Consider the following 144,179-nt stretch of genomic DNA (forward strand, 5'->3'; position numbering starts at 1 on the left):
CAAAGCAGGATTCAGGACAGATGGAAACTGAAGGAGGGAATCAGGCAGAGAAACCCAAAAGGAACAGGACTAAACAAGGGTGTTCAAGGTTGGGCTACACACTCAACAGAGCTCACTATATGCAGGAACTCTTAACCAGTCTGTCCACCCCTTTTTCAAGTACTGGAAGTCTGCTGGAATTCTGCAGTTTGCAACAGGAAAGTTCATCTCATTCCCAAATGTGAAGCATCAAGGAAGTGCACAGGCAACGTGTGTATCTATGCTGTGACCATTTTCTGCTTCTGCTCTTCCAGCCGGCGGCTTGCCCCCCAGCATCCTTTTTTCCCAATGCCATAAGGGAGATCAGCTGTGAGAAAAACACCTCATGCTTCACCCCCCAGAAATGGCCTGCTGCCAAGTTTCATTGGCATAGACACCTTTCTAAAGTCTAACGGGGATGACAAGTGGGGACAGGTAGCTACCAGTTACTGACTCATACTAAGCTATGATAGAGCCAAATGTTTGCTTTCTATTAAAGGGTAACTAATCAAGTGTTATCTAGCTTTAACTGACAAGACCCCCTCCAAGAGGTGATGTTGCTATGAAACAGAGGCTTATGACCCTTTGCTATCAGACTCCAATGAAGTAATTTCCAAACAGTGTACCACAAAGTCACTCCTAAGCTACCATCCTATATTTACATAACTAGGAGTGTCACTGAATATGAAAGGACTTGCATCTAAGTAAACATGCATAGAATTGCTTTGTTAATGTGCTGCAGGAACTAAATAATTCAGATAGGTGAAAATTTCAAATAGCCACTCCTAAAGGAAATAGCCTTTTACATTTTGGGAAGGTTCCCTGAATTGATCTTGCCAATTTGGCTGAACACAGCTCTGTGAAATCCAGGGTGGCTCAAGGAACAAAACTGCTCACAATGATTCCTGCAGAAACACAGGAGGTGAGCTTCTCTGAAATCAAGTAGTTATCACACTTACACAGTCTAAATGAGGGGTGTCAAACATAAGACCCGCGGGCTGGATATAGTCTGCAGAAGCTCTTTCTCTGACCTGTGTGATGATAACTGGACTCTCTCAGCACCACCATCAGCTACTGAGCTGCAAAGTGATGTCTCTTTGCATTCTTTTTCAGAAGTGGTGCTGCTGAAAGGGCAGTGCAGGGAGAGCTCAATTATCATGCAGGCCACCCTTTTGGCAGTGCCATTTCTGCTGAGGTGCCACCCTTTCTGCAGCACTACTTCTGCCAAGGGGCTGGGAGAGATAGAAGGAGGCCTCAGAAGATATGGAACAGTATGGGGAAAGGCTAAAACAAGGGCCCAATCCTATCTGACACACATTGACCCACTGCCGGCATGCACTGTCACAAATGTGCCAGAAAGCAGGCTTGCAACAGTCAGCCCCGTCCAGTGCTGGAGCAGGCTTGGCGCAAGCCTGCACTGTGGCGGTACTGGTCGGAGGCTGGCTGCTGCCCAGCACTCTGTATGAGTGTCAGGTGGCAGAGAGATGAGTGGGAGTGTGGGGGGAGGTGTTCCAGGGCAGGGGGAAGGTGTTGTGAGGGAGGGGACGGGGTGGGACCTGCGGTATCTGAAGCCCTCCTGGCCCAACACAGTACTACTTTAGTCTGCACTGGCTAAATATCTGGTGCAGAGTTGAGTAGCCCCATTGTGGGGCCACTTCCCTTACTCAGGGGGACAAATGTCCCCTTCCCGAGGAGGTGTCGGGAGGAGTCATCCGCAGCTGCCTAACGTCCATAGTTTGCAGTGGCAGCTATTTTGGCGCCGCTGCAGCCTTGGGTGCTGGGCAGCTCAGGATTGGGCTGCAAGAGGGATGAGAAAGAGAGACATCACTTCTGGCCCAGCAGGCAACCTGTATACTATTCGGTCCACTGTATCAAACAAGTTTGCCCCCCCTGGTCTAAATAAATACTGTAAATGCACCCAGATCCATGATCTATCAGCAGGCAACAGCACAAACAACATTTTGGTGGCACCCGTTATTCTTAAATACTCTTTGTTGTTAGTTTTAAAAAACAATACAGTGTTTCAGAAGTGGCGCTGCTCTCATATTTAGCAGGGGGAGAATAACTGTCCCGCTTCACCCAGCACAGTGTCTTTTCTAGCTGCTGTTTGCTGGTGATCTTCTGCAACTTTTTATATTGGGAGCCCTTTTTGGACAGGGAGCCATTTAGTCCTTTGATTTTGTCTGTAAGCAACTTTGCGAACTTCTTTAGCTGAAAAGTGGTACATAAATATTCCTTAACGATAAATAATAATAAGTGTCCTTACAATCTTTATTTAAAAAATTATGCACAAACTTTCATAAGTTCTAGTACCTAAGCGCTAAAAAACTGGAAGAACCACAAGGAGCAGGGCGGCACTTTCATCTTCCCTAGAGATGCTTGGGGAAAAATAGCTGCTAAAAAGCAATTCCCCCATTTGAAACAAATAGAGAATATACCCAGAACAAAAAGGTGTTAGAGCCCAATCCTATGCATGTCTACTCAGAAGTGCACCCCATTATAGTCAATGGAACTTACTCCCAGGAAAGTATGGATAGGACTGCAGCCTGAGAACCCAATCCTGTCCACACTTTCCTGGGAGTAAGCCCCATTGACTCTAATGGGACTGACTTCTGAGGAGACACGCATGGGACTGGGCTCTGAGGCTGCAGTCCTAGCCACACTTTCCTGGGAGTAAGCCCCATTGACTACAATGAGACTGACTTCTGAGGAGACACGCACAGGTCGTGCACTCAGAGCCCCACAAAACAAGGCACAACATTCTGGAACCACCTAATTTCCTCCACAGGAGGGGCACGTCCCGGGGGCGGGACATGGGCTGTGGGGCCCTGTCTGGCTGTCCTCCACGTCTGTCCCAGGAGCGACGGGCCGCTGAGCCAACCAGAGTCCGCGGCGAGTGGCTGCCCCGCCCTCCGGCTCGCCCTCTCGACGAAGGGAGGGAGAGTGGGCCCGGCCTCGCCCGGCGCGGGGAGGAGGCGTGATGCGGTTGGCGCGGCTGGGCTCTTCTTCCGCCACTGCCGGCCTCCTGCGCGCAGCCATGGCTCAGCTCCGCGCTTCTTCCTCGGCCGTCACAGCCTTCGACTACCTGGTGCTGGGGGGCGGCTCGGGCGGGCTAGCCAGTGCCCGGCGCGCCGCGGAGCTCGGAGCTCGGGCTGCCGTGGTCGAGAAGGGGCGGCTCGGGGGCACCTGCGTGAGTCCTCGGCGCGGCGCGGGAGGCTGCGCTCCTGTCCACGCTTACCTCGGAGGAAGCCCCATTGGCAGGAATGGGATTTACTTCTGAGTAGGTGTGCATAGATTGGACTCTGACAGTGCACTCTATGCATGTCTACTCGGGAGTAAGCCCCATTATAGTCAGTGGGCTTTACACCTAGGTAAGTGTGCATGGGATTGCACACTCTAAGTGAGCCACGCGTGTGTGTATATTGTATTTGCAGTGCTTAGACTTAAAGTCAGCATGCACAGGCTTAGGTTATGATATGCATTGCAACCCTTTTTGTGTAGGGCGACAGCATAGTGTGCAAAAGAAAGGGGGGTCTTTATTGTCATCTAGGTTTGTTTTTTTAACATGAAGTATTTAGCAATATTAGAATACTGTCTTCTGCTTCCTGATGTTCCTCCCAAGTTCATGAAAAGAAAAGAAAAAAATGTGCAAGTGTGTGTTTGCGTGGGTGTGAGAGAGAGAGAGGATCCTATTGTAGCGATTTTCAACCTTTTTCTTCCTGATGCGCACTGACAAGGTGCTGAAATTGTTAAGGCACACTGTCAGGTTTTTGACAATTGACTAGGCACACCCTGCTGCCAGTGCAAGTTTGTATCCCCCATTGGCCCTTCTAATAAATGACCTTCCTGCAAATTCCTGTGGCACACCTGTGGACTACTCAAGGCACACCAATGTGCCATGGCACAGTGGTTGAAAATGAACCTAACGAGTACGGGAGATCCAGTATGATTTCAGCTGCCTATATCGCACTCCTCTTCCTCTATCTCCAGTGTAGCAGTGCTTGTAGCATTTTGTTTCAAGAGAGACCAAATATCTTTACACATTTCTTCTCTTGAAAGTGTTTCGTGCCAGGTGCAACACTTCCTCTTGCCACATGGGTTGAGGCATGGGTTGTGGCCTTGTGGCATTGCTCTTCCCTTTGTGATCCCAGCCCACGTGAGCCAAGCCACCCAATGTCAGTAGTTCAGGGTGGGTTTTGAACTTGCTGTAATGTCCCTATGCACTTTATACACTTCCAGTACTTTTTTACACTTTGCCTCATAGAAGCCAATGGCAACAAGATGTCCCTATACACATACCACACCACAGTTTCTGTTATGGTTATTGTGGTAGTGTAATAAATATTTGGTTGAATCAAATAAACTTGATCCTGTTTGTGCATGTTTCCTAAATACTTGCTTATCGTAGAAGTATTGGTGTTTGACACAGTTTGTTGTTTTTTTTTCTAGGTGAATGTTGGATGCGTTCCTAAAAAGGTAAAAAGGCTTTTCTTAAATATGTTGTTACTCTAAATATTTTTGAATGAATTTTTTAGTGAATGTGTTTTATTCTTGATTGGGGAAGTGTAAACTCAGTGGATGCTAAAAGTACAGAAACTACTCAAAATAGATCCTAGGCTTTCTTTATTTGCTTTTTGTGCCCACTGTGCCCATCTGTACATTTGGTAGGTGAAAGAGGCAATAGTACAAGATCATTAAAAATGTGCCTTCCTGCTTGTTTGTCTGTATCCTACTTTGTATTACACAACACAGAACTTAGTGGCATATTGGCGCCACATAGGTAGAATCCCTGGGGCAAAGACCTGCACTGTTCTTCGCATGGTCCATTGGATGCTGCTGCCACCACTGATACAAAGGTTCAGTGGCAAGCCCAGCCACATGGGCCTTGGCTGCCCACTGCTTAATTTTTCATTTGTTTTATGTTTAACCCTGGGTATTTAACAGGTAATGTGGAACACAGCTCTCCATTCTGAATTCATCCACGATCACATGGATTACGGTTTTGAAGTAGGGAATGTGAAGTTTAATTGGCGGTAAGTCTAAGCTTGAAATCTGGAGTAACAGTTGTGTAAGTATGTACATATAATATACTTGCAAGATTTGCGAGGAGATTTGCACCTCCATCTTGGATCTCATGAAATCTTATGAGATTTGGGCACCACCATCTTGGATTTTGTGAAATCCAAGATGGCAGCAGTCTGCTGAGCTGCGATGAAAAGACTGTGGGGGTGTGTGACCAAGCTAAGTTTGGGAACCACTGCATTATGGTGTTATGCAGTGGTTCTCAAACCGTGTGCCATGGCTTAGGGCACTGTGGCACACTCTCAGGGATGGAGTGGGATGTCCCTAGTTGCCCCTCCTACTGGCTTTCCTGGGCGCTGCCATTTTAGATTCTTTGAGATTTGGGGCTCCACCATCTTGGATGTTACCCAGCTGAGTTGGGAAGAAGAAGCTGCAGAGGCGCATGACCTTGGTATGTGTGGGAACCACTGGTGCAGTGGTTAGAGTGTTGCACTTGGACTGTGACCAGGTGAGTTAAGAATGCTGACAATAAAAAGATTTTGTTTACTAAAGGGATGAAGAAAATAAAAGGCAAAAATAAGGCACTTGAGGAATCACAGAAAGATAGTTGGGTAAAAGATGGTGTGGAAGTTAAAAGGCAAGTGAAAAATAGTAGTTTAACATAACCAATTAACTACATTTTCTACCTTAAGTATGGGATTTTGGCCCTTGCATCCATAGCTAGGTGGGTAGATGGTTGATTTCCATCCTGGCATTCAACATCCTGCATGAGGGGACAGAGTAAAGGACTGTGTATGGTTCCTCTTTTTTATAACCTGTGGGCATTAAGCAGGTTTTACTTGTGAGGTTGGATAAAAGATCATCTGAAACCCTTGAATTTCCTGTGGTTGTGAATCAAGTAGGCTTCACTGTCCAGTGTGTTGGCTCAGATTGAGGGCCTTTGTTTACCATTCAGTTGGAGAAGAATGCTATTTTCAACAACAATAATAATAATAACAATAATAGCCATTATTATTATTATCTCTTTGAACTGACATAACAGTCTCTTCAGGATGCTGAAACCCACAGAGTAACCTCCTAGATCAGTGTTTCTCAAAATTTTTAGAGGCCCTAGAGGCTGCTGCCTGATTTATGAATGCCAGGGGGTATGTCTGTAATGGTGATTGGGCAGCACTGCTCAACCTTCCCCAAGAAGCAGCCTGTTTAACCTTTGATGTATGTAACCTTGATGCAGTTTTTAAATGGGATAAACAATTTCAGAGCTGTTTTTGTACCTTTTTTCTTTATGTCTTACAGGATATCACCTCTAGTTACAGAGTTATCTGAGGGAAGTGGGCTGAAATTAATAAAACAAAACAAAGCATGTTAGTTTAAGGGCTGATTAAGTGACAACAATGACTAAGAGGCTCTTTATATTTGTGTGATGGTAAACTGTGTCCTAATTATATAGCTGTTACCTGCAGCAAGCACATAAAATGTAATGTTCTTATAGCCAGTGTGTACATGTCACAACCACTCAGGACTCCCATTATATGTATACATAGATGAATAGGAATGTGCATCTGCCAGTCATGCTTTATGTACTTGTAGGAAATGCTGGTCTAGTTGCAGCAAATATAATTACCACATGTAAATGGCTTTAAACACTAGATTTAGGAGTTGCTTGTGGTTGGGACACATCTTGAAATGGTCTGACTTCCTTGCAGAACATACAGAAGTAGTGTCCCTGTACTTTCCTATTACTGCTTCTGTGTTTATTGTTCGAAACTGTTTGAACAGCAAATGAAGAACTGCCTCCGCTGTGGATTCTGGTTATCATTATGAGTGATAAAGTGGACATGGACTGATGACTTATGGCATGCAGTCAAGTTCTTCTGTGTTTGTCTCACTAAAATGAATAAAAGCATCTTGTGATATCACAGCCATTTTGCCAATGGTAGAAGGAGAACCTCAGAGCCAAAATGCTAATTTTTAATCGGTATGTAAAAAGGCTTAAAAACAAATACAGTGAACCCTCAGTTTACCCCATACCTCGGTTTTCCAGATTTTGGAAACAAAGGATTTTTTTGCTTTGTTTAAAACTAGTCAACTAAAACAAGCAGGCGCAAAACATATAAAACTAAATGCTTTGTGCATGCATTTTTCCACCCAGTGCATTCAAATTTAATGGACTTTTTAACAGTCACTCCTTCCTACCATAAATCAGTTTGAATCAAGGGCATGCTGTCAATAAACTGACTTCAGAAACAGTTTTGCATATCTGATGCATAGGAGTTTAGAAGGAGGGTTGTGGTTTTGAACTGTGGTCTTGCCAGTATGCACATGAAAGAATTTAGTGACATAAAACTCACATTTTATTACAGAGTAATTAAAGAAAAGCGTGATGCTTATGTGAAGCGACTGAATGAGATCTATCAAAATAACTTGAACAAGGTTTGTAAACATTCTTGTTTTGCATCTCAACCAGTCTTAGGTCTGCAAAGCTCCTTCATTCTGCTTTAAGCTATGTGGGTTTCAAGATATGGAAACTGGGATTTTCTGTTGGTTCATCTTCTTACTCACTCCTTTCTTGTGAGTAAGCCTTTTTTGGCACATTGAAATGTTTTGTTTTGGTTCAAGAGTAAATTGTTTTTGTAAATGTTTCTATTAGAAGTCCTCAACTGCTTATAATTTCATGTATTGTTTATAGATGACCAGAAAAGGAACTTATGTATTTCCTGCTCTTGCAGCCAATCCTATGGTTTTCTTTGCCATATCATGTAGCAATGCCAAAGTGGCCTGTGCTGTATGCTGCGTGTGTAGGGGGCAGACTGGGGAGCTTGGGAAAGGCAAGAGAATATATTTTCCCTTACCTCCCTGTAAAGCTCCTGATTGCTGCGGTGTCTCCTTGGACCTGTACCAGCTGTTTAGCTGGCACAAGTCTGAGCAGAGAGAGGGGAAAAGTCAGGAGGTGAGGAAGAGGATAGCATTTGGTGCAAGTTGCCTGTGCTGGGTGCCACCCCCTGATACGCCTCCCACCCACCTTGCAAACTCACCATCATTGGTGGGCCCTCCTCTTCCTGCTGGGCCTCCACAGCCTTTCTAGTGGCCATTTGCAGCATGTTCTGCCACCAGAACACTACGATAGGATTGGGCCATTAGTGTCTTATGCTACAAACATGTTTTGATCATGGTTCTAGACAGATAGATAGGATGGATGGATAAGACCTTTATTGGTATACATAACAAACAAAAACACAACAACAGTAGTGAGTACAAGCCTATAATAAATGATATACAGGTTGAGCCTCATTATTCGCGTGGGTTCCATTCCAAGCACTCGGGTGGATGGCAAAAAACCAACTACAGCAAATCAATTTAAAAAAACAAAATTTCTTTGCTCTGGTGATTTAAAACATCCTTGCTGACCTTTGTGATGTAAGATAAGAGTCATAAAGAAGACCATCAATCAGTCCTCCTCCAAGCACTTCACTCAGCCCCTCCCTTCACCAATGCAAAGCAATCACCTTTTCGTACAACTAATTGTTGTACAAATTGTACTATTTTTCGTACAACTGTTTGCCAACAAAGCAATCGGGGAAGGGTCCCGCTGGAGAGAGAAGGACTGATGGATTGTCAGTCTACTGCCCTCTCTCTCATTAACGAGGCTATTGTTAAAGGACTGTTCAGTTTTTTAAACTGATTTTAAAGGAATGCATTTTTTCCCTTCTCCAGGGATCAGCATATTCCTTCATGTTTGCAAGGGCCATTCCTGTTGAGTCAAATCCGTGTATAAGAAATCCATGTATAAATAGGCTGGACCTGTATTTATTTTTCACATTTTTATACCGCCCTCTAAGGAGCTCAGGGTGGTATACACAGCTGTTCCCCTCCTTTTGTCCTCACAACAACCCTGTGAGGTAGGTGAGGCTGAGAGAAAGTGACTGGCCCAAGGTCACCCAGGAAGCTTCATGGTTGAGGTGGGATTTGAACCTGGATCTTCCAGGTTTACCTCCCAAACCACTACACCACCATGATTTCACCAAGGAATCATTGAAGGAATTGCAGTTTGCTGAGCATGCAAAAAATTCCCTGTTAAGTCCTGCTTCCAGAGTTCAGGAGAGATGGAATAAATGAGTACAGTATCAAATCACTTTTTTAGAAACCTGTCCAGAGGAGTGATATCAAAATATATAGTAGCTTTGGATGTCTAAAAGGTCAAGGCACAATCCTATCCAACTTACCAGCACCAATGCAGCTATGCCAGTGGGGTGTGCACTGCATCCTGTGGTGTAGGATCAGTCACAGAGGCTGACACAAGGTAAGGGAACATTTGTTCTTTTATATCGGGGCTGAATTGCAGTTGCATTAGCACTGGAAAGTTCAATAGGATTGGGTCCTTGGTTATCTAAATATGTCAAACAGTGGAGGAGGGTAAGCAAGATTGGTTTGTTAGGCACAAACACTGTGACTGGAGGGGAACTAGCTGAATTCCTTTTTCTATATAGTATTTGAGACAATGTTTAGACTGACATTTCAAACTAAAATTGATTTCATAGGCTAATGTGGAAAGTATTCATGGCAATGCAAGATTTACATCTGACAGTGAACCAACAGTTGAGGTTGATGGTAAAAAATACACTGCACCACACATCCTGATTGCAACAGGTGGGCGGCCTTCAATCCCTAGTGAAAGTGATATTCCAGGTAAGAGTATTACCAGTGCCTTGTTTGTCCTGAGGTTAAGGAAAGTCAAAATCTGGCTTAGTAGTAAAGGTGTTTGTCTTAGAAATCTTCAAAAGATTCTACATTATATTACTTGTCATAGTATGAAAACAAATGCAGTTGTCCCCTATATTTGTGCTGCTCCTTGCATTATGCAACTCTGTGGTGCCTGCATGGAATTGTTTGTCTCTTTAAAATTGTTCCATCAATTCATATGGCATTTTTTTAGAGAAATTAAAAAAACAAATAGTAGTTCCTCCCCCAAGGTGATTATAGCCTAAGGTTGTGTACAGATGGATATAGTTTTTAGTGGTGGGTCAGCTGCAATGGTGTATATACCCTCTTCTCCCCCTGGTTATACTAACTGGCACAACCAATCATGAAGCCCCTTTCCCTTGAGCTGAGGTAGATAGCTTTGATTGGCTGGCTCTTGTATTCATTAAGTTTTATTTAAAAGCTACTCTTTTGAAAAGGTTTAACAGAGAAGAATAAAGTGCTAAACAAATATTTCAGCAAATGACCAAACAGGTGCTTGAAAAACTAACCAGATATAAAAATGGAGAGCCTGTCCAAAACATAAGGGGAAGAATCACAGTCTGCATTAAATTTGAAGTGAGATTCATGTGCCCTTTGAGGGGCAAAGGTAGGGGAAAACAGATGCACCATGGAAAGGATGCACCATGCCCTTTACAGAAAAGCCACTGTGCATTCCTGTTTCCATGTATGTCTTTATGTAGCTTAAATTTCTATGGTATCGGACTTCAGAGAAGAGAGGAAGGGAGGTGAGGTAATAAGGGATGAATGCAAGTACAGTAAATGCAAATACTCTACTTAGGCTTTGCTAGCTGAAGTTGCCCATTATTCTTACATTCCCTACTTTGACTGCCTTCCAGATTTCTCTGTGTCTTGATGAAGACCCACAATATTACTGCCAGTCTCTGTTTGATATTTATAACAAACTGTTTCCACTCTGGTGTGCACAGAAGGCTTTGGGAAGAAGGCATGGATTTCTCTTGTTTGTGCTGATGTTTGCAGAGCAAACAGAGCAGCAGACTCCTGTTGTGCTCTGGAGAAGCTAAGCAATGAGAGCAAGAGTGCTCAGGGAGAAGTGAACTGCTAAGCGTTCTTCTCTCTGGAGGGAAAGAGGCATTTGTCTTTAGTTTGCTGCCAAATTGATGTGTGGGTGTCTAGTCTCAGGGTGTTCTGGATAGGGATGATAGCTTATCTGTAGTACTATATTCCTATTTTTGGTTAATAAATTATTTTTCCAAATTTCCTGAATGATTTGATTGTGTTCCTTTGACATATAGTACAATATTTGTATTTCTGCTGCCTTTTCTACAGGTAGCTTTACCCTATTGGTATTTGCTATTCTGATCCACACCTAGAAGGTATGCACTGTTCCATACATTATATGGAAATAAACTCAAGTTTTCTTCTTGATGAGGTGCTGCCATCAATCGTGGTTCCTTGACTAGCATCTTTGTATTGTACATGGTTGTATTATACATAGTTTGTTTTAGATTAATCCCAAACATTTAGTGTGTAAAGAGGCCTTGTCTTGGGAAGCAAGAGCTACAAAAGTTGAGTGATACATTAGACCAATTTGATGAATCTTGTCTAAATATTCAGGGCATTGTTTCATATTTTGCAGGAGCCAGCTTGGGAATTACTAGCGATGGGTTCTTTGAACTTGAAGAGTTGCCCAAGTAAGTTGTGATCGGTTTTGGCCATTGTAAGGTCAACTTGTTTTCACTGTGACAGCTTGTAAAGGAGATTATTTTGTGAATAGAGTATGTTGGTTGTAGGTTATTATTCTTTGTATTTATTTACTCTCACACTCACACACAGTTTGAATAGGTATAAAATGCACTGCGATTTCACACTGCTGAAGTGATTCCTCAGGTTGCTAGAGACTGCCATATGACATCTGGTTAACCGTGATGTGTTCATTGAGGATCAACCAATATTAAAAAAAAATGAAAATATCTTTACTATTGCTACTTGAGAGATAATCAAACCAGGATTTGGAATCAGCTGATTTTAATGGAAGGCAGCTAAAGTATGTCTAATGTTCTCACTGAAATGTATGAGATTTACAAGTGCATAGTGGTTGTGCCTAAAGAAACTATCAGGGTAACTTAAACTGTATGTTCATGTAGTGCTGAAACCAGGTGCTTCAAGCAGAGCAGGCTCTTTTACTCAACTTTTTTGAACTGTGTAACTGTATCGATCTTGGGATGCAGTTTGGACTGGCAGGAATTTGGTTTGGCACTGTCCCTGTGTGGCTTATGGCGTATAGATGGGTGTTGGGCACATACTGATTCAGCAGGTGGACACCTGAGAAATAGTCAATGTAGAAGCACAGGTAGTACATTGGAACAAAGCTTTCTTTTCTTTCTGAGACATTGGATTGAATGCTGCTTGCATGCCTTTTCTTATCTCCATAAAAGGGGTAGAGGCTTATTAAATATACTTACTATACTTTTAAAACAAGCTGGAAATTCAGGGAAATGGCCTGAATAGTACCCCCCTGCATTGATTTGAGGTAAGCTGATACCCTTTAAATTCAGTGTAGGCCCCTGAGGTAGGTTTGTGTGTGTGTGTAGTATGCCTTGCAATCCATTATTCTTTTTCTTAGGCGTAGTCTTGTTGTTGGTGCTGGATATATAGCTGTGGAGATAGCTGGCATCCTTTCAGCCCTAGGCTCAAAGACATCCTTACTAATACGTTATAATGAGGTAAGGCAGACTCACTTGCTTTTTTGCTGTTCTAATTGCTATTGGGTATGTTGACCTTTGAGAGATGGTTAGGGCAATACTAGAATTTGAACACACAGACGTATCCACTAGTACTGATTGATCTTGTAAGGTGGAAAGTTGCTGTCACAACCTTTTGCTGCTGGTGTGAGCACTGAGGGCCAAATTGCAGGCGATGTCTGGTGGCTAAGTTTTTTAATCAACAGCAACCAGGTTGGCACCCCTGTGGCCAGGGGGTTGGGTTAAAGCCTGTTCAAGTGTCATGGTCCTGGTCCCAGGGCTACTGATGAAAGAGAAAACTAAGCCCATTGAACCTAATATGCTTTAAATATCATGTGTACTTTAACCCTAAAAGTCACAATTGTGAGAACAGACCTTGTGACTTAGCATGACTGCAGTTGTATGTGTGGATTATTTAGCAAAAGAGGAGACGGAATTGTATATCTGTTTTGTATACAGAGGTTGTATTTGGGCACATCTGATTTAATTCTAAAATTTTGAGTCTCATAGGAGTTTTTTTAGAAACTCCTATGAGTTTTTTTTTGTAGCATCTGGCAAAAAATCTTTAAAATACAGTGGTGCCTCGCAAGACAAAATTAATTCGTTCCACAAGTAGTTTCGTATTGCGAAAATTTCGTCTTGCGAAGCGCGGTTTCCCATGGGAATGCATTGAAATTTAATTAATGCGTTCCTATGGGCAAAAAAGAGCAAAGTCAAATTTGGTTTACAAAGTGTTAAGTGCTCTTTAAAGGCATACATACTGTACAGAGGATTTCAAAAATTTCAAGCACAAAACTTCAACTTTTTAATTTTAAAAATTCGTCTTGCGAAGCATGGCCATAGAAAAATTCATCTTGTGAAGCACGGCCATAGAAAAATTTTTCTTGTGAGTCACCAGAAAAATCGCAAAAACGCTTTCATCTTGCAAGTTTTTTGGTGTGCGAGGCATTCGTCTTGCGAGGCACCACTGTACACTAAAGTTAAAGTTTATTTTTTTGCTACAAGGTGGGACCTTGTCTTTGTTCTGAAACTTCTGAAGGTTGGCATGTATGGGAGCTTTTTTCCTTCCCAAATAGCAGCTGCTGGAGGGGGGGAGGAGTTAAGAATTTTGACCGGGACCATGGCTCAGAGTGGGGGCGGTGTTGTATGTTAAAGGCCCCTCACCATCCTGTGGTCCTAGCCTGGATCAGGGCCCCATGAAGTTGCTATTTGTATTTGGGGAGAAAAAAATGAAAAATGAGATAAACAGGATCAAGTTCGGGCCTGAGTCAAAGGGCAGCCCAATTCTAACCTGCTCTGGATCAGGCAGGTTGAGAGGCCTGCACTGTATCCAGTGCAGGTTAAGAGGTGACTGGAAGGCAACTCGTGATAAGGAGATATTTTCCCCCTTGTCCCAAATGTTTCCAGCCACTCCTATGGGCCTACTCAGAGCTGCACCAGTGAAATCGTGGGTGCACATCCGCAGCCCATGAAAGGCTCTCCAGGCCGGAAGTGGGGGTTAGAGTATAGCCTGCACTGCTGCAGCCAGTCCCAGCCCACCCTCCCTCTGCCCAGAAATGTCCCCTCCCCACTCCCAGAAAGCGCTCTTGTCACCCTCTCCCGCTGCCTGCATCAGTCTGCCTGGGCTTGTGCAAATTTACCCTGTCTGGGCACTGATCCTGTTTCCTTGGGCCAGCGCAGGCCTCTGCACTAGCCCATCCGACTATGGAGGAGGCATGAGTGTGAGAACATAAGAACAGCCTTGCTGGATCAGGCCATAGGCCCATCTAGTCTAGCTTCCTGTATATCACAGCGGCCCACCAAATGCCCCAGGGAGCACACCAGATAACAAGAGACCTGCATCCTGGTGCCCTCCCTTGCATCTGGCATTCTGATACATAGCCCATTCCTAAAATCAGGAGGTTGCATATACCCATCATGGCATGTTCACGGCACTCCTGGGCCAGTGCAGGAAGCCTACTCCTGCCAATCTCTCAGTCTGGATTATACTTTTAATTGGTTAAACTTTCCTACATATAAACTCTAGGTATGTGATGAAAATTGATATCTTAAAAATTATAGGCATATTTTCCAGAAGCTGTAAAGCAGAAAATGTGTTTCAATTTTAGATAACTAAAGTGTTTACCAAAACAAAAAATAAGAAAAACAAGTTGTTACAACATTTAACCATACTTCTGCATCCAAGATGTCAAAGAAAGAAAGATTAAAAAGAGCTTGTATAGCATTGCCTTTTTCCTTCATTCCTTGCAAGCAACAGTAGTCTTGTGGAGGCTTAATAAAACAAATTCAGAAATGTAATGCCTTGCTACATTCCATCGAGTCACTCTATAAAGAACCAGAACTGCCCATTTCTCCCACTCCAAATGCCTTAACAGTTGTACTTATTGTGTGGCTCACTTTTAAGAAAAGGTAGACCCCTCTCTATCCTTCCTTTTTCTCTTATGCAACTCACTGGACTCTCCTGAGCTTCAAGTGAGATCCTGGTCTTGCTAGCAAGTTGCACAAATGTTATCATTGTCCTGCTTATTCACAAGTTTTCCAGGGCCCATCCTATATGAGATGTTGTCTCTCCTAGTGCCTTCAGCCCTGTCCATTGAACCTTCCAGCTGCCTGCCTGCCTGCCCAGACAATTGGTACTGCCTTATCAGCAACACTCCCTAGCCAGAGGACAATTCGCCTGTTCAGCAAGCTGCTGCATTCCTCTGATGTCAGCCCTGCTGAAAGAGAAGAGCAATGAGGCTTAACTTTCAGGATAAATTGGGGGGAAGACTTGGGCAATGCCAGATAAGTTTGGGATACATGTTTTAATTGATATGAGGTTGATCTGATATTGCAGACTGACACATTTCTGGTCAGAGTGACCTATGCCATGATTTCAAATGCAGCATCTGGTAAGGTATTTTTCCTTTAAGCCAAAGAGGAAAAATGTGCTAAAGATTCCTTTTTTTGGAGAGCCATGTGTGAAAATGCAGAATGCAGTCCATAGTTTGCTTAGCAGAGTGCAGTAGAAAAGGGGTGGGGGGACTATTTGTTATGTGTTTAGGGCTTTGAGTGTTATGTTGCTTCACATACATAATCTCAATAGTCCATATAACACCTTGTGAAAAAGGTTAGCATCACTAACCGCATACTGCTGCCTGGAATGAGGAATGGGAATCTGAAGATCACATTGGTGGTTTAGTGAGTGAGCATGACTATGCTAGAGGCATGTCTTGAATGGGGAACTTAAGGTTTACAGAACAGTGTCATCCTAGGCATGTCTAAGTCCCGTTCTGTATAATGACACTTAGGGCCCAATCCTATCCAACCTTCCAGTGCTGATTCAGCCATGCCAGTAGGACATGTGCTGCATCCTGCAGTAGGAGGGTGGAGTCATGGAGTGCATCTCAAGGTAACATTTGTTGTCTTACCTTGGAACTGCATTGTGGCTGCATCAGTGCTGGAAAGTTGGAAAGGATTGTTCTTACTCTCAGATAAGAGTACATAGGATTGTCGCTTTAGTTAGTCTCCTACACCTGCTCTGATAAGTGATGGGATGTGAGAAGATACTGCTTAAGCAAAGGTGACTGTGTAACCTGACTGAATGCTTTTCCTTACAGGTACTGAGGAATTTTGATTCAATGATCAGTTCAAACTGCACACAGGAGTTGGAGCATGGTGGTGTAGATGTCTGGAAATATTCACTGGTATTGTCTGTTTTCCACTTATTTTTACCTACATGCATAACTAATAATTCTGAATGTAATATACACATAATCTTTTGTTCCCTTTTTACTGGTGCTGAATAGTTCGAGTTTATTTTATTCAAGTGATTTATACTCCTTCTTTCTCTTTGAATAATCAAAGTGCTCAAGGCAGCATATGGTATAGTTGAAAAACAGCAAAGTGCAAAAGAAAGTGCAGTAATAGTAAAATAATCATAGTGAACATAGCAATAAAAGGCATTAAAACACAATATGGAATATAAGCAAAAAACCCAAAAGCAGCTAAAAAGAGAAGACCAGGTGGAAAAGTCTGAAGCCCCTATTGGAAGGCTAAAAGGAAGAGGGTAGTTGTATTGGGAGGAAACTTCACAACAAAGATGCACCACAGAGAAGGCCTTTCTCCTCATTGCTGTCAATCTGGTTTCTGCCATAGGCGGAAAGCCCATGCAGCAAGACCTACTCTGTTGACCTTAGGGGATGGGTTGATTTGTGTAGGAGAAAGCAGTTCCTTGGATATCCTAGTCTTGAGCTGCACAGGGCCTTAAAGGTGAAAACCAGCAAATTAGAGCTGGAAACAGATGGCAGTGTAGCCCTGAAGACTACATGGGTCACGACATTCTGCACTAACTATGATTTTTGAACAGTCCTCAGTAAAAGCCCAATGTAGAGTGTTTAGCAGTAGTCACTTCTCAACATCACCAAGGCATGGGCCATTGTGGCCAGGACCAATTCAGGTATGGCCACAAGTGGTACAGCAGCTAAAACTGGGCAAAGGCCTCCCGGCCACTGTTGTCACCTGGTTATCCAGGACCAACAGATGATCTCTCAAGCTGCGGAAGTGCAACCCCATTCAGAACAATTCCAATATCTGCATGGATTTCTGAACCGAGAGTACCTCCGTTTTGTTTGGATTTAATCTCAGCTTGTTAGCCCACATCTGGATCCTTTCTGCTTCCAGATCGCGCTCCAGGGTTTCAACTACTTTCCCAGCATTAGATGACAAAGAAAGGTAGAGTGATGTCATCTGCACATCCAACTCAACCCCTCAGATGACCTTTTCCAGTGATTTCATATTGATATTAAATAACATTGGGAACAAGGTGCCAATGAGGTGCCAAACAGGAGTTCTCCAATAACACCTGGGAGTAAGGAAGGACCAGAACAACTACAAAACAGTGCCCCACAGGTGCAGCCTAGTCAAATATCCCAGGAACATAGTCAATAATGTTGAATGCCACAAAGAAGACCCAGCAGGACCAAGAGGGATGTGTCAAGTACCTGGTTGGATCGTTGACCAGAGCAGTTTCAGTCTCAAAGGCTGAAACTGGACTGAAAAGGATTCATATTCTTTTTCATTCAGAACCATCTATAGCAGTTTACATCATCCCCTTGCCTAGAAAACAGGAGGTTGACTTGTAATTCCTCAACACAGTGGAATCCAGGGAAGGTTTTTCAGGAGTGAGGATTCCACAGCCCAGGGATGGGAGCTCGAGTCAACTCAAGTCACAAAGTTGCAAAAACACACATTTTTTGCTGACTCATGCATACTCAAGTCACTTACTTCAATGACACTGGCATTGGCTTGTGTCTCAGGCCACTGACTCAGCACTTGGTTCCCATGACTCTGTGTCTGGGTGTGCTTGCTTACTTTTTTCATGGCACAAAAGACCTTGTGAGGCCATTATTCAGACCTGGTGAGCAGCAGGGAAGTTCCAGCCAGGAGGTAGGGAAGGGTTAATGCTTTGGTTTTGCGTTTAGCAGGGAAGGTAGTAGTGGGCTCTGTTATCCATCTCTGAAGGAACCAATGATCATTGGATGAAGAATGGAGGGTCTGATTTTTTCCTTTAGATAAGGTAGGGCAGTAGGAGGAGCCCAAGGGGGTTCTTGCCTTAGAATTGACTGGAGAAGCCCAGGGAGGGGAGGCGGTTTGCAGCAATCACGCTTTCCAACCATGTGGCTCCTGTGCACTCCATTGTTACTTGGGAAGAAGAAACCTCATTGAATAACTGGTGCAAATGGGACTACTTCTGAGTAGAGCTGACTCATACTGATAAGCTTCCCAGCTACTGCACATGACCCTCCTCCCTCTTGCTGCTTCTGTCTGCACTCTTAAGCAGTCCATCCCACCACCCTGCCTTATTTACAGATGGAATGGGAACAGCAGACTCGTGATTCGAGTCTTTGAGTCACAAAAACACTCTGGAGACTTGTGACTTAACTAGTGTCAAGCCGCGTTGGACTTGCCCCTCCCTGCCACAGCCTGTTTTCATACTATTGGCAATATCCCCTCCATCACAGAGATACGTTAAACCATTTCTGTCTAATGTTGCATATTCACAACTGGAATCAAGTGTGTACACCTGTGGGCAGGACAGAAATTGGTTAATAACTCTCTCTATCCACTCTGTGAGCCCTTTGGGTATATCTGATAACTTGAGTTGTTCAAGGGTCAAATGGTCAGGAAGATGACCTTGCACTCTCAAGGATCTGTTCATATCTTCAGTCTGTACAAGACAGAAAAAATGCCAAATAACAGGACTAACTGGTTCTGTGGGAACATCAATGTGGAGTCTAAATTATGGCGGATGTGAGCAATTTTATCTGCAGTGTTACTAGTCTGGTGTGGAAGCAGGATGGAATCTATTGATCAATTTATGATTTCTGTAAACATGAATATTTACCAGTAACTTAAATCAGGCCCATTCATATTCCCTGTTAAGCTAAACTACAATGGTATGAATATTCTATAGCGTGATTCCCAAACCTTTTAGCACCAGGACCCATTTTTTTAAAATGACACACTATTGAGACCCATGGAGCTTTATGAGCCTAGAAAAGTTTCACTTTAACAGCCCGTTTTTATCCTTTTGGTGGTGGTGGTGGTGGGGAAACAAAGCTTTCTGGAGCATTTGTTGAGCTCCGCAGTCATCCGATCAGGAACATCTTGGTGGAGTTGCATTCCTCTCAGCCTGTCCTTCGAAGTGGACTGAGGCACATTTACCTATTCCTGAGTAAACACACACGGGGCTCTGTTTCACTTTCCATAGGGCTCAATATATTTAGTATGTCAGTTTCATGACCCACCAACAATTGGGTCATGACCCACTGGTGGCTCTCAGCCCACAATTTGGGAAACACTTGTGACGTTCCAATAAAACCACCTGTATTTTCTTTAGAAAGCAGGTTTTCAGTTATTCCCAAATCTATGTTTGTTTGCAGAAATGCAATCTGCTGAAAGCTTAGACCCAAAAGAAGGAACAGGATACAAGGAGCAGCTTTAACCTAAAACTCTGTAATCTGACTGGCAATAGTCTCCACGTCTTTCCCAGCCCTGCCAACCTGGCAACATAGGAGAGGCCACTTGGCATCTTCTGCATGCAAAAGTCTCTTCTACTACTGATCTATAGCTTCACCCACAGGATCACCAAGTCTCAATCAATCTTCTTCCAGAGTCGTAAAACCACTGGATCTCTCTACTGCTATGAAAGGATTTTTGAGAAACAAAATTTCAGTATGAAGAAACCTGGACATTCTTGAGGGTGATGACTAACATGCTAAAACTAAATCCAGACAAAACAGGTTCTCTTGATCTTGAAATCTGGACTTGACTAGCGAAAACACTCTATGGGGCTGCCATTGAAGACTGTTTGGAAAGTGCAACTAGTGCAGAACGCAGCAGCCTGGATGGTCACTGATGCTCAGCAGTTCGACTGGCACTGGCTGGCTGCCTGCCTGTTTCTTTACACAATTCAGGATGCTGATTTTGAGCTTTTAAAGCCCTTTATAGGTTAGGACCCAGGGTGTTTGAGGGACAGGCTTCTTTCATACATTCTGGCCTGCCCCAAAGTCACTTGAGGGGCTACTCCGGTGCATTCCATCCCTAATGAATGTTTGGGGGGGCAGTGTCAAGAATCCGAGTTTTCTTGCTGGTAGACCTCCAATTATGGAATTCCTTCTGTTCTGATTTGAGAGTAGTGACCTCCCTGGGGGATGTGAAAACCTTCCTTTCCCGCTTAATTTTTTGATGCAATGTTGAATTGGACCAGGCTGCTGTATTGTTTTCAGTTACTGATGATTTTATGTCACTGTTTGATTTTGGCTTTACAATGCTGTTTTATATTTATGCTGTTTTTGATTGCTGTTATCGTGGTCATCACTGTTCTGTACAGTGCTTTTATATTGTTTGTGCTGTGCTTTTTCTGTGTTTTTACCTCTTGGATGGTCTACATGGCTAATTAGATGTTTTATATTTTATTGTATGTATTCTTTCTTTATAAGCCACCTTGAGCTTCCTTTTTGGTGGGAGAAAGGCAGGGCAAAAATGGCCTAATTATATATTTCCAAGTAACCCTTGCTCCTTCCATCTGCTAACTTTTTAATGTAAAAAAAAAAAATCATGGTATGAGTCTTATAAACCACTTTAATCTAAGTTCATCTTAATGGCTAGTGTGTTGTAGAGTTTACTTATCAGTGTTCAATCATCTCTGTTTTCCTACAGGTCAAATCAGTCACAAAGTCACCTTCTGGATTGCTGTCAATAACGGTAATATCATCTCCTCCAAATCGGAAACCCACCACTAACACTATTGAGGATGTAGATTGTCTATTATGGGCCATTGGGAGAGAACCCAACACAGAGGAACTAAATCTTGACCGAGTGGTGAGCAGGAATGATTTTATTTAACACAATATGGATGTTGACACACTACATATATTCTTAGTGTAATCTAATCAATCGATTGGTTAGATTAAGTCATCTTAAAACAGCGGTTCCCAAACTTAACTCCGTCGTGATGCTCTCCATGCTGCAAGTGCAGCACTCGAACCTGGAAGTAAATGGTGATGATGCATGATGTGGTGATGTCATCACCAGTTATTTCTGGGTTGGAGACCACAGAGTGACCCTACAAACAGTGGTAAGAGGCTCAGGGCTGACTGGCTGGCTTTTTCAAATGCATTAAAATAGCATGAAGGAGCTTTGCTTGCCAAACTGAGCCACTTACCACTGTTTGTAGGTTGCTCTGTGGTCTTGCGGCTATGTGGTAGCAGATTTTTTAAATAAAATATATTTAAGTAGGAGCTGAATTGAAAACAAGTCCTAAATACCAAGTTGATTTCCTAGAGAAATGTTTTTCCTTCATAATACCTACAGTACAAGAGACCAGGTTCAGTTCAGTTGCTATAAATTTAGTGTGCCTGGGGCCAAATTATCAATGATAGGAGTACAGTGAATGTGTAGTTACAGGTCTAAGTTTACTCATGTGTAGCAATCATGTGGGACTGTGACTTGGGTCATGATCATGCTGCAGACATACATGGTATTTCATTCTACCTTTGTGCTGTTTATCTACTGAAAATTATTTCTACCAAGTTGCTTATTAGTTCTAAAAATGCAGTTGTAGCAAAAGCAAGCATACCTATTCAGCTTGCTCTATGAAGATATGTTCCACAACTTGTAACCAGCTCTTATTTTTAATATTTTGTCTTCTTGTATCTTTATTGATGTTCCTGACTGTTGTTAAGAGATCTTTATTAGTAATACACAAATGTGTTACAAGAAATCCTCACTTTCTTATTTCTAAAACACATTTTACTACAAGTACTTGTGAACAGCCACAATGCCTTAAGAGGCATTCCCTTTTAAGGAGGGAATGCTTATCCTAAACAATGATTGCAATGTGCATGCATCATCTGAAAAATAGGGTTGTATCCCAAATTTAGTTAATCATGATTCAACTCATAGAAAATTTGCTTTTTTACTTCAGAACAATGATTTTATTTATGTAGATTTAATAGGCTGATTAGTGTACTAAGACGTGATTGGATTACTGCCCTAATAAACTGAGCTCTGAATCCACTTGTATCAGTTTAGATGTTGCTGCAGCCATGAATTCATTAGGTAGTCTTAGACAAACCACTGTGTCTCAGTCCCTACCCCAAATAACATTGGGTTGCATCGCAAGTATGTGCTTTATCAACCAAAGAGTCTCTGTTTGTGCAGTGTGGGGAGGGGTGATATTTTGCATCATTCTTCTGCACTCCTCTGATTATTTTCTGCTGAGATCCCACCAACACTTTGCAGTTTTTTTTCTGGCCAAGATCGGGAGCTTTAGGGTAGGAAGGGTAGTGAAAATTGCATCGCCCCCCCCACACACACAAATGGAGCGTCTTTCATAAGCAGAAGAAGCCCTTAAGATAAAAAAAATGAAAATAACCACAGTCCTATCAGTATGTAATGAACAACTAAGGTTCAGATAAAATGCAGTATAAAAATGAACAACAATTCACTAAAACAATGTAATAATAAAAATGAAAACAAGATTATTTGTTGCACCAAATCAGTCTGAGGGAGCGGTGTAGAGGGCCCTTTGTTAAATTCTGGAGCAGTTTGAGTAATACATCATCAGTTGCTGAAGACCACTTGGTCCAAATGCATCTGGCACAGATGTATATTGGCAGAGAACTGCTCATTTAGATAATGTATAACCTGAATTTGTATGATGGTTGATCAGTGTAATGATTATTTCAGGGCATTTTGAAAGTATCTGTCCCAGAGGTAATGGTTGTGCTGTTGTCTGGTGTAATGTGCATTTTATGCCCAGCTGAAATTTGTGTTAATGTTTTTGTTCACTTTTACAATACACTTTCTACCTGGATCTTGGTTGTTTGTACTTAAGATACAACCCACTGTCCTAACCACTGTTGGATGAAGAGTGATTGAGATAATATACTGTATGTGAAGTGTCTAAATTCTGGAAAATTTCTTTATACATGTCAATACAAAAAATATTCTATAAAGCTATTGCTGATAGGTGTACAGCTCACTGACAACTCTCCTGAAGTTGTTCTCTGTCTGTCTTGTATGTGTTCCTCACTGAGACCATGGGGGGAGAGAGGAAGAGTGATTCCTGTCTTAACTCATTTTAATTCAGTTGTTCTGAAATGATAGAGATTAAATGTATAGTCCAGATATCAAAGATTCTTCAACACTATTAGTCTTGGACATTCTTTCCCAAGATGTCAGCCTTTACTTGATCTTTCCTTCCAATTGTCAGGATGTTAAAGTAGACACTCAAGGCCATGTTATTGTTGATTCATTCCAAAACACAACCAAGAAGGGAATTTATGCTGTTGGAGATGTATGTGGAAAAGCACTTCTTACACCAGGTATGTTGGTGTTTTTTTAAAAAAAAGTGTTGTATACTTTTGTGTCTGAATTGGTGTGTTTTAAAAATAAATGGAATAGGAAGGACATGGGAATAGTCTTAGAGGACATGGGAATAGTGAGGCTATAACCCAAGTATTTTTTGTTTTTGTTTTTTCTCTTCACCAGCTTTCTGTATGCTTTATAGACTGCTACAGCAAATTCAGTTGAAAGCATCAATACTGAGGTCTTAGGGGGGAGGATAAAGGTCACATTGTCATTGATGCTTTCCAAAACACCAACAGGAAATTGACTTCATTTATATACTGCTTTTTAACAACAACAACAAAATTCAAAGCCAACAAATGAAATTGCTTGAAAGGCCACAATATTGTGGTTTTGTTGGAATGTGTATTGGGCCTTCTTTTTCTTGTGTGTATCTAAGCAAACAGTTTCTATTTTTCAGCATCACCATGTGAAATATATTGTTTTGTGATGTTATGTGTTGTGTTGTACTCCCCCCCCCATTCAAACTTTTTTAAGGGTAGGTTATTCATCTCTTCATACTGCTAAAATACTTTGGGTGGAGCTTTCCCAGGACTACTTTGATCAAGTCATAATTTACCCTAGCTATTGGGGAGTTGGAGGAAATAGTTGATCAAAATAAGCAGCTGCATAGCAACATGTATGCCAGTGTGCTCTTGCTCTGTAGTATAGTCAGTTGATTCTCTGCAGGACACAGAATTTATCATTGCTGTAACAGGTAATGTGTCCACATTTTGTTCTTGTAGTCGCAATAGCGGCTGGAAGGAAATTGGCACACAGGCTTTTTGAAGGCAAAGAAGATTCTAAACTTGATTACACCAACATTCCTACTGTGGTCTTTAGTCATCCACCTGTTGGAACAGTGGGACTAACGGAAGGTAGGATCTTTCACCTCTTTGTTGCTATCTGGTTAAGTGAACCAAAGATAAAATACCAATGTAAGAAAATTCTGAAAGTTAGTGACATGACAAACATTGTCACAAAGCCTTGTATCCATTGCCATAGGGCACTACTCAAGTGGCTTGGCGAGAATGTCCTTTGAACCTTCATGAATTTGCTGTATTATAATGCTAACTATGGTTTAGGGAGCACACGTTTCACTTTTACCCCTGCTTTCTTTGCGTATTTTTTAATTATTTAATTTTTTTAAATTAACACACACAAACATACAACTTCAATTGTTAATTAATATTAAAACAAAATAATCCAATTACCAAAATTATCAGCTATTTCAACTCCAATCTAATTTTCCAATTTAATTACACTTTTTTCTTTGACATAATAACCACATATAAAATAATTCTTCCACATGTTTACATTTCCAGCTATATTTTTTAATACATTCTAATTCATATTTATCAATTTCATACATATTCTTTTTTTCTTCAAATAAATTTGGACCATTGTTATTAGCTGAATAAATCCTTCAATTTTCTTTACCCCTCAGGATTCTTTTTCTTTCTTTCCATTTTTTCTCCATAACAGAATCTGATAAATCCACACTTTCTTATATAGGGTGTGCTCATTCTTCCAGTTAACAGGGATATATTTTTTCCTTCTTGTTCCAACAAATTTTGTGATTTGTGCACTCCTGTTACTCTGTCCATCTTACCTTTCTTAATCTCCATCAGCACCTCTTCATCCTGTTGATTTTCCTCCTTGTCCGTTTTTTCACTCCCTTGTTTATCTTCTGCTTGTTTCTTCACATCTTTCAATTGTTCCTTACAGCCATCTATCTGTTCGGAAAGAGTCTCCAGACTGGCTTGAATCTGCGAGGACCAATTCAGCTGTTGTAGCTCCATAACAAGCAATCTCTCTGTATTAATCAAGATTTTCTGTATCCACATTTCTGGAACAGAATCCATTTTGCAATTTCTCTCTAGTCCACTAGATGTCCACAACATATTATTCTCACTATTCTCCTCACTTCCACTTCCAGAGTCATTACTACTCTGCCATCCACATTCCTTACATACCTCTTGCAGATAACAGTCCAGTGCGGTTAACGGAGAGAAAAACAAAATGAAAGAAAACAGTCTCACCATCTCTGGTGCAGAGAAAACAAAGCTCTTAAAAGTCTAATGAGAATTATATCCAATTATGTCCAAGAATAATTCTGGATTTTCATTCACACCCAAGTTATAGTTGTAATTATAATTCACCACCAATTTATTCCACGACAGAGAAAAAGAGCACTTTCAACCTCCTTTAAAAAGTCTCAACAAGAGACTCCAATATATCCAGGGCTTTTAGCCAAATCAGTCAATCAGAGCTGGGGACAATATTAACACTTGCTTATCTTAAATTTCCAGCTTAAACTTTACACTTCATGCTTTTTTTCCCCTCCATATGGCATCTCAGCATGGAGCCAGCAGCTTGATTGCAGATCACTGCACCTCCCCCAATACTGTCACAAACTTAGATTCCTCTGAGAAGAAAGCCCCCCCCCCCCCGGTCGGGCTTTCAGTTTCCCAGATACCTGCACCGATGAAGATCTTGTCTCTCCTAACAAAGATCTTCAGGTTCTCTTCAGACCTGCAGTATTTGGGGGAAAACAAACTCTCCCAGGAGCTCCTGGGGACATGTCTGTTCGACCACTGTTGGCTCCTCCTCCTCTCCTTTCTTTTCGTATTGTTGAGGTTATGTGTAAGCACTCAGCATTGAAAGCCCCTGGCCTTCATCATGTAATCCAGCAATATAGTGCTTTGGGTTCTTTTTTTTTCTTCAGAAATCAGAATGAATACACTGGAGCAAAGTCTTCCATGTTTAGAGTTTAAGGGTGTAAATTTTGAAGCCAACATCTATAACATGTCTGCTTGAATATGTGCCCAATGCCTTGAAATACTTTAGTAGAGCCTAATAGTTGTTTTGAATGTCATATACTTTGCTGAAGATTTCAACAGTCAGTCTTTATGTCAGCTCCAGGGGTCATGCTCAGTGATGCTGTAGATTCCAGCAGCCTAAGTAGTTATTGTAAAAATAAACAGCAAGAATTGCCTTTAAGCATAAAAGACTTGTTTCTCAGTCACCTGTACTTAAAAGTTTATCTTGGAATCTTAATGTGTTTCAGCGGAAGCTATAGCTACATATGGGAAAGAGAATGTGAAAACCTATATGACTTCCTTTATCCCAATGTACTATGCCATGACTAAAAGGAAAACTAAGTGTCTAATGAAACTGGTCTGTGCTAATAAAGAGGAACAGGTGAGTAAAGCACTATTCAGCAGCACTGCTGCTCAAAATAGGGAAAATTGTTTACAAATGTAACAGGCATTGCTATTCTATCATGCAGCATTTTTGAAAATATGCTCTGAAACCCTTTCAGGAACTTGACTAGCACACCATACATTGCAGCCATCTGCTCGGTGCTGTGCCACTGTGATCTGCTAATGTGCCAGTATTACTCCCCAAGACTCCATTTAGGAGTGTAAAGGGCTCTGAAGGTCTGCTGCTATAATACATCTAACATGCTAAGTATTGGACTTCTTTCAAGCTGGCTATATAGGAGCACTAGTTTCAGACCCACGTACATAGCATGTCTATTTTTCCCTAGTATGGAACACCAGAAATTACTTAGCCCAGACCCCCTTCTGTAGTAGTTTGCAGAAAGTTGCTGCTCTAGTTTATGAGTTTGAGGTGTGTAAGTATCAGTGTTTTGTATGATGTTTGAAGACCTGTGTTTGATATGATTATGGTTCTTGTGTTTTAAGGTGGTAGGACTACATATGCAAGGGTTAGGATGTGATGAAATGCTCCAAGGCTTCGCAGTGGCTGTCAAAATGGGAGCGACGAAAGCAGACTTTGATCGGACTGTGGCTATTCATCCAACTTCTTCAGAAGAACTGGTTACACTCCGTTAAGCCTCAGCTATTTACAGCTGTTTTGTGGACTAACTTTACAGAATCATGTTTTTCTTGTGATAAGATTTAAATTGTACTGCTTTTATTTCTACTCTGATGAAAATCCTGAGTTACCCACAAACAAGCACTGAAAAAAGTACTAGAACCAAAAGCAATAAGGCATGGGAAAGCTACATGATTGACTCTAGAAAATAAAGTGGTTTTAAATCAGTGGCTTTTACTAAGTTCATTTACTTGAACAGGGCTGAGGAGATGGTGAAAGCCAGGTAGAACCAGAGGGCACTTAATAGGTCTGCATTTTTTCTAAATAAGCTGTTCTAGTTTATAGAACTTGTTCCACTAATTATTAGACGGGGACAAGGTGCCTAATATCACTGCCTTACGGATCTAGATTTTTATACAACTGAATCTGTAGGAAAGGCTTTTGCATTCTATACTATTGATCAGTGTTATGCAAGACTATTTTCCATTTCATTTATTCTCTATCCGATGTGTTCCAATCAAAAGAGTTCTAGGATTGTTGCTGATATGAGTATATTATATATTATAAGAGTATATTAAATATACTCTTTTCTTCATACAAGTAAAAATCTGTTTATCAATTAGGTAATCTTAGTTCTCTGTTCACCAAGTTTAATACAAAAAAGCCATAAGCAATATCCTGGCAAGTGATAATCTCTTGTGACAGACTTCATTCCAGAATAACCATATTTTGGGATTAATGATCTGCAAGTTTATTTCTTCAAATACATCAAATAAGATGCAAGCACTTTCATGACAAATATACAGAAAAAAGGAACACAGAACAGTAATCTAGTTTAAATGGAGGGAAGGCTTATGACAAGATACTCCCAGTAGGATTTTTGTCCAGTTAAGTTACTAATCTCAATAAAAGAGGGCAATAGGATTAAGAGGGAAGTTAGTTTGTGCATTTTCTTAACTTCAAAATGTTAATACATGCCATTTAAACACTACAACTAAAATTTACAAGTAAGCATGGAAGGGAGATGAAAGTTAATTTTTCTTCTTTGAGCAGTCCAGAAGAAAACAGTGACTATAGTTACAGCAGGCAAACTGGCGGTTGGACTGGCTGGCAAAGGTTTGATTAGTGTGTTGAAGTCAGTCTTAAGTTGTGCTCAAAGCTCATCCTCATTATGGCACATTTTGGTCCATGAAGAGGCTTTATGCTGAGACAGACTTCAATTTATCACAAATTGTTGCTTTTCAAAAAATGCCAGATGTATTAGTTCTGATATAGGCCAGGCCGAGGAGATGCTTATAGGAAGTAGTCTGGGGTACGTCGAGTAACATGAGGCTCTCCACGCCGAGGGGCTGGATCAAATTGAAGGCTGTTGAAGGAAAAAGTAATTAAGTTCTTTATATTTAACTGCTACTTTAGTAGTTTTAAAATCTCCCTCACCCATGGCTGCATGCATGCCACTCATAACGCAAATGAAACATTTCACGTTGCCTGGATAAAAGCCCAATCCAGTTAAAACTTCCAAATGCTATTAAAACAAGGCCATAAACATCACAGTGAGAAGTTGTTACTGTGGTGGAAACAGTATGGTGTATTAACTGCACAACAAAAAATGAATGCATCTCACTGTTCCAATCTGAATTAATGTTGCTAAAGTTTGTTAATTCTAGCCTAGGTTCATTTGAGGTGATTCTCAAAAGTTGTTGCTTTGCCTAATGCAATATTTTTTAAACATACCAAATTTTAGGTCTTCATCTGACCTTTTCAGGGAAACAAGTCCATGGTTTGAGGCATTGCAAAGTAATGTGGTTTGTCCCCATAGAACACTGTTTCCCAAACTTTCCAGGCCCACAACACCCTGCTCCTGATGGTTGTAGAACTGCCAATGATGTGGCAACATGTTGATAGCAGTGGCACTTACTTCCAGGTCACACTGGCAAAAACAAACTGCTTAAGGAGGGCAAGTGGGCTTGCTCTGTGTTCACCCAGCTGGGCAGCTGTGCTAGCACCAAGCCACTATCCTAACCCTGTCAAGCAGCTTGCACAGCCCACAACCCCCCCCCCCCAAAGCAACACCCAGATTGGGAACCTCCACCATAGTATTATTTAGAATTATACCCATAAATATGAAACATTTCTTACAAGGAATATTTTAAAGTGTCATCTAGTTCCATAATAGCAGCCTGGTTCCCACAGCGATAACAGTAATTAGGTGCACTGAAAATGGTGACCACATTCCGATCATGACACCAGTTGTAACCCTGCAGGGTAGACAAAAAAGATGGGTTCAGTGGGGCTATTCTTCCTATAGAAGCAATTAGTGGTTTTTTTAAGGCTCTTCCTTTAAGGAAAATTTTGGCACACAATCTATGTTCAAATACTAACATAAGGTATGACAAGCTTTGAGTCTTTAAATGTCACCAGCTTTTACCCTGTACTTGTATGAAACAACTAGTCACAAAGAAAAATGCTCCTCACCTGACATTCTATTAAGTTTCGATTTCTATGATAAATTCAGGGCATATAAGTACTACATGCCCAAGAAGTTGATATCAGCAGAAAAGGACTGCAGACATAGGATGTGATGTTACTGACAACTTTTTGAATAGCTACTTGATCACCCTTTTTGATGAAGAGTTTTGTATTAATGTAGATTTGCTGATACTTCATAGGAATTGATGTCAAATTGCTTATTTGCTGCATACAATCTTCTCTAGAAGAGAGGATCTTCTGCATTTAAACTATTTAGCTCAACAGGACAGAATAAATTATACCTCCATTACAAGTTGATGAGCACGAGAGACCAATGTAAGACCATTGGCATGGTTAAATGTTTCAGAAATATCTTGCCCAAATGTGTAGCCAGCACCACGTGGAGAAATTCCCCAGCCACCACGATCATCTGGATCAGACCATAAGAGATCACACATTGGGCCCTGTCAAAGAAAGGAATATGTAATCTAATGCACCAGAAAAACAGCTAGCTACTTTAAAAGCTAATACTGGTTTTTTTCCCTATAAAATACAGAAAAGCTTTTACACCATTAGACAAATGGGGGGGGATGGTAGCAGGCAGTCCTCAGCAATTTGAAAATGAAACCAAAAAATCTTCCCTTCCTTTCTCCCAGTATTCTTATACATAAAACAACTGCACATGGAGACCATTCAGCCTTTGTAGAAAGATACCACAGTTGAATCCTGAAGGAACATAAAATTATAGTAATACAGCTAGATAATTGCAGAAGGCCTGCACCCATCAAGCAGCCCTCAGCCATCTTCAATGTGTGTTCCAATACTTCAATGTATTACCTCTATCTCACAGAGTTTGTCAGGGTAACAAGATACTATACTGTGCACAACTTCTGAAAACTTGCAAGTGTTACATGCCAAGTATTAACATACTCTAAACAAAGTCTTAAGGCTTCAATTGGCTATTCAAACAGAACATTCCTCACCCCTAGCTCAAATGCTAGACTTTCCACACAATCCTACAATTCAAAAGTAAGCTTAAATGAGATCAAGGGGAGTTACTCCCAGGGAAGTGTGTATAGGATTGCCAACTCAGTTCCGTTCCAATTATTAGAAGATGAAACAGTTCTCTGCAATGCTAGACGGAAGCAGGATACTGTTCTAGAAGATCCATAGTTGTGCTACTCTATCCTAATATGCCTAATGAGAAATAAGGATAAACTCCAATTTTATAAAGATGATAATCAAGAAATCACTAAGCTTAAAAATGTTTCTTGAAGACTGGGTGGGACTGTATAGAATTAATCTTGGGGAAAGTTTTCCAAACAAGGAGCAAGAGCACACACATGTATGAGAAAGGAGTAAAAATAAATCAATTAAGTTGGATATAAAATGAATAAGGTAAAGGAAGTGAAAAATAATATGATCACAGCTTATGACCAAGCAGAAAGATTTAAAAAACTGAAGATGCCTGGAACACGACAACAAATTCGAACTCTGAGACAAAAAAACAGATCAAACAAGGGCAGTATTAAAAGATTGAAGCAACCAAAAGATAAGGAACAAAGCAAAACAAAAAACAGAAAAGCCAATAACCAAAAAAGAAGCGAAGGATTAACGGTACAGCTTGCAAAAGAACAAGCTTCACACACAAAAAAAGCATAGAGAAAAAAGTATGCTAAACCACCCTCATTATCTGTGGGGGGGGGGGTTCTGTCCCAGAACCCCCACAGATAAGGATACCTGTGGATAATGAAATCTGCAGGGTTTTGGGGGCCCTGTAATACCCCAGAGGCAAAGGGAGCTGTGCTTCCCTCATCTCCAGAGATGCTCTGAGGACAAGGGAGACTGCACTTGTCCTCCCTGGCCCTCAGGATGCCTTCTGAGGCCTTAACTTACGTTTTTTCATAAAAACCAGAAGTGACCTTCTAAGGCATTTCCAGAAGGCATTTCTGAGGGCCAGGGAGGCTCGCCTTTGCGGGTTACATGTTGGCCCAGATATGCAGGTTCAGGGACCTGAGGATATTGAAATTTGCGGATCTCAATTCCACAGATATTGCAGGTCCACCTGTTGTTTCAGTTTAAGTGACAAGAGATGACCAGACTGAAAAGAGGATCAAACGGTCAGGACACTGGGGGAAAAAGCACATTCCAAACAGCTTCAGGATCCAAAAGAATATGTAAGTGATGGCAGAACCCTGGAAGATGAGCCCTTCTTTGCAAAAAAACTGCATAGTTTCAGACATATGCATTGCTTTAATTAGCATCTACAAGCTTCCATTATGAAAGGAATGCAGTTCTTCCAAATTCTACATTGATTCACTTTGTAACCTTTGGATTACATCAGCATCAATTTCTAATGTGCTTTCTTCCCGCTTGGTTGGAAACTATAAATGGAGGAATCAGTAAGTGCATCCCTGTAAATCTATCTTTGTATTGCAGACATGAAGAGAATTACAGCTATTAATATATTCTAGAATGTAGCCAATACAAGTTGCAAACCTTACGCACCAGTTACAATAAAGATTACTAAACAATGTTCAAGCCTGTAGGCACAGTCTCAACATTCAAAAGTAGTTAATGCAGCTATTTCCAACTAGCACATGGGCATTCTAATTACAGTTCACAAGTGAGATTCTGCAAGACAATAACTCAGTGCAAACTATTCTGATGAAAAGAGGCTCCAGCTGTATGAACTTACAAAATACTTCTCATAGGTCTTTTAAAGTCATGATCTGTAGCAACATGCCAGGTAAGCCACTTCCTCAAGCTACAAGATGTCAACTCTTTTTGCTGCAAAAGTAGATTGATCAGGTACCACGCAAACTACAGAGAAACAATTGATACACGGAACCTGGTAATGTGCTTGCCTTACAGACTCTATCATAATCAGCTGCAAACCAAAAACTGCATCTTATTTTCTAGCCTGGCTGTCATCCAATTAAAAAATAATTAAATGTGCACGTGTGAAAACAATAGTGTTTGTAAAGAGAATAGTATTTGTGATATCCAGTATGTGATAAATATATTAAATGTTGAAGCTCTACTTTCTAGGTATATTTGCCATTTCAGTTTTAGTAAAGATATACCACTGTACCATATATTCTAAATTCAGTGTATAGTCTTTGCAAAAGGAAGAAATTCATTAACACCACATCTTTAAAACATTATTCCTTTTCATTTATGTTACCTCATGTGGAACTTCCTGGAGACGATCAAGAGCTCTAATATGGTCCAGTGTATCTATAGATGGAGAAAGACCTCCATGGAGACAGAAAATCTAAGAAAGAAAAGTGAAATAAAATTAGGGTATTATTGAGAGGTAATACACCTTCTTCTGCAATTGATTAAAAATGTTATTTGTTACTATCTGGAGCCCATTCCAATGTTGGCCCCAACTTGTATTTTCAAAAGGGGTCTGTCCATATATTACTTTTTCATCCAGATTTTGCCCAGAGAGAGCAACAAATTTCTACAGAGGATTAAAGTGTCAATTTAAGATCTCTTAAAGCAGGTTTCTCTCTGTCAACAGTCCCAGTAAAATCAAACATTAATTAACCAAAATTGTTTCAAATAGCATCCAATGCAAAGTGTGATGGGGAAACTGTGAAACAAAGAAATATTTAAGCCAGCGAGAATGTATGCAGGGAACAGAGACAGCAATTTCCCCCCTTTATGTCAATGCAATATTGCTGACTTCATAGTTGATTAAAACTATTCTTCTATTTCCATGTTCTGGAGTAGAAATCAATTAGTGGTGTACCTTGGTAGTTCTGAATAGCTTAAAGTTAGTACCTAATTATCTAAAGAGTCATCATATTCTCCCTGTACTCTTATAATAAGTGTTGTAAATACATAAATCAGTGAGGAGCGACAAAAACAAAATATGTCAATTTAATTATGGGTCACTTCTCACCTGATGGTTTACTAACAATATTATATGTGCCTTTCTGTCAAGGTATACTTATGAAACTAAATTTCTAATACAGTACCATAAAATCTATAGCAAAACAGAGAAGCAGCAGCAGCAGCAGCACAGCATTACATTCAAAATTCTATAATAGTAAAAACACAAATTAAAATATTACTTAAATCAATTTTAAGATGGGTGGGCCTCTGTATCAGCAGATTTGGCTCAACACAGATCCCCAGACCTGCATTAAGCCAGACTTGGCCCAAACTGAACCTTCCAGAGGGCTTTCTGAAGCCCATGGAAACTGTGTTTCCCGGGCCTCAGAATGCATAAAAATGTCACTTCCAGTTTCCCAAGGGAAACTGGAAGTAGCAGGGGTGGTTTTTTTTGGCCGTAATAGCCGTTCTGGCCATGCTGCATGCAGCATCTGCTGGCTTCAGAAAGTCCTCTGGAGGCAACCAGAGCCAGAGCTCCAGTCGTCTTCGGAGGGTTAAAGGGTCAAAACCACTGATTTGCTTTTCCACAGTTTTCAGTATCCACGGGGGTGGGTGCGTGGGTCTGAGAACAGATCCCCGCAGGTACTGAGGCCCATCCTGTTAATTGTTATGAGCACGTTTCTTCTTTATGACCTCCACCACCATCCCCCATTAAGAACACCTTACAAAAAAGCACTTGAGCTCCAAGGAAGGAGGAGTTTGTTTGGGGAAGTTACTTAGAAGAGGCACCACTCTTCCCCAAAGTTGCTACTTGCCTTATGTTGCCAGGTGTGGTCAACTGGAGCTTCCTGAGAAGATTGTTGATGTTCATATGAAATTGCTATAAAGCTGATTTTGCACCTGTGCCCAATTGAGTTACAATTATAACCTGTTTTTCAACCAGGACAGGCTCTCAAAGCAGCTTACAAATTTAAATAACTTATATACATTATGAGGGGCTGGTTAAGGACATCTTGCCTTGGTGGAGCTGCCTGATAAAGATGGCTGCTTAAGAAGGCAAATCCTCCATTGCTCTGCAGAATTTAATTTAGAAGTGCTATGATCTAGTAACTATGCTAGGGCTTAACAAATTCTGTGCATCAAGTCACCATGGCAGCTTAAAATTTCCTCGTGGTGTGTGAGAATGGCTGCAAGGCTGAGCAACAGTCATGGCTGTAAAGCATGGTAGCCGCTGCCTCCGGTCCTCCACGTCTGCGTTTCAGGCTGACCTGGAAGGACAGACAGCACCAGTGACAGCCGCTGGGCTAGGGAAGATGCAGGAAGAGCCACTGCCAGAAGGAGAGGCTCCCCCCCCATCAATGGAGGGAGGCATTCTATCTTATACATACATACTTGGAGAAGGGCACATACTCCTCCTATTCCAGTTTAGGCCCTCTAGATCAGTGTTTCTCAAACTGGGTTGGGACCCACTAGGTGGATCATGAGCCAATTTCAGGTGGATCCCCATTAATTTCATTTTTAATACATTAGACTTGATGCTACTATGATGTGTGACTGCATTTGGGGAAATGTTACAGACCTGTACTTTTAACAAGCTACTATGTATATTATTTTAACAATATATTTATATTTATTTTAAATATATTTTTATATTTATTTATTTTAATTACTTATATATAATTATATTTAGTTTAACAATGACAGTAAATGGAACTTACTCCTGAGTAAGTGTGGGTAGGATGCAGTCTAGGATTGCTAAAAATTTTCCTGCTTAATGATGTCACTTCCAGTCAGGACATCACTTCTGGTGGGTCCTGACAGATTCTCATTCTAAAAAGTGGGTCTTGGTGCTAAATGTGTGAGAACCACTGCTCTAGGTATTTTGCTCTCTGTACCTTCACTGCAGTGGCCCTCACATCAGCCCAGAAAGAAAAGAGGGCAGAGGGAGGAGAGCATACTCATTTTACAATGCTTGTCTATTCAGAAGTAAGCCTACTGAGTTTTTATATGGACTCCCAGAGATACATGTGTGGAATTACAGCCTCAGCATCAAGAATTTTAACTTTTTAAAAATGTCTATTGATGTAAATGTGTTTAATCAAAGCCTTTAGAGCCTTTTGCTGTCACACTGATATTTGCCAAGTGCTCCTCCCACCAAAGATGTTGAAGTTTGCTTTTTAATGCTTATTTATATGTAAAATCTAGTTTGTACCATTCACTGGTGGCATACATGATTGTTTTTTGGGCCATAATTGAAACAGAAAACCCTGAAAGCTGAAAAATTCATCTGCCTCCTAACTCTAAAGCAAGTTTGTTGATCCCTGAATTATGCAATTCTTTGATTTATTGATCCAATATTTAGTTATATTCTGATGAGGTTTTCTGGATTACTGCAAGAAGTTACCCCTAACTAGATGTTTTTAAGGGCAGAAAGTTCGGAAGATAATTTGTAAGGGAACATTATGACTCTTGAGATAACTAGGTGCATACAGTACATGCAAATTTTCAAAGAGATCAAGTGGGTATATGGAGCCTCAATGAATATTTCCATGCCAAATTTGTATAATAGCCAATTCTAAACACACATGCATAATATTCCACATTCAGAATTCAACTGAATATGTAATTTTAAACTTCCAACTTAGCCTGAAATCCTATCACTTTCCTGTGAATAAGCCCCCTTAAGCACAATGGGCCTTACTTAAATTTTTAATATGTAGAAAAACAGCCCAGAAAGTCTATAGATTTGTTCCTCTTTACATAGGTATATAACTTGAAATACAATTTTTAATTGCTTTGACAATGATGCAGATTTTGATAGTTAATATTTTAAAAGCCAGTGTTTGAACGTATTTAATGCATTTTCTGCATTATGCCATGCTTTAGCTGGTATGCTTATATGGAACTCTTGAGAGCCCATTTAACCCTTTTCTCTTTTCATGGGATGACGTGCAAATATGGTTTGCATTATTGCTTACAATTGTGAGTCATATTATATGAAGAATGTTTGTACAACACAATAATGTTATGGATAACATAAGGAAGGCATAATCATTTAATACATTCTGCTCCTGAAACCAGCTTGCAATGTGCAGGATTGAGTGACGCAAGTATTGATCTGCCATTTTCTGCTGCTACAAGGACAGCCCTTCTAGGTTTGTTACCTAAAGAATTTCCAAACCATCTATAAATGTGAAATTTGGCACATACCAACTTCAAGATATTCAAATGACTCAGAAAATCTGAAAGGGAGCACTTCAGTGATTTTTTTTTTTTTTAAACACCAGACAGTTCAAACTCAGGTCATGAAGTGTAGCTTTTAAGTGTAGTTTTATGTAAGGAAAACCATGCATGGGACAGAGGACTGGACTGCTGGAGTTCCATTTCCCCTTCACATATCAGAATCATTATTGAGGAAGATTTTCTGTAACAACTAGAAATGTGGTACCTAAGCCTGCAGAATGCAAACTTCTTTAATATCCAGCAATAATCCATAACCAAACAGTGTCCTACCTGTCCGTCTACTAGAGCTGTAAGAGGAAGATAATCAAACAGATCTGTGAAATACTTCCAAACATTTGCATTTCCATATTTCCGTAGACACTCATCATAGAAGCCATACACTTGTGTAATTTGTCTGCTCTCATGGTTGCCTCTCAGTATTGTAATGCGTTCTGGGTACCGCACCTAGCCAAAGAAAATGTACACACATTGTAAAGAGTCCATCAGTTGGCTGTTATGCTCTAAAACCAGTACTTTTCAATCAGTAGAACAAATACCACTAGAGGTACTTCACAGTATGGCAGAAGATACTTGGTCTTGTAGAGTATTCTACATGTGCACACAGGACTGTGCTCTGCCTGGCCCAACCCCAGCTGGAAGACCTTAGTATGTGCAGTATATACCCTGCCAGTGACAGGAAGGTGACCACAACTGTGATTGGAAGCCAAAGCCAGTTAACAATTGAGGAACACCATGCATAAATATTTCATAAATGTTTTCAACAGCAAGAAGCGCTTGAACAAAAATTCTGATTATAAAAAAATTAAATAAAGTACATTTAAACTAAATTAAGTGTAGTATACAAACAAATCTAAAGGTTTATTTTGATATATTTTAATAGAAGATGTGCAAAAGTTCAAAGTAATGCTGTATCATGCAGCGCTTACATTTTAAGGAAAAAAACAGAAGTACTGCAATCTCTTACGATACTGAATATAAGCAGACATATGGACCAATCCTAAGCTCCAGTGGCACCCAGTGGTACAGTGGCACCCAAATGGCTGCCTCTGTAGCCAATGGGACCAAGGCAACTGCCAGTCTCCTCAGGATAAGGAAACAAATGTTCCCTTACCCAGTGTAGAGCCCAGACAGCCCCAATGGGTCTCTTTGGAGCTGCGCCAGCTATTTTGCTGGCGCAAAACCAAGGAGGCCTGTGTTGGTCTCCACAACTTGGGAGGGGTATAGAATTATGTGGCAGCTTCTACCAATCCCTCCCAGGCCTGATCCTTAAGAACATAAGAACAGCCCCACTGGATCAGGCCATAGGCCCATCTAGTCCAGCTTCCTGTATCTCACAGTGGCCCACCAAATGCCCCAAGGAGCACACCTGATAACAAGAGACCTCATCCTGGTGCCCTCCCTTGCATCTGGCATTCTGATACATAGCCCATTTCTAAAATCAGGAGGTTGTACATACACATCACGGCTTGTAACCCCTGATGGATTTTTCCTCCAGAAACGTGTCCAATCCCCTTTTAAAGGCACCTAGGCCAGATGCAGTCACCACATCCTGCAGCAAGGAGTTCCACAGACCAACCACACGCTGAGTAAAGAAATGTTTTCTTTTGTCTGTCCTAACTCTCCCAACACTCTATTTCAGTGGATGTCCCCTGGTTCTGGTGTTATGTGAGAGTGTAAAGAGCATCTCTCTATCCACTCTGTCCATCCCCTGCATAATTTTATATGTCTCAATCATGTCCCCCCTCAGGCGCCTCTTTTCTAGGCTGAAGAGGCCCAAACGCCGTAGCCTTTCCTCATAAGGAAGGTGCCCCAGCCCAGTAATCACCTTAGTTGCTCTCTTTTGCACCTTTTCCATTTCCACTATATCCTTCCTTCCTATGGCCCGCCCTCCCCTTCCCCTGAAAGTCTCACCATTGACTGACTGTTGCACTTATCACTAGCCAGGCCCCACCATTGTCTTCCCAGCGCTGAGGCCCAGTACTGTGTCCTCCCCGCCAGTGCAGGATTGCCTTATGACACTTTTGCACAGGCGGTTGCTGGGGCAGGGTGCCGAGTGCAGGTGCTGCCCCAGCATAGGATCAGGCCCGTAAAGAGTTGTTTACTGGATATAAAGGAATCTGAGAAAAAATTAGTTACAACTTTGAAACTGTCACTGTTACGAAACTGCATTTTTTAATGAAAATTTTTCATTAGAGAAAATGCGGATTTGAGAATTTTCCACCCCACATCACTAGTTCCAGACTAGAAGTAAATTAGAACAATGTCCCCTAGTTGGATTTTCAGAACCCACAAACCTTACTTTTAATGCCACAAGAAGAGTCACAGTTTCCACTGAGTAGTAGCCTCTATCAACATAATCTCCCATGAAGAGATAGTTTGTGTCAGGTGATTTCCCACCGATTCTAAAGAGCTCCATAAGGTCATGAAATTGACCATGGACATCTCCACAAACTGTAACAGGACAACGTACTTCCTGAACGTTGGATTCTTTTGTAAGTATCTCTTTAGCCTAAAAAAGAAGAAAATAGTGGATTAAATTTGAAGTCAAATTATGTACGCTATAGTCACAGTTAAGTCATCTAAAGCTTCAGGATAGCTTCCTACCATAGAAAAGCTAATGTGGTACAGGATCTGGATTTAGAAGATTACATTCAAATCTTTGCTTAGTCACCTGAGGAAGAGGCCTTGTTTTCTCATCCATAAATGGTAATTTTTACAACCTATGATACGTTGATGTAACAATGAAGACCACATTCTAATGAAGCACAGGCTTTAGAGATGATAAGGTCAATTTTGCATGTGCACTTAGCTAGAAGCAAGTCTACAAAAGTCAAAGACAAAAAATACAGGCAAATAGGAATCTTCCCATTATGAGCAAGGCTATTATTAAAGAGTGTGCTCCTAGCTCTCAATATGCAATTTTAATTCCTAGATATTTGAACTATTTCTCCCCAAACAAGAACATGCTGAAATTGCAAATGAGACGCCACCTACCCTGAAACCCCTTGTGGATCACTTGTTTACCACTATTTAAAAATTTTACATCTTGTGCTTTCCCCTTCCAAATGGGAGGCGCTCAAGGCAGCTAAAAATAATAAGCTAAAAATATTAAAACCACATCATCATCAACAGCACGATCATAATCCCAACAGAGCATAGGATGTAGTAGGGCAGCTCCCAGTATCAGAATGAACAGGGTTGGTGTACTCTTATCCCAAAGCCATTTCAGAGGACAGCATAGGATGCTTTAAAAATGTGTTTTCCTGCTACTAAATACTCCACTACTGTGACTGATATGAAGTGATATAACAGGTTGAACTATAATAGTACATTATAGACACACTAAGAAACAATACTCCCATCAGTGCCAATGCGTGTTTATAGGAAATGTGAATATACACAAACAACCAGGGTAAATATAAATTATTTTTAAAATAATCTACTGCTGTTCATTCAATAACTGGTGTCACAAAACAAGCCCCAACAGCTGAACCACAGAAAATCTGACAGTACAACAAACCTATAGGGTGGAGCAAGATGTATAAGACTGCCATCTGTTCAGAATTCATATGGTGCATGTGCACACAGAGAGATGTCAACCATTCAAGATGGCAATGATTCTCTACTCCCCATACTCTATAATTCTAAAAGGATTTTTTACCAGAAGCTAGCAGGATATACTGCAGAAAACCTATTTGGCTAAAGAGAGGCTTGTGACCACATATTTCGAGTCTAAAATCTCAAGTGTTTCCAGAGGCTTTGATAAAAGGGGTAAGTGAATCCACCAGATGTTACATAACACATAATCCATGACTGGATAAAGATTCACTATATCTCAATGTATGTCCAAAATCTTCTCAGTTTGGGTAGCACAACTTGAGCGTCCCTCATGGTGGGCTGGGTGGCTGTGTCTAAACTCACTGAAACGAAACTTTCAAAAACATTAAATGGAATTAATAAAGCTTTAAATCTGGGCATTGCAGTCCATAAAGCAATGGCCTAACGTGGAGAAAAACACAGAAACACTAATGTTAATTGAACATTAGAAGATTTGAAAGAGACTGAACTGCAATGACCTTGCGCACAGGTTATCTTTGTGGCCAACTGGCATTTTGAGACATCGTGAAGTCTGCCAAGCATTCTGTCCAGACGCCCTAACAAACCACATTTGAGATAAACTCCCAGTACTGTACAAAGAATTTCTGTCCTTATGCTTCAAGAGCTTAGTATTGAAACACTGAAATGGTGCAAACGTTCACACTCATTGACAGGTTGCAAAAGGCTAGCTTTTCTCATAAGTGGGAGTTTCCACACACTTCTGGTCCACCACTGAGGAACAACCCTGCCAACAGTCAAAATGAGAGAGACACAATCTTCTCGTTCAGCTGGATGTTGAACTGCCTCTCTTACTACAAACTGAAGAGAATGTGGATGGTAATGATGTGAAGCAACCTGAAACATGGAACACCCATGCAATAGTCTCAAAGGAGGAACAACAGTGATCCTTTGGAAGCACTTCCATGTCCTTCAGAAAATCCACCATGTCTTCTGGATTTTGTTTTTCTACAGGAGTTTCAGTGTATGGATGTCCTTGTACAGTAGAGCTGTGATGCACAGTTTTCTTCTCCCCCTCTTTGTTACTTGGGAGTATACAACTTTTATATTGCAGCCTGCAACGGTTCTAATATGAGGATTGAGGTGTGGGTGGAAGCTTATGGTTGCACACCATCCCTCCTTGCAAGCCCTGTCCAGATACTCCGTGAATCCAAACTGGCGAATCTCCCCAGTTGGCCAATATTCTTGTGTGTGTGTGTGTGTGTGTGTGTTTTGGTCTACTTCTGCTGGGAGCATGTTGATGGTAGATACACATTTTGCATGCTTTTTTCCCCTTTGCTGCAGAAACTATGCTCTATTACAGCATCACAACAATTTATACTATCATCTGTTATGTCAAGCCCAAGAGTAATCCCCCTCATGGTGCTTCTACCCAATCACTGCAGGACCAGATGTTCTGGAGCCATGGCATAGCACATCAGTGTTCAGTAATGCCAGTGTCCCTAACTGTTCTGGAGAGTTGCAGTGGCTGCAGTGTGGCTTTCGTAGGATGGGAACTGGGCAGAGGTGAGCAGGAAGAGCACACAGATGGGAGTAAGATGGAGAAGAGCTGAGAGGCAGGAGAGGACCAAGGGAAAAGAGGCAGCGACCATTCTGAGAAAAGTAAGAGCAAAAATCAGGAGGTGGTAGAAGGAATGTGATCAAGCAGCAGCAGACATGGAGGGAGAAACCAAACAGGAGGGTTAAGGAAAGGATTAAGAACTATGGGGGAAAGAACTTGGAGGAAGCAAGGACATAGAGAAGAGAGACAGATCCGGAATAGAGAGAGTCAGATCAAAGAGACGCAAACAAGGGCAGACAGAAGTAGACCAGTAAGGAGGAAGACAGAACAAGAGATGGGAGAAAAAGGAAAGATGCAGTGCCTAAGATAGGGGGGGGGGACCACAAGGCAGCAACAAGGAGAGTGGACTAAAGAGCAAGATCACAGTGGAGTAACAGCAGCTAAAGAGGGGCAGACCCCAGAACACAGTCCAAGTACACAAGCCCAGTCTAAGGTGTTGGGGCATCTGCTTGATGGCTGGGTAGAGTAAATAAAAAGGGCTCCTGACTACAGAGACCCTTCTAAATGGAAAACTCAAACTAAATTTCAAGAGGAGATTACTTGCAACATCTTATTCCCCAATTCCTACAGTGCTGATTTGCCTCCCTGAGAGAATCAGAGTGGGGCAGAGACACAACACTTCTTTAACGTCAAAGGTTTAGGTCCAGTGATTAAATTATAGAAGAATATCTTACTTTATTTCTTCTACACCAGTATGTTATCAATGACTAGAGATTTTAGCACAGCAGCAGGCCTCAAATTATAGTAAATCTTGTTAACACCTTCTCCGATACCAAATTAGTAGCATTCAACTTCACCCCACTTTAGCAGAAAATTAAAACTAGAGCGGCAGAGGCAGAGGAAGATTCTTTGGTCACTTCTGGGAAGAGTGACTTCATTTAAAACAATAGTTTTGCTAAAGATTAGTTTTCTCTTTCACGTCTTGCCAATTATGAACCCGACTCTGTGCCGCCAAGCACTGTCACAAACATGCCATAAGGCACATTTGCTAGCCTCACTGCCGGGCTCCTGCCCATGCTAGCCCAGTGTTTGGCTGGTGCTGGGCTGGTGCAGGGCAGTTGCTCAGCTTCCGCGGCTTGGTGGTCTCCCAGAGTACTGAGCCACGGCACGGTAAGCGGGGGCGGGGAGGAGGCATTCTGGGGGGGAAGCCAGTGGGGGTGGAGAGGGCGAGGCGTGACACAGAGGCATGATGCAGGGAGGGGGCGGGCTAGAGGTGTGCTGGGGGGAGGGAGGGAGGGAGGGAGGTGGGTCCGCGAGCTCCGCAGGATCCAAGGCGCTCACGGAGGGCTCTGCGCTCTACATAAGCACCTTTACCTTACCGGTAAAGTGAATAGCCCCATTTCGGGTCTGCTTACCTTACCTGGGAGAAGGGGACAAAAGTCCCCTTCTCCTGAAGTGCCTCCCGCAGTAGCCCAGGGCAAGCAGGATCCGGTGGCAGCCATTCTCAGTACCACTGAGGTTGGGCGCCCCGGGAAGCTCAGGATTGGGCTGTATATTGCCCCCAGTATTTTTTTCCCCAAATGGCAGGTTTTGTGCAATGCACTTTTGTGCAATGCATTCCCAATTTACAAGTATTTTTTTCCCCAAATGGCAGGTTTTGTGCAATGCATTTTTGTGCAATGCATTCCCAATTTACAAGGCAATGAAGAGTCAGTTATCATGATAGTCTTGCAGTGCTGAAGCTGAGAGCATAATATTCTGCTTTAGCAATTCGTACCATAAACTAGTGCACTTTTACCTTTTTTGGCTTATCCACTTTTTAATGGTGCAAGTAAAAAAAGGCTTTCGTGAGATGACAGCAAGAATGTGGTTTAAATCAGTTGTGCGACTTCTCAAGTCTCCTTGTCTAATGTGTAATTACGAACAAAGCTACCAATGATCACTGTCCAATGGCCTGAAATTTTTCAGATACTGTACTTTGAACTCTGTCTGGACCCATCTGTTTTCAGATGCTGATACTGCAGCCTTTTTTAAGAGTTTGGCCATGAGCTATATGCTCTTCTACTTACTACCTTACTTACTCACTGGGACCAATGAGGGGCTGAAAGCAGTTTGGGAAAAAGACCTTAATTTTACAATCAAGTTAGATAACTCGTGTAATAGTGTATGGAGCCAACATTTTAAACTGGTTTCTGCTCTTGTTAAAAAAAATGCCCTGAATGGTATCCATGTCATTTAACTTCAGTTATATCAATAAGCAGAATTTTCAGACCTGTGACAATAAAGGCGTTTCTTAATTGCCTCACCCGACAATCTTGAAGCAAAACTAATTTTTAGACAGATGCTTTCATTGAAATTTCTAGGACTGAATATGCTAATATGCAGATCCTCAGCTTGCTCTTATTGCTTTTTTGATGACATGCATTCTACATACTGCATAAACATCTAGCTATCTTATTAACTACAGCTACACTAGAGATCACCTTACACTGGTGGGATGTTGTGTCCCTTTCACTGAAGAGCATGTGGCATTTGGTTTTAGTGGAAAACCTTAGCCATATGGTCCATTTGATTAAGGGTCACAGTAAACCTGATACTTTTTGATTATCTGGATTCCTTTTGTTTCTTACATGAATAAGGATGGCAATTATGCATCCTGCTGATCATCCTTTGTCTCTGTGGAAGGATGCGTTTGTTACATGATGTTCACAATCATCCCCTGCTCGTTTTTAACGGACCTAAGTCTTTGTTCAAAGGTTAATTCAAATTGCCATTTTTACTTTCATACACAATTGCAAAAACCTAATGGAAATACTCTTAACGTTTGAGCAATCATATTCTAAAAGCCCATTCATAAATCTCTAACTAACTTGGTGATGGCCATTTTTATTTTATTTTATTTGGAAAGCAAAAATTGTATGTCTGAACCATCTTCAGTCAGCCCTGCTTTCAGAATGTCCTTGGAAGAAAAAGTGGTGATGATGATAGAGCAGGAGATAATAAAGAGCACCAGAAATGTGCTTTCAAAAATCTAAGACTAACAAGTTTGTTGACTAGCAGACACAGTAGTACAAGCTATCAGTCAAGCTGCAAACTAAACGTTACTTTATAAGACAATGCTCATTAAGTCATTAGGTATTTGTTTTCCTAATTACATATTTAATGAAAAGAACTTAAATTACATGACTGGATACTCATGATTATTCACAGTTGTAATAAGCCGCATCATGGTGTCCTACTTATTTTGTCCCACTGACCCAACAGACAGAGTGCATGGTTAGTAGATCAGTGGCAATTAGAGCTCAGGCTTAGACACAAAACTCCCCTTCCACATATCCAATAGTGCCCTCCCCTGCATGACCCCAATCTGATCTTTTCCCATGCATGCAGGTAAAGTAACTGACCAAGGAGAGGAAGGTTTTAAATTAATTATTAGCTTCTTCTTCTGCCTTTCTAAGTAACATACCTAGATTGCAAACCAGGCCATGGGTTTGAAGCTGATAATTCTAAGGATGCAAAGTATTCTCAAGGTGGAAGCATTGACAAAGCAAGTGCTAAGAGAGGGATTAAACAATAATAATAATAGACCACAAAATGGAAAAAAGCCCTTGAAAAGGAAGATGCCAAAATATCATGGGATTTTAAGCGACAGAAAAACAAACATCTATCACACAATACACCAGACACAACTGTAGTCAAGAAGAAAGAAAAACAAGTTAAAATCATCAGTGTAGCAATACCAGGTGATAGCAGAGTAGAAAAAAAGAACTGAAAATAAAACAAAATACAAAGATTTACAAATAGACATCGAAAGGCCATGGCAGAAGAAGACCAAGGCGAGCCAGTGGTGGCTGGTGCCCTTCCAAAACACCTTGAAGAGCACCTGAACAGCATCAAGGCCACAGAAATGACCATCGGTCAACTGCAAAAAGCAGCTTCGCAGGGAGCAGTTGACATCTTTCGACTTTATTTATAACAGTGAAACGGGATAAAAGACAAGCATCCCGGGTCCTTAAGAAGGATTTGATGTCTGGATAACACAAGCCCTTCCAATCACACCTCCCTGACTGTGAAAATCTAATAATCATCCTAATGGAAAGCATCGGTCACACATTCCAGGCACTGCCCCGAACATCCTACAGCCTTTGCTCGGAACATAATTCTTAAGAGCTGCCTGTGGTTTTATTCAACGCTCAGATGGAAAACCCCTTACATCTCGAGAGCCCAGTGTTGCCCCCGTCTACTCGGAAGGAAGCTCCAGCGGGATCAATGGGATTTACTCCCAGGGAAGTGTGGCCAGGAGTGCACCCTCAGAGCTCAGTGCGATGCCTGCCTCCTCAGAAGCGAGTGGCGGTGAGTTCCGCGGGACCTACTCCCAGGCGGGTGGGGGTCGCGCCCCGAAGGGCCTCCCTGCTCGCTGCTGGGCACTCCCTGACAGGGCTGCGGGCGGCCGCGGCCCCCCGACCCACCTTCTCGCAGAGGCTGCGCACTTGGCTCTCGCTGAGCTGCTTGCACTCGTTGAGCTGCTCGATCCACTGGTCCAGCTCCTTGGTGAAGCTCTTGTCCTCCATGCCGGCCGGCCGGCCCGCCGCCGCCCGCTCACTCTGGGGGGAAGGCAGCGCCGGGCGGCGTGGCCAGGGCGGCGCGCGCCGGGCCTCCCCGGGAAGAGAAGGCCGAGCGCCGCGGGGGGGTGGGGGAGGCAGGCCCAACGGACAGCGCGCACCTCGGCCGGGCCTGCTGGCTCTCGCCTCCCCCTCTCCCTCTCCCGCACCGTGTAATGGCGGCGCGGCCGCGGCACTGCGCACTTCCGCCCCACCTCACGGACCGCGCTCCGTGGCTTCCGGCGGCAGCGCCCCCGCCGGCCCAGCGGCTGCAACTCCTCCCCGGCTCTCGCCTCGCGGGGACGCCGCGCGCCCCTCCGTCGCCAGGCGCTTCGAACGCCGTCCGCACGACGAGCGCCTCACAAAGCCCCGTCGCGCGACAGGCACGGCGCGCCTCAGGGGTGGGGCGCTGACACCGCGGGAGCTTACTCGCGAGTAGGCAGGACCGCCGGGGCCTCAAGTCGTGTTTCTTGAGGCTGCGGCCCTGTCCACACTTACCTGGGAGTAGGCCCCATGGAGCTCACTGGGCCTGGCTTCTGAGGAGACAGGCACGGCAGTGGGATCTAAGGGTGCGACGCTGTCCACACTTACCTGGGAGTAACCCCCGTGGAGCTCACTGGGACTCACTTCTGAGGAGACAGGCATAGGATTGGGCTCCTAGAGCTGCGATCCTATGTACACTTACCTGGGAGTAAGCCCCAGTGACTACAATGAGACCTGTGTCTGAGTGATGGGGCTCTAAACCATTTCTGCCCAACATTGCATATATGCTCCAAGGGACCAAATGTCTACACCTGTGGGCTGGGAAGAAATGGGTTTGTACATGTTTGATCCCTTGTTGCATATATGCAACATTGGGCAGAAATGGCTTAAACAGAAACATGGAATCTGATCATATAATTTTCCCCGACAGTGACTGCTGACTTTGAATTTCAGTCTGGCCCCTTGACAGCACAATCCTATCCATGCCTACTTAGAAGTCCCATTGTGTCCAGTGAGGCTTCCTCCCAGGGCAGGGGTGTCCAAAGTTTTTGGCAGGAGGGCCACATCATCTCTCTGACACTGTGTGGGGGGCCAGGGAAAAAAAGAATTAATTTACATTTGAAATTTAAATAAATTTACATAAGTTTACATAAATAAATATATTAAAGTTGAACTTATATGAATGAATGAATGAATGAATGAAGGTCATGCAATAGCTCAAGGCCTATAAAAGGCCTTGCACAAAGCAAGGCCGGCCTTTCCTTTGCTGCTGCTACTGCATCACAGACGTGAAACAGCAAGCAGTGGAGGAAGCCCTGACCACAGCTTATGCAAGAAGTCAAACAGTCACCCTTAGGCTGAGAGCAGTTGCGTCGGGCCAGTGGAGGCTCCAACAAATCTCCGGAGGGCCAGAGGCTCATTGGAGACTGGGGGCTCCCTGAGGGCCGCGTTGAGAGGCCTCGAGGGCCGCATGTGGCCCCAGGGCTGGGGTTTGGGCACCCCTGTCCCAGGGCAATGGGTATAGGATTTTTGCCTAACTGTGTAGAGGAGTGCAGTTTTATAGCCCAGTCCTATCTATACATGATTATTACACCGTCATTCTTTTTGCACCAGAAAAACTCAAGATGGCTAACACAAGAAATACAGTACACTGAAATAAATGGAAACCAGCAAGTCAAAAGCGTTTGGTGGTCCTCTTTCCGTTTCCTTCTAAGAAACTGCAGAATTCAATGGGGAGCCCATGCCTACTTGGAAGAAAGTATCATTATGGCCAATGAGGCTTACTCACAGGTATCCTTACTCCAGAGGACTGGATGTCAGGTGCAGAGATTCACAAAACACACAGGGATTAACAAGTTCAACACAGATGCCACCATCATTGTCACCACAATGTGACTACACAAACCCGCAGCTGGCACATCTTATTACTTCTGTTGTACTCTCTTTGGGCTCAATCCTAACCCCTTATGTTAGTGCTTTCCAGCACTGACATAAAGGCAATGCAGCTCTGAGGTAAGGGAACAAACATTCCCTTACTTTGAGGCCTCCATGAGTGACACCCAACTGCAAGAAGCAGCACACATCCCACTAGCACAGCTATGCCAGTGCTGGAAAACAATGGCATAAGGGGTTAGGATTGCACTCTTCATCACCTCTGCTTCCAGTTTCATGTGCACTTGCTAAACCCATTTCTGCCTGGACCACAGGTATACACTTTGGCCCCTGTTGTGTATATGCAATGTTGGGTAGAAATGGCTTAAGAGAAGCTACTGACTGAACTCAGCCTAAAGGGCAAGAGAAATGCAATTTACAAGTGGTCAGAGGTAGTTTCACTATTATTTTGCATATCATCACAGGTAAGTATGTCATTAAAGACTGATTTCATAATCACTTCTAGAATTGTCAAATGGGTAACCCACCTATTCTTCAGCAGTCTCAAAGTATGCAACACATTATTTCAGCAGTTTTCAAAAGGGAGAGTTTGAGCAGCTCTAAGTTCTTGCAGGGGCGGTGGGGAGGCAGCGGGGGGGGGGGAGGCAACGGCACAATCCTGGGGGGCTGCAGGGGCTTGGCTGCACATACCTTAGCCTCCTGCAGCCTCCCGGGGGGTGCGGGGAACCCTGCATGACCTTCTGCAAGGCTCTCCGCAGCTTCAGAAGTGAAAGTGGAGCGATCCCCCTCCACTTCTGCTTTAGTGGAGGCAGGGCATGATTGCTCTGCTTTCACTTTCAAAGCTGCAGGGAGGTCACGCAGGGCTCCCCATACCCCCCACCCCAGGCTGCAGAAGGATCAGGTATATGCAGCCAAGCCCCTGCAGCCCCCGGAGCAATACTATCCTGGGAATTGCACGGTTGCCTCCTCCCTGCTTCCAGGCTGCCCCTGCCCCTTAAGGTGAAAGTGGCCAGGGCCCACAGGCTGGGGCATCATGACACCCCAGTCTGAAAAGTCCTGCGTTATTTATTAGTTTCTAAACATTAGATATTAAGGCTACATGTCACCTCATTTCACTAATAGTAAAGCAATCAGTGCTTATTGATTGCTGAGCTACCTTACAGTACAAGTATTTTGATAATTTATACTGATACTGACATGTAATGTCTGACAAGGGTTTGTTAAACAGAAATCACATATGCAGAGAAAGTTTAGTTTGTTTTATGTTAAAATATATAAAAAAGGGTCACTGATATACACCACTATAGAGCCCTCAATACCAATATACTCAAGGTAACTACTCATAATAGTTATACAGAATTATATAGTAAAATTGTTAAAGGGATATTTAAAAGATTCTGGTTCACACAGGTTTGCAGAGGGCCCACAGGGAATATACTAAAACCAGGAGAATAACAACAACAACAACAACAACAACAACAACAACTTTATTTATATCCCGCCCTTCTCCCCGAAGGGACCTAGGGTGGCTTACAACATATTAAAAACAGATTAAAAACATAATTTAACCGCAAATAAAAACATATTAAAACACATTAACAGATACCCATAAAAACAGTAGTCAGATAAAAAGTCAGATAAAAAGAGCAAAACACAGCAAATCATAGAGGAATCAGGCCTGTAAAAATACTAAAAGATATAGAAAAGATGTTAAAAAGGTATGAGTAGCACAAGTAAGGCCATCCTAATTAGAAGGGTTTGAAAAGAGTATATGTCAATAACTGGGTTAGAAGTTCTGCCAAATTAAGTTCTTCACACTCATGTTTAAGTGTTTGTATGTTCTCTTTAATGAGGATAGTATGAAAACCTATTTTCTCAAAGAGGTCCCTAATTAGATTGATAAATATGAGTAAGGGTCAGGGCTGGATGGAATAATGTTACAGTGAACCCTGCTGGTTTTGGAAACTTGGAAATTGTGTAATTTTGGCAGTTTTAAGATGAAACCCCACCTGTATGTAAATAAGAGCCAATCAATGGTTTTGCTCACTTGTTGCCCACCTATTTTCCATCTTGTATGTAAATGGTATTTTATCTATGTCCTATTAAGAATTAGCCCCATTTATGATGACAAACTTTCAGCAAATGAGTCGTCTAGATTTTCAGACAAAGGATTGTGTGGTATAAAAGTTAAGGACCACCATTCAGACGGGGTCCATGCTTTGGACATGAGTCCCGTGGACCAGCTGTATACAATTCAATAAAAGCCTGTGAACCTTCATTCCTGTGTACTGAGTCATTCTGAGTTGCTTATTTGAGTGGCTGTTTGGCCTTGCAACATATGAACAATGAATCTTCTTATATTAGGTTGTATCCCTACAGTTCAATCCCATGTATGTCTACTCAGAAGTAAGCCCCACAAATTCAATGAGACTTACAGCCCAATCCTAACCTTGAGATATGCCAGTGAATCTTCATGCACGTGCATGCTGGTGCAACAATAACCCTGCCAATGTAGAAGCCCACCTGCTGATGGATGTGAGGGTAACTTCAAAAACATACTACACCAATGGAGCTTGGAAGTCACTCAGATGGCAATACAAATCTGCTGGTGAAGAAGCAAAAACAAGAAGGAATATGGCATGGGAAGGATCCAGAACGGACATGGAGGAGTCAATGTATACCACATCCTAACACCCCTTCAGAAAATGGATACAGGTTGGTGCCAAAAAAACACTATACCAGTGTCCTCGATATTTGTCCCATTGTACCACTTCTCATGGTCCACCTATTGGAAGTACCACTGGACATAAGTGGTGATGATGTCATTGCCAGTAATTTCTGGGTTGGGAGGCCAGATATGGCATAACAAATACTAGTAAAAGGCTTAGGGTGGATGGCAGGGCTTTTTCAAGCCTGCAAAAAGCATGCTTTAGAGCTCTGCCTGCCAAGCCAAGCCTCCTACTACTGTTTGTTGCATTGTGTCACTGGTCTTGCTGCCAGGTAGCAGGTGTCTGGGGTGACTTCCCACGAGTACCAGACACCACCTCAGGTACCACTGGTTCAGAAACACTGCACTATACCAATTACAGAATTGGCATAGCTAGGAGTAACCCAATAAGGAAAAATTGGGAAAGGAAAAACAGCAGAAAATTGAACCTCCAGGCCACCTCTGCCCTGCTTACATTCCTGCAACACAGCATAGAATAAAAACTACATTTGGCAGCCAATCACAGTACACCAACCCCCAACCAACCAGGGAGATGTTATCCCAGATTTTCAGACATGTGGCTATACCTCTCTGATCTCTCAAAAGGGAACTTCGGTGAGGGGAGCCATAGGGAAATGATACTTCACACAACTTCTTGACCATCACAACATGTATGGGAAGATATTTTAACTTACCTCTTTTTAGAATTCTTATTGCAAGTATTCTGTCTCCGTGCACAAACTCTCAACTGGAACCTCTATCTCAACATCCCAAGAGAGGAAGGACAATGCACCTCAACAGGTACTAAAAGGAGAGAGGAATCCCATGCTGCAATGTAGTGATGCTGCATCGCATTCTCATTTCTCAACCCTGCCTCCCATTCTGACCCTTCAGGATTATCAAATCTGTCTCTGCTGTTAACTAGGTTCCTAACCATCCCTTCCTTTTGCAGCCACCAAGAGCTGGGAATGTCTGCATTCTTTCTGGGAATGCCAGGAACTTTCACCTTTACTGCTGCTGGTCAAACACTCATCAGAAACCCTTTCATTTTTCAGGATTGCACCACTGCTACAGGAGGTTGAACAGTGGTTCTCTGTAGAGTTTCACCATGCCCCCCCCCCCAGAAAGGCAATGTTCCAAGCCCCCATGCCCACCCACAGGACACCACTGCATGCACATCCTGGTGGCACTATTTTCCCCCACAAACACAATTCTGGCATGAGTGTATACATCTTAAGCCAGAAAACAGGTGTTGCTGATGCTGTTGTCTATTTCTTGTTACTCTCTGCTTCTCCTTGCTCCTGACAGGCAGCTTTCCCACAAGTGAGGACATCATGCAGAGCCTTAATATATCTGTAGCCTGTCTGCAGCAACCCTGTGAGGCCAGCTGCTGCTCAAAGAGGTTGCTGACGACCTACTTCTTCCAGCCAGGCCCTGTGGCATGCAAACTCCAGGGCAGGCAGAGAACCCACTGGTGCAGCCAGATCTCATTGGTGCCTGTTACTTGTCTGTCTATTGGATAACTTGCAGTGGCACAACAGCTCTGCTGGAAGGCAAAGGTTGGCAACCTCACTTCTGTATTTCTCTTTTTGATGCTACTTATCACTGCTACTGTTCAATAAAACCTTGAGAGGACTATACTTATTACTTTATTAGCAGATAGGAATCCTTTCCATGCTAGTTGTTTTAGTTCAGCTGGTCTCAGGGTGGAACTCTTCAGGGGGGAGCATCTTCACTTTGTGACTCGGGAGCCAAGGATGCTCCTCTATTAGCCCCTTGTTCTCTGCTTCTATGGTATATGGTGGGTGGGGACAGGAGGGGCATCATATTAACATCCATATGGGCAGGTGCCAGTACTGAAGCAAAGAGCATGGGGTGATGCTAGATGGGTAAGCTGCTGCCACAGGCTCCCTCTGTCACATACCAACCAGTGATGAGTCCATGTGTGCCAGTAGGTTCATGTGCTACACCTCCCAGCCAGGTGTAACTGTTTTTGGTGGTGCAAAGTGCTAAACTCCAGAAGATGTGTTGCTTCTGTCCTGCTGTGGCTGGGTGATTAGAGTAGCTGGTATGCGTTCTGGCCCTGCCACCCCCTCTTCATTCTTTCTTACCATGAATTTTTTTCTGGTCACTAATACAAAAGGTTAGTGCATTGCAGGTTAGGGCAAGTCCTTAGGCTGGACTTTGTGCAGGGAGCTAACAGCACATCACCTTGCTGAGTGCTGTTGAGGCTCCCCTTGTGACCTGTTCCAGTTCCCAAGCCCTTGGCATAAGAGTGCCTTCCAGCTGGTGGATAATCCCATGTGCATTTGAGCCCTTCTATGGAGAGATTTGAGCATTTGTTTCACATGGCTGCCCTTTTAAGGGAGTCATTTCTATCCTTGCTCTGTTCTGCTCAAGATATTCCTTGGATGTGTTTGTGGGATGAAGGGACTTGAACCTTGAATGCAGGGACTTCAGCCTAGCAGTTCTTTGCTATTGATGCTTTGATGTTGATTATTGTACTGCTGTCAGGATGCTTGCAGTAGTGTTGCCAAGACAGGCTTAGGATATGATGTCACACCCTCCTCTGTGTGCCATTGGTGTAGCATCTGAACAGGGCATTACTCCCATATGAATGTGTATACCAGTGTTTCTCAAACTGTGGGTTGAGACCTACTAGGTGGGTGGCGAGCCAATTTCAGGTAGGCCCCCATTCATTCCAATATTTCATTTTTAATGTATTAGACTTCATGCTACCAATATGTGACTGCATTTGGGGAAATGTTACAGATCTGTATTTTTAACAATTATAGTCAATGGGGCTTACTCCCAAGTTAAGTGTGGGTAGGATTACAGACTAGGATTCCTAAAATTGTTCTGCTTGAGGATATCACTTCTGGTCATGACATCACTTCCAGTAGGTCCTGACAGATTCTCATTCTAAAAATTGGGTTCCAGTGCTAAAAGTTTGAGAACCACTGATGCATACAATTGCAGCCTTAGTCATGACTAAAATAACTTTTGGAAACCACCCATGGTATTATTGAGATGATGGCATGCTAATGTAAACTAGGAGAGTACAGGTTGAGCCTCATTATTCCTGTGGGTTTCTTTCCAAGCACTCACCTGGATGGCAAAAAACCTGGATGGCACTATAGCAAATCAATTTAAAAAACAAAGTTCCTTTGCTCCAGTGATTGAAAAACAGCCTTGCTGACCTTTTGACTCTAAGACAAGAGTCATTAAGAAGACAATCCATCAGTACATCACTCAGCCCCTCCCTTCACCAATGCAAAATGATCACCTTTCTTTCAAGTGCTGGGGGAAGGGAGGGGTTCAAAGGAGAGAGAAGGATTTATGGATTGTTAACCTGCTGCCCTCTCTCTCTCTCTCTCATTAAGGAGACTGTTAAAGGACTGTTCAGTTTTTTAAACTGATTTTAAAGGGGTGCATTTTTCCCATTCTCCAGGGATCAGCACATTCTTTCTCATTTGCAGGGGGCCATTCGTGTTGAGTCAAATCTGTGTATTAAAAATCCGTGTATAAATAGGCTGGAGCTGTATTTTAAAAATCCTGGGTACTGGTCTGCTGGGCTCTGAATCTGTACAGCTGTGTGTGAAAATAAGCATTCCTTTCTAATTTCACTTGTTAATTCTTCTGTCATTGGTCTATCAAAATAAATAGTTTATCAACTGAAATACTGGTATTTTTTCTGCTACCCCCCCACCCTCAAAATACTGTTTCTAGAAAAAGTGATTTCCCTACAGCTACTAATTGTGCTTATATCTCAACTGAGTGACCTGTTTTATTCCTGCACCCCCTCCCCATTTCCCATTTTTTTTTTTAAGGATCCAATCTCTTACCTAGCTTCAGAAAATAAGAACAGTCCTGCTGGATCAGTCCAAAGGCCTATATCTAGTTCAGCTTCCTGTATCTTAGTGCTCCACCAGATTGCTCAAGGAGCACACAAGACAGCAAGATACCTGCATCCTGTTGTCACTCCCTTGCACCTGGCATTCTAAGGTAGCCTATTTCTAAAACCAGGAGACTGCATGTATCCATCATGGCTTGTAACCTGTGATGGACATTTTTTCCATAAATCTGTCCAAACCCCCTTTAAAGGCATCTAGGACAGATATCCTGTGGCAAGGAGTTCCACAGACTAATCGCATGCTGGACAAAGAAATAATTAATCTCTGGAACTCCTTGCCACAGGATATGGTGGTGGCATCTGGCCTAGATGCCTTTAAGAAGGGTTTGGACAAATTTATGAAAGAAAAAGTCCATCATAGGTTACAAGCCATGATGACTTCTTTCTGCTATTTTAGATTTATGTGAGGCTGTTCATATAAATGACTTCCTGGTTACCAATTTCAAAGGAAAGGTTAAGTCTTTTGATTATTACAATGCCCTGGAGGAGGAAGAGGAATACAGCCCTGAGGAGACAAACCAGATGGGTTTGGCCCTGGGAGCCCTACATCCCAGTCCCTGCAGCCCCCCCCCCCCGGGATTGCATCAATGCCCCCTTAAGGGGGCAGAGGCCAGGGCTGTCAGACTGGGGTGTCGATGACCCAGTTTGAATACCTCTGGCCTAAAGCATTCAGATTTGGCTCAGAAGAAGCAACTCTCTGGTTTCAGAGTACAATTAATGAAAGAAAAAGTTAATTACAATCTTGAGGACATCTGTAGTGGATAAGCTGCAAACAATGGAAGGGGGGGAAGTAAGAATCTGCTGCCAACCTATTTCTCTCCCGCAAATGTTTTATTTTTCTTCCACTGCTGCTGTGAGATACAGCATGAACAAAGATGCAATTCTGCCCTGAATTTTTAAAATAAAAGAATGAAATCTAATAATAGTATAAAATAGTGACAATAATTGTGCTCTAATTTTTAACAAACATCTGAGGGTTGATTCAGATGCTGGAAATTTCTCCAGCCAGATGAAGGAAGTGAGGGCAAGGCCGCAGTGCCACTTCCTAATGATACAAGTAGTTGAAAAGTGAACTTTTGAAAGCATGTGAATTGGGGCCAAAAGATGGCATCAGTATATGTGTCTGCACTGATTCATCATTCCTTGTTCCACATGGTTATGTCCATCAGATGACTCCACAGGAAAGAATTTCAGGCATCTGAACCAGTCCTGAATCATATCAACATATCATATCTGAATCCTGCTAGGTTGTATTTTATCCAGAGGCATTCTAATAGACAAGTGTCATGCTTTTTGTTTGTTTTTAAGCAAAAACATTATGGCTCTACATTAAATACTAAATAAATACAGTCTTACATGTCCATATTAGAAGGATATGGAAAAGCAGCCTGTGGATACCATGATGGTGGCTGCTGATAGCTATACAACAAGGGGACAGAAGAACTGAAATAACCACATACTGGATAGGTCTGGATGAAGTTGTATCTTTGTGATTCCCCAACACCAACCTGACTAAAAGTCTGTGAATAAAACATACTTGACTGTGCATTATATACTGTACTTGTAGTTGCAGTTATGCCAGAACTCAGTTGATAGGTTTCATATGAATTTACTTCTTGGTACGACTGAGTTACCAAGTGACTATTGCTACCAGTTTGATAGAAGTACCAAGAGTAAGGAAAGACTGTCCTGTAAGTGTGCACATAATTTTGTATTGGAGATGTTTCCTCTACATTTTCATTTTGACTAAAAGCAGAACAGTCAACAGAGTTATTGATATCTTCATTGGAAGATGGTTCTGTACATAAAGGCTCCATTTCATTTAGTTCTGTGACTACTGAGGAATCTGAATAATTTGCAGGTGCCCAGCTAGGCATTACAGATGTTTTTTCAGATTCTATTCCAATTTTGTCAAGTTCTGAAGTTAAACTGATGGCTGTGCTACAATCAGCAATGATTCCTGAAGTATTTCCAGGGACATCTGGTTTCAAGACACAGTGCTTATTTAGTGGGTCTGGCACAAGACTATTTCCATCTAATTTTGTTACTGAAGAATCTTCAGCAATTCCCAGTGGCACCTGAAGTTTTGTTGAAGATATAGAAGCATCTGTGCTTATCTCATCATAGGATGTAAAACATTTTTTCTTATATTGCTTCGTATGCTGACAATCATTCCTGCTACTCTTATTGAAGCCTTTTAGATCTACTATATTTTGCAATGGATTTGAATTAACAAAGTTTGATTCAGAAGCATTTGGTGAACACTGAATACGTTCCAAGGGATAAGCCACTTTCAACGCTTTTGAATGTGAAGGCGAGACTGGTGACTCCTGTTTCAAATCATCAACTTTTGTACTCCAGATATTGCCTGCTGAAATGTTTAAATGTAGTTCTTTTCCTTTTAGGGAATTATACTTGGCACACTTTCTGCAAAACAAAAAATAAATTACATATTTCAGAAAACTTTGTAATTGAAGAATATCAATGATCAGTTTGGGACAGATTTAGTATGTGATAATTGGAAGACAACAGCAATACAGACTGCATTTAAATCTACAAATTACCCCTTAGTCTATACTGTATAATTGTAAACTATTATGATTGCATAGTAATATAGTCCAAACACAGCATGCCTATTCCCCGGTAATCTCAAGTATGCATGTTATAGTCTCAATACACTACATACAAATCCTGTGCAAAGGTTTTTCTGGGCACTCAATCTGGGCATTGGCCATCATGTTTAAACAAAAGCCTAAATATGTAGGCCTCATATACACCATCTTATCACTCAAAATATTTAATAAGAGCACAGTTCAAGCCTGGGCTTGCAAGGAAGCTATTCAAATGTCAACTTCAATGCCCAGAGATTTGATAATAGTAATCCCCCACAGTGCACAGAGAACTTCTGCATAAAACTATTGTTCATCCTCATGAACTGATTCAAAAATGTTTCTGATTAATTAAAAGGAAACATGCAGTTCCTGAAATCTATTTTGAACAACTTTGAACAAGTACTCTAGATTCTTGCCTATAGTATGTAAAATTTTTGCCAAGTAATCAAGCTCCAATTATCACTGCACCTTATCTCTGGGTCAATCAGAGGGCAGAGCCTTTCAACTCTGAAAAGTTTCCTTTCTTGCTAAAGCAGCAGGCAGGCACCACTCATTAGAAGCAATGCAGAGATCATGTTTCTATAGTAACTTTCCTGGGAAATTCCAGCCAAAGTTAGCCTTTTATTCTCTGGTTCCCCCCTAAGTTTAACCTCCGACTTATCTCATAGAAAATTCCATAATTTTTGGCTCAAAACCTGCCCTCGACTTATCTGTGGGGTCGACTTATGGCCGAGCATCTGCGGTATGTTTAATTGCAGCTGCAAGGTTGGTTGATGCCAGATATCAGATTTAAATGCCAGATATCAGATTTAAATGCCAGATTTATTAAATCTATTAATAGATTATTAATCTATATATATCTAATATAAAGATATATTAAATGTCAGGTTTCATGTTTAATCTTTTTTAAATGTTTTAGTTTTATGGATTTTTAGGGCAGAGTATGATTATTTTAAATTTGTTTTTACTTATTTGTACCTGCCCTTTTGTAAACTGCATTGAGTCCCCTTGGGGAGAACAGCAGGGTAAAAATGCCGTAAATAAAACAAACAAATATCAGAAGGTTTAAAGGAATTCTCACAACAGACTTACTTTGTGGAAGAGGCAGATCCATCAATGTTTGTCAAAATAACTACATATCAAAAGCCTACACAAAAGCAAAACTAAATGAATTTTGGGTACCTATGATAACCTACAACCTGATTTACTAACAAATAATCCTAATATGGTTTGACAGTATGTTTAAATGTGTGGGCTGATTACAGTGAACCCATAGTATTTGCAGGTCTGGCATCCATGTTTTTAACTTGATGCATTCTGAGGCAACGCTGAGATAAGCAAGGAATCTCTGCGTGTCCCGGAAGCAGAAGTTTCAGATCTAAAAATAGCTGCAGAGGCTGGGAGATGGGGTGGTTTGACTGCACAAAAGTAGAAGACATAACTTTGGCACTTATTTATTATTTTTTTTAAAGGCACTTAAAGGTGGACCGCAATATCTGCCTATTTTGGTATCAGCGGGGAGCTCTGAAATGGAACCCCTGCAGATACCATCAGCGGACCCATATTGCCTTTACAGAATCTTGCAACTGTACTATGTTTTTTTGCATTTACTATTTGTGTGCTTATACTGCATAATTAAAAAAAAAAATTTTAATGGTACCTAAGCATACTACAAATCAGAATTTGCCCAACCAATTAAAAATTAGGAAGGGATTTGTGTTTCAAAGTACCAATCGGGAAGTTTAAAAATTTAATCAACATCTCATATTAAGTGGGGAAATAAAATACTTATTAGAAAAATATCCAGTATTTAATCGTACTCATTTTTTATTCTATATGGATCTTTATATTCAGGTCTAGTTTTTTGTCTTTATCAAAATTTATTATGCTGCCTTTTATCTATGTAAATCAAAGTAGTTAACCAAGAGTCCACAAATTCTGGCTAGCTGTGGTAGCCATTTTAAAAATTAGGCAGCTATGAAGTCCAATTCCAGCATAATACTATTATTTATTTATTAAAAAGTTTTCTGCCCTGCCTTTCCTCTGCCGAAGCAGATGTCCGTACTTAACTCAAGTACGGCTGCAGCTGGTGCACCAGTTAGAGCTGGGCAAGTGCACCCCTGGCCACTGCTGCCACCTGGCTCTCCAGGGACAGCTGTGAATCCAGGAGTACACCCAAACTGTGCACCTGCTCCTGCAGGGGGAAGGCAACCCCATTCAGAGCAGGCAGATGACTCAGTACCTACACTGAGAATTTCCTGACCTCTGTCTTTTCTGGATTCAATCTCAAACCACTGGCCCTCATCTAGACCCCAACTACTTCTAGACATCGCTCCAGGACTTCCACAGCCTCCCTGGAATGAGACTGTAAGGCGAGAGAGAGCTGGGTGTCATCAGCATATGGGTGACATCCCATTCCAACTCCTTGGATGATCTCTTCCAATGGTTTCTTGTAGATGGGAGACAGAACAGAACCCTGTAGCACCCTACACTGTAAAGGCCAAGGTGCTGAACAGGAGTCCCCCAGCATCACCATCTGGGCCCTGTCAGCCAAGAAGGAGCAAAACCACTGCAAAGCAGCATCCCCAATCCCCAGCTCGGCCAGCTGGCCCAGAAGGATACCATGGTTGATGGTATCAAAAGCCATTGAGAAGTCCAAGAGAATCAATAGGGACACACACATCAATAGGGACACTTGGCAAAGATCATCCAACAGGGCAATCAAGTCTGTCTCTGTTCCAAAGCCCAGCCTGAAGTTGGACTGGAAAGGGTTCAATAAGCAAATCCATGGGTCAAGTCCATATGATCTCTGGACGTGACAGGAGATGTTCTCTGATTGCCATCTGGAAATGTTCTAAGACATATGAAGGCCTCTGAGGACCTCAGAAAGGTCTTCAGGGGTGCCAGATAGGCACTTCTGGTTTTCATAAAAATCGCAAGTACCCTTCTGGCACCCCCTGAGGTATTTCTGATGCTACAAGCAGGCCTCAGAAAGGCTTCCAAATGTGACTGGAGAACACCTCTGGTCACGTCAGGTAGCCCAGGTTCAGCACTCCATCATGAGTCTGGAGCCCACAGTGAGCTGAATTCATGGATCCTGACTCTGCAAATAAAAGGTTGGACCAGTATGCACATTTTCAAAAGATACCCGTTTTATCAAACTAAATGAAGCTTTGGAGCAAAAGAAACACACATTTCTTTCACTTTAAATCTGTGATTCATTATTTTTAACTTTTTTCCTTTTCTAAATTTTAAGGTATTTTTCCTTCAGTAAATATACTTACAAAATATTATTAAACACTCAAATATTATATTACATATTTAGTGCAAAACCCAAGATATATAGAAAGTACACATTTTGGACAGTATGGTGCCAATTTTAAATTTCCTGTACAAGAAATTCTATTACAAAAGAAAAGAATGCGAAACACATTTTTCCAAAACAACAAGAGTCTTAATGGGACCTTTAAGACTCAGGTTTGTCTTATTAAAATGTGACCAATACTCTGTTGGCAACCTTCAGTCTCGAAAGACTATGGTATCGCGCTCTGAATGGTGGTTCTTCTAGTGTGGCTGAAAAGGCCGATTCGGGAGTGACAGTCCCTTCCACACCGGGAGCAAGTGCAGTCTGTCCCTGGTCTGTTTCCCTGGCTATGGGCCTTCCTTCTTTGCCTCTTAGCCTCAGACTGTTGGCCAAGTGTCTCTTCAAACTGGGAAAGGCCATGCTGCACAGCCTGCCTCCAAGCGGGCCGCTCAGAGGCCAGGGTTTCCCACCTGTTGAGGTCCACTCCTAAGGCCTTCAGATCCCTCTTGCAGATGTCCTTGTATCGCAGCTGTGGTCTACCTGTAGGGCGCTTTCCTTGCACAAGTTCACCATAGAGAAGATCCTTTGGGATCCAGCCATCATCCATTCTCACGACATGACCGAGCCAACGCAGGCGTCTCTGTTTCAGCAGTGCATACATGCTAGGGATTCCAGCTCGTTCCAGGACTGTGTTGTTTGAACTTTGTCTTGCCAGGTGATGCCGAGGAGGCATCGGAGGCAACACATGTGGAAAGCGTTCAGTTTCCTCTCCTGTTGTGAGCAAAGAGTCCATGACTCACTGCAGTACAGAAGTGCACTCAAGATGCAAGCTCTGTAGACCTGGATCTTGGTATGTTCCGTCAGCTTCTTGTTGGACCAGACTCTCTTTGTGAGTCTGGAAAACCTGGTAGCTGCTTTACCGATGCGCTTGTTTAGCTCGGTATGGAGAGAAAGAGTGTCGGAGATCGTTGAGCCAAGGTACACAAAGTCATGGACAACCTCCAGTTCATGTGCAGAGATTGTAATGCAGGGAGGTGAGTCCGCATCCTGAACCATGACCTGTGTTTTCTTCAGGCTGATTGTCAGTCCAAAATCTTGGCAGGCCTTGCTAAAACGATCCATGAGCTGCTGGAGATCTTTGGCAGAGTGGGTAGTGATAGCTGCATCGTCAGCAAAGAGGAAGTCATGCAGACATTTCAGCTGGACTTTGGACTTTGCTCTCAGTCTGGAGAGGTTGAAGAGCTTTCCGTCTGATCTGGTCTGGAGATAGATGCCTTCTGTTGCAGTTCCAAAGGCATGCTTCAGCAGGACAGCGAAGAAAATCCCAAACAAGGTTGGTGCAAGAACACAGCCCTGCTTCACTCCGCTTCGGATGTCAAAGGGGTCTGATGTGGAGCCATCGAAGACAACAGTGCCCTTCATGTCCTTGTGGAAAGATCTGATGATGCTGAGGAGCCTGGGTGGACATCCGATCTTGGGGAGAATCTTGAAGAGGCCGTCTCTTCTGACCAGGTCGAAAGCCTTCGTGAGATCTATGAAGGCTATAAAGAGTGGCTGTCGTTGTTCCCTGCATTTCTCCTGCAGTTGTCTAAGGGAGAATACCATATCAGTGGTGGACCTGTTGGCTCGGAAGACACACTGCGATTCTGGATAGACGCTCTCTGCAAGTACCTGGAGCCTCTTTAGTGCAACTCGGGCAAACAGCTTTCCTACAACGCTAAGGAGAGAGATGCCGCGGTAGTTGTTGCAGTCATCCCTGTCACCTTTGTTCTTGTATAGCGTGATGATGTTTGCAACCCTCATGTCTTGAGGTACTCCACCTTCTCTCCAGCAAAGACAGAGGATTTCATGCAGCTCAGTGACGATGATCTCTTTGCAGCACTTTAGGACTTCAGCAGGGATGCTGTCTTTTCCAGGTGCCTTGCCAAAGGCAAGGGAGTCCAGGGCCATGTGAAGTTCTTCTAGAGTTGGTTCACTGTCAAGCTCTTCCAGCACAGGCAGGCATTCAATGTTGTTCAGTGCTTCTTCAGCTGCACCCAGCGTTCCATCTGCTGCGCCCGATCCTGGATGACCTCGCCTGCGGCAGACTTCAGAGGGGCAATTTTCTTTTGTGTTGGACCTAGGGCCTGCTTGATACCATCATACATCCCCTTGATGTTGCCCGTGTCAGCTGCTATCTGTATCTTGGAACAGAGCTGGAGCCAGTAGTCGTTAGCATATCTCCTGGCAGTCTGTTGGACTTTGCTGCGAGCAGCTCGGAGGACCTGCAGGTTGCGCTCACTGGGACAGGCCTTGTATGCTGCTTGAGCTCTCCTCTTTTCCTCAATGACTGGTGTCAACTCCTCAGAGTGGGCTTCAAACCAGTCTGCCGTCTTGTTGGTCTTCTTGCCGAATATGGACAAGGCGGTGTTGTAAACGGTATTCTTGAAATGTTCCCATCTGCTGGATGCATTTGTGTCGGCCGGGCCTGGAAGAGATTCCTCAAGCGCTCGTGCAAATTCCTCCACTTTTCTCTGATCCCGGGTCTTGCTGGTATCAATATGAGGTCTTCCTTCCTTTTTCGTATGATACAGTTGCTTTGTTTGCAGTTTCACTCTGCTGCACACCAGGGAGTGATCAGTGTCGCAGGCAGCACCCTGATAACTGCGTGTGATCTTGATGCTGGGAAGGCTGGAGCGTCTGGTGAGGATCAGGTCGAGCTGGTGCCAGTGCTTTGATCTTGGGTGTCTCCAAGAGACTCTATGTTGGGGCTTTGTGTTGAAGAACGTGTTGCTGACACAGAGACTGTGATGACAGCAAAACTCTAGCAGGCGTTGGCCATTTTCATTCATCCTCCCAGTGCCGAACTGACCTAAGCAAGTGGGCCATGAACTGTTATCAGCACCAACTCTAGCGACCAATATATGACCAATATATGTGACCAATATATGTTAGGGAAACAGCCTGTGTAACCAAACCTTCCTGAGGTTTATCAAAGTCACAGAATCCTCTGAGTGATGAGTTTCTGTTATAGGCTGCACCCTGAATAATTTTTGTTGCATGAAGCAATTCAGGAATTTGAGAACCAAAATTGCCTCTAGTCAATTTTTTTCCCCAGAAACACAAGGAAGACAGACAAAATACCAGAAGATCTTTCATGGGATAGAACTAGTTCTGTAACTCTAATATCTAATATATGTTTGATGCACATAAGGGTTTGATGGCCACTGTCCAGATATCAGGGATACGAAAAACTTTTTTCTGGGTAAAAAACTAAGCTCAGAGAGGCAGCTGTGATAAACGTCATCCAACATGCATTTGGCTGTGATTACACACACCCAAACATGACTCCAAAGAATCTCCAAAGAATCCCCTCACTGAAGAGGGATTGGCATTATGCTGATGTAGGTTTTCCTGGACATTTCCCTCTCTGTTTATCCCTGCCTGGGGTGTTCTGTCCAGATCTTCGAGATACAGGCAATGAAGAGGGACAATGTAGTTCACCAGTACCTACTCTGCGGGTATGTGTGGAACTGGCATTCTGGGCTAGGGGAAACAGGACAGGAAACAGGACTTTCTTTTGATATGCAAAACACAGGGAATTCAGTACTGTATGCCTAGGTGTGAAGCTACCAATGTTTGCTTCTGTTTCAGTGCAGGAGTAAGAGCAGGACTGTAATCTTGAGGAGGAGCTGCTGAGGGAGGGCTTCAATGCTAAGGTACAGATCCTCCTTCACATTACACTGTATTGAGGTGGGGGCTTCTGCCAGCACAGTCCTCCAAGACTTCCCTAAGTCTTTATTTTAAATGGCTTTTTAAAAGTTTGAAAGTTGTCTTGAGAACCACTATGGTACTCAATAGAAAGATAAACTATTCTCTTTCAAACAGAAAGATTAAATGTTCTAGATGCTGGGACTGTTCCCAGGCTGCAGACTTGATTCTTAAGGAGTGCAAATCTTTCCAAAACCGTTGATACTTAACCCCCATCTGGCTAATTTATTGGTCAACAGTACTTGCACCTTGCCTGATTTAGATTAGCTTTCAGTTTGATAGATCCCAGGCATGAAAAGAATAGGCAGAATTAGGTACTATCCACATGTTGGTGACACCACCCAGAAGTTTCATGTAGATGTTACATTTGGGGGGGGGGGGGGAGGTCCAAGAGGCTAAAAGTCAAGCAGCAGTTTCCATCCTCACCCCACATTTTCTTGACCTTCCTGTCTGCAGAAAAGACTACTGCTATAATAGATTGCTTCTTGCACCCTAGCAGGATACAGTTGTACGTAATGCACTGAAAAGACCAGCTCAAACAAATAAGGACACACTGCCTCTGAGATTAATGTAGAATTCAAGTTGGAACACATGATTCACACCTAGTATGCTCATAATCCGATTGCTCACTTCTTGACCTGCAGCTATATGTATGAACTGACTCCACTGAAAAACACAGCATCTGAGATTATCTGAAGTTCTGTCTGACTAGTGATGGCTCATGCAGGCAAGTCACTACAATAGTCATCAAATGATGAATGTGCAAATTTGAATCAATACTTTGTTAAGAATTTTACCCAGGACATATGAACACACATACTTTTCAAAATAAAAAAGCAAGATAACCCATGCTGACTTAAAAAAAAAAAAAAAAAGAGAACTACAATGGACCTGATCCACAAAATCCTTAAACTGGCACAACTGCTGGGTCCCAGCTCCACCTCCTGCTTCCCACTTGCCCACCACCCACCACCTTCCCTCCCCCTGCTCTGGAATACCTCCCTCCCATCTCCTCCCTGCCCACCCCAGAGCCTTGCATCGGCCCAGCTGGGCCAATGCAAGGCTCGCCGCACAAGCCATCATGGAGGCTGGATTCAGCCTCTGTGTGCCAGCACACCTCCGTGCGCTGGTGCAGCTTGCTTGTGAGGAGGCACAAATGTGCTTTATGGCACCCTCCTAGGCTGGCGCAAGAGACTTGCGCAAGCCCATGGGCGCCTCTGGATTGCGCCCTTAACTGATTTTATCTGTAAACCGCTTTGTGAGCTTTTTTGTTGAAAAGCAGTATATAAATACTGTTACTACAACAACAAGAGAGAACATGCTTTGCAGGCAAAATATCCCAGATTCAATCACCATAATCTCCAGGTAGGGAAGAGAAAGATACCTGCCTAAAATGCTGGAGAGCGGCTGCCAGTTACAGTTGACAATACTGAGCTAGATGGACTAACGGTCTGATTCAGTTTGGCAATCTCCTATGTTCCACTGCTTTTTATGTTTTATTGATTTAATATTTATACCTTAGACTTCTGCTGGTTTCTTTTTCATGTGTCTTTTTTGTGGCTGTCATCAATGAAGCAACAACCTAGGGGGTTAAAATTAACAACTTATAATTCTGATATAAGTATATTGTGCACAATATTTCCTTAAACAATTCTCAGCATTTGCTTACAGAAATGAACAAAAAGTGTTTTTACTACCACTATCATGATGTATCTTTGTAGGATTTAACAAAGTTTGTTATTATCATTAAGAATACTCTTCAACAAGAGTAGTTTACAAAGTGGTTTACACATTAAAATAAAACAATGGTTCTCTGTCCATTGTCCAAGAGCTCACAATCTTAATAAAAATACAGGAGACACCAGAAACAGCCACTGGAAAAGATGCCATCCTGGAGCTATACAAAAAGCTATAAAAATTTTAAAAATGTTGTGCTTAAAGAGGACAAAATCTTGTGTTAAGGAAATTGAGGATTTCCCCACTGAAGAGCTTAAAACTGGTAAGAAATCATGAAATTGGTAAGATAGCAGGAAATCTCAGAACCCTACAAAATCTTGCAATATAGGAGCTTTCCCCATTCCTATTTCTAATGGAAATTAGAAGGAAAAAGGCTAAGCACAATAGATCAGTGGTTCTCAAACTTAGGGAGTTTTACTCCCTAAGTAAGTCTTTGTGAGCGAGGGGCTAGGTCAGCGATGCGATCCCCAGGATCACGTCACTAATGGGGGTGAAAGGGGACTATTTTTACTTACTGAGGGTTGCTGGCAGCTGTAGGAGATGTGGGGAGACCCAAACATCCCTCTGCAGGGCTCCCTGATGCTTAGAATGTTGACATAGAATGTTAGACTGTTGAGAAAAACCAGTTGCTAAGCGCTTCCTGGTTGCTTGGTGACTGGTTTTTCTCAACATCCTAAGTCAACATTCTAAGTATCAGGGAGCCCTGCGGAGGGTTGCTTGGGGCTCCCCACAATTTCTGCAGCTGTCAGCAGCCCTCAGAAAGTAAAAATAGCCCCCTTCAACCTCCCCTAGCAATCCTGGGGATCACATCGCTACCTCCCCCTTCCCCCGCCCCTTAAAGGGACAGGGGAAGCTTTACACAAGCTGGTGAATTCCAACCCACCGGTTTGTGAACCACTGCACTAGATAACTAACTGTGTTTTCACAGACTATTCTCCAAAGCCAGAAGTGCTTGTTAGTCCCAAGAGTGAGGGCTTTTCTCCTCAAGCCCTGAAGTATCTTGATATACTATTGACACACTGATGAATCATATAGACCTGTGACTATGTTTCACATTTGACCAGGAAGATTTGGGCTTACCTGTGAATTCCCTTTCTCAGATTCCATGGCAGGGTCAGTCCGTGGCATCTGGGTAGCTGCTCCCTCTCAGGCAGGCAGGTCAGGCCGAAACTCTTCCTGAGGGGAAGGGCTCCGTTGATGCCCCAGACTACAAAAGTCTTGATGGCCCCTCCCCAGTCTGTATATGTGTTGGAGTTCTTTGTGTAGCTCCATTGTCAGCCTTGCAGTCAGACACATCAAAGGTCATCTGGAGAACTCCACCACCCAAATTCTGTCAAATACTGCAACAAAGACATTTAGGGCCCTAATGCGCCCTACTCTAGCCCTCAGGCGACCTCTTATTCTCCTTCTCCCCACTTCTTGTCTGCTTGTCGTCGTCCCCTTTTTCTTATGCTTAGGCTTTGAGGGTGGGTGGACTGACCCTGCCATGGAATCACTGAGAAGGGGAATTTACAGGTATGCTCAAATCTCCCCATTCACCAATGTGATCCAAGGCAGGGTCAGTCCTTGGCATCTGGGAAATGCCCAAGCTATACTCACTTAAGAGTGGGAACTGCCTGAAGTATCTGAAACTACGCTTTGAAGACCATGCCTGCATCCCTTGAAGCACAGGCATCTACTTCATAATGTTTATAAATGTTTGGAGAGAGCTCCAGCTGGCTGCTCTGCAAACAGCCTCTAAGAGGAGAAAGGTTCATAATGCTGCCGAGGTGGCAGCTCCCCTAAATAAATGAGTTACAATACCCTATGGGGGATCTACCACACAAGGCATGTAGGCCACCACAATAGCCTCCCTTACCCATTGGGAGATGCTTGAGGGAGAATCATTATGCCCTGTCTAATAGGCTTATGGGCTACAAACATGGCTTCCATGTGTCTAAAAGAAGAGGTTCTGGATATATTAAAAAAAAAAAACAACTCACTGTCCTCAGCACTTCTAGTATGTGCCAATCCTGCTACCTAGGGTGCAAAGGGTATGGGCAGAATGATGGCAGTACTACCTCTTCAGACCCATGGAACACCAAACTGACCTTAGGTAGGAAGATTGAACTGGTGTGGAGGACCACCCTATCCTCCTGAAATGAACACAGGTCCTTTGGAATTGAGAAGGTCACTATTTCGGACACCCTAATTTCAGAAAGTTTATGCAGGGAGTGGCTCTGGTTAATCTCCCTCCAGTTCCCAGGGCACCTTACTGGGACTTGGGGTTGGTTCTCAAAGCAACGACTAGGCCTTCATTCTAACCAAAGGCTACATGTCCTTTATGAACTCTTTCCCAAAAGACCACCTTCTTCATGGGTATAGCTTGCATTAGAAGGGTGTCTGAAATAGTGGCCCATAAGCCTATTAGACAGCATTATGAGTCCCTGGGTAAGCGAAGTAGTGGGGCTACTTGATTCTGTGGCAGCTCTGGAGCTGGTGCAGAGTCTGAGACTCCCATGTTGGGCTACGCGGACCGACACAGGGCTCAGGATTCAGTGGAGCCTAATTCCACTGGTCCCACCCTCCTCTCCTCCCACCCCACTCTCTCCTCTCACCATGCCTTCTCTCTGCCTCCCCCCACACCCTCATTCACCTCTCCACCACCAGATGATCCGGGCAACTGCCAGGTGGCGGAATGTGGGCCAAGCACTGGAGTTGGCCCAGTGTGGGCTTCTGCTGGGCCCGCAGCAAGGGCTTGCAAATATGTTGTACGACATGTTTGTGACAGTGTGAGCAGGCAGTAAACCGCCATGCATGGGTCTGGATCAGGCCCTCAGGCAATGAACGGTCTGATTCAGATGATGACTCCTGATCTTGAGGGACTTAGATCTTAATTTAATGTAGTCTTTTGGGAACGCAGATGGGCTGTCAGGACGATGGGTACCTTGGTGAAGACTCTCTGTGCCAAGGAGATCCCAAATGGGAGAGACTGGTACTGATAATGATAGTTCTGATAGCAAAACTGAAGAGACCTTCAATGGGCTGGACAGATTGGCACATAGAGATAAGCTTGCTGAAAGTCTAGCAAAGCCAGGAAGTCTCCTTTTCTGGTGGCTACAAGGATGGAGCAAAGGATCTCCATCCTGAATCCATCTGTTGAGCCACTTGAGAACCAAGATGGCTCTGATTACTGATTTCTTGAGAACACTGAATGGATGAGAGTACACTCTGGAGCTGATCCCTGGCAATAGGATCTATGGCTCTGATCTGAAGCAGGTACCAAATAGCTTCATGTGTTTTGGAATGCTTCAGATTGCAGGCAGGTCTGTGAGCCTGAACGAAACTGTTCCTAGGGATGCGTGTACTTCCACAGAGTATCCGAGCTCCACTATGTCCTAAACCCATCTGTCAGTTGTAGTTTAATCTCACTTTTCGGTGAAGAGGTGTAGATGCCCTCGTACCGACTGGGGAGAGGACCTGTTGCCATCATTGCTGCTTGCCCCATCTTCTTGGGGGTGAAGAATTGATTTTGCTGAGGGTGAGGCTTAAAGGCTGGCTTGTACTGTTGCCATATTGGTCTCTGTCCTTTGTTGTAGCTACTGGTAGAGGATCTGGAAGATTGGTGCCTGGGGTCACAAAATGGTTGCTGGTTTTGCACTGGATTGGATTCTGCCTTGTAACTTTATCCATTGTGGGAAGCATAACCTTTTTTCCCTTGGTTTCTACCAGTAGGAGATTGAGAGCCTCACCAAATCTTTTGCTGCCTTGAAAGGGAACTTCTACTACTTTGGCATGGGAAGCAGGATCCTCATCCCAGTTGCAGAAAGTGGTGTAGCAGACTGCTACCTCAGCTGCCATGATTCTAGCTGATAGCTGGAGCGAATCAGAGGTGGCATCTGAAATGAAGGCTGCAGCAGAGTACAGCTTCCTGAGATCCTTTTTTACCTGAGGTGGGATCTTGTAATGATCTATGATCCCCTGGAAACATAGGAGCAAAGTTCAAGTGAAGAGAGAGGCCTTTGAGGCTTCAAATGCCTTCTCGAATGACATCTCAATCCTTCCTATCTACAGGATCATTGGGGAGGCCCCCGTTAGATGTAAGGAAGGAGGGAGACCCTAGGGCTGCTACTGGAGCATCCACAAGTTTTTGGTGCTGCATATCATCCTTCACCAAAGAGTAAAACTTAGTGGAAGGTTCATGGCTGTCCCTGTTTTTGAAGGACAGGCCCATTCTTTCTTTTTACTGTAGCTTGAAAAGCTGCATTAAGGGAAAACTCTGTAAAGTCTCTTGCTGTGCTGGGAATAGTGGATACACCCCACTTGTTAGCAGAGGCATCAGTGGCAGCCCATTCTTTCTGAACTTCTAGAATTCTTACCACTTGGAGAAACATCCTGTGGCAAAGGTCAAGTGAAAAGAGATGGGACCCCTGCTGTTCTATCTCATGATCCTTGTTTGATAGCTCTTCCTCCACAATGGATAAGCGTGCTGACCCTTCCTCCCCCTCCAGGTCTGATTCTGCATCATTCTGCTTCAGAAGAGGTGCTGAGAGTATGTGGTCCCCACTCACTGATTTTGCCTCTTTTGTTGGGGGGGGGGGAGGACATCACCCTCCAAATGTGCAACCTTGCTGGAAGATGACTGATGTGAGGCTGCAGTGAGTAATGCACCTTTCTGAAGGGCCCCTAAAGCTGCAGCCATGCTGGAGCACACACTAGCTTCCACAATTTTGTTGTTCTTAACCTCAAGATCCTCCCAATTCAAGGAGAGGGAAGGCTCTGACCTGGAGGCATTCTCAGGGCACTCCTTCCTGGGGCTATCCATAGAGGAAGATCTTGAGAAATGAAGGAAAATAGGCAGAATAGCAAGGTTTAAGCCTTTCACCCAAAGTTTGATGGTCACTGGAGCGAGCTGAGGGAAAAATGTTATGGCCGCACCTGTAAGAACAACAAGGGTCGCCTAGATGTTGCTGCCACCACGTTCATTGTCACTCGCATGTTCCACGTCCAGCCTGATTGGGGGAAGAAGGTCAGAAGTGATGTGAGCTGCTAACTTGCTCTGCTGGCTCTCTCATCACTAACTCCAAGCCTTGTATGAGGGGGAAGTTGGGACAGATATCTCCGCCATTTATGCCAGATGGGCCCAGGAATAAGCTTTGCTTGCAAGGGGCCATTCAGCTCAAGAAAGGAGCCACATGACACCACTGGCACCACAAATGTCCGAAAAGGGTATGTATGTTCAAGATCTGAAGGCTCATCCTGGGCTAAACAGCCCAATTGTTAAACTTCTTTTTGTAAATCGTCACTAGTGCTTAGCTAACAGAGGACCCAACTTGCTTTGCCAAGAGGAAAGCTTAATCTGGGGAATCGAGGGAGCACTTCCCCCCAAGAAGACTTTCAACCTGACCAGCCTGTCTGAGAGGGAGGAGCTACCCAGATGCCAAATGACAAGGACTGACCCTACCATGGATCCCACTTGAGAACTCTCAATTTCCTTCTGTGTGCATGCATTTTAGGACCCAGAGCCTTTTAAAATCATTTGTGGAGAATTCTAGAAAATCTTTGAAAAACTTGAATAGAGAAAGAGTTGCCTGTTGCTGACTAGAATCTTGGCCTAGGGGAGAGGCCACTAAGTGTGCCATGAACAGGACTTAAGGGGAAACAACTCCGAATATCATAGTAACAGTCCTATTCTAACATCATCTTTAAAGTAAGATCTTTTTGGGGGGGGGGGAAGATGATGCATTTTATTTCTTGAGTGGTTTTACCCTTTATTATTCCTGATTAATAATTTCATACAGTAAAAATGTAAGTTGCTCATGAAGTTCTTTTGAGGCAAAAAAAAAAGGGTTTTTGTTTCCAGTATTGTTTGGTAAGAAAACTTCCTGGCACATCAACACCTTTTATTGTTAGACCTCAGTGAGGAGACATTTTCCTGTTCTATCCCAATTTTTCTTCCTGAAAAACCCCTAATTTGCAATTTTTCTGCTGCCATCACTAGAATAGAACCTTTCTTAGTGACCCCTCAGAGCCACTGATTTCTCTGATTTCTCAGTTATTGCAAAGACCAAATTTTGGAGCTAACACAAGTAAAAAGATATAAGAAAATGCTCTCCTCCCCAGTCTTCTGTTCTGGTAAGTATGGCTTTAAGCAGGGGTATTCAGGTGAACAGATACTAGAAACTACTTAAGTTGGCAATAATAAGAAAAAGAAAAGAAGTAAGCCAGATTACTTATTTTCATTCTACCTGCTGTAAATCAATTGTTAATCTTTACTTTGGCAAAAATCACACAATTTGCATCCAAACAGAAATAATTTACAACCAAATAAGAAGTTCAATTATTTTTAAAAGACTGTATATCAAAAACATAAGCAGTCTTACCTTTTTCTTTTTACTATGGAAAGAATAACCCTTCTCTTCATATGTATAAGGATCATCCTCTGAAGTTACAGTAGCAGGCCTTTTTTGCTGAGCTTGGGAACCAACTGCAGTGTTCAAACTCTGAGGGCCACTGACATAATTGCTGTGTTTGGTGCTATGTCTTTCATTAGGACCCAGATGTGTGTTCAGATCTTGTTTTTTCAACTGACAAGATTTTCTCCAGTTTTTAAGCATCTGATATATCACAACAGGGAGAGGGGATTTTCCCAGTTCTGTGCAGACAAATTTCATATGCTCAATGGTTTTCATTATTTTCATAATGTGAGCCATTTTTCCTAAATCCTTTGTGTCAGCCAACATCAGTTTTTCAAGAAGCAAAGAAAACTGATTGTAGTTGCATTCTAGTTCAGACACAGTACTCCCATAGTTTAGAGATATGGTATATGGTACAAAGTCAACACACATGGAGATGGAGGACTTGGATGTTTGAAGCAGGTTTCTAGTTTCTGAAAGTTCTCTAAGCTCTCTTGTAAGAAGGAGAACTGCATATGAGCAATTTAATGTTTCTGCATAATCACAAACTACATTTAACTCATCTTGAAGTTCAACAATGGAAGATTCTATTACTTTCAAGAAGTTATCTTTCCGATAAGAAAAAGAAGCAATTCTTTCCTGGCACCGAAAAAGTTCAGGTAGTAGTGATTCATCAAACCATAATAAACTTCGAAATCTTGGTTTATCTACTTTTCTTGCTATTGAGTTTTTAAGGAAAGAAACTGTTTCATATATCATTGCTATTTCAGTGTACACCTCAACAGTTTCTGGTTTCAAGATGACAGCATTTATACCAGTACTTGTCATGAATCCCAGCACATTTTCTTTTGTGATCAAAACATTACTGACATTCTCTTCCTGTAAAATCTGGAAACACTTTTCCAGGATTTCAAGATGTTCTGTACATCTACACATAAGCTGCTGCAACTTGTTAACACTAGCAGATTGTGCTTCATCCAGTATTTTGCTGATGTAACCAATATCCAGATGTAAAACTAGAGAATTTCTAATGCAATAATTTGCCTCTTGTTGCACACCTCTGCTTTCATAATCATAGAATTCTTCAGAAGAGTTCCTTAGAACATTTTCTTCCAGAGCGCTGCAAAAGTTTCCATCTCCAAGCTTCTTTACCATATGCTCATAGATTCCATAGAACTTAGAAAGGGCACATTCATTTATTTTGAGATTTTGCTCCTCTGCATCTTCATTTATAAACTTAGCTCTTTCTCTCCAAGCTAGACTTTTAGCAGCATCAAAGAATATATGCTCAAGGCCGAACAGCAATGCTTTCATGTTCACCTCTTCACAAGTCTTTATAAATTCAATCTTTGTAGCAATGATCTCCATTATAATCCAAAGATGGTCTTCTTTTTCAGCACCAAAAGCAATGCCCGGAAGACTTTTACATACATTTATTAAATCCACTGTACTTTTTCTTGCATTTTCTAAATCTTCTAGAGTATCTCCGTAGTTGGCTCCACAAATGTATGGCACAGAAAGGAAAAAATCAGAGAAATGGGAACTGCTTTTCAGTGCGGCTTCACATTCCTCAATTTCTCTCCTTGATCTCAAGAAGGAATAGTAAGAATGATTTTGCCACCTTGTGTTCTCAAAAACCTCTACTAATTGTTTGTGATAACTCTGTAACTCATGGAAAGCACGGTATTTCAGTCTTCTCTGAAATGCAGGAAAAAAATTTGACTGTTGCTGATAACCTGACTGCCCACCAAATAGCTCACTATACAATGAATCATCATACCAAAGCAAGCTTCTGAAAGTCAGTTCACCTTCTATAAGTCTCTTTTTATTTTCAATGAACTCTGTTGTTTCCATGACAATTTGTACTTCTATCAGTGATTCTATTGCACTAGGTTTTAATTTATGACCAGCCCACAAGTTTCCTTCAGCATTCTCCACTATCTCCCTAGAAACCAAAACCTGTTCAAAAGAGCAACCCTGTTTTTCCTCAAAGGCTCTGATAACTGTAGGAAGAACACTTTTGCAGACTATAACCTGTTTGTGCAATATATTCAAAGATGAGGTTTCATCTGCCTGTTGTAAAACTTCTGATATTTTACTTATAAAATCAAGGTATTTTAGTTCATTCCCTTCTTCTGTAAGCTGCACATCTTCAGAGTCAACAGGATATTCATTTGAAAGACATTTTTCATTCAGTCTACTCTCAGGATTGGTAACATTTAGATTTGTTTTATCTGACAAAACATGAGGTAAAGTATCCGTTGTGGTAAAATCGCCAATGTCCCATTGTGGTGACTGAAGCCTGACAACTTTATTAGTGTCTCTCAAGGAAATCTGTTTGCAGGTAGATTCCTTACTAGGTGGTATATCTATCTGATCTACCAATGGCTTTGCAGGAATGTCTCTTATGACATATGGCTCTAGACCTGAAAAATCTTCCTTGGTTTCTTCTTTTTCTCCTTCGGGTTCCTGTAATAAATGATTAGAGGACAGGACTAAATCATCATCTAAGGGCATAGAAGATAGTTGATAACCACTGGATGAGAGCATGTCAGCATTGTTTTCCAGTTGTTTCACAGTTTTGGCCACTTGCTTATATTTCCTGTTCTTGGCAATATACAATTTCTGTTCAGCTATTTCATTAAGTTTATTGGAGCAGCAATATTCTGGCTGTAAAATGTTATTTTCACTACAAACATCTTCATCTTGCTGTTGCTCAGAAATGCTGGTTACAGTAATTTTTAAATCAGGCCATACTGATGAATTGAACAATTCTGTTTCTCCTTTAACAGCGTTTCTCTCACTTCCATTCTCCTTTGAGAAATTCAGTGTGTATTCAGATTGTGTATTCAGACAGGTTTTTCCACACAGACTTTCCCAATCCATACGCTTTTTTAAATACAAATACACAGCCTGCTCATGAGACACATTTCCATTCTCAGATACAGGCTTCTTAATTTCTATTTGCTTCATATTCCTCAAAGGCACAGGAACAGCATTATCTAACAAAAAGGCAGTAGTATTTTTTTCCTGATGCATTGCTAGATTTGTACATTTACTAAGCGAAGTTTGGTCACATATGTCTCTCAACTGCTCTTTGTCATTCTCTATTTTCATCAACTGTAGTTCTGTTAATAAACATGGTTCTTGAAAATTGAAGCAGTAATCAGAAAAGGAGCTTTCTAAATGTAAAATATCAGACTTGTAAGAACTTTCCAGCAACTTTTTAATATCATCTACACTTTTCTCCAAGGCAGAGTTTTCTTGTCCTCCTCCTCCTGCTTTCTCTGCTGCATTTTCTTTTGCAGAAAGTATCTGAATTTCAGGGCTATATCTTCTGCTTTTTTCTTCAAAGTGAGACCCCTCTTCCAATTGCCGCGTGTGTATCAGGTCAAAACCATAGGTACTTCTTATGCTATCTGTTTCCAAATTCTTTTGTCTATCAATACATTTATTCAAGGACGGAGGACACGCTTCGTTATCTCTAAAAATATTCTCATCTAATGATGCTGGCTTGCAAACATGCAAACGTTTTTCGCCCAAGTCTCTCATTTCTATGTCAGTTTTACAGGCCGTATGAGACAAATACATGGTATCGACATCACTGACTTCTTTGAAGGAACTAACATTTGCTTTATTTATCATATATTCTTCCCTTTCATCTGTGTTGTTTGTTCTTTCACATGTTGCATATACTAGTTTATTTGTCTGTTTGGGAATTTCAGTCATGCTGGATTTTTCATACTGCAATATTGCTTGAGTTTTATGTTGTTCGCAATCCTCTTCACTCATTTGGTAACCCAGAGGTTGTTCACAGATATCCTCAGTCCAAGTGTCTTTCAACGTATATCCAGAAAGATAATTCTTTTTATGAAATACAGATTCCAAGGTATGATCCCTAACACTGCCAGTCTCATCATCACCGTTCTGCTCTCTCTCTAATGAACTACAATTATTTTTAGCACAGCTTGTATCATAATCAGTTGTGCATTGTATTTCAGCAGTGCAATCGTTGTTTTGCAATTGAATACTCATTTTTCCTCTATTATTCATCTCATCTTTGCCTGATGTTACACTTTCATGATTCTGGTTGCATATGCTTATGTTGGTATCAACACAGAAAGGTAATTCAAGAATAAGTTCTTGTTTCTTGTTATGCATTGTTATGCAAACTGGCTCAGATTCTTCAGATTTCCATTCATTACCCGGAGTTTTAAAAGGGTTCAGTGGTGATGAAAGTAGTTTTGAATGTTTTGTTCCTTCTTCTCTTTTGAGGTCTCCTGTAGATACTCTATTTGAATTTTTGTTTTCACAGTCCTCAGATTTTAAAGAATAATGACTTAGATCAGTTTTCAACGAGTGATCAATATGTGTTTTCTGAGAATCCAGAATTTTTTTGTTCAGTTGGTTTACATTGCCTAGTCCCTGCTCACCATTCACTAAATAATCGTTACCTTTATTTAACAGAGATGGTAATATACACTCTTCTAAAGTCCTTTCTTTCCATGACACTTTCTCCATAAATTGGCTGTGGCTCAATGCATGCTCGGAACTATTAAGAAAAAATTTCTCAGGGACAAGATATGGTACGCCTAATGTAGTAGATATTTTTGAGTTATACTCCATCTCTCCATCTTGTTTCCCTAAATTCTGTTCCCTTTTTGTTAACCTTGGATCCTTAATCAGTCTAGAAGTAATCACAGTACTTGAGAAACTATCACAGGCAGAAAAAGAAGAAACATCTAAAGATGTTTTATATAATTCTTTGCAGATTTCTTCAGGTTTCCTGAAATGCTCATAGATGAGTTGGTTTTTACCTATCCTTGTGACTCGTGTACAGTTTTCCAGTGGAAGGCCTCTTCCTATAAATGCAAGGAAAGAAGTGAAAATTACCAATTCAAAAAAATCTGCTTTAACCTATTATATTAAATGTTCAAAGTCAAAATATGATGGTAGTGAAGATGCTCACTAGTAGTGAGCATCACCAAAATATGATGGTAGTGAAGATGGCTATTGGCTGAACAACTATGGTGTCAAGGAATGTTCATGAACATTTTGACTGCTGAGAAAATGAAACTGAGAAGGCTTGGAAACTTTTTTTTCCCAGATGGTCTGGCTGGTATGACTTTTTTAAAGTGGGGTATATTCTAGTTCAGGGGAGTTTAATATAGAAATTAAATGAGTTCTTTGCATCTGTCTTCATGGTAGAAGATCCTGGGCAGATACTCCCAACTCAAACAGCCTCTCCTGACTAAGGAATTGTCAGATAGAGGTTAAAAGAGAAGATGTTTCAGACCTAATTGACAAATTAAAGATCAATAAGTCACTGGGCCTAGATGGCATCCACCCAAGGGTTATTAAGAAACTGAAGAATGAAGTTGCTGATCTCTAAAATATGACTAAAATATGCAACTTGTCCCTTAAAATGGCCACAGTGTCAGAGGACTGGAAGATAGCAAATGTTAAAACAATCTCACATCAATCTTTAAAAAGGGAAGGAGAGGGCTGGAAACTATAGACTGGTCAGCCTAACATCTGTTCCAGGTAAGATGGTGGAATGCCTCATCAAAGATAAAATCTTAAAACACACAGATGAACAAGGCTTGCTGAGAAAAAATCAGCATGGCTTCTGTAAAGGTAAGTCTTGCCTCACAAACCTTTTAGAATTCTTTGAAAAGGTCAACAGGCACGTGGATGCAAGAGAACTTGTGGATATATATATTATATATCTGGACAGAAGGCGTTTGACATGATCCCTCATCAAAGGCTGCTGAGTAAACCCCACAGTCAGAGAATTAGAGGGCAGGTCCTCTTGTGGATTAGGAACTGGTTGAGGACTAGGAAACAGAGAGTGGATAACAATGGGCAATTATTGCAATAGAGAGCTGAAAAGCTGTGTGCCCCAAGGATCTGTTTTTGGACTGGTGCTTTTTAACCTGTTCACAAACGACCTGGAGACAGGGTTAATAATAATAATATATTATTATTAATATATAATATATATTTTTATATAATATTATATATATAATATATTTTGGATAACACTAAACTTTTTGAAGTGGTGAAGGCCAGAAGAGATTGTGAAGAGCTCCAGAAGGATCTCTCCAAACTGAGAGAATGGGCAGCAAAATGGCAGATCTGTTTCAATGTAACTAAGTGTAAAGTAATGCACATGGGGGCAAAAAAATCAAAACTTCACATACAGGCTAATGGATTCTGAGCTGTCTGTGATGGATCAGGAGAGAGATTTTGGGGTGCTGGTGGACAGCTCGATGAAAATGTAGCCCCAATGTGTGGCGGTGAAGAAGAATAATTCCATGCTTGGGATCATTAAAATAGGTATTGAGATAAAACAGCTAATGTTATAATATTAAGGAATTAAGTCAGATAGAGTTTTGTAAGCCCTTGTACAAACTGATGGTAATGCCATACCTGGAGTACAGCTGTGTGCCAATTAACGACGGGGACTGGGACTGCAATCCCCATCATCAAGCAGCGCTTGACGCAATCTGAACCATTCGCAGGGAAGGGGATGCTTTGCTCCGCTCCGGAGGGTTGTCTGAGCCTCCTAGAGGCAGTGCATGTCTGAGCGCTACCCCTGTGAGGCTCAGATTGAGGGAAATTGCAGCTCTTGCGTGACTTCCGATTTCACAGAAGAAACCGAAAATCACGTGAGAGGCGCAACTTCCCTCAGTCTGAGCCTCCCAGAGGCAGCACTCAGACATGAGCTGCCTCTGGGAGGCTCAGAGAACCCTCCAGAGGTGAAGGGAGCCGAGCTCCCCTCATATTCAGAAGGTTGGGGTGTGTGCCCCCGACGCATATGCAATCCCGGCGTAAGCGTTCAGTTCTGGTCACCACATCTCAAAAAGGATATAGTGGAAATGGAAAAGGTGCAGAAGAGAGCGACCAAAATGATTACTGGGCTGGGGTACCTCCCTTACAAGAAAAGGCTACAGCGTTTGGAGCTCTTCAGTCTAGAAAAAAGGTGCCTGAGGTGGGACATGATTGAGACATACAAAATTATGCAGACGATGCAGAGTGGATACAGGTACGTTCTTTTGTCTCTCCCACAACACCAGAACCAGGGGCCAACCAAAATTGAGTGTTGGGAGAGTTAGGACAGACAAAAGAAAGTATTTCTTTACTCAACGTGTAATTAGGCTGCGGAATGCCTTGTCATAGGATGTGGTGATGGCATCCTCTTTAAAAGGGGGCTAGACAAATTTCTGGAGGAAAAGTTCATGATGGGTTACAAGCCATGATACATGAAACCTCCTGATTTAAAAAGTAGACTACCTCAGAATTCCAGATACAAGGGAGGGCACCAGGATGCAGGTATCTTGTTGTCTTGTGTGCTCCCTGAGGAATCTGGTGGGCCGCTGTGAGATACATTAAGCTGGACTAGAGAGACTTTCGGCCTGATCCAGCAGAGTTCTTTTTATGTTCTTATGTTCGAATCATGATCAGCAGCAGTACTGAGGCACAGGGAGGTCCGCAGAATGGTCCGTGGGCTCCCTGCACCCTCCAGAGGGCCAGTGCAACCACCGGTGAGTTTGAAAACTCCCCTGTTCTCATGGTGGTGGCACAATCACGGGAGCATCATCACCACAAGATCACCATGAACTGTGAACTGTTTCACCTGGTTGGGCATCACAACAACCCAGTTTGGGAAATGCTAGTCTATCTAGTCTATGAAACTTATTAACATATAAGAGCAATTTAAAAGGGGATTGGACAAGTTTCCGGAGGAAAAATCCATTACGGGGTACAAGCCATGATGTGTATGTGCCACCTCCTGATTTTAGAAATGGGCTATGTCAGAATGCCAGATGCGAGGGAGGGCACCAGGATGAGGTCTCTTGTTATCTGGTGTGCTCCCTGGGGCATTTGGTGGGCCGCTGTGAGATACAGGAAGCTGGACTAGATGGGCCTATGGCCTGATCCAGTGGGGCTGTTCTTATGTTCTTATGCTCTTATTAGCAAGAAACATTTTTTTAAAAAATAGCTTACCCTTAGGCCTTAGCTTAGGCCTACATTTCAAAGATACTATAGGGTATTCAACCATAGCCTTCTGATTGACACGTTTTACTTTTACAACTGCATATGGAAGGCACTGTCTAGGTTTATCCACAGGTTTCGAAAGTTCATTGTATTCATAAAAATATATCTGTAAATATGAAAAAAAATCACAAGAATGTAAATAGCTTTGCAAAAATCAATGTCAAGTGTTCACTGTATTTTACAAATCTGTTTTGCTGAAACATCCATTGCTTGATGAAATTTGTTCATTTATAAAATTACATAAAACCAAATCTAAAATCAAACTACCATAATGTTCAAGCATTTAATATGATAGCTCAAATTTGTTGATTGCGATTGTATTGCTTTTTTAATACCCGAATGTAAACTTCTGAAGCTCAAAGCAAGACATTGATTAAAATGTTTAAAGGAATGAACAAATGAATATTTAACACCACCATCACAGACATAATGCAAAATCAAGAGGCCTCCTTCAAATAACAAAGGCACAAGCTGATTGCTCACCTTCTCTTGCATCTACTATGCAGTTTCTTGTTGAACACTCCCCCAACCTAAGGGCCAAACTATGTAAGCATGATTCTTACATAGCATGAATCTTACACATGATATGTAAGCATGAATCTTACACATGATTCTAAAGTACTCCAACCAAAAGTGCCTCTTTCTTATAAACAGCTGTATGGTTGAGGAGGCTGCATAAGAATGTTCTTTCCCAAAACACTTCTATTCTGAAAACTGTGGCACTGAAACAGAGATTTGCCTTAGAAGTTGCAATTTCACTTCAAAGGCAAATCCCTGGGTCTGTGGGGCAATTTGAGGGATATGTACAACATACAGAGAAAAAAAAAGAACCTTCATCTCCTTTTGCGTCTTAGTTCTGACAAGGATTACCACCCTTGCCTTGCAAAGTTGTTTTTAAGGGGGGAAAACAGCACTTGTTCGAACACTCATATAGTCTGACCCAGCATCGTTCAAAGAAAAAAATGCTGTGTGCACCTACTGGAGCACCTAAGGAACCAGTTAGGTCAATCCCTTCACTTTTCAGATATAGGAGGTAAAACATTTAATCATCCTTTGCTTTGTAACTTAAGAGCCCATACAATCATTACAACAATCCATTTCTCATAATACTGCCAGTCTAAAAGCAAGAGAATAATCAATCCCCAGGTATTATCACTGTCACACTTAAAATGATATACTGTATAGATCTTTCTAGCCATGTTCAAATCCCCCAAATGGTGGAAGACCGGCCTAGCCCAGCCCTACAACCATTCTGCCCTTGTCTGCTATCTACCAGGATTTTACATTTATTTATTTATAGAATTTATATCCCACCTTTCTAACCCAACAAAGGACACTCAAGGCAGCTTATGTAAAAGACCCTCTCCATACAATCTTAGTATTGTAGCTCTATGCATGTACACCTTAATTTTGTTGGAATACAATCTTACCTCAGAGTAAGTCCCTCTGAACAGATTAGGACAAACTTTTGAAAAAATGTATATAGGTTGGGCATCCCTTGTGCTTGGGATGAGAAACATGTTAGATATTGGATTTTTCCTTGTTTCAGAATACTTGCATATACATAATGAGACATCTTGGGGATGGGGCCCAAGTCGTAAACACAAAATTCATTTACGTTTCATGTACCCCTTACACTCATAGCCTGAAGGTAATTTTATAAATTATTTTAAACAATTTTTTTGCATGAAGCAAAGTTTGTGCATGAAATACAGTTTGTGAGGCAAAAAAGGCAAAATGTCAGGCCAAAAAGTTTTTAAAAAGTAATGTTGGCACTCAAAAAAGTTCTGTGCTTTGGAATACTCCATATTTTGGAATTTCAGATAAGGGATGCCCAACCTGTATAGGATTGCACTCTTACAGCACAATCCTATTCTACTCAGAAGTAAGCCCCACTGAATTCAATAGGACTTCCTCTCAGGTAAACCTTACAGTCCCATTCTAAGTAGGATTAGCCAGGTGAGTGGGGTTTTTTTTACAATAGTGGTTGTAACAGTGTGTTGCACTGTCATAAAATAGCTGCTTATAGTGCATGCAGTATCATAGTCTCGTCGCTGGAGCCCACCACCCCGCTAGAGCTGGTATGCCAGCAGTGGGGGTGGGGTGAAGTAACACACCAGGGACAAATGGGAGATTGCCCAGTGGGGGCAAATGAGATAAATATCTGCAGCGGCTTGCACTGATATCCTTGCACCATTACCACTGTTTTCTCTCCCTTACATACCTTGGACCTGTCCCAGTAGCTATCAGTTCCAAGGTGACCCATTAAGCTAACAGAGGCCTACTCTTGGGTAAGGAAACAAATGTACCCTTACTCAGAGGAGACCTCAAAGACTGCCCCCCTTGGCAGGATGCAGCACATGCTCCAGAGGCATGGCTGCATTAGTGGAGGGAGGGGATTTAGTTAGGATTGGACTGTTTGGCTCTTAACTCTCAGAATTCAAGTTGAGAGAGAGGCTTAAACCAAGCTAAATTCAACATACCATAATTTCATTTTGCATATACTTATTTCAACAAACTAAAGTCAGCGTTGTAGCAGCTGTTTCCCTTTAGGGGGAAACTCTGGGACTTTTGTGAACTGCAGGCACAAGGTCTGATTAGATGTTGAGCACGCACCAGTTACAAGCCTTCATTAAGGATCATTTGATATTTTTGAACTTAATGCCAATAAAGGTCTCTAAATCAATATTTTTGAACATACAATAACTTCTGAACAGGTGCTGGTCAGTTTCCCAGTCAATGCAAATGGCATATAAAATGATCCCAGCAGTACACTATATACAAGTTACAAAAAATTAAAAATGGGGGGATATGAAACACCACAGGGCAGCTGACCTTATTAAAGCTGAGGAACATGCACAGTAAGAATTTGTGAAACACTGAAATTTTTTCCACATTTCCCCCACTTCTTGTGTTGATCTGAACCCACTATCCAGGTGTTCACTAGGGTAGATTCCTTGTTTTATCCAAAAATGGATATCATGTCAAAACACAACTGAAGGTAAACAAATAATCAGTTCAAAGGCAAAGAAAGAAGTATATATAATTAACCAAATTACATGTGAATGTCTTTTGCAAGCCCCTTGTCGCTGCCTGAGCTGCTGAATATCATGGAATGTTTATGAACATTCTGATTTCTAATGTAAGAATGAAGGTTTCTGTGGCCAGAATCACAAAAGGAAAAATTCATTTTTGGGCTATTGGGCTATGTGCATAAAAAAGGTTAAAAAAAAATTTCCCGTTTCGCCCCAACTACGTGCAGCCTTCTCAAGGGAGTAGAAAAAATGATGCTGCCACCTAAAAGCTCAAAATATATCTCTCTACCACCTGATAGTCTAAAACTGAGCAGGTATCCTAGCCAAGAAGTTGAAAAGCCACAAGCATAGGTACATGCTTTCACCTCCAGTAGAACTATCCCATCTGAATGCAAGGATAAACTCTCAAGGTTATCAACTGTCAACCTTCTTAGAGGCAACCAATCCTTCAACCTGTTCCTTATTAAATCTGAAGATCTTGGTATTGCTGAGCGCGGGCGACCAGGCATGACTAAGTCTGAGCGTTTCCTCTTTTCAGTTCATGGTGTTACGATGGCCTCTCTATAAATCCATGCTTAGTACTGCTGTTCCCTCACCAAGACTTGCATCCGGTCAAAGTTGATTTGATGTCCCGTACTCCAAGTATGCTCAGCTATTGCTGACTTCTGTCCCAGTCTACAAAATCTTTGGTGTTCCTTGATTCTAGCATTGAGCGACCTCCAAGTGGTGCCAATGTAAATCTTACTACACTCGCACAGGATCCTGTAGACACCTGGTGTCTCCCATGGTTGTCTGGGGTCTTTCACAGAAGGCAGACATTTCTGAATTTTTCTAGTAGGTTTAAAGGCTGATTCAATGTCTGCGTGTCCCAGAATCTTACTAATGCAGTCAGTTACACCTTGAATGTATGAATGACCCGCATTTTGTTTTGCCTTTGTTCTTCCACTTGGGGAAAACTACCCTTTCTGAGAACCAAGGCGCTATTAAGCATTCTCCAGGGGTATCCATTTTGTTCTAACACCATCGTAATGTGGTTCTTAATGCAGAAATTGAGGGTCTGAGATTCTTTCAGCCCTTCTTATTAACGTATTAATAAGCCCTCTTTTTGCTTAGAATGTTGGTAAAATGTAAATAGCAGTCCATCCGTATTTCCTAAAAACCCTATGACCCAGGGTGCCACCTTTATTTCTGACTACAGGTATAACCTAATTATCCACAGATTTTTTTACCTGCAGTTTTATCTCAACACAATGAGAAAGGCCCTTTACATTAAAGGAAAAAAGTTGTTTAACAATAGCCTTGTTAATGCGAGAGAGGGCAGCTGGCTGGCTAATCCATCAATCACTCTCTCCAGGCACTTAGAACAGCTTCACTCTTAGGCAAGTGACCCCTCCCTTCCCCCTGAGCACATGAAAGAAAGATAATCACATTGCTCTGGGTGAAGGGAAGGGTCGCTAGGTCAGAATGAAGCCTTTCTAAGCACCTGGAGGAAGACTGATTGATGGGTTGTCTGCCTAATGCCTTGTCTTACATCACAAAAGTCAGCAAGGCTGTTTTTAAATTGCCCAGCAATGGGACATTGTTTTTTAAATTGATTTGCTTTAATGCAATTTTGTCCATCCACATGAGTTCTGGGTGATGAGTTTTCCATCCACGAGTTCTTGCTCGTGAAATCAGGCGTTTATGGCTTACCTTGGTAAGTCCTGTTCCTGGCGGAGACGGGGCATTCCTGACAGATGGGAATGTCCCTCTTCGCATCCTGTAGGCAGGTCAAACCCAAAGGGTAGAGCTCCCTGTGCGTGGGGACCAGGACCCAGACTGGTCCTGCCACAGTCCGAGCCACAGTCCTCAGAAAAAAACTTCATAACGCGTAAAAAGTTAACTTCAGATAAAAATGGGGAAGACACACCCAGGATAGAAAAACGAGAGTGCAGTGACCCCCAAACCAGCAAAGACTGACCCCATATTGTGTGTTCAAACCTCAAACTGGACCAGAAAAGTGCCGAGTCCAACGAGAATAGAAAAAGGGAGGGTGGAATGCCCTCTGTCTCCACCATGAACAGGACTTACCAAGGTAAGCCATAAACTCCTGATTTCCTTGGTGGAGATGGGGGCATTCCTGACAGATGGGATCTCCCTGAGCAGTAATCCCTGAGTTGGGCGGGATCAGAGACAGAACATCTTAAACCTTAAGCACCTTTTGGAGGACTTTATGTCCAAAGGCAGCATCCACAGAGGCGTGAGAGCTAACTTTATAGTGCTTCAAAAAGGTATGAGGCGATGACCAAGTGGCTGCTCTATAGATCTCAGACAAGGAGGCGATGCCATCGAAGGTGGCCGAAGTGGCTGCCCCCCTTAACGAATGAGCTAGGATCCCTGCAGGAGGTTGGAGTCCCAAGGCTTCATAGGCCAGAGAAATGCATGTTCTCAACCACCTAGCCAGAGTCACGGGAGAGACTTTCCACCCCAGTGGGGCATCCACGGAAGGTGTACTAATTTTCTCAAGAACCTCTTTGGGGAGGGAGTACAATTTGTTGACTAATCTAGCATCCCTCCTGCCACGCAGAGGTGTTGTCCACTCAGATTCCATCACTTTAAGGAAAGCCTCAGGAAAAGGGATCTCTGCCTGGCATTTTACCAAACATTTTACCGAAACATTTTACCGAAATTCCTGTTCTTATTTCAAAATTTACCTATACACTTGAACTATAAATATTTCAAAGATCTGGACAGGATGATTACTAAATATGTGTGGCAAGATAAAAAACCAAGGATAAAACTAAAGGCACTTCAAGATTTAAAAGAAAGAGGAGGTATAGGCTTACCGGATTGGCTCCTATATTATAAGGCATGCTCCTTAGTCTGGATTAAAGAATGGGTTACATTGGAAAATACACGTTTATTAAAGTTAGAGGATCATGATTTGAGATTTGGGTGGCATGCGTATGTATGGTATGCAAAGGTTAAGGAACAAATACATTTTAAGGATCATATTGTCAGGAAAGCATTATACATGGTATGGCAGAGATTCCAGGTGGAGATATATAAAAAAATACCAATATGGGTAGCACCTTTAGAAGCTTTCACAGAACCATGGTTAATGACAGAAGCAATGTGTATAACTTATAAAGATTTGTTAACTAAAGATTTGGAATTGAAAAATAAGGAAGATATGAATAAGATAGGGTTACCATTAGATTGGTGGACAAGGACAAAATTGGAAACTAGATATTAAAAAGATAAAACAATTGGGTATTATGAAGGGAAGGGTTGATGAATTATGGATTTATACAGATGACAAGATTATAAAGAAAATGTATACTTATCTGTTGGAATGTAAGATGGAGGATGAAAGGATCAAAATTACCATGGTCAAATGGGTCCAAAATTTTGGCTATAATATTAATATTGATGACTGGACACAAATGTGGAAGGATAGTGCTAAGTTGATTAAACCAGTAAATTTAAAAGAAAACATATATAAGATGTTTCACAGGTGACATTTGACACCAATTAAAATGGCAAAAATGTATCCAGGTCTAAGTATACAGGTCTATGTTGGAAATGTCAGTATCATGCTGGCACTTTTTACCGTTTATGGTGGAGCTGTGGTAAAGCTAAAAGTTTCTGGAATAAAGTATATGAGTTAGTTTTAAAAATAACTCAAAAGACCATATTATTTAAACCAGAATTGTTTTTACTGAATATAATGTCGGATATTATAGACAAAAAGGTGAACTATATTGTGACGTATATGGTAACAGTGGCAAAAATAGTGTGGGCTCAAAGATGGAAAGATAGAGAAATCCCAAAAATGGATGAAGTGATTAAGAAACTGCTGGATATCGCAGAAATGGATAGTCTCTCAGAAGCTTCTTATGCGTTATGAAGTTTTTTCTGAGGACTGTGGCTTGGCTATTAGTCTGGGTCCTGGTCCCCACGCACAGGGAGCTCCACCCTTTGGGTTTGACCTGCCTACAAGATGCAAAGAGGGACATTCTCATCTGTCAGGAATGCCTCCATCTCCATCAGGGAATAACAAGACTCAACCTCAGTGGTGTTCCTGGAGGTCCCGGCGACTGGGGCAACCTCCCATTTCTGCCCCCCAACCTTTCTGCCCCCCACCCCTGAACTGAAAGTAATTGCGGTGACATCATCACTGCAATCACTTCCGTGCAACAACCTCCTCCATTTCCCCTTTTTATCAAAGGAGGAACGGAGGAGGTAGCCATGGCCTTGATGGAGCCTTCTGCACCGCTTATAACTGGCACGGAGGTCTCCACTGGAGTGGTTTGGGGCCACTAGAAACAGCCCCAGACCACTGCAATGGAGACCTCTGTGCCTCTGGTGCCCAAGAGCGCTATGAAGAGGCAGTGAGAAGCTGCCAACTCTGGCAGCGCCTCAGCGCCAGACTGGGCTGCCCCCTCCCTTCCTCCTTTATAGGGAGGAGTGCCCTAGAGTGTTAGTGCGACAGGAATTGCGACTTCCCTTGCGCTGTGTTTCCAGGGTGCAAGAACTCAAGATGTTAAGCACATGTGTTGCTAGAAAGAAGAGAAAGTTAGGAACAATGAAGCCTGGGGAGCTGAATGCTAAAAGCCAGGAAGTAGGAGATCTATGAGACAGAAGGTCCAAAGTACTAAAAGGGGACAATGCACTCAGAAGGCAAAACCTGATAGAAACCTGGGGGAAGGAGAATAAGAAAAGAATGCCAGACGGTAGCTCACCAAGAATGACAAAGACATATAGGTTCACAGAATTCTCTAATGGGCAGGGCATTGTGAGACTAGCTCAAGCTGTTTGGTTTACATAAAAAGGAAGTCCAAATTAAATATAGTCCAAAATACACCTCAATTAAATATATGATAAGAGACTTTGTGTTCCCTGCCACTAACCAGACATCAACAAAGCTCATCGAGCCCTTATCAACAGGCCAGGGTCACAATTTCGAAATCTATCATGACTAAATAGCAAGAACAATACCAAACAATTTGAATACTTTCAAGAATACAACCAGGAATGTATGAAATATTACGTCATTTGTAAAGAAAAATGAAGGTTGCCTACCAATGAACCGGTGGACTGGTCCTCCACAGAATCCTTAAGAGAAGGATGAATTCTGGACACATGACAATCAAAGTTTGGAGTTGGATCTAAAGCAACTTTCTTTTTGCCCTTAGGAGGTAGAATTTTTTTCACTTTTCCTAAGAGAACCTGCTCAAATGAAGAAAGTGAAAGCAAAAAGACACATAAGGTTACATCAAAAGATCAGCATTAAACTGCAGTAAAAGGCGGGTGTGATTATACTTAATTTCCTAATTGAACGTTGTTTTCATGAAGAGACTACAAGAGGCAAAATACCTCTTACCAATTACCGCAGATACTTGCCTATAAGTCAACCCCACAGATAAGTTGAGGGCAGGTTTTGAGTCACCAATCATGGAATTTTCTATGATCCTCAGGTAAGTCGGGAGTTAAACTTACGGGGGGTGTCTGACTATAGTTTTGTCTGATTTTACCCGAGGTCAGATCCTGAAAAATAACCTACCACTAACCGTTACCTAAGAACGGTAGTCTCTAATTTATTAAAAACGTAATAAAAGATCATAAGATACATTTTTATTCTTTTTTAAATTCTGGTCTTCACCACTTTTTGTAAACACTATCAGAGTAAGTGCACTGTAAACAACATACCAGTAAAACAGTGGTTCCCAACCTGGTATTCATGTATTCCCAGGGACACTCAACAGAACCTGTAGGGGTACTTGAAAAAGAATGGAATAATGGCAGAAAAAGGCAGGTCGTGCTCCAGAATGCTTTGCAGGACCAGCAAGGCAGGAAGGAAGGTAGCTAGTTGAATGTGAAAGCCCCACCAAAAGCTACTTTTTGGTCATCAATTCATGTATGCACCAGTGATTGTAAACCAGCTCAGTAAAAAAGCTGAAACATAATATGGAAAGTGATCAATCACCCAGAATTTCTCAGCACACTTCTGGTGCAAAACAGTGCAAAGGCAGAGTCTTCTGTTTTCAAACAGATGAAAAGAGAAAACACTGTGATAAATACATGAAGTCTGGGTTTTCATATGGGGGAGATGAGGGTTTGTATTATTAATTACAAACATTTTGCTAATAGGAAGGGTACAATTTATGGAAATAGGCTGCCAAGGGATATGCAAGTGAAAAAGGTTGAACCACGAATCAAATCCACCTTTAAGGTGTCTAGTATGTTAAACCAGAAGCTCTACGTACAACATAAAACCCATAACACATAACTGGGAGTGTGCAATTCAATTCACAGCAGAGAGATGCAGCTGCATATATTTGCAACCCTTTTAACTCAGAAGTAGACCCACTGCCTTCCATGGGTGTTATTGTTAAGTAATGGTGCACTGAATTGTAGCCTGGGAAGGAGGGTCCCATCCTGGTGTTTCAAAAAACAGACCTGCTTTGCAAGCATTTGCAAAGCAGAACCAGGCTGCAGCAGAAGGAAGGAGATTAAAAGGTTAACTTTGGCTGGAATTTCCCAGTTGCCGTAGAAACGATCTCTGCCCTGCCTGCCTGGCAGGCAACCTTCAGTTGACTATGGTATAAGCCTACAGCACCTGGTATTCCCAGGCGGTCTCCCATCCAAGTACTAACCAGGCCTGACCCTGCTTAGCTGCCTGCTGCTTGAGAAACTTGGTGCCTGTCTGCCGCTTGAGAACCGAAACTGTTCAGAGTTGAAAGGCTCTGCCCTCTGACTGACCCAGAGATAAGGTGAAGTGAGAATTAGAGCTTGATTACTTGGCAAAAATTTCACATACTATACGTGAGTATCTACGGTAACTGTGGCCTCTGATTATAGAAATATAGCATTTTAGACCAAGAATAATTTGAAGTCATTCTTCTCTTGAAGAAGTTCTTCTCTTGAATAACTATGATCTCAACCCAGAGGAAGTTGTATCCAAGTACTACTTTGTATGGAAAAGCTTATTCACAGTAGCACTTGCAAGATTATGCAAATTGGTTTTCCCACCAAGAGATAGTGGTAGGTAATGTGCATCCACCATGGGGCTCTGTTATGTTATGCTCTATTATCCTTGTCTCAATACAAGGATGCTGGATACCTGCATCTATGAATCTAAAAAGTCTGCCTTAGCAAACATGTTGCTAGGTCAGGGCATGCAATTACAGTACAAAGATACAGGGCGCAATCCAGCCCTTGAATTGGGCCAGTGCAAGTCCCTTGTGCTGGCCCAGGAGGGTTGCAAACGTGCCATAAGGTACGTTTGCACCTCCCCGGGAGAGGGCTGGCACTCAGAGAAGAGCCGGACTGTGGAGGCTGATGTGCCGATGCAAGGTACTGAGGCGTTCTTGGGCAGGGGGAGGGCAGGCAGTGGGCAGCCCCTGGGGCGGACGGGCTGTTAGCAGGAGGCGGGGCTTGAATCTGGCATTTATGCCAGATCCCAATCCCTGTTCCCAGGGAGAACAGAGCAGCTCCAAGCCACTCCGCTCTCCTTGGTCTTGTGCCACCTCCAGAGGTGGCGCAAGTCTGAGGAGACCCATAGGGGCCAGTGGTATTTACCCAGAGGTAAGGGGAAGTGTTTCCCCTTGACTCTGGCTGAGCTGCTTTTGGCCCCTATCTTGCGCTGGATACAGTGCAAGCCTCTTGATTTGCCTGTTCCAGCACAGGATAGGATTGCACCATAATGGGTAAGCAAAATGGCGAAATAATAATGGCAAAAACCCCTGCTAATTGGGTAAGAGGCACTTTTTCAAGTGAGTGCTCCTTTTTTTTTAGCAGGGGGAGAGTAACTGGCCCACCTCACCCCAGCAGTGTCTGTTTTAGTTGCTGTCTGCTGGTATTCTTTTTGCATCTTTTTAGATTGTGAGCCCTTTTGGGACAGGGAGCCATTAAGTTATTTGACTTTTCTCTGTAAACCGCTTTGTGAACTTTTAGTTGAAAATCGGTATATAAATACTGTTACTACTACTACTACTACTACTACTACTACTACTACTGATGATGATGATGATGATGATGGGTATATATAGTTTGGAAATATCTTTAGGTTAGCTTAAAATTTCTGATCATTAGAGACAAAAAAAAATATGGAATAAAGTTTCCCTGGAGTCCTGGTGATGAGCTTCGCATTTCAGCCCAGGAATCTAGAATTTATACCTTCACATTTTGTTTAGTTTTCAAATGCTCATTTGTATGCTTATTTTATATCCAACCAATTTAAATCGGTTTTGAAAAAGATAGTGATCCCACAAACTGCAGTAAATTTAGAGATATCCAAAATTTACTTACCCTGAAAATAATTATATTTTCTATTTGAATAGAGCATTTGGATGCATAATTCAAAGCAATATCAACGTATCTGAACAAATACACTCCAAGTTGAGGATTTCCTAGTTCCTTCATGATGCTTAGTTCCTTTTTGGTGCTATAACTGGTACGGAGCCCACTTTGACAAATTTTTGAGACTTCGTCATTAGATACAACTAAAAAGTTAGAGAGTTCTTTGTCTTGTCTTCCTTCTTCACGTAACTTAGTCCTAGCAATAAAAAACAAGGGGTGATATATATTTCCAAATAATTTGATACATATTGTGTATAAATGAATAATAGCTATATCTTGAAGGTTTCAAACTGTCTCACATGTACTAATTTGCTTGTTTTATATTTACCTGCAACAAAAATAAAATTACGTTAGATAATTTTCAGTACACATCCTTCATTACTGATTTCAAAAATCAGTACACATCCTGCCACGCAGCTATTCAAGATACTGTCTCAAATCAACTAATAATACTTTGTACTTAATCACATGTCACATTCCAGTCCTCCAGATACCTTGGACAGTGAATGGGTTTACATGCAATATCCAGCCACGGTTTGGCATTGTATGAGCAGTCCCCAGGCACAAATACTCCCCACCTCTGCACCCAAGTCTACTCCTTCACTTTCTGTTTACTGCAAACCAGTTTGCCATTATACTCAAATCAGCAAACTATTGTACATACCTGCCCTCCAAACCCCATGGGAAACCATGGTTTGAAAATGATATCCAATGTTAGTTTGAAGAGCAAGTATATATAATAGTTAGCTGGTTTGGGTATAACAGCAAACTACGGTTCACAGTAAACAGGAAGTGAGTAAATTTGGATGCATGGCGTGATGGTGGGGAGCATTTCTGCCTAAGGAACATTCAAGCAATGTTCCTGAACCATTACTGAACATTGCATGTGAACCCAATCACTGTCCAAGGTATCTGGAAGGCCCAAAATATGATTTACTTGCCCTTCAAACCAGAATTGGAAACTGGTTTGAAGGTAGCTTCCAATTATGGCTTGGAAGGCAAATGTAAACCATTGTTTACTGATTAAGATATAACAGCAATGCATGGTTTACACTGAACAGGAAGGAAGTAAATCTGAGCATATGGGAATAGGAGGAAAAACATAAGCTCAAGCCTTGCTTATAGAATGCATAATCATAATTTGTTACTACATATGAACCAGGTCTATGATTCCAAGACTGAAAGGGGGGGCGAGCAGATGTGGGCAAGCAAGAATCTACCATAGGAAATCCAGAGATCCCAAGTCAGCCCATCCAAGGCACAGTACGCAGCAGCCTATCCAGAGGAAAAGTCCTCAATGCTTGATTTGCCCAAGACTAAGGGTCCTCAAGTAAGCAAAGATAATTCAGTATTTCACCACTTCACCAACTATCCAAACTCCTTCACACCCAGAGGTAGAAGTGGGCTGCAAGCACTTTTTAATTGCAGGTAAATTCCAAAGGCACAGTGCTTAGGGACTGAGCAGACTTGCTTTGCTAGTGAGGTGCTCGACTGAGCTGGATTCCGACTGAAGTAACATCTATCTTTCCCTATGAATTCTTACTAGGAGCTCCTAAGTCTAATAGGACTTGATGTCTCACTGCTTTCTGTTTTCAGCTCCCTGGAACACTAAACACTTTTTTTTTTTTTAACATAACAGTATGACGGTAACCCCTTAGCAAAGACTGAGCAAAGGTAATTGAGCAGAGGCATCTTTTAAAGTGATGCCCTCATATTTAGAAAGGGGACAGCAACTGTCCCTCTTCACTCCGGCATGTCATTTTTTCCACTGGCTGTTGCCTCATTATTACTTTTTTTTTTTTTAAAGATTGTGAGCCCTTTGGGGACAGGGAATCATTTGATTTAGCTATGTAAGCCACTTTGTGAACTACTCTTGTTGAAAAGCAGTATATAAACATTCTTAATAATATGAAATAAAAAAATCTTTTTACCCAATACTTATTGATAGTGCCACATGACTCTAGCTCTAAGACTTATTCAAAACTTGTCAAGAACTATCACAAGCACTGGCACAAAACAGTATATGAAACTGTTTATTAGACACCTAGGTATTATTTTTTATATTGAATACAAAATTGCTACATAAAGGGACTGAATGAATCTAGCCACTTTGTAATAATACTGTATGAAAACTGTTAGGTTCTGACTTCAAAGTGACATTCTGTGGCAAAACATTAGCTCCTGCAGCTGATCTGAGTACCACCCAGGATCTTGCCAAGACCACTGCCTTTAGAGAGCTATATCACACTCCCTCTGCAGAGGAACACCCTAAGAAGCCAGAGATCTCAGGAAATCTACTGCCCATGACCTGTTCCCAATACCACTCCATTGATTCCAGAGCAGGGGCACCAGTGGATCAAAGCCCAGGAGCAGTAGAGTATCTGCCTAGCCACCCAAAGTTCTTCCATCTATGGGACTACACGGAAGGTGGGGGAGCAAGCCCAGGCACTAACCTCTCTGATCAAGGCCCAAATAACTCCAGGAAGGGGTACGGCTTCCTACTTGTTCCCTTTAAAAGTCCTTCATTTGCATCTTGGCTCTTACTAGTACAACAGCTCTATCTGAGAGATTCTTTGAAATTTGATCCCACACTGTTCCCCTGGCCTCACTCTGTTTTTGCTCCAGTGTTCTAATCTATAGCGTTAGGCACTGAGTTGCTTGGCCCCTCACATCCTACCCTGTCATCCTCTGCTGCCTTGCCCCACTCTCCATTCCATAGCTCTGTACCATAGAGAAGCTCCCCAATTCACCATAAGTTTGAAAAATACTATATTCCAACATGATCTCAAAACTAAACTTTCTGCTATTTTTTCTGCACTTGAGGTGAGTAGAAAGGATACAGGAAATATCATAAAATAAGCAGTGTGCTCTTGCCAGAGAGGTCTCTCACCATGAGAGGGCACCACTTCCATTATTTTACTCTAGAGTCCATAAAAACCTTAAACTAGTTCCGAATACCATCCCCTCAGCAACTCTTATTCTCTCTCTCTCTCTCTCTCTCAGCTAGGGTATTTTCACTCAAAATTCAGTTTGCAGAGTGCCTGATCAGAACTGTGTCCATGCCTGCATGTTTTGCTATTAGCACTCCAAGAAAAAGTTATGAGGTTCTTTTTTACATTTTGGCACTAAGTAGAGGAAAGGGTTTGGTGCTCCTCAATGCCTTTTTATTCCATGAACCTGCAATCCTGCCAGTAATTTTATCTAACTGCTACTTAGATCCTGCAGCATCAGCATACAGCCAAGTTCTAATTACCCCTTAGTTGTTGATGTTCTTTTTGACCAAGAGACCAACAAGGGCATAGTAAAGTTATGATAGCAGAAGGGTACTGTTTGTTTCCATTGGTTTTGTGAATGAGAGTGGTGTTTTGCTAGATCAGTGATTTTCAACCTCTTTCATCTCACAGCACACTGTCAAAGTGGCAAAATTTTCAGGGCACACCATTAGTTTTTTTACAATTGACAAGGCACACCATGTTGCTGGTGGGAGGCTCACATCCCCCAGTGGTCCTACTAATAAATGACCCTACCTGAAACTCCCACAGCACACCTGAGGACTATTTGTGACACACCAATGTGCTGCTGTACAGTGGTTGAAAATCACTGTATTAAATTTTACAAATTTCATTTTAATTCGTTGTGTTTAACATATTTTTACATACTGTGAAAGGTGTAGGTTAAAAAACTTTACTAAGCACTATTGTATAATGTGACTAATGAGGAACAACTCTGTGAAACTTGATAGTCTGCAGACAAAGGCCTAGACAGACAAAAACTATTGTTGCTCTCACTCCAGTTAAAAAAAAACACCACCCTAGAAGCCTACTCGCACCCTAGAAGCATACATGTGCATATCTACCCCTTCCTTAAAAGAGTCCCTTGCGCTGGCCTGGAAGTGTCACAAACATGCCATAAGGCACATCTGTGACGACTCAGTCAGGGAGGCCAGCGCAAGGACACGGGCGGGCCTCCCCATGTCAGATCCCTAACAGGCAGGGAGAAGTTCATACCAGGTGGTGGGGCAGGTGCAGGGTGGTTGGGGAGGGCAGAATGGGGGCATTTTGGGCGGGTGGGTCAGGCCTGCGAGGGGGTAGGATTGCCCTCAGTTCAAGATTGAACAAGAATGCTGGGGTAATGGCTTGGTGAGTGGGAGCTGACTGGAGCCAGGTACGCTCAACACTGACTAGCAATATTACTTTTGTAAGCATTTTATTTTCTTGCAGGATTCCTATAACTTTAATACATGTAAACAAACAAGAGTGCTGGATCACAGAAGATGCAAGTTCAAGTCTATCAAAGAGTCTCACACAATCCTGATTTCTTGGGAGAATACAAATGAATTACAAATGAACTTCTTTTCAGACAAAAAATAATTCACCTCTTAGCAACAAAGTCTTCTTCCAGATCTTTATTGTGAACCATTTCTATCTTATCAAAATGCCACAATGACTCCAAGTTACAGTCTGTGTCAAGGCAACTTTGATTCAGTCGTTGTTTAACATCACTATAGTCCCTCTGATTAGCGGAACATTCTGTTAGAAGACCTAAACACAAAAAAAATTGGAAATATGTAAATAAGATCTATGCTCATTTGAATTATGACAAATGCTAACTAAATTATACTATGGCACTAAGACTAGACAAGCACATAAAGTTAAGACAGTCAGACTCTTCTAAAAAAGAATAATCTTGTCAAGATAGAAGCGTTAGTTGGATAAATAATGAGTAATGTCATCTTTAAGTAGAATTTTTAAAAATAAAATTAGCCCTTCTTGGAATTTAGCGTCTTGTCAATTAAAAGCGATAACTGCATTGTATTGTGGTTGTGGAGTGAAGCCCCTAACATTGACAGGCAGGGCAGTATGGAATGCTCAGTTGTCCAGGGACTGGACAATTTCCAGTCCAGCTTATATGAGGAAAGGGGAAATTATCTACTTGGCTGGGATTAAAACCTCACACATATGAATGTTGAGGACAAAGAGGAGATCCTAGCATATAAGAAAACTCATGTTGTCCAGAGGCAATAAGATTAAAAGTAGGATACAGAATGGAGAAAGAAGGGAGAGAAGTTAAAGTAAAACGACAAAGAAATAGAGGTAAGAAATGGAGCATTTAAAGTTATGGAGCTAATGGGAGCCTTAGGGAGACTGGTAAAGAGAAAGGGTGGCTAAAGGAGAAGGTTGCTAAATATAAACCAACATAGGAATTCTACCAAATACAGCTATTTTCACAAGGAAATTCTAGTAACATTTCTATCCCAGCTGATGAGTTTACTCATGACTAGAACCAGGAAACTTCTGGCCTTTAACTTGGACCAGAACCCTTCTTGCCAGGAGAACGGCATCCAATGAAGAGCTGCACTAGATCAGCTAGAGGGAATACTACTGCAGGCAGGTAAAGTTCTTCCACACAAACCTATTCAGTGTAGGATTTGCCACTTCCCCTCAACAGCTTATGTCTCAATCATAAGTAGATCTTCAGATGCTCTTTAAAGTGTGAAGTAATCTTTAATCTATATGCCAGTGATGTCACTAGAGAAGTGTGGACCACACTGGGTGACACACTCGGGGAGGAGTGACACCGCTACTGGTCAAAATCATGAACATCTTGTTATTTCTGAATGCCACCATCATGTTGCATATCATTCAGTGTGTAATTTCATGCACAATGTAATGAAACAAACCATGGTGAAACATCTCTATTCTCTCAAACTATAGTCAAATAACCAAAAAAGGAAAACACATTTACCTTATGCAACAAAAAGTGGATTTTTCTTAACTCAAAACTGACTAATGAGACCAATTGTTCTTAGAGCCAATGAGGTTTTATGAAACAGAAGGGAACAAATAAGATGTCGGTATGAGTCAGTTCTCATACCCATGTATCAGAGCCAATACTAGAACTCTTGTTCAGTTGTGCAAGTGTCAACAAGTTGGCCACTGGTTTTTTGTTGGTTACTGATTTGTTGGGACCCGTACTATTATATAGCAAAATAAAGTTAATGAAGATTACACCAACCCTAGTGATGCCACCGCATTTAGGTTGTGCATATGATACTGTAATTTAATCTGTCTGGTCTGGTATGGGAGGAGGTTCATCATGGGGGTGACACAATTAGCTCTTCCACTGGGTGATGCAAACTCGAGTGATGCCTCTACTATATGCAATATTGATATGGATTTATTTGAGATACATCCACATTTGATAATTAACATACTTTGATTTTTCTAATCTTTTTCTCTTTCATCCCCAGGACCATTTCTTAGGATTTTTTTTCTTCCTCATGTAGAAAGTTGACTTGAATTGTTCAGATGAGTGTCTTTTTTTCACTATCAATTTTTTGTTTTGCACTTTTGTACAAAGCACATCACATTACCTTGATGTTGCCTTTTTTTATAGCGAATGATCACCCCTCCCTTTTCCAGTTGCAAAGCAGAGGCTAAGTAGGACACACTTGCTTAAGACCACCTAGTGAGTTCAGGATTGAGGCAGGATTCAAATGGGAGAGTTCCAGTTCACAGCTCAGTCTCTTAGCCACTCTGCCACATCAGCTCTTTTTAAACTGGTTATTCAAAGAGACCTCTGAGGAAACCATGCATATAGTTTTTGCACACATACAGACTACCTGCAAAACTCTTAGAACAGTGTTTCCCAAACTGTGGTCAGAGGGACCTACCAGTGGGGTTATAATCTGATTTTTGGTGAGTCGCAAAGTTTTTGGAACATTAAAAAAATAACTTTGCAAGTCCCTTTGCCCAGTTTGCAAAAGGAAATAGTTATCTGGAATGCTAACCTGTGGTATGAGGTTAACAAAATAAAATATAACATTTTCCCCTTTTCTCTAGTAATTGGAATGCCATAGACCACTTATGAATCCAGCATCAGCCTTTTGCCTGCCCTGAAAGTCCCTAACTGCACATCTTGTTCTTCGGTTCAGCCTTCTGGGTACCCTGGAATGACTGTAAAGCTTTGGGGCAACAGTCCTTTCAACTCCATTTCTAGGAAGAGTCTAGGAAATGTCTACATACATATACTATATGCAAGGTCTCCAGTAGCCTTGGGAGCATAGTACCCCAATTATTATTAATTAATAATTATTAAAATATTCCTTTAGTCTAGTTGGTCATGATAGATTGTAGTTTTGAAAAGTGGGTCCTGGTGCTACAATGTTTGGGACGCGTTGCCTTAGAAAAATATTTTATGCAATAATCCGCCACTCCATGGTCACCCAAACCACCTGGCAGCGGAGAGGTAGGTGGCGGCACGGGGAGGTAGGGAGGAAAAGTTCTGGGGTGGGAAAGGCAAGGGGAGCAGGGGGAGGAGGTGTGCTGGGGGAGGGAGACAGGACCAGTGGAGCTCAGCTCCACTGGATCCTGAGCTCCATGTAGGGCTGCGCAGCCCAACACAGAGGCTCTTGATTCTACGGCATCCCAAGGGCTGCCGTAGAATTGAGTAATCCCACTGTGGGGCTACTTCTCTTGCCGGGGAGAAGAGGACAAAAGTCCCTTTCCAAAAATGCCGTTGTACAAATCTATGGTAAGGCCACACCTGGAGTACTGTGTCCAGTTCTGGTCTCAAAAAGGACATCTCAAAAAGGACATAGTGGAAACGGAAAAGGTGCAAAAGAGAGCGACTAAGATGATTACTGGGCTGGGGCACCTTCCTTATGAGGAAAGGCTACGGCATTTGGGCCTCTTCAGCCTAGAAAAGAGGCACCTGAGGGGGACATGATTGAGACATACAAAATTATGCATGGGAAGGATAAAGTGGATAGAGAGATGCTCTTTTACACTCTCACATAACACCAGAACCCGGGGGCATCCAATGAAATTGAGCATTGGGAGGGTTAGGACAGACAAAAGAAAATATTTCTTTACTCAGCATGTGGTTGGTCTGTGGAACTCCTTGCCACAGGATGTGGTGACAGCATCTGGCCTGGATGCCTTTAAAAGGGGATTGGACAAATTTCTGGAGGAAAAATCCATTACTGGTTATAAGCCATGATGTGTATTTGCAACCTCCTGATTTTAGAAATGGCTATGTCAGAATGCCAGATGCAAGGGAGGGCACCAGGATGCACGTCTCTTGTTATCTGGTGTGCTCCCTGGGGCATCTGGTGTGCTCCCTGGGGCATAACCTGTGGTATGAGGTTAACAAAATAAAATATAACATTTTCCCCTTTTCTCTAGTAATTGGAATGCCATAGACCACTTATGAATCCAGCATCAGCCTTTTGCCTGCCCTGAAAGTCCCTAACTGCACATCTTGTTCTTCGGTTCAGCCTTCTGGGTACCCTGGAATGACTGTAAAGCTTTGGGGCAACAGTCCTTTCAACTCCATTTCTAGGAAGAGTCTAGGAAATGTCTACATACATATACTATATGCAAGGTCTCCAGTAGCCTTGGGAGCATAGTACCCCAATTATTATTAATTAATAATTATTAAAATATTCCTTTAGTCTAGTTGGTCATGATAGATTGTAGTTTTGAAAAGTGGGTCCTGGTGCTACAATGTTTGGGACGCGTTGCCTTAGAAAAATATTTTATGCAATAATCCGCCACTCCATGGTCACCCAAACCACCTGGCAGCGGAGAGGTAGGTGGCGGCACGGGGAGGTAGGGAGGAAAAGTTCTGGGGTGGGAAAGGCAAGGGGAGCAGGGGGAGGAGGTGTGCTGGGGGAGGGAGACAGGACCAGTGGAGCTCAGCTCCACTGGATCCTGAGCTCCATGTAGGGCTGCGCAGCCCAACACAGAGGCTCTTGATTCTACGGCATCCCAAGGGCTGCCGTAGAATTGAGTAATCCCACTGTGGGGCTACTTCTCTTGCCGGGGAGAAGAGGACAAAAGTCCCTTTCCAAAAATGCCGTTGTACAAATCTATGGTAAGGCCACACCTGGAGTACTGTGTCCAGTTCTGGTCTCAAAAAGGACATCTCAAAAAGGACATAGTGGAAACGGAAAAGGTGCAAAAGAGAGCGACTAAGATGATTACTGGGCTGGGGCACCTTCCTTATGAGGAAAGGCTACGGCATTTGGGCCTCTTCAGCCTAGAAAAGAGGCACCTGAGGGGGACATGATTGAGACATACAAAATTATGCATGGGAAGGATAAAGTGGATAGAGAGATGCTCTTTTACACTCTCACATAACACCAGAACCCGGGGGCATCCAATGAAATTGAGCATTGGGAGGGTTAGGACAGACAAAAGAAAATATTTCTTTACTCAGCATGTGGTTGGTCTGTGGAACTCCTTGCCACAGGATGTGGTGACAGCATCTGGCCTGGATGCCTTTAAAAGGGGATTGGACAAATTTCTGGAGGAAAAATCCATTACTGGTTATAAGCCATGATGTGTATTTGCAACCTCCTGATTTTAGAAATGGCTATGTCAGAATGCCAGATGCAAGGGAGGGCACCAGGATGCACGTCTCTTGTTATCTGGTGTGCTCCCTGGGGCATTTGGTGGGCCGCTGTGAGATGCAGGAAGCTGGACTAGATGGGCCTATGGCCTGATCCAGCGGGGCTGTTCTTATGTTCTGGTCTAGAGGCTAGAGCCACTGTTAAGCTTGAAGACAACATCTGAAGGTTGCCAGTTCAAAACCACCAGAAGCTTCAGTGTGCAGTGAGACCTCGAAGCTGACTAACTTAGATGAGCTCTTTTGAGTGGGAGACAAGAAGAAGCCAACTGCAGTAGTTTATCAGCGTGGAAGGCAACATGACCAGATTGATGACCAGACAGAGAAAGATTCATCTGAAATGCAGTATGTTCTTGAAAGGCAAAACTTATTTCTTTATTGTAAAAAACCCCTGTGGGGTTTAGAGAGAGCCTGCCCATGTAAACCAACTTGAATAAAGTCAAAGGAGTATTCCAATGACCAAGAAAGGTGGTATATGAGTAAATACAATTATTATCATTATACTACCTCATCATTTTGGGCAGGAGGTCTGGTTTAGAGGGTAGAGCCTCTACTAGCCCGGAGATAAACATCAGAAGGTCGCCAGTTCGAGGACACTGGAAGCTCCCTGAACAAATGGCGAGAATGGCAAGAACTTGAAGCAGCTGACAAAAGCCGGGCTGAGTGATTCCACCTGCTCTTGGTGTGAGCAAGAAGTGTCTTGGCTGCCCTCCACGTGAGAGATGGAGCTGCTTGTCAGCCTGCATGGGAGAACTGGAGGCCGGAAGTGAGACCAAACCAGGAAGATCCATTCTGAAATGTTGTTGGTTCTTGAAAGAAAGAACCTCTATAATTGTAAAAATCCCCTTGAGGGATTTAGATATGCCTGCCTATGTAAACCGCCTTGAATAAAGTCAGAGGAGTAAGCCGATGACCAGAAAGGTGGTATATAAATACCGAGTTATTAATTTTTATTATTATTACTTATTATTAATTTGCACATGATCAAAGCCATAGTTAGCCTCTCCAACTATTATAACATATCATCCTGCTGCAGGGAGGATGAGGAAAATGGATGACTGACTGCACATTCAGCCTACTCAAACAGTTACAGGCATGACAAAGAGGAAAACAGTGTCAACTGTTTTCTCTCACATAAGTGATATAGGTCAACCACAATGGAATCTTGAATATGTTTACTCATAAAAGGGTCTCAGGGTGTTCAATGGGATCTATTTTCAACTAACTGAGTTTAGGATTACAGCCCAAATTACAAACTACCCCCCCAAATATCTGCGGATCCCATATCCACAGATTCAGTTATCAGTGGATGGGGTCCACAGCCCCTCCAGCCCTGAGGGCTTCCCCAGGCCTCCTAAGGCATTAAAAACATCACGTCCGGTTTCTCTGTGAAACCAGAAGTCACATGCTTTGAGCTGCTGAGCTCAGTCTGAGGCTGGCAGAGACCATGGATAGATGTCATGGTCTCTGCTGAGCTCAGAAGACCCTCCAAAGGACAGGGGAGCTGGGCTCCCCTCACCTCTGAAGGGTCCAGACAGCAAAGACAGGTGTTGGTCCATAACCTCAGTAGATTCTAGAATGGAACCCCACTTCCCTGGATAAGGGGGCACACCTGTATCTTTCTGAAAGCAGAGGCAGGCACGTGTCATGTTACTCAGCCATTACGTTCAATTTTTGGCAGCTGCCACAGATTTTTTTTGATACAGTACATCCTTCCCCCTCCCCCAACTTCTGAGACATTCATGGTCAAGGTCATAGTGGCTTGAACCAGAAATTTCCTGGTCTGCAGATAAGAGCTAGCCAAGAGAAATACAGGTACTTAGCACCTTGTTCAGTCCTTATTCTGGCAGAGAATGAAGCTAGAAAGCCCAGAAAAATCCAGAAATGGTTCTCATTTCACCAGATGGAAAAATTTCCAATTTTCCAACCAAAAAAATCTGAACCTTTTCAGGAATATAGAAAACAATTCTGAAGAAATATCTTTGAATGAGTGAAGTGATTTTTGAGATTAGGTTTTATTCACTCAAAATGCCAGAAACTATAAGATATGAAGACTTATATTCAAAATTGTCTATAGCAGTAGAGAACAATCATTATGTAACACAAAAATAGTTTAATTTTTATTGTTTCTTATACAATTCAGAGATGCCAATTCCAACAATACTAGTTTTTTGTAGTTAAGATAACTTTAAGTTATGTTTTAATCTATCCCATTCCCTAATGCAGTGTTTCTCAAACTGAGTCAGGATGCACTAGGTGGGTGGCAAGTTCATTTCAGGTGGGTCCCCATTCATTTCAATATTTTAGTTTTAATATATTAAACTTGATGCTATCATGGTATGAGACTGCGTTTGGGGAAATGTTACAGACCTGTACTTTTAACAGGCTACTATGTCTATTCTTTTAACAATGATAGTCAATGGGACTTACTCCTGGGTGCATGTGGGTAGGATTGCAGCCAAGGATTGTTAAAAGTTTTCCTGCTTGATAACATTACTTCTGGTGGGTCCTGACAGATTCTCATTCCAAAAAGTGGGTCCTGGTGCTAAAAGTTTGAGAACCACTGCCCTAATGCATTGTAATAGACTTTCTGTATTGTACAACTGCATAGCATAAATTGTTGTTAACTACTAATGCTACGCCAAAAATACCAGAATTTCTGCAATCCTTCCACCAAAATTAACAAATGTCAAAATACACAGATAAAATTTGAACAGTTCCATGTTTGTTACACAGTGTAATTACTGTGTGCCCCCTGTAGATAAAATACAACATTCAAATCCAAGATGCAATTCCGTGCCTAGAAAGTGCAGCAAACTTGCTTCAGGTTCCTCCATCTTCTGCCGCCTATGAACAAAACTGGCCCATATTTGGAAATACTTAAACTAAATCAAGAAAATAAGCTAAAATACAAAAGAGAAAGCTTGCCTCAATAGTGCACATCGTTTTTTTTATTTGCTTGTTTTAAGTTAATGTTTAAAAATAAAGGCTCCGATTCAGAAGCTAATTTTTTCAGAAATGGATTCTGATTGGATTTGCAAAAATATTTTCCAGGATATCCTTTCTGCTTATGAACCATTTTGTTCATCATTAATACAGAGAGTCCTCTTTATAAGTTGAGGTTAGGGAATGGAAAGTTTAGACTTACAACAAACAACTTAAAAGAGGAGCTTTTCTCCAGAATGTAAATAGGGGTTAACAGGGACTGTATACACACCCATGTACTTCACTGAACTTAGAGGGGTATTTTCTCCCATAACAATGGAATAAGGTAGATATAAGAATTGTAGAATTGGTAGGGTGCACCTGCACACGTCTGCCACCTCCAGACCAGCTCCCCATCCACTTCTCACACTGCAGCATGCAAGAGGAGATGGGGAGGATATACCTCTCTCCCCTTTGGCATTCAGTGGCATCACTTCTGCCACCTCTTTCCCTTAGACCTGGAAGATCCAGGTTCAAATCCCTGCTTAGTCATGAAGCTCTTTGGGTGACATCATTCTCTCTCAGCCCAACCTACCTCACAGGATTGTTGTATACCACAGGACTGTTGGAGGAAGAGTGGTACAAAAATATGAAATAAAATAATCAAGCAAGGTTTTGAAAATGAAGAATCTGCTAATGTAAAGGCCATGAGGCCTAACAGCAGAGAACAGGCTATACACTAATGTGCACATGATTTTATCTATCATGGTGCAACACCTGCTATACTACTGAGCAGAAAAATAGCTTTAAACCCATTTGCATCTAATACAGTTCATACCAAGTTGAGTCATCTGACTGGCTCTAACAAAGATATGTCTATGTTTAAGAAAACCGAACATCTGAGAACTGTTACTGTATAGACAAGATGTAACATTTACTTTTTTTGTGCCACTTTCTGTAGCAGTTTATAGAAATAAAGATTACTAACAATGGAATGCAACATAAATACAAACTTATTCAAAAATGGCTACAGCTAAAATGTTCATAGACAATATCATAAAGGCTGAACATTAAAGCAAGTGCACACTAAATGCTAGAACAAAAGCCAGAACGTCTGGTGCAATAAAAAAAGTTTTGACTTGACACCAGAAGTTACAGACACACAACAACTGGTTCCACAGAAGGTAGTTGTTATTCTGGCACTACCACAGATAAAGCATAGACCTATATGGTAGTCATCTGTCACAGAGGCAGAATATCACCACAGTACCACCCTTAGTCAAACTTCATAATACATTAACAAGAATCATTAGTTATATCTTGCTGTACTTCTACCATACCTTTATCAGGAATTCTTTTAGGGATGATAAAATTTTTCAGGTGACTTTTTTCTGGCAAAAGTAATCCTTTTCTATTTGACATTATGTTTTTCCGTACTGCTTCCACCTTTGCTTCCATTCCTATTTTGTCTTCAATCTAAATCAGGAACAAAAGCCATAATTATGTTTACTTTCAACACAGCAGTATTTAAAAAAACATTGTCTAGCCTTTGTTCTTTCATCCTACAGCATCTGAACTTTCACATTCACAACTAACTTTAAAGCAGGAATATCATATGCTACAAAAGTCTATGCTGCTGAACACAAGGCAGCATAGATGTTACTGACATTTTTTAAAGGTACAAAACTAGGGCACTGGTAATAACTGCAAGTTTCAACATTCCAGTTTTTCTTCAGATGTTCTAAATACACATAATAAACAAAACAATATTTCTTCACTTTGGTTTATACATTTCTACTGTCCATTATTTTATTGGTAATTCCCAAAAGCATTATTTCTATATAAAATACTTCTGGGAATCATTCAACTAGGGAACCATCTTTGTCAGTTAGACTAGTTCTGGAATCTGCAAAAGTATATTTTTAAAAATCCAATTTCTTACCCAAAACTTTCTGAAGAAAGAAGAAAAGAACATATTTCTGTGGGACAACAGACTCAAAAAACAAGATTACATTGCAGGCACAATCCAGTCAAAGATACAGACTTTGGTTCCACTGATTTCAGCAAGCAAGTTACAGCATAAAACCTACATCTTCACTGAGAAATGTTCCATCATAGTCAACGGAGCTTATCCCCCAAGGACGTCTGCATAGTATTGCAGACTTAGGAATTTGAAGTTTTCCTATCTGAACTGTAGTAGTTATTTGAGTGCTCTGTCAAGTGCTCTTCTATTTGCTTATACCAGGTCTGGCTGGGTTCTCCTGGATTCTGCTGAAGACGAGATGCAGGTCAGAGCTTGCCCTCAAAAGCAAAGCTTCAGAGATGTTTTCCCTAACTAAGGGAAGGGGACCAGCCTCTCCTGTTTCCAGGGAGAGCTGACTGAAGTTCTCAGCTCATTGCCTACCAACCCCAACCAGCTGCAACTATGGTTTTAAATTAAACCCCCAGCTGCAAACTGCAGACCGTTTACCTGCTCCCTTACCTGCGCACTTCTCAGAAGAAGATACCATAGTCTTCCGAGACTGAAGGATGCCAATGATGACATCTGCGCTCGGATCAATAATCTGTTGCCAGAGCATCAGAGGTTCAATTACGTCAGTGTTCAGTCACTTCGTTTGTCCCCAGGCAACTTGCCATATTAGCAAAGGCCATGAAGGGGGGCAGCTTGCTTCCTGTGGAGTGGTCTGAATTGGCCCACCCTGAGTGAGCCATTGTGTGACGAAGGTGACAGGGTCCATCCTGGGCAGTGAGCAACCGAACACCTGGCTCCACTCACCCCAGAGAGGATGCTCATTTCCCTCACATGTCCACTCACAACCAGCAGTTCTACCAAAGTTCCTACTTAACTGAGTCCTGTGAGCAGCCTTCCACACCCAGTCAGCAACATAGACAGCCCATTAGGGAGTAACAGAGATTTAATTAAAAAGCAATTACACATCAGCAGCAGTGTCACTTTCCACCAAAGTGGTGAGCTAGCCAAAGATACACTCTGGGAAACAATAAGTATCACTGCAGCCAAAACATAACAAAACTACCTGGTCTCTTCCAATTACATTCTACCCTATATTACCAAGGTCTTACATAGTCTGGTCAGATGTCTGAGAGATACGGCCTTCAACGGCACTCACCCCACACAGCAGCATCCATACTAAGAACTAGCTGATTTTTATAGCCATTCCCCTTTTGACCCACCAATTTTGCTAACTCATGTCCCTAGTGTCCAACACCCAATCATATCCCTGACACATTCCAGAGATAGCTTTCAACCAAATTGGATGCATGTGGGAGCATAATTAGCACACAGTTATCTCCTTCTCAAGGCTAGCATATCTTAACCAGTAGTACTCAAAATGGTGGGTCGCAACCCACCAGCTCATGTTACAATGCCCTGTTCCCTTTAAGGGGTGGAGCGGGGGGGGGGGGGAAAGCAGTGAAACAATCCCCAGAATCCCACCCCTGCAGGGGAAGGGGGGTTATTTTTAAGCTAAACATACATGATCTCAGGGGGGGGGGTGTGTAGGGAGCCCTGTGGAGCGCTTGCAGGACTCCCAGTGGCTTCTAAATAGTGAAAGTTGCAACTGTGATTAAACTGGAAGTAGAATTTCCAGTTTCACCACGCTTGCAACTTTCACTATTTAGAAGCCGCAGGGGGACCCGCAAGCACTCTGCTGAGCTCCCTCACACCTCCTGGACCCTGAGAGCAAAAATGTTTAATTTAAAAATAGACCCTCTTCCCCCACTGGGGCACGATAATGGGGATCGCTTCACTGCCTCCGTCACTGCAAAGACTTACCCTGGGAGTAAATCTCCTGGGCGGTTTGAGAACCACTGCCTTAACCAATTACAGAAGCCAGAACTTTTACTTAACCATTGAGTTATGCCAATAACATAGGCAAAGATATGACAATGTTACGTCAAAATATTTTTCCCCAATGTTAAACTCAAAACACTCATACAGTTAATTCCACTTTCCCAATATTTATAATTTATACATTCTTCTTCATAATATAAAATAACATTTAATTCCCCAATTATAACTTGCCATGAATATGGACAGTTTAGGCCTAGGTTAGCATGTGAAGCCTGAACCAAACGACCGTAGATACTCACCTATAAGGCAAAAAATTTCTTCCCAGAAAAGCAGCCTGAATCATTGCCCCGCCTTATCTCCAGGGCAGGCAAGCAGCAAGGGGGGGAGGCAAGTGAGCCAGCCAATCACTATTGTGGGAGGGAGAGAGAGCTCGAGGGAGCAAGTGATCTTCTGCTGAGAGGAGGCTGTGCAGGCTGGGGTTGCTGCTGAGTGTTTGCAGCTGCCTGCAGGTGTGGGTGTGCTCCATGTGCTCCTTCAGGCTGTTGCCCAGCTGCAGAAGCTCCCAGGGCAGGGTAATTGCCATCGCAGCCATCAGCAGCCCCCCCCCTCACTCAGCACCAGCGCCCATGGAGGCAACTCTGGAGCAGCACCCAAGACAGAGCAGGAGACAATGAGCTGTGTGTGGGAGGGGGCATCTGAGCGAGGGAGAAGCAGTCATTTGAAACAGCTGAGTCCATCTCCTCTTTCCTTCTTATTCCCCCTTCCTACTGTATTTAAACCAAGCGCTCCACTGGAAAGCCCAACTTGCTAACCCCCTTCCCATCTCCCCACAGATGAAGTTGGACAGAGTGGGGAAGGGGGGAGAGTGATCTTTTTAAAGAGAAAGAGAGAGAGAGAGAGAGAGAGAGAGAGGCAGCCTGCAGAAGGCTGTACCTTTGTTTCTCAAGCCATTGAAAGGGTTAAGTCCATCTCTTTCCTTCTTGTTTTTAACCCTCCTCTTATTGAATCCAAACTTTAAACTCTCTGTTGCAAAGTTGAGGCTTGCTAGCCCCTCTCCCCATATAAAAGCGTTAACTTTTATAAAAGGAAAAGTTTGTGTGTGAGAGAGAGAGCACTTAAAACAGTTAAGGCAACAATCCTAGCCTCACTTTCATGGGAGTAAGCCCCACTGACTATTAAGGGACTTGCTTCTGAGTAGGCATGTCTAGGATTGGGCTCCCAGTCTATTCCCTCCTCTTGCTTTCCTCTCCACCTCTCCCCTTACTGTATACAGTCACACTTCAGTCTCTCCATATACAATGTAGCTACTGGAAAGTTGCGTAGTTGGAAACTAATATGAACAAGTTACTCTTAAGACAGCATTCCAACAACATTACTGCCCATTTGATCACCAGGACCTCCTTCTCCATTGTGGTGTATTATTGTTCAGCCGGCTGCAGCATACGGCCAAGAACAGCATAGGATGTTCTTGATCCTCCTTTGCTTGAGTTAGAAGTGCCCTGAGCACCTGTTTGTAAAATAAAGGGCTGGCTTATATTAGAGCTGCCTTAAAGCCCAGTCGCAAATCTTTGTCCACTTTATTGCCTGGGCCTTGGATCTTCACAGTAAGCCTTCCAAGGACTAGCTCTCATGACAAATCTGGGATGAAACACTAATATCTGGCAATCCACCAAGCCACAGCTGTTTTTCCTAGGGGTATAGGAAGGCATGGAGGTTGTTTGGGCACAGGTCTGAGGGATCCTTTTCCTACCAGGTACCCAAGCTAGTATATCCCAGGATACCCTTTCTTGGATTTGCTCACAGGCCCCTTCTTGCAGGATCAAAAACACAGCGTGCAAGTGTTTGTAGGTGCTCCCTGTACAACTAAAGACTACAAGTCTGTCAATATACGCTGTGTAAGCATTGCAAAGCCCCAGTTCACCAGACACAGGAATGTTGCCACTGCCCTATGCAGTCCCAAAACCATCAGCAAGGTTTCTTCTGAAACAGGTCTTGTGAAGAAGCAAAGACAATCTTGTTCTGCAGGAAGAGAGGCACCTGCCATCACCCCTTGGTAAGGGGTAAGAGAGGTTCAGTATGTGTCCTCATTATCTGGTCCACTAGCATGTCAGTTCAGGGCATGGGGTACACTGAACTTTGTGAAACTCCTGGAAGTTGATGTAAGAATTTTCTGATCCATTGGCTTTGGCACCAGGACCACATGCATCCTCCAATTGCTCCATGGTTCAGATGACATTTCAGTGCAGCATCTAGAACTACTCTGTTAATATCATCTCATCTTTTTCAAGGGACTGGGCACCAGATGGTTCCAACCATGGCTCCTGAAAGCATTTTAATTACATGCTGGACCACTTCAGTCTTCCCAGGAATCTTGGAGAAGATTAGGAAGGCGGTAGCTTGCTTACTGGAATGTAACGAAGTCCAGATTCAGAGAGGGGTTCTCTTCAGGATGACTGCCACTGTCAAGGAGGTTCATCAGCAATCAGTTAGGTTAAAAGCCACTGCTCAAGTGGGGCAGTGAAGGCACCGCCCACTTTAACTGATGTGGATGCAGCAAACCTTGTGAAAGTCTGCACCAGACCTTCTATGTGTAGGGTCCCATGTTGCCAATCACAGGAAATGGCCTGACCCAGCAAACAGAACACCATCAGGGAACACTGCTCCCCACCTCCAAGTGCCTTTCTTTGGCCACTGTACTATTATCAGATGGCCATCAGCATCTGCAGGGGTTCCATTCCCAGAACTCCTACAGATGCTGAAACACACTGGTAACTGAATTGTTGGTCAGGGCCCTCACCTGACTTCCAAATGTGACAGGAAGCATCTTCCAATTGCATCTGGAAGTGTTCTGAGGCCTGGAGATGCTGCGTGCAGCCTCACTGGGCCTCAGAAAGCCCCCTGGAGGTGTCAGAAAGGCACTACCAGTTTTTGGGAAAAAACAGGAAGTGCCTTTCTGATAGCCCACAGAGGCCATGCTTAGCCTTCCTAGACCTCAGAAAGATTCCCAAATGTGACTGGAAGATGTTTCCAGTCGTGTCTGGAAGGTCAGGTGAGGACCTCCAGCACAGGTTCAAAACCTGTGGCATGTCAAATCTGTGGGTTTCAAACCTGTAGATAAAAAGGGCCCATCTGTATTGTCTGCCACTTCTGCATCTGATGAAGGTGTTACTTTACAAAAGTGAGGGCTGCCAGAAGATATTCTTACAATCATTGCATGTAGACCATAGGGTCATGGGGAGGCGGTCTTCCACTGCCACCCAGGTTTCCCATCAGCCAGAGGAGTTTTTGAGCAAACAGGAGAACAAAGGGTACAAAGCATGTGGATGCTCGTGGGGTTTCTGGGTCACACCAAACAGGATGGTCCCTCACCAGCATTCCAATACTGCTTATCATTTGTTGATTAAACCTTTTGACCAGTCTGGGGTTAGCAAACCAATTTGCAGCATGATCCCCAACAACCAACACAACTATTGTAACAGAGTTTACATGAGAGTTCGACTGTCGAAATTTCCACAGAAGCCCCACTTCTGTGTATATGCACTAAGGCGTTGGCTACCCTAGAAGTTTGCAAATTCTGCAACAAGAGAACTTGGGATATCGGGTGGTATAATCCATGAAGACCAGGGAACACTGGTTTCTCTGATGGACTCTGCCTAATAAAGTTCACTGCAAGAAATTGAACAGGGCCCCAACAATAGGCAGAAGGCACAGCCAAGGAACACCTTCAGCAGCCTTTGTGGTTAGGAAATTTTTAAACATATGAGTTATTACCTGCAAAATCAGTGCTTACTGAACATAAAATAGTTGTGGGCACCTGCTGGCATTACCTGTAGGACTCAATTCTAGGCAATCTTATCCACAGTCTGCATTTCTTCACTAAGCTTAAGCCAGTGGATGGCTGCCTCTTGTATCACCACTAGCAGAGAAGCTGGCCAATTACCCTATATAAAGCTAAGAGGTAACAATTTTGAACTATAATAATTTTAATCTATAATAATTTTCTAATCTCGTATTGATCCAGCATGGTTCAACTTCTCATTAACTAAATCCTTGTGAGCTGACATCCACAGCATGGTTCGGGCTAGACTTGCCAAATACAGACCAATCAAGTAGGCCCACAGGGCCATTTCAGCTATCCATCAAGAAGTGAAGGATAAAGCCTCCACGTCATCTTTGGTTTTGAATTTAGTAAGGTGACAAAAAGGTAGCTGGGTGGTGTTGCTGTGTGGGATAAGCAACTGTCAGGCCATCAAACTCTCACTCAAATTGCATACCAGTGTGAACTGGGACTCATGTTCCTGTTGCACTAAGTCCTTAACTTAGCCAATGGTTGGCAGAAGACCAGGGTTGATGCTTCAGTCCACAGGGTTAGACACTGACATCACATTTCTTTGCAGGCTATGTAATTAAAGGGGGTTTGGAGACTTAGGGCTCCTGGTTTTTTTTAAACCTTAAAACCCTCAAGGCCCCTTACCCGGTAGTACTGCCACCACCCTGTACTTGCCAGTGATTCAGTCCAGGGACACTGAGACCCTCTAGGCTTAATGCTAGTCCTTGCAGGCACTGAGTTCTCTCTCAGTTAAAGCCTCACTCTTCAAGATACTAGACCTCAACGAGTACTTGGTGGCTTGCTGAACAGGATTCTGAACCTTTGTTCCAAATAGACAATAAAGCAATGTGCTAAAAGATATTTTAGTTTATTAAGTGCATAAGGTTACACACTCTACAACAAGGCAGCAAATGCTAGAGGCATAAACATCTAGGAAACAAATCAGCAATAAAATAATAAAGCTAGCTGGCTATCTCTATTAATACCTATCTCTCACCTGGGTCAGTTACCCTTTGCAGATCGCTTAGCTCCAGGGCTACCTATGGGGCTAAGTGCCCATGCTGAACAATGGTGCTTATGTGCGTGCAGGTTGTCGCACCCAAGACTCTGTCCAAGAGGGAACAACCACACCCCCTGGGCACTCATTTTCGCTTTATGCTAATAGTACTGAGGTGACTTCATAATTATTAGACTGTCCAATCAGAACCCTTGATGAACAGAACCTTCTCGAAGTTGGCATTGTTGCTAACCCCTCATAGATCTTACTCCTCCCAACTGAAGATCCACAGCTGCACTCAATCACCCTTGATAAGGAGACTGTCTGCTAAGGTGCCAAGCACTCCAATTGGTCCTAATTCCTGTTATCTGTCCTTCCAGGCCATCAAAGGAGAGACAACACATTCCTTTCCCTTTGTTTTATTACCCACAGTCCTACAGCTGTGAACTGCTAGCAACTGCTCAGTTACACTTTCTTAGTTTGGTTTAGGCTTCTCATGCCAACTGAGGCCTAACATGGACTTATTCATGACACTATGCCCCAACCATATTCTCCACCACTATAGTATTTTACATGCTCTGCCTCGGAATGCTCTCCTCTTTACTTGTGCTGGGTCTGGTTGGGTTCCACCGGACTCTGCTGGAAGGGCTTTCCTTCCAAATGAAGATTTAAGAGTTTTCTTTCCTCCGTTAAGGTAGGGGGTTAAACTCACCATAGCCCTCCTCATCCCATATGCCCTCCCTGAGTGCACCGATCTCCCTTAGGTAGGGCTGGCTGAACCCCTCCAGGCCTCAAAATATGATACAGCTGCATTTTAAACCCACAGCAGCAAATTGTGCAGGTTCTGTTGCCTGCTCCTACCTGCCAAGAATAAGCATCTCACTTGCCAAGGCACCAATCACTTCAGCATGAAGCCACTCAAGTAGGCCGAAAACAACAGAAGTCATTTGGACATGTCAGCTGTCACCAGGCAGCTGGAACAGCTTGTTCCTTAAAGAGCAGTGCGGACCAGGGTGCCCCCATTGGGCTAGCACTCTTGGACAGAAATCAACAATGGACATTCTTAACTTTGGCTGAATCATGTCATAACTTTTTCCCCTTTCTGCTGAAGACCTTGTATTAATTTGTTAGAAAAAGGAGAATAATAATGTGCAAATGCTTACGGCACACATATTACATAGAGAACAACAATGCTAAAACCACTATTATACTTTTTATCTAAAGCAGCCATTTTCAACCAGTGTCCCCTGGCACACTGGTGTGCTGCAAATGGTCTGCTGGCACACAGCAGGAGTTCAGGGGAAGGTCATTTATTAATAGGACCATTGGGGGATGTAAGCCCACCATCAGCAGTGCACTGTACCTTTTCAATTATCAAGAAACTAATGGTGTGCCTAGACAATTTTAATGCCTTCTCAGTGTGCCATGAAATGAAAAGGGCTGAAAATCACTGATCTAAAGTGTCAAACCTTCTAATTGTAAGTCTAAAATGAGAATGATATATTATGGTCTATTCTTGTATCTTAATTACATTATTTCAGTTTCAAAGTTGTTAAGTTAGTGAGAATTTAAGTAATAACTGCTTGAACTTAAGGAGCGAGTTGCGGTCATTTGTTATCCATGAGCTAGCCACTAGAGGGAAATACAGAACATGCTTCCCAGATGTAACAAATCTTTAAGATAAAGCACAGAAGTGCTCAGTTATCAGTTGTACTCCTCACAATAAGCTATTAGATCATAAAATATTCCACAAATTTCTATATCAAAGCCCTTACATCTCTTTGTCAATGAACTCCACATACACTGCATATCAAACAAAAGTCTGACATTTTCTCTAGTAATATTTATCACAGAGATTTGTGATCAACAGAATTTGCATCTTGCTTTTAACAATTCTACAATGTGCAGGAGAGGAAAGGATAAAGGAGTGTAGACATTGCAACACTCGTTATGATACCAAGAAACATTAGTCTCATAAAATGCCTCTTGAACAGTCAATAATTCATATTAAACAATAACTCATAAAAAAGCTTAAAATACCCAGTATGCTTGAATGCTCACATTCATGAATCACACTTTTACGAACATACCAAGGCTTTCATGGTTGGATGTGTTTAAAGCATATTTTAACATAAGCCACAGGTTAAAATACATTATAGGATCTAGTCCCAATGTTTCAACTGTGGAAGGTATGCTTGAAACCCTGAAGATGCTTTCCACAGTTGAAAGTGAAACACTGGGACTAGATCCAATAATACATTTAAATCCATGACTTACAGACTCAAGAAGCATGTAAAATTATGCTTTAAAATCATACTTTTGTTGAAGTCATTCTAGATTACTGCACTAATAAGCCAAATTCATATTGATTATCTTTTCTGCAAGAATCCACTTTCAAAATTACTAGTAAACACCAATTTTGGGGGGCCTCCATATATGTTTGAGAATTCCCCAAACCAGCAAACCTCAAGAAGATCCAGTCACCATCTTAACTCCGCGCCAATCTTGAGCTAAAAACTAAGTTCTGCTTCCACATATTTTCCTTCCAATTTTAACAAAACAATCAGAACCAAATCAATTATAATTTTTCTACTCTAATATTTTCTTCAACTTTCTTGACACTCCATCTTCCCAACATCTGTTAAGTTCACTGGAAATATGCAGATTAATGTGATTTGCAAGCATATTGATTTTTATATAGTGAAAGGGCAGGAATTAGCAAACACATCTGAGAAACTCCTACCTGAATCTTCCACTTTATATGAACAATATGAAGTCACATTTCAAAAATTCAATATAATAAAGTTCACACAGCACTTTGCTAAAACAGATTTTTAAGCCAGTGCTTCCCAAATATTTTAGCACTGAAAACCAATTTTTAACACAACAATCTACTGTGACCCACATATCACAATGGGCACGAGGCCCAGGACTCACTGTCAGCTGCCACTCTTGTCACTGGTGCTCTGTAGAGTGACATAAAACAAGACACATACCCTTACGAAAATGGAGATCACTTAAAATAAGTGTTTTATAGCAATATTCGTTTTTACTGAGATTATCGAGTCTGTAGAGATTTGAAACTCTTGTCAACAAGAGTGGCAGCCGGTGTTGATTTTCAGGCCTTGCACCAGCAGGAGCAACAAAAACAATGCAACAAGGCATTGCAAGGTGGGACGAAGGTGGGACGAAGATAGCTGAGCAGAAGCTCAGGTAGTGATGAGAGTAGCAGCTGGCAGTGAGTGCTGGGTCTTCATGACCCACTGGTGGATCTCAACTCACAGTTTGGGAACCATTGTTTTATATTTCACCATACTGCAAGATATTTTGTAAGGCTTTCTATCATTCAGCACAAGATACAGGCAGGCTGCATATCTCCATGGTTTATGTCCAGCCCCCCCCCCGCCCCGCCCCCCCCCGCAGATACAGAATCTACAGATATGGAAGATGCCTGTATACAGCAAATAGTAGTGCTGCTCCCCCCCATGCGTATTACAGTACCTTTATTTTACCCATTGTAATGGCAGCAGGGTGTTTTTGTTTAAAATGAAGAACTCTTACTTAAACTGTAGAAGGAGATAATGTATGTTAACAGGAAGTAGGAGCCTTGAAAAACAAAGGTACTGTAATGCCACAGGGTGTGTGTGTGTGTGTGTGTGTGGGGAGTCTCCCCACAGATGCGGATCCAGATAATTGAAACTACTGATACAGGGGTCTGCCTGTAAGAAAGTGCATTTAGAAATACATAAGTTCCACTGCTGTGCACATAATGTATTAGGATTTATTGTCAGTTATGTCAGAGCGCTTTGGAATACCACAGACACTCGCCCATAAGTCGATCCCATAGATAAGTCAAGGGCAGGTTTTGAGCAAAAAATCATGGAATTTTCTATGACCCTCAGATAAGTCAGGTGTTAAACTTAGGGGCTGTCCGACTATAGTTTTGTCTGATTTTACCGCAGACCAGTTCTTGAAAAATAACCTACCAGTAATTGTTACCTAAGAACTGTGCAGTCTCTAACTTATTAAAACATACTAAAAGATTATAATATACATTTTTATTCTTTTTAAGTTCTGGTCTTCAGCACCTTTTTGTAAGCACTCTCAGAGTAAGTGCACTGTAAACAACATACCAGTAAAACAGTGGTTCCCAACCTGGGATTCATGTACCCCCAGGGTCACTCAACAGGACCTTTAGGGGTACTTGAAAAAGAATGGCATAACGCAGGTCATGCTCCAGAATGGCTTGCAGGCCAGCAAGGCAGAAAGGGAGGTAGCTAGCTGGTTGTGAAAGCCCCACCAATAGCTAGTTTTTGGTCATCAATTCACGTATGCACCAGTGATTGAAAACCAGCACACTAAAAAAGCTTTCATATGGAGGAGACGAGGGCCTGTATTATTAATTACAACATTTTGCTAATAGGAAGGGTACAATTTATGGAAATAGGCTGCCATGAATCAAATCCATCTTTAAGGTGTCTGCTGTGTTAAGCCAGAAGCTCTACATATAACATACAACTTATAACACATAACTGAGAGTGTGCAATTCAGTTCACAGCAGAGAGATGAGCTGCATATAGTTGCAACCCTTTTTACTCAGAAGTAGACCCACTGCTTTCCAAGGGTGTTATTCTTAAGTAATGGTATACTGCACTGTAGCCTGGGACTTTGCTTCAAATGGAAAGGAGGATCCCATCCTGCTGTTGGAAGAAAAAACAAGACCTCTGCCAAATGCAAACCCTTTGCAAAAGGGAACCAGGCTGCAGCAACATTTGCAAAATTCTCTGGAGGAGAATAAAAGGTTAACTTTGGCTGGAATTTCCCAGGAAAGTTACTATAGAAACTAAGAGGTGCCTGCCTGAGCAAGAAACAAAACTTTTCAATGTTGAAAGGAACTGCCCTCTGATTGACCCCGAGATAAGGCAAAGTGATAATTTAAGCTTGATTACTTGACAAAAATTTTTGTCAGAGTATCTATGGTAGTTTGGTTCTGGTGTGGGGTTCCCCAGTCTCTCCCCGATTACAAAAACTAAATATTTCCCTAATGAACTATCATTAAAAAGATAAACATTTTATTAAAATGGAGAAGATTTGGTAAAGGCGATTTATGTACTTTTCTTTGCTGGAGAGTAGAACGAAACACACCAGCATTTGTAAGCAAAGACTTGGTACAGCTGTCACACACAGTTTCATGCGATGGTTCGGTTTCATGCAATGATTCCTGTTTCCCCAGGGGTGCATCTGCCTCCCTTGATGCATGAAGGAAGGATTCAACTTTCAGTCTTGGCTAAATATAAGTTAGCATTTGTAATGTTCTGGTTTATTGTAAACAGTTTAAAAATAAACTAGGATATGAAGCTTCAGGTTCTGTTTTATTTGCTAACTGGTCTCCAGAAATCAAGATCTTTTGGAAGTAGAATCCTGTCTTCTCTCACACATGGAGAATCCTTTTTTTTCTTGTGCACACAAAGGAGGAAGGTGCAAGGGAGTATGTGTACTCTGGTTTCAGGGATATCATGTGAAACTAGGATGGATAACATCCAAAATCAGTCATTTATGCTTAAGAAAGATTGCAAAACCTCTGTACCTGTAATTTTTTGTGAACTGTATTCTAAATACCCAAGTCAAAATAGATGCATTGCAAATCATGTCACATGCATCCATTGGGAGGAACGTTTTATTAATACAAACTACGGAGAGACTGCAAAATACAACAAAGCCATTGCAGGAGGTATCAGTATGTTGCCCCACTGCAGTTTTGATCCCCAGCATGGTCCCCCACCGAATGCTATTTTTAGTGGAAAAATGCTTCAACTGAAATGATGAAAGTTTTCCCCTCTGCTTGGGGGGTGGGGGTGGGGAGAACCAACATTAGACTACTGCTAATTCCTCTTCCTCCTTGCGCTGTTGAATGTAAGAGGATCACAACAAAGCCAAAACACAAATGCTTCAGAATTCAACCAATTTTTGTAGAGATTTCAATTTCTTATAAACAAAAATCTGATTTTAGAAGCTGCTTCAACACCACAGCACATGAAAAACAGCAGCAGTGAGCCAAAACATCCAACAGTCAAAGGAGAATAACAAAAGAGATTTTAAGCATTAATACAGTATATTCTTACCTACTGCAAAATGTTTGCCCTAAAAATATAGTATAGGATATGGTAAAAGCAGAGATATTTCAAAAAACCTACAGTATGTTCTTAAACTCACTTTATAAGTTAAGTTCCACTGATTTCAAGGAAATGTACATTCTACAGTCACAGTATGTCCAGGATTTCAGACTTAAGTCCCTTGCTTACTCTGTTCTAGCTATTAGCACAAACAAACTTTTGAAAGCAAATCCCTATGCTTTAGTTAGGGACACACAATGGCTGCACTTAGTTCACAGGTAATAGAATACCTAAAAGAATCAGAGAAGTTGATCTCTTGCAAACTTCCATAACTCTAACAGCACATATGCTCTCAAGTTTCAGAATTACAGTATTTCTACTGTGTCAGAGGAGCACTACTGCAGTAACTGATAGTGCAATTCTATGCATAGGATTTACTACTAAATCCTATTGCACTCAATGGGGCTTACACCCAGGAAAGAGTGTGACAGAGGCTGCAATTCTATGCACACTTTCCTGAGAGTAAGCCCCACTGAATTCAATGGGGCTTACCTCTGAGTAGACATGCATATGATTGGGCTTGCAGGCCACAATCCTATTCACTTTCCTGGGAGTAAGCCCCATTGACTCTAATGGGACTTACTTCTGAGTAGACATGCATAAGATTGGGCTCTCAGGGCCTGATCCTATCCATTTTTTTCCAGGCCAGTGCAGCTATACCAATGGGTCATGTGCTGCATCCTGCAGTGGGGGGATAGTCACATACGCCTTCTCAAAGTATAGGAACATTTGTTCCCTTACCTCTGGGCTGCACTGCAGTTGCACTGGAGGTTGAAAGTTGGATAGGATTGGGCCCTCGGTCAACAAGACCCTACACTATCACCCCAACAGCAATAAGGTCAGACCCAGAAAGGGAATACAATATAAAGCAGTGGTTACCAAGACTTCTTAGCATTGGGACCCACCTAAAAAAAAGGTTCATTTTACCACCTGCTCAAACCTGTGGTTATAATGGTGGTTGGGCAGCAGTACTCCCCCCAGTAGCATATTGTTTAACCCTTGATGCACTTAGACTATTCTGCCTTGTCAGTTTTTTGAACCAGTTTTTGGACCCACTGAGTGACGACCCACCGGTGGGCCCCAGACCCACAGTTTGAGAACCACTGGCAGTCACCCCTTGAAACTAATGTTGCTACTTAAGGGTGTCAATGAGGCAATTCTCCCCCCCCCCATGAAAAATCTAAATCCGTTGGTGAAGTTTAGAGTTTAATTCACAACCGACAACTGGCCCAGCTGCCTTCGGAGCGCTTAAAAAGGCCGCCAACTGCCGCGGGCGCTCGCTTCCAACGGGACTGGACGGACCCACGAAGGACCGTTAGGCAACGGTCAGGAGCCACCAGAGTTAACCGTTAACCTCTGAAGGTTGCCCAGCTAGGCGGTTGCTAAGCGACTGAACAAGGGGGCGGCCGTTGCCTTCCAACCCCTCCCGCGAGTGCCCAGAAGCTGCCAGTCCGCTCGGGCGACGGAGGCGCCGCGCTGGAGGGAGCGCCGTCCCGGGTCAGGAGGGAAGGGTCCTTCTTACCTCTTCGACCCAAAGGCGGGACCCGGCTCGGTTTGAGGAAAGCCCGAACGCTACGGGCGGGCAAGCACTTCGGAAGGGGAGACACAACGCGGCCAGGCGCTCCTCCGAAGACCGTCACTGCGGCGTGGCCGCGAGGCGAGCGCGGAGAAGCGGTGCCTCCTTCCCCACCCACAAGGGGCTCTGGGTCACTCACCGTCCAGCCGCACCCGCGCCTGTCCGCAGCTGCCTGCTGCTGCTGCTGCCGCCACCCCTCTTGCGGCCGTCCCGACGGCTCCTACTGCCTGCGCCTAACTGCTGACACGCCCCCCCACCTCAGCTGCCGAGCGGCCACCGCCCGCAGCGCATCTGAACAACCAGCGCCTCAAACCGAGCCTCGCGCGGTCCCTGCAGCCCCGCCCCGCACGTGCTCAGCTCGGCGAGAGAACGGGGCGGGGCCACCGCTCGCGCCCGAGAAGGGAAGCTCATACGGGTCGCTCTCTTACCGCAGCTCTGTTCTCCTCGCCTGAGGACGGGGGGCTCAGAGCCCAAGCCTATGCGTGTCTGCTCAGAAGTAAGCCTGATTATAGTCAATGGGGCTTACTCCCAGGAATGCGTGGATAGGATTGGAGTCCCACAGCCCAGTCCTAGCCACACTTTCCTGGGAGCAAGCCCCATTGACTGTTAATGGGACTTGCTTCTGAGTAGACAAGCATAGGCTTGGGCTGTCAGGCTGCAACCCGATGCACACTTTCCTAGGAGTAAGCCTATTGAACTCAGTGGACTTTCTTCTGAGTAGACTTGCATAGGATTGGGCTGTCAGAGTGGGAAACTTTCCAGGGCAGGGAGAAGGTGGATCCAGAATCCTGCATCAGGCATCCCAGCTGGACATGGAACCTCTGAAGCCTGCACTGGCTATTGAATAGCCCCATTGCAGGGCTTGGGTTGGGCTTTCCTCTGGAGCAGTCATTTTCAACCACTGTGCTGTGGCACACTGGTGTGCCGTGAGTGGTCCACAAGTGCCACAGGAATTTGGGGGAAGATTATTTATTAGTAGGGCCAATGGGGAAGTGAGCCCCCCACTGGCAGCATGATGTGCCTTGTCAAGTGTCAAAAACCTGATGGTGTGCCTTGACAATTTTAGTGCCCTTGTCAGTGTGCCATGAGACAAAAAAAGGTTGAAAATTGATGCTCAGGAGGAAGGGGACCAATGTCCCCCTGAGAAGCTGCTGGCAGCTGCCAGGCACACTCAGGGCACAGCAGTCACCATTTTGGCACCATTGCTCCTCTGGGCGCTGGGCAGTTCAAGATTGGGCTGTTAGGTTACTCCCAAGTAGATGTATATAGGCTTACAATTTGCAGCCCAACCCTATTCAACTTTCCAGCACCCGTTCAGCCGCAGTGCAGCCCCCCCCTAAAGGAACACATGTTCCCATACCTTGAGGAGGCCTTAATGACTGCCCTACCACCACACAGTGCAGTGCACACCCCGTTGGTACAGTTGCACTGACACTGGAAAATTGGATAGGATTGCACCCTGTGTTGAGTGTTTTTATATTCCACCCTTTGGCCTGGTGATCAAGAAGGCTGACATTACGAAAGAAAGTCCACGTTCTTTTTTAGCTTTTAGTGCTAGAGCTGCTTTTGTTTTTAGCTCCCAGCACGCTCAGGATGCATTCTTTTTTAAGATTCTAGAGTGCTAAAAATGCTAGAATTTTGCCAAGCAAGCTTGGAGCTAGGAAGCATGGCCACCACCATGCTTATGTCACTTATGGGCAGGAGGTCTGGTCTAGAGGGTAGAGCCTCCATCTGCCTGAAGATAACATCCACAAGGTCACCAGTTTGAGGCCATCAGCACCGTGCGACCTTGAAGCAGCTGACAAGCTGAAGCTGAGCTATTCCATCTGCTCTGAGCGTGGGAGGATGGAGGCCAGAATGTGAAGCCAGATCGGAATGAAACACCTGAAAGTAGTGGTTCTTGAAAGAAAGAACCTTCTTTCAATTGTAAAAATCCCTAGTTAATAAGGGATTTAAATAAGCCTGCCTATGTAAACCGCCTTGAATAAAGTCTTGAATAAAGACCAAGAAAGGCGGTATATAAATACCTGTTATTATTATTATTATATTCCACCTATTTTCAATCAGAATGAATGCAGGAACCTATCAGAAACATGGCAGCCTCTGTAGTGTATGGTGAAAACACAGTAACCTCCATACAATTGATCTTAATGAGGGGGTGCCATTTTGTTGTTCTTAAAATAACCAGCATGCTGGAAACATCACTTCTGCCTATTTCCCTAGCTAAAAGAACACAACCTAAGATTTGTTTAAGCCATTTCTGCCCAGCATTGCATATATGCAACAGGGACCAAATCTGTACACGTGTGGGCAAAAAAGGGTTTTAAAATACACACATCCCTTTCATATATACCACAGGTCAACCTTGCAACTGTAGAGGAGGGAATTTCAGTAGGTGTAGCTTGTTATCTGTGAGATAACAAGCTGCACCTGCTGAAATTCTCCAGCTTCTACACAATTGTTAAAGGTCCAGGAGCCCTCAAGTTGAAAGGCATACATACAAACAGCAAGCAAAGTGGATGCTACTCCCCTTGCCAATGGGTTTGCATGCCAAATCGAATGGCTCACAACAGAAGATGTTCTAGAATTGAGGGTGATACCCAACTTTGTAAAGTTAGGTTTCTCCAAAATTATGTGCCCTCCCATACGCATCCTCTTCAAAAGAGGATTATAGCTCCTCACTCTTGTCTCCTACCATTGGCTTCTGCTCTGGCCTCTCATGGGGGGTGGGTGGGGGGAGTTTGAGGACATGTGCTACTTCTCTTCAAGCACGCACATCCCTCTGCTGTGACTGCTGCTGACGGAACCCCGCTCAAAACACAAGACTTCCTCACAGGGAGCAAAGGGTGAGGTCATTGCCAACGGATGAGCTGTGAAACCAAAGACACCTCAGAGCCATGGACAAGAGCCAGGGAGACTTAGGGTCAGCACATCCATGAGGCTGAGAGTCACCACTCTCTGCCCTCCTCAGGGTTGCTGAGAACTGGCATTGGGCCCAGGGCAAGTTGCCTGATTGGCCTCCCTTACTTATTTTGTAATAAATTTGTTTTGTATTGTATACCTGTAATTTGTTTTGGCATGGCCCAGCCTCTGGGGATTTTGCCCCCCCCCTTCTCCTCAGGCCTGTTCCTCTGGAACTCAGATTTGTAAAGGATGCCTAGAAGAGAGGAGTGGCAGGGGTCTCTAAACTTTTCAGCTGAAGGGCCGCATCAAATATCTGGCACAGTGTGGAGGTCGGGCAAAAAAATTATATATAAAATTTAAATAAATACATTCAAGATGGAACTTAGATGAATGATTGAAATGAATGAATGAATGGGTTCAAATGTCCAGGATTTCTCCAAATGTGAGTCCAAGAAATAAAGACACTGAAATGGACCCCCATTCCCCCACCCCACAAGCACAACCCTGGTTGTGTTTGGTCAACTGGGCTGGAGGCTCTCAGAGGATCAGAGGCTGGCCTCAGGCCGGATAGAGGCACTTCGCGGGCTGCATCTGGCCCCGGGGCTGGGGTTTGGAGACCCCTAGGCTAGACTATCAACCCCCCACACATATCCAATGATGGGACAATCATCGGGCCAGCTGAACCTCTTGCAGGGCTGCCCCATTCTCCTCTCACCCACTCTCTTTGGAGTGTGGGTGGTAACATTGGGGATGAGGTCTTTACAGCTGCACCCTCCAATAGTACTACTACTGTGATAGTTTCTGGAATATAATCTAAGGCTTTCGTGGCCAGTACTGTTAGTATTGCAGTAAGAAATTTTGGGGCTTATTGGCCATGGTCTAGGAAGATTTTTATTTCCTAATGTTTTGCCCACAACTATGGTTGGCATTTTCAAAGGACTACAGGAGAGAACCACAGGTCATTCCTCTCACTCCAGAGCAACTGACAGTAACTGACAATAACTGACCACTAATCTTGTTCACCATGTGTTCCTTAAAGGACTATGCACTCTTTCCACAGTCCAGTTCTTTTCCTATTCCAAATTCCTGGATCCTAGCATTTCTAAGGGCTGACAGCCAAGCATTGCTGATGCTCCGTCTGTTTCTTTTTCCTTTCTTTCTGTTTCTTTTTCCTTTCTGTTCATACTGTTGCAGTGTTTTTGTATCTCTGTCGCTTCCCTGTAAATTCAAGTGTGGTTGTAGACAATATTTGAGCACTTTGGAAATCCAAAGCATGAATCCCTAGCATGTAATCCCTAGCATGTAGGGAGCTGGAATCCCTAGTACGTATGCACTGCTGAAACAGAGACGCCTGCGTTGGCTCGGTCATGTTGTGAGAATGGATGATGGCTGGATCCCAAAGGATCTCCTCTATGGAGAACTCGTGCAAGGAAAGCGCCCTACAGGTAGACCACAGCTGCGATACAAGGACATCTGCAAGAGGGATCTGAAGGCCTTAGGAGTGGACCTCAACAAGTGGGAAACCCTGGCCTCTGAGCGGCCCGCTTGGAGGCAGGCTGTGCAGCATGGCCTTTCCCAGTTTGAAGAGACACTTGGCCAACAGTCTGAGGCAAAGTGGCAAAGAAGGAAGGCCCATAGCCAGGGAGACAGACCAGGGACAGACTGCACTTGCTCCCAGTGTGGAAGGGATTGTCACTCCCGAATCGGCCTTTTCAGCCACACTGGACGCTGTTCCAGAACCACCATTCAGAGCGCGATACCATAGTCTTTCGAGACTGAAGGTTGCCAACAACCTCTGTTTAAAATGTATCACATCCTGGGTGAGATGTCCTGGATTGCCAGGTGATTGGCTGCTTCTGGTTCTGCTGACTCTTGTAAAGTGGTCAACAGAGAAAATGCTGGGAGCGGGTGCTGACCCACAGATGATGTGACCAGTTAGGCTTGTGTCGAACAGACTTAGCATGCCTTTCTTGCTGAGCCTGCTTCCACCTCTCACTAGCCCACTGTGGATGCAGCCACTCCAGTTTCCCTTCTGTTAGCTCAGGGGTGGCAAACCCTGGCACCGGGGGGGGGTCATTTTTGGACCTCAGGGTCCTCCGATCCAGCCTGCAGGGAGCAAGGCCTTTGATAGTCTCCATGCGGTTTCTGCTTTTCCCTGGGCATTATTTTAACCCCCCCCCCAATTGCCTCTGAACAGCTTATGTCTCCATGTGTTTCTGACTTGGTCTGTATGTTTTCACTGTGCAAGAGGTGTGTGCAAACAGTTCATAGTTCTCATGTGGTTCTACATGCCTGTATTACAGTTCTCATGTGTATTATAAATACACCCAGTAAAATTCATTCATTCATATAAGCTGTCTCTAATGTATTCATTTATGTACATTTATTCAAATTTGAAATGTTAATTAATTTTTTCCCAGCCTCGGATAGCAGGGCCTCTGAGAAGAATTTTATCAGGGATACAAAGTTTCTTTGGGGCCTCTTTGCAAAGGGGGAGGGGTGAAACCGAATGGGTGAGGGTGGAAATGAGCAAGCAGAATGGGGGAAGGGGGGCAAAACAGGGTGGAGGGAGGGTGCAGACATCTGGAAAAGTTAAGGGAGCCCAGGTCTACACACCCATGTGGCATCGGCAACCAGATACAGTAATAAGGAAAACCAAACACACTCCTAAGTCTCTCTAAAATCTTTCAATATAGAAAGTCATTCAGAAAATGAGCATCATCATATTTAGGCTCACACTAGAATGGAAAGTGTTCTGTGTGCACCAAAACATGCTTCTGTAGTCCCACAGCTGTGTCCTTGAACTCCTATACACGCTTTCATGCTGAACAGATCCACAAGCCAAAGAGCTACATAGCATGCCAGTTTCCTCCCAGATTTTACACTGTGTTAAGGAGGATCATGTAAGCAGTGGCTACAGTAGCTGCAGCCGCATGCTCATGGTAGTGTCCCAAGCATCCAGTGTGAGCAGTGAGTCTGGGTGAGACTGGAAAATGAACGATCCCAGGAAATTTCTGGGCTCCTCCTTTGGCTCCTGGGCCCCCTTTCTGACCTTGGGCCTGGGTAGAAAATTACCCTCTTTATCCCTCTCTCCTAGGCCCTGCCCTAGGAGAGATTATGTGGTGTGAGAGAAATGATGTGGCTCTCCTACCAAAATGTTTGCCCACCCCCATGTTAGCTAAAAGTGAGCAAGAAGTGAGTTGGAAGGCAGCAATCTACCCGCTAACCTTGCTCCTTCCTTCTGTGGTCCCTTTAAACTAGGGGTCTCCAAACCCCGGCCCAGGGGCCGGTTGCAGCCCAAGGTGAGCTTTTATCCAGCCCACGGCCAGCCTCTTGTCCCCTGAAAGCATCTGGCCCACTTGACCAAACATGACTGGAGCTATGCTCCGGTTGCATCTGGAGGGTATTCTAAGGGCCAGAGAGGTTGAATGAATGAGCCCATTCATTCATTTATTCACTCATCTAAGTTCCATCTCTAATTTATTTATATAAATTTTATATTTAAATTTTTTTTTCCGGCCCCCAACACCATGCCAGGTATTTGATGTGGTCCTCTAGCCAAAAAGTTTGGAGACCTCTGCTTTAAACAAAACAGGACTTGCTGGGAGTGCTGTCAGCATGTTCCACACAGCATTTTTTTTAAGGAACCATGCAAGGAACAAGGGAGGCAGGAAGGTAGTGAAATTAATTGTGGCAGCACAGCTTCCCCTAGAAAAAATCAACCAGGTGGAAAAGGAGAGGTAGAGTGGGGCAATCTGGGGCATGTCACCTGCTTCCTTGAGTTTACCTTGAGCTCTGGCTCTACCTCCTTGCTCATTGCCATTGTGTTTTACCAGCATTGGGAATGTGCCATTTGGATTTTCTGTGCCAGGGGCCAAAATGCCTTAGACTACATCTGTCTGGGTGCAAGAAAATAATGCACTACTACAGGCATCTCCAAGTGTAAAAAAAGTATTGCTCATAGTATAAAAATGTGGAAGGCTGTCAATTAAATGCAGAAGACTCACTTCTTGACTCCTCCCAATTGAAGACAAATTATGCCCTCCCACCATAATCCATATGCTGAACAAAACCGATGCTTGCAGTATGTGGTCAACCACATTTTCTATTCTGACTGATGGATGCATTTGAGTTTCTTGTCAGCCCAGATTCTGGAATGTCATTTGCAGGCAACGCAATGCTCTTTCTTATTCTACTTTTTTCTTATGTGACAAGCAATATAATGTGGTACAGTACAGCTTTGGCTGTTGGACTACAGGTGGGTGGTTATGTATTTGTATGCTATGCTATCTCATTAAAAAAAAACTTCCTGGATACAAAAAACTACTATAGATTATTTCTCTTTCATATGGATTCCGTGTAGTCAGCATGGTTTGTTTTTACACAGGAGAACATTAAAACACAAGATCCCTCACCTGCTCATATGGTAATGTTCCAGAAAGTGTCACAGGTCAGTTTGGGGTTTTGATTTTGCTGAGAGGTTTGATTAATGCAGTATAGGATGCATGTGTGTGTGTATGTGAACCCAAGAATATGGCTGAAGCAGGCTGAGAGATTCTGACATGAATAAGTTTAATAAGAGAATTTCAAGCTTTAAGCAAGGAATAAGGATCCAGGAATGCAAACAAGCCTCAATTTGGCTTTTGGAGAGTGTTGTAATCAACAAGGTAAAATCTTTGTCAGGCTGAATTCCATTTTGCTAGGCCAGAAACCAGTTTGCCCTGGGAAAGCAGGGCTATTTGGAAACAGTGTAAAGAACCTTATTGGTCTTCTCAGTAGCAGCCAGACTTAGAAGTCAGATAAGACTGCTTATCTTAAACTTCTTAAGTCCCACCAGGTGGGTCTTGGACAGGTCCTGAAAATTTGTGGTGGGTTCCAACCTACCTAGTGGGACTCTGGTGGGCTATGAGCACTTCTTGTGGGTCCTGACCCATCTGGTGGGTCTCAAGCAGGTCCTGAGCATTTCTGGTGGGTCCTGACACACCTGATTGGTCTCAGGCAGGTTCTGAGCATTTCGAGTGGGTCCCATCCCACCTGGTGGGACTTGGACAGGTCCCAAGCATCTCCAGTGTGTTCCGGCCCAACTGGTGTGTCTTGGGTGGGTCTTGAGCCTTTCTGGTGGGTCCCAGCCCCGCCTGGTGGATCTTGGGCGGCCCCAGAGCATTTCTGGTGGGTCCCGACTCACCTGGTGGGTCTCGGACAGGCCCTGAGCATTTCAGGTGGGTCCAGACATACCTGTTGGATCTTGGGTGGGCCCTGAGCATTTCTGATGGGTCCCAACCAACCTGGTGGGTCTTGGGCATGTCCTGAGCTTTTCTGTTGGTTCCCGAACCACCTGTGGGTCTCAGGCAGGCCCTGGGCATTTCTGGTGGGTCCTGGTCCAGCTGGTGGGTCTTGTGTGGGCCCTGAGTATTTGTGGTGGGTCTTGAGCTAGCCCTGAGCATTTCTGGTGGGTCCTGATACACCTGGTGGGCCCTGGGTGGGTCCTGAGCCTTTCTGGTGGGTCCCGATACACCTGGTGGGACTTGGGTGGGCCCTGAGCCTTTCTGGTGGGTCTCAGCCCATCTGGTGGGTCTCTTTCAGGCCCTGAGCTTTTCTGGTGGCTCCCAACCAACCTGGTGGGTGTCAGGTGGGCCTTGAGCACTTATGGTGGGTCCCGACACACCTGGTGGGTCTTAGGTGGGTTTGAGCATTTCTGGTGGGTCTTGGCCCACCTGGTAGATCTCTGGCCGGCCCTGAGCATTTCTGGTGGGTCCCGGCCCACCTGGTTGGTCTTGGGTAGACCCTGAGGATTTCTGGTGGGTCCCACCAACCTGGTGTGTCTTGGCCATATCCTGAGCATTTGTGGTGTGTCCTGACCTACATGATGAGTCTCGGGCAGGTCCTTAGTATTTCTGGTGGGTTCTGACACGCCTGGTGGATCTCGGATGGGTCCTAAGAATTTCTGCTGGGTCCCAACTGACCTGGGCTGGAAGTGATGTCATTAGGCAGAAAGTGATATGGGAGAGCCATTTTCATATGGGCTGCCCTTACAGCAATAATATGTCAGCACTGCTCAGCCACTGATAGCCTGAAGGCCAAAGCTTCTGCTGACCACATCTGGCCCTCCGGGCATTATGTTTGACATCCCTGTTCTAGAAGCTACTGGTGCTACTGCTAGCCTCTGGTTGGTTAGAAGTTACCTTTAAGATATATAAGCCTCTTGTTGCTAGCATAGGAGGTGTCAGCCATTGTTTGTTCCTGATTGGTCCAGTATAAATCCTTATCTGTATCCCTGCTGGTATGACAGATGGAAAAGCTGCCTTTCCATCAAGACACACACTATGAGAGATCAAAAGGGGACATAATGACAGTGCCCCTGAAGGGACAGTTGTTTCCCAGTTGCTATTGCTTTATATGTGCTCTATATCCCAGTTGCTACTATTGCTTTATATGTAAATACAGCATAGTTTTCTGTTAGTACTGCTGAAATGAATGTTCATGATCTTATCCAGATTAAATTAGGAGCTCATTAATGATCAGATATGTCATGATCAGATAAGTGAAGCACACACAGTTATTGTATAAATGAGCTATAAAGGAAAGAATCAATTAAGAAACATAAGAACAGCCCCACTGGATCAGGCCATAGGCCCCTCTAGTCCAGCTTCCTGTATCTCACAGCGGCCCACCAAATGCCCCAGGGAGCACACCAGATAACAAGAGACCTGCAGCCTGGTGCTCTCCCTTGCATCTGGCATTCTGACATAACCCATTTCTAAAATCAGGAGGTTGCGCATACACATCATGGCTTGTACCCCATAATGGATTTTTCCTCCAGAAACTTGTCCAATCCCCTTTTAAAGGCATCCAGGCCAGATGCCGTCACCACATCCTGTGGCAAGGAGTTCCACAGACCGACCACACGCTGAGTAAATAAATATTTTCTTTTGTCTGTCCTAACCCTCCCAACACTCAATTTTAGTGGATGTCCCCTGGTTCTGGTGTTATGTGAGAGTGTAAAGAGCATCTCTCTATCAACTTTATCCTTCCCATGCATAATTTTGTATGTCTCAATCATGCAATTGCAGGCCCAAGATAAATGTTTTCTGATAAATTATATTAGTTATGATGAGAAAGGGATTTTTCTTACATAAGAATCTTCTTACAAAAGATTCTTCTAACTGAAAAGCAGCAGCTAATAATGAAGTAACACTTTAGCAGGAGAAACTAATATTGGAATAAGGGAACATCCCTTTGTGCCATTGAGGCTGCATTCCTAACCAATTTTCCAACACTGACATAAGGGTAATGCAACTCCGAGGTATGGGAACAAACATTGCCCTACCTTGAGGAGGACTCCATGATTGCCCCCTAACTGCAGGATGCAGCACATGCCCCACTGGCACAGCTATGCCAATGCTGGAAAGTTCGTTAGGATTGCGCCGATTCTGTTTCCCTAGGAGATTACCTATTCTGTACAATTCTAAATAATTGAACATATGAACAGTGTGTGACTGACAGCACAATCATAGTCAGCGTGCAGGCCAGGGCCAGTGCCAGCTATCGTGAAAGTACCATAAAGCACTTTGCGATGGCATAGCAGTTGCCAGCACTGGTGCAAAAGCCTGTGCTGGCCCACGCACACCAGCAGAAGACCCAGTGTACGCCAAACGCCATAAGATCTGCATTGAGCTGTGTTGGATGGGAGAAGGGCGGGGGAGGGGTATAATGGGCAAGGGTGGCAACAGGTGGAGGATTGGGCCCAGGATTGGCAGCAGTGGTGTGTGCTACACCTTTTCCCCCTTGTGGGCCCAAGCTGCTGAGACGGGTGCATGTGGACTTCTGCCAGCGATATGACTTACTCAGGTCTGAATAGATTCATTGCTTGGGTTGAATTTTACCCCTCCTTATCTTGCAGAGATCGCCAATCTGAAAAATTCCTGTGCAGGATGCAGCGCAGCCTGTGCTGGCTCTGCTGCACTGAAATTTGCACCAGATTATTAACTTTATAGTGTTTGGAAATTGTTTGTTTGAGGTACATAAGAAGAGCCCCGCTGGATCAGGCCATAGGCCCATCTAGTCCAGCTTCTTGTATCTCACAGCGGCCCACCAAATGCCCCAGGGAGCACACAACACAGCAAGAGACCTGCATCCTGGTGCCCTCCCTTGCATCTGGCATTCTGGCATAGCCCATTTCTAAAATCAGGAGCTTGCACATACACATCATGGCTTGTAACCCCTGATGGATTTTTCCTCCAGAAATTTGTCCAGTCCCCTTTTAAAGGCGTCTAGGCCCAATGCAATCACCACATCCTGTGGCAAGGAATTTCACAGACCAACTACACGATGGGTAAAGAAATATTTTCTTTTGTCTGTTCTAACTCTCCCAACACTCAATTTTAGTGGATGTTCCCTGGTTCTGATGTTGTTGATAGGGAAAAGAGCATCTCTCTATCCACTCTATCCTTCCCGTGCATAATTTTGTATGTCTCAATCATGTCCCCCTCAGGCGCCTCTTTTCTAGACTGAAGGGGCCCAAATGCCATAGCCTTTCCTCATAAGGAAGGTGTTCCAGCCCAGTAATCATTTTAGTCGCTCTTTTGCACCTTTTCCATTTCCGCTATGTCCTTTTTGAGATGTGGCGACCAGAACTGAATGCAATACTGCAGGTGTGGCTAATCCAGGTAATTGCTAATCACTAAATTGTGACACACAAACACCAGTTTGGATGGAGGGTTTGTTTTTAGCGTAGACCCACAAAAGTTAGCATCATTGAACACTTATTGATCGTAACAATGAAAGCCAGGTTTTTTGGAGACTATAAATGTAGAAGTAAGAAGTAGTCTCAAAACTGAGATTATTGCTAAATTATATGAATATTTATATATATTACTGACTTTGTGTGAAATTAGGGTATTGTATAGAATGCCTAGGTACTGGCTAGAATATCTACCATATTTTGGCTTATTTCATATTTGGCTTATTTCATGTTTGGCTACATGTTTGGCTTATAAGCTTATTTCATTCTGAACACTTTCTTAAAATTGTTTTATTGGAGTGTTATTTCACCCCAAACAAATTGTTTTCTAGAGAACTTTTTCACTGTTTGTGTTCCTTTTTTGTGTTAATCCTCTTGATGTTAAAACACATCCTGACAGGCAACGTATGTTAGACCATTTGCCTGAAAACATCAGAGAGAAGGAACCTACTTGTTTTGCAGTAGGAGTCGCATTGGCAATAGAATGGATGTGAAGTTGCTAATTTATATTTGCAGATTATAATTGCCACATGGTAGACATGTGGCACTCCACTATACATGCAATTTCTAGTATGAATCTCGAAGCAGCACTTCAAAAGGTGTTTTGGAAACTATACTCAATGAACTGAGGTCTCTGGGTCAGTTTGTATCCTAGCAATGCTACACATGAGCCACTTCCATGCTGCAGCAAAAGAACAGTAGGTTGAGTGAATACTGTGAATAGTCCATCCACACCTGAGTAAATCAGAGAAAGGATGTCATTCCTTCCCATCCCTCCCAAAGGGCTGGTGAGAAACTAAAGGGGAAGGAACTCTGTCTTTTCCAACAAACGTGGATTGTCTTTAGAAATGTTATTGATGCACCTTTGGACCAAACTATGCAGAAACTGCTCCTGTGCTGCAACTGTAAGGTATACATTGGGTCTTCTGTCTGCATACATTAAAACTTAGGCTGCAATCCTAACCACACTTTCCTGAAATTAATCCCAATTGAACAAAATAGGACTTACTTCTGAGCAGACCTGGTTAGGACTGTGCCCTCACAGAATTAGCTATGTAATAACTTTGCAAAGTGTATGTTCCACTAACTAAAAGAAAAATGTTCTTAAGTCAGCAACTAGTTTTGCAGAAGGACTACTTTCAGAAAGGGATAAAGGGGACCGCAGCCACACTTCTAAAGCAGGTGCAGCTAAACATCACAACTAAAGGGACCAGAGTTGACTCAGAAGCTACCTGTAGATGACTCCTAACCTAAGTGCATAGATGCACAAAATTTGCATTCCATTCATATTATAAATATAAAAATCAGTCATAGAAATTCCTTGCTTATTACAACAGTGCCTTAGGTTCAGGAATGTAGTGATGGGGAACCAGGATCTGGAACTTCTTCTACAGCAGGAATGGTGATGTAATCAGCAGCAATGCTCAGGCGCTGCTTTTGAAACATTTTCAAAATGACCTTAGTTGTGAAAATATCAGGCTCAAATTTATCTAGGGTCTAAAAAATTATGTGTTAATGTTTAGGCCAGAGGTCTCCAAACCCCAGCCCGGGGGCCAGATGCAGCCCGCAACAAGTCTCTTTCCAGCCCATAGCTAGCCTCTGGCCCACTCAACTGAACGTGACCAGAGCTGTGCTCCAGTTGTGTCTGGAGGGTGTTCTGGGGGCTGGTGAGGTTATGCCTAAGAATGCCTATACCTCCCCTAAGAATGCCTATACCTCCCCTAAGCATGCCTTCTAAAGGCCTAAAAACATCACTTCCTAGTTTTTCTGAAAAACCAGAAGTGGTGTTTTGGGGCTGTCTGAAGGCCTTAGGCTTTCTGAGACTTTCTAATGTATTTATTTAAATTTCATATTTAAAATGTATTTATTTTTACGGCCCTCAACACCATGCCAGATATTTGATGTGGCCTTCTAGCCTAAAAGCTTAGAGACCCCTGGTTTAGGCCGTCATCTCTTACCTAAGAGCTACCTGTTTATATAGATCAGTATTCTTAGACTTTTTGGACTCTGGAATCCTTTCTAAAAGGTGTACTGGTCAGTGACCGTAATAAAAGATTCTTCTTCTTTTTCTTCTAAAAGGAGTCTCAGAGTGCCAATGGATGTGTGGCATGCTGTGCCGTGCTGAGTCCAACACTGAATACCGGTGAAGAGCCAGAACAGGAGATAAATGAAGGAGAGCTATATACTGTGGAGGCAAGAGGGATGGATAAGCAAACTGGGCCAGAGGGCAGATGGTGGCCACTTAAGACATGCTTGTAGAGCCCCTGAAAGGGTGCTAGGAGCACAGTTTGAGAAACACTGAGCTAGATCTTTAAATGAAGTAGTTTCGAAGTAGAAATAAGTGACAGGAGAAGAAATCACTCTAATGAAGGAATTTCATTTTGTTGTAATAGTCATAATGGGATGTGACTACGGGGGCATGATTATAGGGTCTGTGTATCATTATGATTTTCTGCACTTTAAAATGTACCACTACACCACTGCTTAGATCAGTTACTTCCATCATCAGCAGGAGTATTGCTAACTGACACAGCATTAAGTAACATGAATTCCTCACTTCATTTACCATATTTTAGTGTAATTTACCATATTTACGCTGCACCATTATCCTTCCACCAGTTAAACAGCTTCACTCCTTAGTGCAGAAAACATTTTTCTGAACACCAACTGCAGTGTTTCTTCACAGTATCTGAGCTGTGATACTTCCAGCCAATTGGATTGGCATCTTATTGGTAAAACAAATCCAAGTGTTGTCAGCTCCTCAAAATCATGAAGTGGTTTTGAAATAGAGAGGTTGATAAGAGTTGGTAAAGAAGCAAAAATTGAAGTGGTGTGATTCTCAGGTGAAATGCACTTTCCTCACAGATAAGCATATGTTTAAGTAAGTACCTGATACTGCAATCATATCCACACTTATCTGGGAGTCTATATTGACTGAAATGGAACTTGCTTCTGAGTAGACCTGCATAGGATTGGGCTCTGAGTAAAACAAAAATCATACCAGCAGAGGAAAGCTATTGTATAATTTACCTCTACAAGTTTAAGCTAAATCTGTCTATTTGAAATTGGATTTTTAAAAAGCAGAATAAATGCTTAAGACTACACAAGTAAGCAAATTTATTGTAAGACAGAACAAACAGTGGCAAACAACAATATGCAAATTTAATTTAATTGATTATGGGGAAAATAAACTTGTCAAACTGACAAAATATTATATAATTCCTCCAAAAAGCAGCTCATTATTTAAACTTCATCCAATTAAAAAATTCTTCTAATCAATGGTTAAGAATTTTAGTAGGACAGTGATGTTTGCATCTTTAGTAACTGAGGGCACTAATAGCAGTTGCATGAAACACTTGGGGTTTTTATTTTTAAATGCTGAGATCTATTTTTGTGTTTACAATTTATAGGTATTTTCCTATGCTTGCCAATTGTTCCTTTCTTTACTAACTGTCCAGGCATCTCATTAGGAGAAATATTATTTTTCACAGAATAAGGACAACTGTTTTCTACACATGATATATAAATTAGGCTGCATAATTCTGGACCACCTTGTTTGACAGCACACATGTGTATTTTTGAATACTCCTTCATGTTATAATCAAAAGATAATTCTAGCATGTAGTGAACAAACACATCAGGAAAAAAGGGTACCTAGCATAGCCTTATACTTAGTGTGTGAGTTTATCCTACTCAATGTGATTTTGCATGCAGGATAGTATTCAAAATGTGTACAATCTAATATATTAAGAGTACAAAGTTCTTCCACATCAGTCTATTATTTCATTCTACATTATGTGCAGAATAGGTATAACTTCCCTGTTGTTAAGGTACTTCTAGGATGGCTTTATAATTTCAGAGTATCTTGATACCATAACAGTTGCATCAGGTACTGCATCACTTTTCCTTTCTTCCAAGGACGTGGACTAATTCCTCTGCTTCTTTCTGGAATCTACACTACTTCCATTCACAACATGTGGTGAAAATTTCTGATTTTCCTCTATTTGTTCCATCTGTTTCAGACATTCAGGTCACCTCAGGAGGCTCCTATGATGCCTCAGTGTCCAGAAACGGCTGCTGAGTCATCCAAATGCAGCAGCCATTATTTATTTGTTGCTGACCCCCTCTTTTCCAACTGATCAGTAAAACAAAAGTTTTGGCCTTAAGTCAGCTTATTGGACTGTGAAGCCCACCTGATTCCCATGAACCCTATTACACCAATTTTATAGGTAAAGTGAAATCAATGTCCAGAGGTTACAAAAACCAGGGTCATATACCCCCAATGTGCAATTACTTTGGTCCACTGAAGCATCTGTTGCTTTGTCATGGGTTGCTTGCCTAGGTATGAAAATAACCAAGATCCTGAACTAGTGTGAGCACTTAGGGTAGGGTAAATACCCAATAAGCCATACCAGTTTTTTATTTTCAACCTCCATACCACCCTTTGCATCCACCTGAACCATCTTCTGTAATTCTGTGCTTCCTCAAGTGTCTTGTTTGCCTTTTGTTTTGGTGTTCATTGTCCTACAAAATAAAACCAAACTCTTTGTCACTATTTTAACTTGCCTAGTCTCAGTTCACTTTGAGGTTGGCTGACTTGTCTTCCCATACCACCAGCATCTGATACCATCCAAGTTTTAAGGTGATGCCCAGGGATTTCAAGGCTCTCTTCTTCTGGCAGGGAGGTTTCCTTAAAGCAACTTCCTTCTGCTTGGTTTTCCTGATTGGCCTTAGGTGGTGGTAGCAATCTACCATTCCAGTTAAACTCAGTTTTGGAAAGAGGCGAGCTGGAAGTGGGTGCTGTTGTTATTACACCCCATACCCATCTGACTAATTACCACAGTTTGCCTGACTACTGCATTTTTATAGCAGGTGGAAATTCAGAGTATCTGCATAACAAGTCTATCCAATCGACAGGTCAGCCTTAGGCTATTTATAGTTGGAAGCTGATGTGGATTTTTAAAGATTTTTACAAATCTAAAGATTTTGCCCCTGCATTTGGTTTTTCAAGTGTTGCAACTTACATAAAACTTTTGAAACAGAATGTAATTACAAGACTAAATAGTTTTTAAAGAAGGAAGTATATTATTGACAAACAAGTACTATGTCAATCAATTCAAAATATAGGTGAACTATACGAGAGGGAAAACTTCAGTATTTTTTTGTGGCCTCTGGGACACCAAGTGCCTCGGGAACAAAGTGCCAGGTAAGGCACCATGAATTTAGCCTCAGTGCGAGTTCAGCAGCAGGGCGAGGAGGCCAGGGCCCCAGACACTGTCCTTCTCTTCCCTTGAGAAGAGGGCAGCAAACCAGTGAAGGGTTTTTAAGTACCCCTAAACAAACAAACAAACAAAACTATGCAGTCAGACAGCCAGCAGCAGGGTGGGGGCTATTCAGTGTTTTGCATCAAGTGTAACATGTATGACTATATGCCTCTGGGGCATGGGTCATGGGGCATAAGTCATGGGTGTGTCCTTGGTGCAAGGAGCTCCAGGGAACGCATTCGCTCCCTTGAAGCCTTGGTGGCCGACCTGGAGAAGCAGACGCAGGCAGAGAAGGACCATGGGGAGACTTCCGGGGACGATCAGGCTTTGTCCCAACCTCAGGCATGCAGCTCCTCAGCTGCCTGGGTGGGAAGTCTCAGGGCTGGAGGACGTCATCCTGGAGTGGAGGGAAACAATCCCCCAGGGGGACCCCTTCTCCAGGGGACGGGCCCATATCCAAACGCACTCAGGATACTCCTCGGCGGGAGGGGGGTTAGGGTCTTCTTGTAGTGGGGAATTCAATTATTAGAAACATAGAGAGGGGGGTTTGCAACAGATGGGAGGACTGCATGCGACTTGCCTGCCTGGTGCGAAGGTTGCGGACATCACTTCTTGTCTAGACAGGCTGGTAGACAGTGCTGGGGAGGAGGTAGCGGTTGTGATGCATGTCGGCACGAACGATGTGGGCAAGTGTAGCCGGGAGGTTCTGGAAGCCAAATTTAGGCTATTAGGTAAGCCAGGACCTCAAAGGTAGTGTTCTCTGAAGTGCTACCTGTTCCACGCGCAGGGCCAGCTAGGCAGGTGGAGACCAGGGGTCTCAATGCGTGGATGAGACGGTGGTGTAGGGAGGGGGAGTTTAGATTTGTTAGGTACTGGGGAACGTTTTGGGACAATTGGGGCCTGTACAAGAGGGACGGGCTTCACTTGAATCAGAATGGAACCAGACTGCTGAGCCATAACATTAAAAAGGTGGCAGAGCAGCTTTTAAACTGATCCCTGGGGGAAAGCCGATAGGAGCCGAGGGGCATCCGGTTCGGAACTCCTCACCCCTATGGGACGAGGATGGGGAGGTTAGAGAACAACAAGGTAAAGGCAGAGTAGGAGAAGAAATTGGGAATGGTAGCATGATGGGATGTGATAGATGGTTTGGCACAGTGAGAGGATGCGGGGACAAAGGAGCTAATAAGCAGCCCATCCTGGGGCATTCCATGTACAAATGCTTTTATGCAAATGCCCAAAGTCTCCAAGCAAAGATGGGAGAACTGGAATGTCTGGTAACTAGGGAAAACATTGACATAGTGGGCATAACGGAAACCTGGTGGAATGCGGAAAATCAGTGGGATACCACAATCCCAGGCTATAAACTCTACAGGAGGGACAGGGAGGGGTGTGTTGGAGGTGGGGTGGCCATTTACGTTAAGGAAGGGATAGAATCCAGCAAAGTAGAGATTGAAGGCGGGTCCGACTCCACCATAGAATCTCTGTGGGTTAAATTACCAGGCCTGAAGAGCGATGTAATACTGGGGGCGTACTATTTAGAATTCTTTTAGAATTTAGAATTTACTATTTACTGGGGGCGTACTATTTAGAATTCTTTTAGAATTTACTATTTCTTTTAGAATTTAGAATTTACTATTTACTGGGGGCGTACTATTTAGAATTCTTTTAGAATTTACTACTTTTAGAATTATTTGAAAAGGTCAACAGGCATGTGGATGCGGGAGAATCCATGGACATTATATATCCGGACTTTCAGAAGGCATTCGACACGGTCCCTCACCAAAGGCTAGTGAAAAGACTCCACAGTCAGGGAATTAGAGGGCAGGTCCTCTCCTGGATTGAGACCTGGTTGAAGACCAAGAAACAGAGAGTGGGTGTCAATGGGCAATTTTCACAATGGAGAGAGGTGAAAAGCAGTGCGCCCCAAGGATCTGTCTTGGGACTGGTGCTTTTCAACCTCTTCATAAATGACCTGGAGACAGGGGTGAGCAGTGAGGTGGCTAAGTTTGCAGATGACACCAAACTTTTCCAAGTGTTGAAGACCAGATGTGATTGTGAGGAGCTCCAGAAGGATCTCTCCAAACTGGCAGAATGGGCAGCAAAATGGCAGATGCGTTTTAATGTAAGTAAGTGCAAAGTCATGCACATTGGGGCAAAAAATCAAAACTTCACATATAGACTAATGGGTTCTGAGCTGACTGTGACAGATCAGGAGAGAGATCTTGGGGTGGTGGCGGACAGGTCGATGAAAGTGTCGACCCAATGTGCGGCGGCAGTGAAGAAGGCCAATTCTATGCTTGGGATCATTAGAAAAGGTATTGAGAACAAAATGGCTAATATTATAATGCCATTGTACAAATCTATGGTAAGGCCACACCTGGAGTATTGTGTCCAGTTCTGGTCACCACATCTCAAAAAGGACATCGTGGAAATGGAAAAGGTGCAAAAGAGAGCAACTAAGATGATTGCTGGGCTGGGGCACCTTCCTTATGAGGAAAGGCTATGGTGTTAGGCCTCTTCAGCCTAGAAAAGAGGCACCTGATGGGGGACATGATTGAGACATACAAATTTATGCATGGGAAGGATAAAGTGGATAGAGAGATGCTCTTTACACTCTCACATAACACCAGAACCAGGGGACATCCACTAAAATTGAGTGTTGGGAGAGTTAGGACAGACAAAAGAAAATATTTCTTTACTCAGTGTGTAGTTGGTCTGCAAAATTCCTTGCCACAGGATGTGGTGATTGCATTGGGCCTAGACGCCTTTAAAAGGGGACTGGACAAATTTCTGGAGGAAAAATCCATCAGGGGTTACAAGCCATGATGTGTACGTGCAAGCTCCTGATTTTAGAAATGGGCTATGCCAGAATGCCAGATGCAAGGGTCTCTTGCTGTGTTGTGTGCTCCTTGGGGCATTTGGTGGGCCGCTCTGAGATACAGGAAGCTGGACTAGATGGGCCGATGGCCTGATCCAGTGGGGCTGTTCTTATGTTCTTATTTACCAGAAGTCTTTAGATTTTAACCAAGATAGTAATTATTTATTATTATTATTAACAGTATTTATATACTGCTTTTCAACTAAAAGTTCACAAAGCTGTTTACAGAGAAAAATCAAATAACTAAATAGCTCAACTAAATGGCTTATTTATCAAGAAGTTGGATCACAATATCCAGCACTTCCCATCCTTTGCTAGAATAAGATAATGGGACAAACATAGAATTACATTTTTTCTCTTCACAAGCATTTGAACAATACTGTAAAGAGGATTGTAGCAGTTGTGTAGTTTTGTGTAGCTGTTCACATAGATTGATGCAAAACAGTAGTAAAGCACTCAATTAGTCTGAAGTGAATCCAGATGTTCATGCTCAAGACATGTGGGTTTGTATTAAAAATGTCTAAGTTGACTCACAGAAAATGTTCGTATAGTTCACCTTAGCCATTTTTTCTCTTTTACTGTGGACCACTTAATCTGGTACATTTTTAGATGAACACTTCATCTACACTAGATGAAGTATTTGTACATCTCAAAACGTAAAGTGTGGAAAACATGCATATAATATAGAAATGTTTGTTACGAAGCTCCAATTAACTGCAGCTCCTTGCCAAGTATATATTCAGTGGCAAACCCATGTATGACTTTGTGTAATATATTAAATGGTCATGTAGCTCATTATAAGTCAGACAATTGGGGCTAAAAGGTGTGGGGTACAATATACAAGATCCTGCTTCCCAGTAGCTCTTTCAATAAGATAGTCTCCAGGTTTTTTCCAAACCTATGATTTTGTGAACTGAGAGCATAATTTTGCAGTTTTTCAAAATGCATAAGGAGGTCCAGTGTCCACGTGATTCAAAACAAAATTCAAGGACAAGCAGAGACTATCAAATGAATATGAAGAAACTATAGCCTGGGAGGAATACAAGTCTATTAACAGCAAAAGTCATGAGAGCTGCTTTTTGAAGTAAAACCCAATAAAAAGTACACACATATAAAACACTGGATTGTCAATGGTACTGTGAAACATTCAAGTTTAAATCACAATTTTGTTTTGATTTTACTTTTACAAACAAACATGAGAGACTTTTCAACTTCAAGCTTTTTTTCCCAGCATGTCAGCAGTTAGCATCCACAAAAGCACCATTGGATATGGAAGAGTTAGCACCACATAGTTTAGGACCTAACTGGCAACATGCGTTACTGACAAACTTGGAACGTGGAAATCTGTGTGATACTTGGTACAGTCTTATTTTAAACAATACAAGGCAATTTATGATTATTCATACAGTACAATACAGTCACTGATCAATGAACCTTTGAGTACAGTACATGACGTCACATCTGAACACCCTGTTAATACTAGAGTAGGTTGTAGATTTTAGAAGCATCTTGAGAGTAATGCAGGGATTTTGTTGGTTGGCTCACTTCATCCCTCTCTGAAATTCAGGGTCTTGATCATTTACATGGCCTCAGTGAGAACACAAGCACTGTATTATTGGTTGGGACCAAGTATTTCAGCAATGTATTAAAATGTATTGACAAGTATTTCATTTCATCAATGTTTTAAAAATAAATTTAGAAGCAAGATAAAGCATGAGAAGGTTTAACTATAGAGTTTTGGTATCTAATTTTGTTCCTGTTCAGCTTAAACTTGTGTTTGTACCACTACATTACTACAGAATGGAAGGAAATCTGTGAAATGATTGAAGAGAAGTCTGTAAATAAACGTGGGGTGAGCTACATAATCATTTAATGTTTGGGTGCTACCATATTTTTATCTCTGTAGCTTGGCATACAGACTAAACCGCAAACACAGTAAATCCTGGTTTGCTGAATTTTACAAACCACCTAAATTTGTCCCTGCAAACAGTAGCCCACCACACTTAAAATAAAATCTACACAACTGGAATTTTAACATCACAATGTATAACAATGTTTTCCACTTATTGGATAATTCCTCCACCCTAGCTCCGATTTCCTGGTTCCATTCTCACTTTATCTTTTGTTCATATTCAACCCTCAAACCCATGTTACTTTAAACAAGTAGTTTGGCTCTGTATGTGCTTTTTAAGCTTAAACAGCAGCCACAAGAGATTCCCAAACAGACTTGGAACTGTGGTGTGTAGAAAAGGGTTATTTAATCCTTTCCCCTTACACCATGGTCCCAATAAAAGTGCCCCTTGCACTATTAGCCTTGGAAGGAAATCTCCCACTGGCGTTAGCCTCCTTAATCTTTTTCTTCCCTGAAAGTCCATCAATTCAGCACATCCCTTCTAATCTCTGAAACCAATTTCCCTATGCCAGCTATTTCCCACTGCCAGCTATTGATCTCTGACATTTCTTTGCAATCTGTTATGGTTCTTTTTCTTGAATTGCTTTGATATATTCCTACCTTCTTTTCCATTACTTCTGTATGTACAATTACCCATCTTTCCTTTAAAATGACCTCTGAAAGCCCCTTTTCTTCTGCCAAGTAGCAGTTCTGCTTCTGCACAAGATTTCCAACAAGATTCTATTACTGTTTCACTCTTACTTTTTTGGTTTCCTAGTTTCCTGCTCTTCTTCTGAATATATTTTTGTTCACATGCATTCTGTAGCAGTCTAACTTTTCTCAATTCCTTGCTGCTTAACAATTTTACTGACTAGCTCGGTGCTTCATAACACATATCCACTGCTCCAAAGGTAGATCTCTCTCTCATAGATCTCATTATACTTTTCTAACATCTCTGCAAAAAATCCGGAGGCCTACTCAAGCCAAGCCCAATAAAAAAAGCTGTTTTATCACTTTTATCTGTATATGCTCATCACATTGATTCAAGTGATAACCAATATTTGGAGAAACTGCCATCATTGATCAAACACAGCTTTCATATCACCTGATATCACCTCAAATACAATCTTTCAATGGAGGAAGTTCACACATGCAAGCCATGTGCCATCTCAGACTAATTAATTCAAAACTCATCCACATTCAGAAAGTGCACATAGTACAAGCTTTTGGAGACTGCACTATTTCAAAAGTTAGATACTGAAAATTTGAATGCTCCCCTGTACTAAAAACCTTCTGCATGTATTAAAAAAAACTGGTACAAGGGAAAAACACATGGTAGGACATTATTCTTTGACATGCTCAGAGCCAACCCATCAGAGAGATCCAATGAGGCCACAGTAGTAGAAGGATGGAGATGGCACCCTGTACTCATCCACCACCTTTGCCAATTCTTTCTCTGGAACTCTACTGCACTTGCAACCACCTGACAGCAATTATTGCCACTTCTGCCATACTTCCGTTCTTCTCTGGCCAG

At 42.7% G+C, this 144,179-nt stretch overlaps 2 protein-coding genes across 2 annotated transcripts; one reads left to right on the forward strand and one right to left on the reverse strand.

Annotated features, from left to right (window-relative positions):
• Window positions 1-2,964: 2,964 nt before the first annotated feature.
• GSR (glutathione-disulfide reductase) lies at window positions 2,965-27,466 on the forward strand. The gene is made up of 13 exons (XM_066618076.1): window positions 2,965-3,208; window positions 4,468-4,494; window positions 4,963-5,051; window positions 7,404-7,473; window positions 9,579-9,726; window positions 11,399-11,453; window positions 12,386-12,485; window positions 16,103-16,189; window positions 20,706-20,867; window positions 23,263-23,374; window positions 24,143-24,274; window positions 26,467-26,600; window positions 27,107-27,466. Exons 1-13 carry the CDS (start codon window positions 2,999-3,001, stop codon window positions 27,254-27,256), a joined length of 1,476 nt encoding a protein of 491 aa, XP_066474173.1. The 5' UTR covers window positions 2,965-2,998; the 3' UTR covers window positions 27,257-27,466.
• Window positions 27,467-27,966: 500 nt separating this feature from the next.
• On the reverse strand, window positions 27,967-46,726 carry PPP2CB (protein phosphatase 2 catalytic subunit beta). The gene is made up of 7 exons (XM_066618078.1): window positions 46,383-46,726; window positions 39,097-39,306; window positions 37,068-37,241; window positions 32,896-32,985; window positions 30,011-30,172; window positions 29,379-29,497; window positions 27,967-28,605 (listed from the first exon to the last, which is right to left on the reverse strand). The coding sequence occupies exons 1-7, from the start codon at window positions 46,482-46,484 to the stop codon at window positions 28,533-28,535; spliced, it is 930 nt and encodes a 309-aa protein (XP_066474175.1). The 5' UTR covers window positions 46,485-46,726; the 3' UTR covers window positions 27,967-28,532.
• Between the last annotated feature and the right edge of the window lie 97,453 nt (window positions 46,727-144,179).

This window comes from Tiliqua scincoides, chromosome 2 (genome assembly GCF_035046505.1).
Source record: "Tiliqua scincoides isolate rTilSci1 chromosome 2, rTilSci1.hap2, whole genome shotgun sequence".
NCBI lineage: Eukaryota > Metazoa > Chordata > Lepidosauria > Squamata > Scincidae > Tiliqua > Tiliqua scincoides.

Coding starts and splice junctions, on each gene's coding strand:
- GSR (XM_066618076.1), top strand. CDS start 2,999: ATGCGGTTGGCGCGGCTGGGCTCTTCTTCCGCCACTGCCGGCCTCCTG. Junction 11,454..12,385: donor GAACTTGAAGAGTTGCCCAA/GTAAGTTGTGAT, acceptor TCTTTTTCTTAG/GCGTAGTCTTGTTGTTGGTG. Junction 16,190..20,705: donor ATGTCTGGAAATATTCACTG/GTATTGTCTGTT, acceptor GTTTTCCTACAG/GTCAAATCAGTCACAAAGTC.
- PPP2CB (XM_066618078.1), bottom strand. CDS start 46,484: ATGGAGGACAAGAGCTTCACCAAGGAGCTGGACCAGTGGATCGAGCAG. Junction 39,307..46,382: donor TGCGCAGCCTCTGCGAGAAG/GTGGGTCGGGGG, acceptor CTTCTTTTTTAG/GCTAAAGAGATACTTACAAA. Junction 29,498..30,010: donor CTCATCAACTTGTAATGGAG/GTATAATTTATT, acceptor TCTACCCTGCAG/GGTTACAACTGGTGTCATGA.